At 43.5% G+C, this 144,179-nt stretch overlaps 3 protein-coding genes across 19 annotated transcripts in view; 1 reads left to right on the forward strand and 2 right to left on the reverse strand.

Annotated features, from left to right (window-relative positions):
* Positions 1-3,386: 3,386 nt before the first annotated feature.
* mybpc3 (myosin binding protein C3) lies at positions 3,387-72,967 on the reverse strand. Of its 11 annotated transcripts, XM_031899766.1 has the most exons (35): positions 72,839-72,967; positions 66,777-67,037; positions 66,237-66,383; positions 64,720-64,800; positions 64,424-64,572; positions 62,636-62,753; positions 61,876-61,924; positions 60,493-60,537; positions 57,023-57,079; positions 55,384-55,386; positions 53,715-53,738; positions 48,928-49,094; positions 47,999-48,131; positions 47,748-47,750; positions 45,281-45,405; positions 43,721-43,826; positions 39,655-39,821; positions 37,800-37,965; positions 35,993-36,099; positions 35,127-35,156; positions 34,680-34,816; positions 32,520-32,585; positions 29,681-29,840; positions 29,159-29,263; positions 28,882-29,070; positions 18,385-18,519; positions 12,962-13,129; positions 10,228-10,316; positions 8,432-8,627; positions 8,206-8,345; positions 7,103-7,262; positions 6,399-6,535; positions 5,378-5,564; positions 4,671-4,703; positions 3,387-3,741 (listed from the first exon to the last, which is right to left on the reverse strand). In XM_031899766.1, the coding sequence occupies exons 1-34, from the start codon at positions 72,861-72,863 to the stop codon at positions 4,693-4,695; spliced, it is 3,843 nt and encodes a 1,280-aa protein (XP_031755626.1). In that variant the 5' UTR covers positions 72,864-72,967; the 3' UTR covers positions 3,387-3,741; positions 4,671-4,692.
* A 26,078-nt stretch (positions 72,968-99,045) lies between these two features.
* On the reverse strand, positions 99,046-142,859 carry spi1 (Spi-1 proto-oncogene). Of its 5 annotated transcripts, none has more exons than XM_031899763.1 (7): positions 142,770-142,859; positions 139,285-139,346; positions 124,465-124,567; positions 104,782-104,872; positions 104,303-104,505; positions 103,439-103,595; positions 99,046-102,168 (listed from the first exon to the last, which is right to left on the reverse strand). In XM_031899763.1, the coding sequence occupies exons 3-7, from the start codon at positions 124,495-124,497 to the stop codon at positions 101,852-101,854; spliced, it is 801 nt and encodes a 266-aa protein (XP_031755623.1). In that variant the 5' UTR covers positions 124,498-124,567; positions 139,285-139,346; positions 142,770-142,859; the 3' UTR covers positions 99,046-101,851.
* Positions 142,860-142,919: 60 nt separating this feature from the next.
* Positions 142,920-144,179, forward strand: part of slc39a13 (solute carrier family 39 (zinc transporter), member 13) — a 10,305-nt gene continuing 9,045 nt past the window's right edge. Inside the window, exon 1 of one of the 3 annotated variants that reach the window (XM_031900494.1) lies at positions 142,920-143,024. Coding sequence is in view for 1 of the 3 variants with exons in the window: in XM_018093284.2 (XP_017948773.2) it covers positions 143,066-143,079 (14 nt within the window). In the remaining 2 variants the exon portion in view is untranslated. Of the gene's footprint in view, positions 143,097-144,179 lie in introns of all 3 variants that reach the window. The other 2 variants (XM_031900495.1, XM_018093284.2) reach the window with 2 other exon arrangements.

A 144,179-nucleotide genomic window follows, 5' to 3' on the forward strand; every position in this document is an offset into this window, starting at 1 on the left:
TAGTTCTTGCAAGGGTGACTTCCGAAAAGCCAATAATTTATCAAGCTAAAAGGCTTTCACAAATGATACTTGTCTAATGCCAGGCAGTGTCATTCAGTGGCTACTAAAGCAAATAAAGTGCCGTCTTGTATAAAAAAGGGCATTGACTCAAGGGATGAAAACATAATTTTGCCCCTTTATAGGTCCCTGGTAAGGCCTCACCTTGAGTATGGGGGGCAGTTTTGGGCTCCAGTCCTTAAGAAGGATATTAATGAGCTGGAGAGAGTGCAGAGACTGCAACTAAACTGGTTAAGGGGATGGAAGGGTTAAACTATGAGGTGAGACTGTCGAGGTTGGGGTTGTTTTCTATGGAAAAGAGGCGCCTGTGAGGGGACATGATTACTCTGTACAAGTACATTAGAGGGGATTATAGGCAGTTGGGGGATGTTCTTTTTTCCCATAAAAACAATCAGCGCACCAGAGGCCCCCCCTTTAGATTAGAGGAAAGGAACTTCCATTTGAAGCAGCGTAGGGGGTTCCTCACGGTGAGGGCAGTGAGGTTGGGGAATGCCCTTCCTAGTGATGGGGTAATGGCAGATTCTGTTAATGCCTTTAAGAGGGGCCTGGATGAGTTCTTGATCAATCAGAATATCCAAGGCTATTGTGATACTAATATCTACAGTTAGTACTAGTGGTTGTATATATAGTGTATGTATGTGAGTATAGATTGGTAGGTGTGGGTTAAGTGTGCTGGGTTTACTTGGATGGGTTGAACTTGATGGACACTGGTCTTTTTTCAATCCTATGTAACTATGTAACTATGTAACTATAACTATGTACTGCTGCCCTCGGTGCCACCCAAGTAAAGGTACGTGCCTCATCAATAAATGATCCTGTACTACATTTCGTTGGTAGCTGGAACAGAAAGGTGATAGTTGAAGTCAGGCAGGATTACCCACCTGGGAGATGCTGCTAATCTTACCTCCCTGTCAATCTCTGTGCCTGTAACAGCCCCCTCTGTAACTGAACCAACTTCTGTCAGTCTCAGGCCTTGTCATAGGAGAAGTTAAACTCTTTGGGCACTGAGGTTCTGTGTATGTGAGTATATGATTGCCTGTTAACACCTATGGACTGCACTGACTGGGCAGTAAATTACTATGAATATTAGAATCCCAAGATTTACTACTGTATTTAATGCCGTGATTACAGATTCCATGAGGGGGCTTCTTATAATGATGAGGAGGCTGTCTGGCCCAGGCATTACATGGATACTGGAGAGCTCACCCCCATCTCAAAGCCTTCATTATAATCTGCTTATGGGACCCAGAAAAGATTTATGAAGGTTTTACACTCTGTTTACATTCTTTTATTAGGAATAACTGTCTGGCTTTTGTTGGAACTGGCACCAAAATACCATTACTGTTCATTCTGTTTTATACAGATAGGGCACCCGTTTCTCTTTAGCTGCCCACACATACATTTAACTTGACAGATCAGTATTTTGCAATCTGGCCACACACATGGATGGCCACAGTACTAATGCACCAATTGGAAGCAATTACAGATTGCTAGAAGCCTTCATAAGCACAGAAAGAGGTTTTATCAGCCACCCAGGTTGTCCTGTTCCATTCACTTCCATCCAACACTTTGGGTCAACCGAAGAACTTTGTTGGTTTGCGTGTTCCTGACTAAAGATCTCAGGCCCTTTGCCTCTGTCTTTTCTCTGTTTGTCTAGAATAGATACATCTCAACCCGGTCATGGGAGTGGTTGTGTATACACTCACCCGAATTCACACTTGAATAAACAAAATCTATTTATTACCGGGATATGAATTGTTCAGGAACAAATGGCCGATAAAAAGAAGATTTGGCAGGGATACCTCAGACCCTTTCCCCATGTTGACTTGCCAGATTGCTATATTCTTTATTAAATTCCCAAACTGGAACCACTCAATGGAGGATGATTTATGCTGTGTATACTGGTTAAGGACCAGGACCTGATGAAGGCTGAGGTGTACTGGCAGAATGCTCTTATTTGCCCTATTAATACAAACAGAGCTCCTTCTCTAAAACTAGAAGTTACTGCATAGATGAATGTATTTACGAGGAGAGCATCAAAGAGCTCTTGTAGAATGAACAATACTAGTGACCTTGGTCTACAAGAGAAAAGGTCAGGATGGTCACCAAAAACTCACTTGCGGAGCCATTTGCTTGAAGGCCACCATAATGGTATTGCCTTACCGGTATACCTTTTTCCACTTTAACTTTTCCCCAATGGCTAAGTCTCTTAGCACACTGAAGACAAAACTTAGAGCAGTAATGACAGACTTGATATACCAAATGGTCCGAGGCAATTATTGTGCCTTGTCACAAACCCTGTAAAGTTTGTGTTCATCAGAGACAATATGGCTCTTTGCAAACACTACTAGACCTATTTTATTTGCTGACCTTCCCTGCCTTTTGTGGTTATTACATGCAGAGTCAGAGTGAGGTACCTGGGGCCCAACACCAAGGGCCAACCACCCAGCCACCCCTGCTCCCCGCTCCCCACCCAAGCACTGCCATTGCTGCTCCTCTGCACTACTTACTTCACTGTTAAATTAAATTAAAGATAGCCGTGCGTTCCACTGTGAAATGCAAGGGCATCTTTTATTTAAGGATCAAGACTAAAGGTCCCCATACACGGGCCGATTCTAGCTGCCAATATTGGTCCCTTAGACTGATTCAGCAGCTAATTGGCCCGTGTATGGGCGCTACCGAAGGGCCTGCCTGACCGATATTTGGCCTGAAATCAGGCAGATATCAATCAGGCAGGTTCAGGGTCGGACTGGGGGGTGCAGGGCCCACCGGGGCTCCCGCCCCAGGGGCCCTGCAGGTGCCCCAGCCGCGTCCCCTAACCCCCCCAAGGGCCCCCCTAACCCCCCCGAAGGGCCCCCGCCTGACGTCCTCCCCGAGCGCGTATAAATTGAACGCGTCGGGGAGGAACAGTCAGTAGCGGGGAGCGCCGGCAAAGGTCGGACTGGGCCGCTGGGGCCCACTAGGGCCGGGGCCCACCGGGATTTTTCCCGGTGTCCCGGCGGCCCAGTCCGACCCTGGGCAGGTTAAAAAAATCTAGTCGGATCAGGGACACATCGGCACGTTGATGCGGTCCCCGAACTGACTTTGCCTATACCCGTTGTTACAATTCGCTCGTTTGGCCCCAGGGCCAAACAACCGAATTAGCCTGGATTCTACCGATATCACCCACCCATAGGTGGGGATATCAGGAGAAGATCCGCTCGCTTGGCGACATCGCCAAGCGAGCGGATCTGAAGGTGTATGGCCACCTTAAGGTGACTCCATCATGCCTTGGGCTGGCATCTCTGCCATAGGATCAGTCAACTAAATAAGGACCAATAAGAAGACTCTTTCCAACTACTCAACACGCTGAACGTTTATTACTTCTTTTTACCTTTCAAAATCACTTACACATATCATATTCTATATATCATACAGGCAACGCCCTTATCCCCCTGGCATTTAATCTCTTCCTGCCAATACTGCGAAAAATAATATCCACACCGAGATAGCCTCTGCTGCGTGAGATGAAGGCAAGGATCGTAGCAGGCAGCACAGTGCTCTTTGTTATTCTGTGAATCTAGAGATGATATTGCTGTGTGTCTGTGGGTTTCTTTTACATATATCTAATACAGATTGAACTTGCTTCATCTATGAATTTTACAGTCTGCGTCTCAACTCCTCTGTCTCCTCTGTTCCAGTCGCCTGAGAAAGAAGAACATTGTGTGAATAGATAGGAAACATAAGAGGAGATAGTAAGAGATGAAGCTAAATTGGATTCAGATCCGGCTAAATCCATGTTCCTGGCTGAACTAAATCCTTAAATACATGTTTTTTGTTCAACACAGAAGTTGAAAGTGTTTCACTGCATGCCTTTCACAGAAACGCTGCACTGAGTTCTCTGTCAAAAGATTAGTTGTGTCTGTTTTCCTCTGCCAGAGACACTCAGCTTCCTGCTCTCTCCCCTCTTCTGCTACCCCTCCCTCAAGAATGCTAAGAACTCACTCCCCCCCCTTAGGAATGTGGATCTGAGCCAATCAGCAGGAAGCTGATTTATAGTCTAACTACATGAGCATGTAGCATGTATTGGTCTCTGTGCAGGAGTGAGGCATTATGGGAACTTTTTTTACACAGCTCAGCGTTTTTTCTACCTGTTTGGCTTCTGATCATCTGAACAGGAGAAATATGGGGAGACTTAAGGGCACTATTGAGACAACTTGAAGGTATGCCTGCAGCTTGAGATTAACTCTTTATTAGCCTTTCCTTCTCCTTTAAAGACCCATTGTTGTTTCTCAGGGCCTTCTTAGCTCATGTTAAGATTACAGATATAGGGAAATATTGGTGTCTCAGTCATTCACAGTTCCAGAATATCTAGGATGATAAGGTGTCTATCCCAAATTTGAAAAGTACCATAGCTGGGCAGCCTTATCATAAGTCTGAAAATATACAGGGTAGCCATTGTGACCCGTCCTGTTTCGTACTCTCTAGCCCACCTTGCCGCCAATCTAAATCCCATTATTTTTTCCCTTTCACCTTCATGTTATTCTTTACTCCCCGATATACAGAAACATTGTACAGAAATGATCACCTTTCCCATTCATAATGGTAACCCCACACCATTAGTGGTTACTTACCTAAAATCACCCCATGGGACTGTTACTGAGGAACTGTAAAGAGAACAGAGAAAGGATTTATTATTCCTGTGGAAATATAACACAAAAAGAACCGACTGCTTCAGTCAGACCCAGACTCAGGGGCCCCTTCCCTGTTGCGACCTTTTCTTCACAAGGGCAAATTTGTGCTGTAAATTGATCCTACAAACAAGTGTTTGTATAGAGCTCTTGTACATCCAAACATGGATTGTGTGTTTCTTGATATACGTCTCACCCCGCCATGCCCCTGATATATTTAGTGCAAATCGAATGTAAAACCAGTATGATATATTTAGAGCCTTCTATGCCGCCCTTTATAGAAAGATGTTGTCATTTGATTCTCTAGAATTAAAGCCCCCACTGAAGGTCTGAACTTTGGAAATGAGTTGAGGTATAGGAAAATAATGGTGAATCAGTCTCTTTCATTGAAGAGCAAAAGGCCCTTCTCCCCAAATTGTACCCTAATTGGCCTTCAGGCTGAGCCTAAATGGAATGCTACACCCTAAATATAGGAAAATAATGCTGAATCAGTCTCTTACATTGAAGAGCAAAAGGTCTTTCTCCCCAAATTGTACCCTAATTGGCCTTCAGGCTGAGCCTAAACAGAATGCTACACCCTGGTTCTGCTGAGTCCTTTCTCAAGTAACCGTAGCATGAAGGGATGACTCCAGGCTCCCCCATACACTCACCTCGCACCTCCAGCCGGCATTCAGTTTCTGCCACCCCATGCTCATTGACTGCTTTGCATGTGTAGAGGCCACCATCGAATGGGCTTGGCTTCCTCACTTCCAATGTGAGCACCCCCTGCTTGCTGAAGGAGCGATAGCGGGCCTCCATGGACAGGTCCATCTTATTCTTATACCATGTGATCTTAGGCTGAGAGATGGTATTGGAGAGAATGTGTTTAGGAAAACAGGAATGAAAAGTAAATATCTGCACTATTTTATCAATAACTTTTTCATTTTTCACTTCTCTGCTAAATGATCCACAACTGATTTATCTTCAACATAACCCACCACCCACCATATACCTGCATAATTGTGGGTAAAACTGGGGTAACTGACCCAATGCAGGAATCTACTACTACTTAAGCTAGCCCATTAAAGGAGAAAGAAAGGTAAAAACTAAGTAAGCTTTATCAGAAAGGTCTATGTAGCCATAAGCACTCACAGAAACTGCACTGACTTCTCTGTCAAAAGATTCAAGAATGCTAAGAACTCACTCCCCCCCCCCTTAGGAATGTGGATCTGAGCCAATCAGCAGGAAGCTGACTCATAGGGGCACATTTACTAATCCACAAATCCGAATCACGAATGGGAAAAAATCGTATTGGAAACGAAAATTTCGGAAGATCGCATATATCACGAAAATGCTTACGAAAAAATCGTATTAGTCATAATACGATACATAATATCGTATTGGGGATCCGAAAGTCCCGAAATTTTCGTACCGAACAATTGTAAACAGCGGTAAAACCTTTCCGATTTTTTCGTGCAAACGTCCGAAAAAGTCGTGCGCCATACGAAAAGTCGTGCGGACGCCCGAAAAAATCTTCGAAAATACGCTCGGAGCGTTCGTGCTTTTGTAAATGTGCCCCATAGTCTAACTAACTGAGCACGTACTCCGGTCTTGGTCTTAGTGCAGGAGTAAGGCATTATGGGAACTTTCCTTCTCTCTTAACAAAGGGCATATTCCCACAGAACCTTATACCTTGGGTATGCCTCGTACGGCACAACTGAGGGTGGCATTGTACCCCGCAACAACAGACCGGTCATTCAGTGGGTGAGTAAACTTAGGGGCCTCCTCAAACTCATGATCTTTGTAAGTTGGAGGTTTGTAGGCAGTTCCTGCAGTAAATAGTGAGAATTAGTTAAACCAGCCATAAATAGACAACTGAAACAAACAAATTAATTACAGATAGAAAGAAATAGATGAATTAAGACGCCTTAGGTAATGGGATAAAGGAATAATTGAAGGTACCCGTACCAAATACGATGTGGAGACCCGAGTGTGAATACCCCGAGTCTATCTCCTGATGGATCTAAACCAAAACCTCAACACAGTCAATTCGGCTCAAATCATATAAAGAGAAAGAAACGAAAAAAGCTCACCGAACCCGTAGCTGGGAAAGGCAGAATCATGTGTAGACTAAGGAGCTCCAAACGCACCGGACACAGAAGGTTCACTAAAACTCGATCTTTATTATTCCATTTAAAATCAGTATGCCTGACGCGTTTCGTGCTTTTGTGCCTATGATTACATGCGGTAATGCACAAAAAGCGTCAGGCGTTTTAGTGAACCTTCTGTGTCCGGTGCATTTGGAGCTTCTTTATCTACACATGATTCAGCCATAAATAGATACCAATAATGATAATGTTCTAATAATATATCCAATAAGATGTGTTTGTGCTTACCGGTTTTCTGGATATAGGCACTGTTCTTTGTAGTGCAAGGTTTCTCACTCAGGCCGCACATGTTCTCACTGAACACTCGGAAGTAATACTCGTTGCCCATGATCAGATCGGACACCACGCAGTGTGTTCGCCTATAGTGCTCGAAGACTGTGAACCATTCCTGCAAACACACATAAACTGTAAGCTACGCTTCAGTGGCGGGATTGAGAATGACTTTCCCTACCATTAACACTATGTACACATACTGTATGGGCTGACCTATGGGAGACAAGGCAAAGCAGTTGCATTACGGGATCATAGCCCATTTCTGCCATCTTTGATTTTTGTTTCCATGTTGTCCCAAACATATAGCAATATAGGTCACTGGCCAAATGGGTATTTTATTTTGGACACTTGAGAACAGGGTCAGACTGAGCTTCCTGGAGACCAAGGAATCACCTGGTGGGCCCCACTGTGTGACAAGTCTCTTCACCTTTCATATTTTTACCATAGAGCCATGTTACACAAAGGGGGGGATTTACTAATCCACGAACGGTCCGAATGCGTCCGAATGCGTTTTTTTCGTAATGATCGGTATTTTTGCGACTTTTTCGTCGCCGTAGCAACTTTTTCGTATGTTCCACAACTTTTTCGTATGTCCCACAACTTTTTCGTCGCCGTAGCAACTTTTTCATATATTTTCCGCGACTTTTTCGTCGCCGCCGTTTACAAACGCTCAATACGAAAAAATCGTGACGGCGACGAAATAGTCACGCAAAATACGATAAAGTTGTGACGGCGAAGAAAAAGTCGCGAAAAATTGCGACAGCGACGAAAAAGTCGCAAAATTTTTGTTTCCAATTCGATTTTTTCCCTTTCGGGATTCGGATTCGTGGATTAGTAAATCTGCCCCTAATACTATTTACTACATGTTATCTAATGGTTGTTACAGTGGGCCCTGGATGACATGTTTCTGGTAGGCCCTAGGAAGGCCAGTCCAACAGTGCCTGAGGGCCCCTATATGGTGTAGCCTACACGTCTTTGATCTTGTATTTCCATTGATGCTTTTCCATATATTGTTGTAAAGCTCAATTCATTTCTACCATCTCGCTCTTACTACTCACCATGGTCTTTTTATCTGCTTTCTGGACAGTGTATCCAGTAATTTCCGTGTTTCCATCATCTTGGGGAGGAGCCCATTCCAGTGCCACATTGAATCCCCAGATTTCAACGATCTTTAATTTCTGAGGGGCACTTGGTTTATCTGAAATGTTGGAAGTCAATGCAGTTAGTACAGAACCCCATAAAAATAACGATCTTCTTAATTTAAAATGGTTCCTGACCACCTACCTACGATTTGGATGCAGATGGTGGCCGAGTCCTCGCAGTTCTCAATCTGGATTTGAACTTTATATTCCCCAGAATGGTCTCGCTCTGCCTTTCTTATAAACAAAATGGTGTCTGCTTCACTGTTGCGGATTCCGACTTGTTTTGGGTCAACAGGCTGTCCATCTTTCAGCCAGGTCACCACTGGGCGTGGCTTACCCTGCACCCCAAAATATGTTAGTAATTATATTCAGGATACAAAGAGCTAGATACACCATGTAAATACCCACTGGCATAATTACACCATAAACAGCCCTGTGTCTGTCATCATACTCCTCAATGACATCATACCACAGCCTACTCATTTCTAGGTCACACCCGTTCTGGCTTTCTGTAGAGCAGTGGTTGCCACACTTATTCAGTGTAAGCCACATTTGGCCATGGCCCTCTCATCTCATAACTAAGTTGCAAACCCATGAAAACACTGCTGAAGCAGCCAATCAGCCAGACTTCCAATAATATCTAGGATATAAAAAACAGTTCACCCCAAGTCTTGATTCTGTCTCCCCCAAGCAGGGCCGGAACTAGGGGGAAGGCAGAAGAGGCACCTGCCTAGGGCGCAACGGTGGGAGGGGCGCTATGTACCTCTTCTTTCACCTACCTCTAGTTCCGGGCACTTTCGTCCTCATCACAGCCCCCCCGGCAGCGGCCTGCAACCCAGTCGTGCATTGTGCGGTCACTTGCGCATGTGTGCACACACGGGGGAGGGGAGTTGGTTGCGGTAGGCGGGCCAAGCCGACCAGGTTGCCTAGGGCGCCCGGTTGGCTTGGTCCGGCACTGCCCCCAAGTCTCCTAAAATCTAAATGGCCTTCAGGCTTGGGCCAACTAAAAGGTGCTACAATTACGATCTTTCCCACGACTATTGGTCATAGGAAGGATCGTTCATCCACTTTACTAACATTAAGAGCTGAATCAGCAGATACGCAGGTACAAACAAAGGAATTCTTACCCCACATCTGAGGATTCACCATTAATGTTTACAATGTTGGGGCACCTTCAAAATTTCTGCCCTATTGGCGAGATAACCAAAATCCAAGGCTTTTACCAATATCGGTTACCTTGTCTCCAACCATACACACGCTGATTATCGTGCAAACCAAGTTGTGTATGTATATCGATGTGTGTATGGCCACCTTAAAGGTCCCCATACACGTTGGGATTCGTTCGCTTGGCGAGATCGCCAAGCGAGCGGAGCTTCACCTGATATCCCCACCTACGGGTGGGCGATATCGGGGAGCGTGTAGGTTTGGGGCCAAACGATCAAATAATATTGGAGGCAATGAGGCAGTTGGTTCGGGGACCGCATCAACGTGCCGATGCGGTCCCCGATCCGGCTGAATTTTCTAACCTGGCTGATCGATATCTGGCCAATTTCAGGCCAGATATTGGTCGGCCAGGCCCCTCGTTTGTGCCCCTACACGGGCCGGTAAGCTGCTGAATCAGTCCAAGGGACCCATATCGGCAGCTACTATCGGCCTGTGTATGGGGACCTTAAGGCTCTGAGCCCTACTATGGGGGTGCCATAGGGGGGAGACCACTACTGCAGAGAGATAATATACACAATAGGAGCCCAACAGGAAGTGATAAAAAGCTCGGACAAGGCTTAAGCTGCAATAATAGCGAGTAATACTGTCGTATAATCTTGGAACAAAATAAAAAAATATAATTATATTACAGCTTTATCCATCTGCCAAATTTACAGAAAAAGAAAAGGTATGGAGGACATTCCTATTGGATTATCCTCTTGTATGCAACCGCACCTGGAAGGGAATGACGATGTTCACTGTTTCACCAACTTTCTTGATCAGTTTTTGTCTGAGGTATCGTGGAAGCCAGATCTTTGGACGTTCTAGGAGGGAACCAGAATAAAAGTAATAAGTAAACGGATATATTTAGACCTCTCTTGGCTGTGTCTGGCTTCCCAACAAGCGAATGTATCTATTAATATACTGTATGAGGGTATATACCTATAAGCAAACAATGAAATACTGCTAAAATTCATTGTTAGTACTATGTTTAGCATGAAGGATTATTTGAGTGAGATCAAGTTTAATTCCCTTTAGAAGATATATTTGGAAGCCCAGTCTGAAGGGTGAGATTTGTGATAAACATTATTTACTGCCCTGGATATTCTTGGAACTATGACTTAATTACTGATGCACCAATGTTTTCCTATATCGCTAAGCTTTTTCGTTCACTAAGGGCTCCCTGACCAAAGGCTGGACCTTCAAGGGTGACTTGAAATGCACCAAAGTATCAGCCACTAACAAAAACTTTAAGCCAATCAGAGGTATGAGTGATTTCTCATGGGCCCCCAGTAACAATCAGATGGCTATCTATTTGTGAGAACAACATAATTAGAGAACAGTAAAGATTTACAGTAAGAAGGCTTAGCTTCCCCAAAAAGCGATCAATTTCTATTTACATATATATAATGATAAGGTCTCCTTCTGTTGGTGGCACCCTAAACAAAAATGTCACCTTCCCCCTGGCAAATGAAATGGCTTTTGTGTGCAGGGCTGTCGGGAAGTAAAAATATTTGTGACTGCATTGGCCCCAAAGGTTAGAGCCCTTCAGAGATGCATGTGTAGGCGGGAAGTGTATTTTGTATTTAGGCAGGTAGAATATCAAAGGATGGCGACAGTTGGGCAAGATGGTGACAAAGAGTCCAAGGTATCCACAATAACCATTGGTTGCTGAATTACAACTCTGTACACCAACTGTCAGCTGAACGTATCAGGACATCTTTGACTTTCTCAGAGAGTCATGCCCGTGGGTTCTTTTTTTTGCACAGACACCTGTGTCCCCAGGCACCACTAGTTTTTTAATTCCATCCCATCCATCTAGTATATAATCTTTGATAGCAGTAACCTATTAGCAAGACCTAAATCAATAATTGGGTAGGTGAATATATTGAGTACTGAGATCCTGCCTAGAGCATGGCAGGGCCAAATATAAAGACTAGGGTGCCTTGGCAATGAAGGACTGAGGGCCAATATACCAGAACTGTCCAACCTGTGGCCCTTCAGCTTTCAACTTTTCAGGACATCCCTCATATAGCTACTGAATAAAGCTATCAATACACAATGTATCACAATATATATTATTACCCCCCTGTGATGTTGAGGGCCCAGAGCAACTGCCCTTTCTTCCCTACCCTAAAGCCCAGGATTTGGGGTTCACAGGGCCAAAGGGGCAGCTAATCAAGCTATAGGTTGGAACAGAACAGCTGCACCGTGTTGGCCTTCTTTGCCCAGGCAGTGAGTGGGCCGTGGTGTCCCTCTGCACTAAGCCCCTTCACTGAGTGTGACAGTGTTTGTATTGGCTGAATTCCCTCTCTGTGCCCTTTGCGTTCTGTTGGGAGTTGTCTCGGCTCAGTGGAACATCCAGCTGACAGGTACAGGCTCTTCTATTATAAATAATGTTGGATTATCTTACATGTGGTGTTGATCCAAACAGGGGATTCCAATAATCCTTTCCCAGCCGGGGGGGGGGGGGGGGGGGGATGTTCTGTATTCCTGCCAACTGGTGCATATCCAGTTCCTGCTGAACTACAATTCTCCACTGGGGATCCTGGGAGCTGGTAGTTTAGCAGAGGCGGAACTAACCATCAGAAATCATGAGGTCTCATACTACATTTATCAGTCCCTTCCCCCATAAGGCCCAGGTTATTAGCACTGACTGCCCGGGCACTGTGAGCACTGGGTCATCCAACATAATCCAACAAACTGGACCTGTCTGTCTCATGAAAGGAACGGATTCCCACCTGTCCCCCACCCCAGTGATGGCCCTGTCCCCCACCCCAGTGATGGCCCTGTCCCCCCACCCCAGTGATGGCCCTGTCCCCCCACCCCAGTGATGGCCCTGTCCCCCCACCCCAGTGATTGCCCTGCCCCCCACCCCAGTGATGGCCCTGCCCCCCACCCAGTGATGGCCCTGTCCCCCCACCCCAGTGATGGCCCTGTCCCCCCACCCCAGTGATGGCCCTGTCCCCCCACCCCAGTGATGGCCCTGTCCCCCACCCCAGTGACTGCCCTGTCCCCCCACCCCAGTGATGGCTCTGCCCCCCACCCCAGTGACGGCCCTGTCCCCCCACCCCAGTGATGGCCCTGTCCCCCCACCCCAGTGATGGCCCTGTCCCCCCACCCCAGTGATTGCCCTGTCCCCCCACCCCAGTGATGGCCCTGTCCCCCCACCCCAGTGATGGCCCTGTCCCCCCACCCCAGTGATGGCCCTGTCCCCCTACCCCAGTGATGGCCCTGTCCCCCCACCCCAGTGATTGCCCTGTCCCCCCACCCCAGTGATGGCCCTGTCCCCCTACCCCAGTGATGGCCCTGACCCCCACCCCAGTGACTGCCCTGTCCCCCCACCCCAGTGATGGCTCTGCCCCCCCACCCCAGTGATGGCCCTGTCCCCCCACCCCAGTGATGGCCCTGCCCCCCACCCCAGTAATGGCCCCTCCCCTGTACAGGTAACAGCCTGTATAACACCTACGCATGATTTCGCGAATGGTCACAGGTTCTTTCATGGTACAGGGCTCGCTGGGTCCTGCCAGATTGATGGCACGCACTCTAAAGGTGAGTCTCTCTCCGGTGGGAAGGTCACGGATCATGACTGAATTTCTCTCAGTGAGGCCTTGCAGTGCTGGGACCCACTCTGTGGCTGCAGGGAAAAGGGGCAAGACAATGTATGGGGTTAGAAAGTAAAAGACTGGGAAACCAAAAGTAGCTAACGGGCCAGACTAAACACTGGGATACCCCATACCCATTGTCTGTCAGATGGCATAGCGACAGATTTCTGTAACATTCTATTTACATACATAGGAGTTCTCAGATCTGCCAGGGTCTCACAGAGAAACAGCTGCCATTGATTTACACTGCCGACAACTGCTTGGGCTTCCTGAGTAACAGCCGCTCCCGCTGGAATCCTCTTATATATATATATATATATATACTGTATAATATATGTGTGTTTGTCCTGGCAGTGTGTGAATTGTATTGAGCATCTCAGGGGTAAAGTAGAGAAAAGTAGTGGGAAAAGGCAATGTTCATTAAATATTATATTGCTATACAGGTATAAGACCTGTTATCCAGAATGCTCAGGACCAAGGGTATTCCGGATAAGGGGTCTTTCCATCATTTGGATCTTCAGACCTTAAGTCTACTAAGAAATCAATAAAACGTTAATTAAACCCAATAGGACTGTTCTGCCCCAATAAGGGGTAATTATATCTTAGTTGGGATCAAGTACAGGTACTGTTTTATTATTACAGAGAAAAGGGAATCATTTAACCATTAAATAAACCCAATAGGGCTGTTCTGCCCCCAATAAGGGGTAATTATATCTTAGTTGGGATCAAGTACAGGTACTGTTTTATTATTACAGAGAAAAGGGAATCATTTAACCATTAAATAAACCCAATAGGGCTGTTCTGCCCCCAATAAGGGGTAATAATATCTTAGTTGGGATCAAGTACAGGTACTGTTTTATTATTACAGAGAAAAGGGAATAATTTAACCATGAAATAAACCCAATAGGGCTGTTCTGCCCCCAATAAGGGGTAATTATATCTTAGTTGGGATCAAGTACAGGTACTGTTTTATTATTACAGAGAAAAAGGAAATCAATTTTAAAAATCTGAATAATTTGATTAAAATGGAGTCTATGTGAGACAGGCTTTCCGTAATTCGGAGCTTTCTGGATATCGGGTTTCCGGATAAGGGATCCCATACCTGTACTGTATAAAGAATTGCTATTTGTTTTAATATATGTGTCAGGGACATCTAAAAAGCTGCAGCTGTACTGCAATCCCCCCAATGGCCAAAGGCAACAACCTCTAGGAGCTGCTGGTTAGACATCTCTGAGTTATTGATTCCCCACCAATAGGCTGCCGATTTCTGAACATATATGGGGGTGCCTATTTGTAAGGTGACTGTAATCTACTAACTATCTACTAACGCTACTATCTTGTCCCAGTCTCCCAGTTGCCCCCTGTGTAAGTTCACTCCCGCTGAATGTACAGAACTTTACTGCAGGTTTCTGTACTGGGAATGTACCAAGGTTGAACTTGTGTAGGGGACTCTTGGCAGCTTAGGGCTCTCCCCCTGCAGAAAACTACTCCGGGCAAGTGCAATATTCATAAAAGATGAGCAAAACCGCCTTTTTTAATAACAAATATCTAGCAGATGGTGATATAAAAGGGGTGCTGTGTTGATGTTCAGGAGTGGAGCAGTGATATAAAAGAGGCATTTTGGGTGGGGTGAGCTGATCTAGAAACAGGGACTGGGGTAGAACAGGGCCAGGTCAGGAGTGGAACAATGGGGAATTGCAAATATCAGTAAATTTGTAGTGAAAGTATGGGATCCCTTATCCGGAAATAAGCTCCAAATTACGGAAAGCCTGTCTCCCATAGACTCCATTTTAATCAAATAGATCAGATTTTTAAAATGTATAACTTTTTTCTCTGTAATAATAAAACAGTACCTGTACTTGATCCCAACTAAGATATAATTACCCCTTATTGGGGGCAGAACAGCCCTATTGGGTTTATTTAATGGTTAAATGATTCCCTTTTCTCTGTAATAATAAAACAGTACCTTGTACTTGATCCCAACTAAGATATAATTACCCCTTATTGGGGGCAGAACAGCCCTATTGGGTTTATTTAATGGTTAAATGATTCCCTTTTCTCTGTAATAATAAAACAGTACCTGTACTTGATCCCAACTAAGATATAATTACCCCTTATTGGGGCAGAACAGCCCTATTGGGTTTATTTAATGGTTAAATGACTCCCTTTTTTCTGTAATAATAAAACAGTACCTGTACTTGATCCCAACTAAGATATAATTACCCCTTATTGGGGGCAGAACAGCCCTATTGGGTTTATTTAATGGTTAAATGATTCCCTTTTCTCTGTAATAATAAAACAGTACCTTGTACTTGATCCCAACTAAGATATAATTACCCCTTATTGGGGGCAGAACAGCCCTATTGGGTTTATTTAATGGTTAAATGACTCCCTTTTTTCTGTAATAATAAAACAGTACCTGTACTTGATCCCAACTAAGATATAATTACCCCTTATTGGGGGCAGAACAGTCCTATTGGGTTTATTTAATGGTTAAATGACTCCCTTTTTTCTGTAATAATAAAACAGTACCTGTACTTGATCCCAACTAAGATATAATTACCCCTTATTGGGGCAGAACAGCCCTATTGGGTTTATTTAATGGTTAAATGACTCCCTTTTTTCTGTAATAATAAAACAGTACCTGTACTTGATCCCAACTAAGATATAATTACCCCTTATTGGGGGCAGAACAGTCCTATTGGGTTTATTTAATGGTTAAATGATTCCCTTTTCTCTGTAATAATAAAACAGTACCTGTACTTGATCCCAACTAAGATATAATTACCCCTTATTGGGGGCAGAACAGCCCTATTGGGTTTATTTAATGGTTAAATGATTCCCTTTTCTCTGTAATAATAAAACAGTACCTGTACTTGATCCCAACTAAGATATAATTACCCCTTATTGGGGGCAGAACAGCCCTATTGGGTTTATTTAATGGTTAAATGATTCCCTTTTCTCTGTAATAATAAAACAGTACCTGTACTTGATCCCAACTAAGATATAATTACCCCTTATTGGGGGCAGAACAGTCCTATTGGGTTTATTTAATGGTTAAATGATTCCCTTTTCTCTGTAATAATAAAACAGTACCTGTACTTGATCCCAACTAAGATATAATTACCCCTTATTGGGGGCAGAACAGCCCTATTGGGTTTATTTAATGGTTAAATGATTCCCTTTTCTCTGTAATAATAAAACAGTACCTGTACTTGATCCCAACTAAGATATAATTACCCCTTATTGGGGGCAGAACAGCCCTATTGGGTTTGATTAATGGTTTATTGATTTTTTAGTAGACTTAAGGTATGGAGATCCATATATAGAAATACCCCTGGAATATCCGGAATACCCTTGGTCCCGAGCGTTCTGGATAATTTGTCCTATACCTGTACTAGCCCCAGTCCTGTGATACCAAATTTGTAATACATACATTCAATAGTATGTTTCTGAATTTTATCCTTAACTGTCTGTGTTTTTGAGTGACAGATGGAATCATCATTTTCCCAAAACTCCTTCTCAGTCAGTCCCAGGATCCACGTGGATTTGGCCCAAGCCGCTATAAATCCTGAGCCGGCCTGTGTGTATCCTGGCTATGCGGCTGGGGAGCGTGCCCTGGCTGGTTAGCGGTGTCAGTCAGAGAATGCCCAGCAGCCGCGGGGAGAGGCCCATGGCATGTGTCCAACCCCAATCATTAGAATTCATTATCATCTGTCTGGGGGCCAGAAGGAAATCCAGAGCGAAGAGAGCGGGGGAATATGAACCATGAGATCAGGTAACTCATAAGTCCAAATAATAGAAATAACAAGTAGGATTTCCATCTTCGTTGGCTACTTTAATTGGAAATTCTTGGGCTGTTCCTAAGGCAGATAAAATAGGCTCGATGGCTGCTCATAAACCGGGGGGGTTTCCTGGCACAGTGTTTGCGCAGCAGATGATAATTAAAGGGACACTTGCTCTCAAATAGAAGCCAACTTGCTACACACACTCATGGCTACATAAAGATGGGGCTACCTGTACCTGCCTTTCCAAACCCTAACATGCTCAGCCCAAAGCCATTTTCCCTAAAACTTTCTACTTCCTGTTTCTAGGTCCAACAGAAGGAAGTGACTTTATCAATCTAAAAGGACATGGAAACCTTACTGGAAGCTCTTGCATTACACCGCCCAGCTCTCTGAGGTATGCACTCTAACCTTAATAGATGCAAGAGGATATTCCAACCAGAATCTAAGCTACAAGCTTTACTCTGTCAGTCATCTTGCTGTTATCTAACCTAAGAGTAATTTTAAGTCACTGATAATACTCTGTATGAACCAAGATGGCAGATAGACCACTAGAAGGCAAGATTCTTATTGGATTCTGATAATTCTTATTGGATTCACTGATAATACTCTGTATGAACCAAGATGGCAGCTAGACAACTAGAAGACAGGGTTCCTTTTGGATTCTGATAATTCTTACTGGACTCACTGATAATGCTCTGTATGAACCAAGATGGCAGATAGACAACTAGAAGGCAGGATTCTTATTGGATTTTGATAATTCTTATAGGACTCACTGATTATACTCTGTATGAACCAAGATGGCAGCTAGACAACTAGAAGGCATGGTTCCTTTTGGATTATGATAATTCTTATTGGACTCAATGATAATACTTTATATGAAGATGGCAGATAGATAACTAGAAGGCAGGGTTCTTATTGGATTCTGATAATTCTTATTGGATTCAATTATTATACTCTGTATGAACCAAGATGGCAGATAGACAACTAGAAAGCAGGGTTCTTATTGGATTCCGATAATTCTTATAGGACTCACTGATAATACTCTGTATAAACCAAGATGGCAGATAGACAACTAGAAGGCAGGGTTCTTATTGGATTCCGATAATTCTTATTGGATTCACTGATAATACTCTGTATAAACCAAGATGGCAGAAAGACAACTAGAAGGCAGGGTTCTTATTGGATTCCGATAATTCTTATTGGATTCACTGATAATACTCTGTATAAACCAAGATGGCAGAAAGACAACTAGAAGGTAGAGTTCTTATTGGATTCTGATAATTCTTATTGGATTCACTGATTATACTCTGTATAAACCAAGATGGCAGCTAGACAACTAGAAGGTAGGGTTCTTATTGGATTCTGATAATTCTTATTGGACTCACTGATAATACTCTGTATGAACCAAGATGGCAGCTAGACAACAAAAGGCAGGATTCTTATTGGATTCTTGCACTTGTCAACACGCCTAGGCCATTGGGAAGTACGATGGTACTTACACCCTTCCTTGCAGTATTCCACGGTGTAGCCATCGAGTCCTCCTGCGCCAATGCGCTCTGGGGGTCTCCACTTTAAGCTTATACTGGTGTCACTGACGTCCTCCACCACCAGCTGGGTGGGCTCACTGGTGGGAGCTAAAAAGGGAAAAAGTTTAGAGAATTATGTACAATACTGAAGTATTCCTGGGATTAATGATCCTCATCCAGAGTTATTAATGGTACTTCTTTTGCCCTGGGAGTGCACTGGTCTTTGTGACTTATAGTACAGGTATGGGACCTGTTATCCAAAATGCTCAGGACCTGGGGTTTTCCGGATAAGGGGTCTTTCTGTAATTTGGATCCCCATTCTATTTTAAAACATTTAAATATTGAATAAATCCAATAGCCTTTTTTTGCCTCCAATAAGGGGAAATTATATCTTAGTTGGGATCAAGTACAGGTACTGTTTTATTATTACAGAGAAAAGGGAATCATTTAACCATTAAATAAACCCAATAGGGCTGTTCTGCCCCCAATAAGGGGTAATTATATCTTAGTTGGGATCAAGTACAGGTACTGTTTTATTATTACAGAGAAAAGGGGATCATTTAACCATTAAATAAACCCAATAGGGCTGTTCTGCCCCCAATAAGGGGAAATTATATCTTAGTTGGGATCAAGTACAGGTACTGTTTTATTATTACAGAGAAAAGGGAATCATTTAACCATTAAATAAACCCAATAGGGCTGTTCTGCCCCAATAAGGGGTAATTATATCTTAGTTGGGATCAAGTACAAGGTACTTTTTTATAATAACAGAGAAAAAGGAAATCATTTTTAAAAATTAGAACTATTTTTGCTTATAATGGAGTCTATGGGAGATGACCTTTCCGTAATTTGGAACTTTCTGGATAATGGATTTCCGGATAAGGGATCCCATACCTGTACTACTTTTTAAATATGATATTTTAAACTTGCACCTTTACCCCCGTCCATTTATAACCTAGGAAAAAGTGTTAGGTTCCAGGAGAAGTAGCCATAGAAGTCAATACTGTAGGTCTCCCCCCCATAATTACCATTTTAATCTTAACATCCCAGACAACTTAGTTCCTCAGCTAACCAATCAAAACATGATGCTAGCACAGACACTAACAAGAATGAATAATATATGAATTGCTATGCTATTAGACAACAGAAATCTTATAATAAGTAAATGCACCTCTTACACTTTCTGACTTGGGAGTAATAAGAAGAAGCAGTAGTTGGGGGCTTTAGTTTACCTAGAGACTTTGGCTGATGCTAAGTTCCATTTATGTGTGCAATAGGATAATCTTTATGGAGAGTTGGAAGCCCATGAAATAAGGACCCCAATATTACAAGTTATACCATTGCAAATAAGGAGTAGTGCTGGAACTACTGCAACTGTGCCAATCTCTATGTCTGCCCCATGGGGGGCCTGTGTAGCTGCTACACAAGCTGTTGTTGCCCTTGGTGGTATGCCTGAGCTGTGCAAATTTTGTTCCAGGGACTATAAGGCTTTAGTTTTGTTAGGGTGCGGAGACGGGTCCCATTGAGTACTATGTGAGTCCATATTTGACTAGCAGAGTAAGAGAAAACTGTAGTAGATTGGTGGTGCCAGTTACTTTGGTCTCTCATCAGGGCAAATGAGCATAGAGAATGTAGAAAATGACTATCTTACTGGGTAAGGGTAGTTAGCTATCTAATGGAGATGTTCCACCATAACCCTACAAAGTCCAAAGCCACTCCCACTGCCAAGCATACATGGCCAAGTATACCAAACACCAATTTCAATCTCAAGCAGATACTTTGTTTCACAGAGAGCACAGGCTCTTTTTATGTGTCTTTTTATGTCTTCGAATCAGTGTTCGAATCCCATCAACTGCTACCACAAACCTGATACAGCTAATAAAAGCCAAGACCGCATTGTCTGGCAGCGACCTTGGATGCTGCTCCTATCATATTTCCCATTTGGCTTGACATTGACGGTCGCAGCAGTAATGGGAGATGCACAGAATAGTGACTAAATGCTTCACTTTTATTAAGGGGACAGAAACGCTGTTCTTCTTTATTCTTATTATAACTTACACGGATAAAACACAACAGAACTACACATATGTTTATACAGTATCATAGACAATGCGTATTTTATTGTTCTGGTTCCTTAAAAGGGGATTTTGACCAAGAGAAGATGTTTGTATTATTCTATAGAGCTTATTTAGTATGGACTTTAAAGTCATTGGAAGTAAAGGACAGTAGAAGCATTTGATAATAATTCTTCACCATAAAAAACAGATAAGGTTTCCTTTTCTGAAGAAAAAGCCTAACCAGTGACTACAGGAGATCTCCCTACTGCTCAAGGATTTGTACTCTACGGGTCCCCATGCTGCTAAGGCCAACATGATACAGTGAGAATGTCCTCCAACAAAAGGCATATTTTATTCTATTATTCTATACCAAGTCTTGGGTTGGAAAGTGTCTCCAAACTCAATTTGGGTCCCAGAGGGAACTAAATAAATACTCAAGTACCAAGGAAATACAATTACCAGATCCAACTTTTAAAAGCCAGCATGCAGATCCATGAGTCCTACCACATGTCCCACCTAATTCTTCTGCAAAAATACTCAGCCTTAGCCCATCATAGAGTATAGAGGTTTCTCTACCATGGATACATGAAACTGAATATCCAATGCACAAGGTTCTAGTGAATGTTCAGACCTTTAAGTTCTTTCTTAGCTTTCCTCTTCTCATTTCTTAGAGACTGAAGAGCAGCTTCAGGATCCACACACCTGGAGATACGGGTCATGGTGGGGCTCTGCTGATGGAGGACTCTATAGACAGTGACACCAAGCTCCAGGCACAAGTCCTAGAATGGCACAAGTATGGCAGGGATCTACTCATCTAGAATCCACATCATTGCGAAAAGGGGAGGGTGGGCTGAGGAATGAGCTCCACATTGCAGACGACCCAACTCCCCACCCCTTCCCCATGGCAGAGAAAATGTATTTGCATACTAAGCCTCAATCTTCGTCCCCATGCTGTCACCTCTAATTTTAGCAGCCGAGAGCTCATCAGCACATTCACGAAACTCAAACCATTGGGCGTGAGAACATAACAGGCAATAGAAATGGAAAAAAATCACACAAATAAAAGAAGAAGTCCAAAGAAGCTTAAATGGGGCAATAGGGACCTGTACTGTGACCTACAGCTATGAATGCTGACATGTCTAATCATATTGAATTAGTGGCCAATTTATCAGTGCCTCAAAGGTGACTTTAGGTAACATAAGATTTTAGGAAAACAGACAACATATTATAAGCTTGGATGGGCCAGCAGCTGCTCCTAATCCCATATAATGTCATGGAGATTTGGCACAATCACTCGCTTTCCCTCGTCTTTACTGTACGTCTATCTGGTAAGGGGGCGCTGATCATTTTACATTAGTGGAGGATAGTCTCAGTTATTACTCAGAATAGATCATTTCATTTATTTTCATCCACTTTTTTCTGCCACAGGGATTCAGATTCAAGGCAAAGTGGAAAAAACTGCAGCAATCCTCCATTTTGTGCACTTTTTACCCTACCTCAGGGTTGGACTGGGGGGTGAAGGGCCCACTGGGGGGTGAAGGGCCCACTGGGGCTCCCGCCCCAAGGGCCCTGCAGGTGCCCCCACAGGGGCCCCCCACCCGATGTCCTCCCCCGAGCGCATAAATATAACACATCAGTGGAGGAGCGGTCAGACAGGGGGAGCGCCGGCAAGGGTCGGGTCTGGGCCGCCGGGGCCCACTAGAGCTGGGGCCCACCGGGAGTTTCCCCGGTGTACCAGCTGCCCAGTCCGACCCTGCCCTACCTTGCACTCTTAATTGAATTCCCCAGGTTGGCCACCTCTTGCCCACTACCTTTCCCCTAACTTGTGTATCATTCAGATTGGGGACACGCAGAAGCTGCTATTTTGGTATTCGGCTGAACCCCGAATCCTTCATGAAAGGTTTTAGCGAATATCGAACTGAATCGGAATCTTAATTTTCATATGCAAATAGGGTCATAGAAAGGAAAATTAAGACGGACAAACTAAAGGTGCCCATACACCATGTCGCCAAGCGAGCGGATCTTTTCCCGATATCCCCCACCTACGGGTGGGCAATATCGGGAGAATCCAGGCTAATTCGATCGTTTGGTCCTGGGGCCATCAAATTAGAACAACGGGTATGGGAGAAGTCGGATCGGGGACCGCATCAACGAGCTGTTGCAGTCCCCGATCCAACTAAATTTTTTAACCTGCTCAAGAACACACCATCAAGAAACCAAACAACCACATGGGAAACAATGCTAGATGCTCGGAAACTTCCCAAAAGACCACTGTCTTTTACATACAAACTTATGTTGATAAATCAAGACCCTCCTCTACTGGGATATTTTGATGCATGGGAAAAAGAAATAACTATAAATATCCCCCCTACCTATAGAGAAAAAAATTTAACAAATATCCACAAGGCCTCTAGAGCCTCCAGAATACGGGAAATGCTCTATAAAGTAACTACTAGATGGTACTATGTGCCCGAGAAACTAACAAACTCTTCCCAAACACTAGTAACCTTTGCTGGAGATGTGATTCTGAAATAGGGTCTTTTAAACACATATGGTTCTCCTGTCCAGCTATGTCACAATATTGGAGTAAAGTGTGTGAAATCTCTAGTAGAATTACCAATACTACTATACATCCCTCTAACCTCCCTCTGCTTCTCTTTCACTATGATAGCAACAACAATGCAATTGTAAACGATAAACTGGTACTCCATTTACTACATGCAGCAAAAGCACTTATCCCCAAAAGGTGGAAATCAACAAATCCCCCCACGGTTTGCGAATGGGTCAACCTAGTAGAGGAAACTAGGAAATTAGAAGAAATCACAGCTTTGATACACAATAAGATTCATCAATACTGTTCTGGTATTTTGACATTTAGATAGGAAAAGGACTTAAATACTGGTCATTGGCATAGGCCGCAGTGGTCTTAGGTTGTATTTTTGATACCTCTGTATAACATAACTCGCTGTTAACCCGGTTAAGAAATGAAGGATAAAGAACTTTGTAACAAAATGCTGAACCCCTCCCTCCCCTCCCTCTTCCTTTCTGTACCCCCCTTCCCCCCCCTTTTTTTTGAAATGCAAAATCAATAAAGAAAGATTTTGAAAAAATTTTTTTTTAACCTGCCCGATCGAGATCTGCCCGATTTCAGGCCAGATGTTGGTCGGGCAGGCCTGTCGGTAGTGCCCATACACGGGCCGATTAGCTGCCGAATCAGTCTAAGGGACCCATATTGGCACCTACAATCGGCCTGTGTATGGGGACCTTAAGACCATGTCTAGCCCTATGTCAGTTTTCAAAATAAAATATAAAAAAATCTGTTTTATAATTTATTTTGTAAAAAAATATGACAGTATCCCCCCCCCCCATGACAGTATTCCTTAAGTTCCATATACTGATGCTCAACAATGTTGACTGTCTGTCTTTTGCTTCGATAATTAAAAAGTACACTCACATATCCACTGGAGCATCTGTTCTGTTCTTCCCTCACTAGTTGCACCTACTAGGAACCTTACCTCTGCCATTACCAGGCTAGTATCTCCACCAGTATCTGAGTGACCTCTCCCACTCCCTTAACTTTTGTTTCACTCCCCTTCAGATTATAAACCCTTGTACAAAGGGCCTTCACCAGCTGTTTTTTGCCAGATTTTGAATTTGTTATATTTGTATTTAAAACATTTATTCTGTGCAGTATTACTGGAGAAGATGGATAAATATATATTTATAAAGCGCCAACATATTCCGCAGTGCTGTACATTAGATGGGGGTATACAGCAAACACACATATTACATACAAATACATAACAGAACCACAGTCTGCTGAGAAGCCCTCTGTATAAACAACCCCCTATCCCAAAGCTGCAGCCTAATTCAGACAAGAAGCAGCTAATTATACAAAGGCTTCTCCGGGGACTGCTGATTTGTTTTGATCGTGTGAGCCAAACATGGAATCTGACTTTCATTTCAATTTCAAATTGAAGGCTGACATGGAATGGAGTAAGCGCTATATAAAGAACAGATAACATTAACCAAATATCCTAAGAAAACTTGATCGGATTATATCATTTCTGCAGTTAATGGGGCACTACAGCCCTAATATGACCTGTATTTAAATTCCCCCCGCCTTGGAACAATGCCCCACAGGGAGGCCACCATACAAAGCTCAGAGGCCCCGGCCTGTAAAAATGTGTATTAGGGGATTCAATAAATTCCAGGGGCAGGGTATTCTTTACAAGAAGAGATGTGATACTGGGAAAGATCATGCTGTGAATTTGTGGGATGTGACACTCGGGGGTATTATTTTACAGAAAGAATTGAATGCTTGGAATAGACACCTAGCAGTTGGATTCAGGACTAATATAGTAAAAGAATGCAGAAATGCTGGGGGGAAACTCAGGGTTACCCTGCCATAGCGCTGGCACACAGAACAAACTGGTTGGGTGGGTAAGAACAAACTGGTTGGGTGGGTAAGAGCAAACTGGTTGGGTGGGTAAGAGCAAACTGGTTGGGTGGGTAAGAGCAAACTGGTTGGGTGGGTAAGAGCAAACTGGTTGGGTGGGTAAGAGCAAACTGGTTGGGTGGGTAAGAGCAAACTGGTTGGGTGGGCACAGCAAATTGCCACAGCTTATATTCACATGCCAGGAATGTCACATCTCTGGGCAATTCCAAATATTTTCATTTGCAGGTGTTTTTTTTTTATCACTATTCAGCATATGATTCACTACTGTAATTGCTGTACTATATGCAGTTACATAGCCTACATCTATATATAACTTTTAGTATGTTATAGGATGGCCTATTCTTAGCAACTTTTCAATTGGTCTTCATTTTTTATTTCGTTTTAGAATTATTTACTTTCCTCTTCGGCCTCTTTCCAGCTTTCAAATGGGGGTCACTGACCCCGGCAGCCAAAAAACTATTCCTCTGTGAGGCTACACTTTCATGGCTATTGTTCCTTTTTATGGCTTATCTTTATATTCAGACCCACTCCTATTCATATTCGAACCACTGCCTGGTTGCTAGGGTAATTTGGACCCTAGCAACAATATCGCTGCTAAAATTCCAAACTGGAGAGTTGCTAAACATAAAGCTTATTCATTCAAAAACCATGAACAAATGAAGACCTATTGCCAATTGTTTTCAGAATATCACTCTCTACAACATACTAAAAGTTATTTTAAAGGTGAACAACCTTTAATATGATCTGGAAGCTTCCATTTAAATAACACTGGCCATCAATAAGTTTTTGAACAAGCAGAATATCCAAGGCTATTGTGATACTAATATCTACAGTTAGTATTAGTGGTTGTATTTAAAGTTTATGTATGTGAGTGTATAGATTGGTAGGTGTGGGTTGGGTGTGCTGGGTTTACTTGGATGGGTTGAACTTGATGGACACTGGTCTTATTTCAACCCTATGTAACTATGTAACTATCAGTATTATAAACCAGTGCTGCTCAACCCTCTCCCATATTATAGGCTTCCAACACATTTACAGGCTTGATTAATATTATGATCTCATAAAAAGAAGCTATGGAGGCCATGTGGGCAATAAAACGTCTTGCAGTGCCACAACCCTCTTCTGCTTCTATCCCTTCCTCCCTCCATGTTGACCTCAATGTTGATACACCTTGAAGTTTTGCTTTGTTCTCTCTGCAAACTCCCTTTGCTCCCTGAGCTCTTCTGACTTCCAACCCTATGTTTGTGCAGACGACACGTAACTCTGTCTCCCCATAGCTGGCCTTTCCCCTTCATTCCAGTCTCTCGTTTCCAACTGTCTCGTGTCAGCTCCTTCCTGGATGGCCCAGCGACGCCTGCTAGTCATCACGGCTATAAATCATCCCAAGTAACATCTTTCTCTGTCACTGTCAACAGCACCACCTCATTCACCTTGTTCCCCAAATAAACTCTTCCCTTTATTGCTCCTAGAATATTCAGACAACTATTTCTACTTTTGCAGCCCTTCTATAAACAGTAGACTGGTGTCCTCGTCCTCCACATTCTTCACATCTGTAACCTACTGTATACTGCATACTCCTTGCCATTTATCATTTCTGCTTTGAAGCCTTGTAAACATGAAGCTACAGGCAATATAACTCCGTACTCTTGTTTTGCATCTCCAACCCTTGTTGACTTTCGATATATTCTTCCATTATTCAAACACCATCACTCCCATCACCATTATTGTTGGCCTGGGGAAGTATTCTCTAAACATGTCATACAAACACAATCTTATCACCCTTGTGACCATTTTTCAAGAAGGAACCCTATCTCTCGAACTCCTATTCAGCTCCGGATTTGTGTGCCGGGCACCCTGAGGCTGCCCCCATTGATCGCCCCCCCCCCCCCTCCTCCCGGAGCACGAACCCCCTCATTTAAACTCCCATACAGAGCAGTGGGGACAGGGCCGGAACTAGGGGTAGGCAGAAGAGGCAGCTGCCTAGGGCACAACCATTGAGGGGCGCCAGGCAGGAGCCTCTCCTGCCTACCCCTAGTGCTACTTTGTCATTGCCTCCACCGCTTGTCATTAGCAGCGGAGGCAATGACCGATCTAATCGCCCCGCTCCTGTGCTTTGGCGCGCATGCGCCGTTCGGGGGGGGCGGGGAGGTGGGTGGAGTTGGCCGACCGTGTTGCCTAGGGCGCCCGGTCGGCTTGGCCCACCCCTGAGAGGGGAGATGTCCCCATTGCTCCATATGGGGGCAAAATTTCAAAATTTAGTTGCGGCGGGTCGGCATGCCACCCCTAAATTTCTGCCGCCCTAGGCCCGGGCCTTTCTGGCCTCTCCACAAATCCGGGCCTGCTCCTATTCTAAATCCACAAGCAACTATTTAGAGAATTTCAGGAGTCCCCCTATATAGTCTCCATGACGAGCAGAAGCAAAGCTCTAATAACTTAGATTGTAAGCTCTATGGGGCAGGGACCTCCTTCCTACTGTGTCTCATACCAAATGGCACTTATTCCCTGTGTATTTATAATTACTTATTGTATTTATTATAACACTTGTCCTCCCTGTGTGTAATTATGTATATTGTAAGACTGTACAGCGCTGCGTACCCTTGTGGCGCTTTATAAATAAAGTTATACATACAAGTATTCAAGCAGATTGACCAGTGTATATGTATATGTGTATGTAAGTCTTATTGCTTTCCTACTTCAAGGCCAATATCCTGCTGGTTGAGTTTCCCGCAGGAGGTTTCTCAATAACAATAGTGAATAATATAACCTCCCTCAGTCTGATCCTGTTTCAAGCAAGGTGTTCCTGCAAGGACAACCAAAGGGCATCTCTGATAGGCTGACAGAAGTCTGTTGATCACAAAAGTACATACCTTGTGTCTAATTGCTCCTCTGTCCTTGGCTGTCAGGCCAAACTACTTCAAGGATATCAAGTGACAGCTTTAGCTTAACAAAAGGTGGTGGGCTGTTAAACAAATATGCCCCTTGTTCAGTGCCCCTAGAAACAGCTGTGCAATCAATGCCACCCTGTGAGTGTATGTATTGGCATGGCATGCTCTATATATATATAATGGCATAAATACAATTGTACCTCCCAACATTCCAGGGTTCTTTGTACCATAGTGCAGCGTTTTTCAACCACTGTTCCGCAGCACACTAGTGTGCCGCGAGATGTTGCCTGGTGTGCCGTAGGCAGGGCACCAATGTACTAGGGGGGCACTGCTCTTGGCACCAATGTACTAGGGGGGCACTGCTGCTGGGCACCAATGTACTAGGGGGGCACTGCTGCTGGGCACCAATGTACTAGGGGGGCACTGCTCTTGGCACCAATGTACTAGGGGGGCACTGCTGCTGGGCACCAATGTACTAGGGGGGCACTGCTCTTGGCACCAATGTACTAGGGGGGCACTGCTGCTGGGCACCAATGTACTAGGGGGGCACTGCTCTTGGCACCAATGTACTAGGGGGGCACTGCTGCTGGGCACCAATGTACTAGGGGGGCACTGCTGCTGGGCACCAATGTACTAGGGGGGCACTGCTCTTGGCACCAATGTACTAGGGGGGCACTGCTGCTGGGCACCAATGTACTAGGGGGGCACTGCTGCTGGGCACAGAGTTAAATTTTTTAACATTTTCTAATGGTGGTGTGCCTCGTGATTTTTTTCATGAAACAAGTGTGCCTTTGCCCAAAAAAGGTTGAAAAACACTGCCATAGTGAACAAAGTCTAAGCCCCAGATCCTCACAGAGACACCAACAAACCACAGTGACTGACCACTCATTTCAAGCAAGCCATGCCTCATATGTTGGTGAGAAACAGGGACATATTTCTTATATTGTAACAGCACTTTTAGTATTAGCCTTAGCACCTTATAACAGTAGAATACCAGTTTAAAACCCAGTAAAAGCTCACATGACTTTACTGTCAACACCACTTGGCATGTGTTTTATGGGTTACTCACCAATAGGCATGAAGGGCTGTGAAGGCTGACTGGGGAGGGACATGCCAATGGAGTTTACGGCATATATGCGCATCTCATATACTACTCCCTCAATCATCCTCTTAGATTCATAGGTTAATTCCTTGACCAGGTCGTAGTTCAGCCGCATCCAGCGGTAACTCTTCTTTTTCTTTCTCTCCAAAATATAGCCTGCAGAAACAATTAGGAGCATCCAGTGAGGCAATGAACCAGACTACAAAAGGCCAAAAGGGCAGTCAATTAAAATCAGGTATCTTACCCAAGACTGGTTGGCCTCCATCATACTTGGGTGGATCCCATTGTACTGTGCAAAAATCCTCGCCAATGTTTGATATCTTGGGGGACTCAGGTGGATCTGGGACCTCTGTAATATACAAAAATATCATGTATATCAGCCTGGAATGTCTTTCTTTCAGCTTCAAGCTATTGTGTTCTTGTTACCAAGTGTGCATGTTACTGGTTGGTGAAGCACAGACCAGGTAGGGATAGATAGGACACAAACAAGTTTATGGTCTCCAACCCAACTGGCTAGGCCAAAGCTGCAAACAGTTAATCTTTGGAGGTAGGGGTGCAGTTAGAAAGGATACAGGGGTCCTCTGCACTGATCTAATAAGTTGAGGAGGTTATTTCCCCCTTGAGTACATGTTTTTTTGTCTAATGTTGCATATGGGGGTAACTTACCCCTTTCTACCCCTTACTAACTGAACCAAAGTTCTAATAATTGTTAATACTTGCATATATCCTTTACAGCTTTTGTTCTGGTTATTTTCTATGTACGTACCAATAACCTTTACATTGATGTTAGCTTTGTCCTCTCCAGCTTCATTCTTCACCAGTACGGTGTAGGCACCTTCATCTGACTTCTCTGCCCCCTCAATGATGAACACACAATGGTCTGCATGTGTCTCCACATGGACTCTGCCATCAACCTCTGAAATTAGCTGCAGAAAAAAGGCTGTAAGCTAGGGCATAAGGGGAGTCTTGTGGAATTCACCACTAGAAAGACCTGTCCATGTGAGAAAGATGTCCCTTCCAACGATATACTGTAGCACAAGTGACACTGACATACATAGCAGAGAAAAGTTCAAGAAGAAAGAACATCTTTCAAGAATAAGGATAACAAAGTGCTAATATTGAGGACACAGTGTCCAACGAAGTGCTGGGACTATAACTGTTGGCAGAGGAACATTGGCACTTGAGAAGAAGAAGAAAGAGGAAAAGAAAAGGAAGAAGAGAAGTAAAGTTAATTGTTAAAAAAAAAACATAACCAAAAAAGCTAGGTTTTACTATATGTAAAGTCTTGGGTTAGTTTAAACTTTATTTACAGTCAAAATTGTAATTTTCCAAGGCTCAAAGTGCAGCATCCTATGTTTTATTGGTAAGGAGTTCTTATGGAAAGTTATGGTAAAGATGTAACAATTGGGGGCACAAGGAGATATCCTCCTAGCACCGAGTCAACCATGACTTGCTCAAGTGCCTATAATCTGTCTCCAGGTCCCGTGCCAACTCATAAGACACCCTACAATCAAAGTGGACAACCATAGCTCAATAACCATTGCAGTGTTTACCTGTGGTATAATGGGCCCACTACAGAGATGAGCACCATTGATCTACAGAAGCACCTTCAAGCGTAAGTAAATCTTTACAATAAGTTGATGGAAAATTGAGGAGAGTGCAATTCTAAAAACTTTTGTAATTTACATCCATTCTTTATTTTTTTAAATGACAGGATATTAAGGGATAAAGTAGTGTTAATATAAATGCATTTTGTTACAACAGCGCCATCTGCTGGTCACTTTCTGACCATAATGTAGTCGAGGACATTGTGGAGGAAGTTGCCAGGAGAAAGAAAGAGGGCTGATCTGATGTTCTTCTGGTTAGGAAAAACATGAGAAAAGGTATCCGAGGTTTCTAATGTTTCCCTAACCAGAAGAGCATCAGGTCAGCCCTCTTTCTTTCTCCTGACAACTTCCTCGACTACTTTATGGTCTGAAAGTGACCAGCAGGTGGCAACTGTATAAATGCTTTTAACACTTAATATCTTGGAATTAAAAAAATAAATGAATATTAAATGTAAATTGCAAAAGTGCTGAGAATAGCACTCTCATCAGTTTTACTGTTTATTTTAAAGGTTTACTTGTCATTTCAGCTGCTACAGTTGACTTCCATATAAACGGCATTCGATAACTAACACTCTACGCTGCAGAAATACCAAAGAAAAACACTAAATCCTACAGTTAGAAGTTGGCATCTATATATCAGCAGTACAAATGGCAACCCACATAAATGGCACAGTGACTTACTAGTCAGATGGAACAGGTTAAATAGAATGGTGCCTTCCCATATGAAAAATGTAATCCCCCTAGCACTAATGTCTTTGTGGCCCCCAGCATTTAATGGCTCAGTAACTTTGACCATTCACAGTGCCTCCCAGCATTAAGTGGAAAAGTCACTCCTGTTTCATATCCTCCCACTTCACCAACCCATTCATGAATATATGTGTGTGCACATAGATTGTAAGCTCTACGGGGCAGGGACCCCCTTCCTACTGTGTCTCATACTACATGGCACTTATATATATATTTATTGTATTTATTTATTATATTACTTGTCCTCCCTGTGTGTAACTGTGTATACTGTAAGATTGTACAGCGCTGCGTACCCTTGTGGCGCTTTATAAATAAAGTTATACATATACACATACATACATACACAAGCTCTCCCGCTAAAATGGCCACAGTTTACCTTGCTGAAAGGTCCTACATGTCACAGGAGTGAGCTGTGTTCCAATTGGAAAGCTGAGAGATGCAGCCTACCAATAGGACTGGAGCTCACTGGGATATTTGCCGGTATCCGGGCAGGCCAGTCCTACCTTTTAGCTCCTTGCGATGTCTGCTGGGAATCCAAAATGGATGTAAGTAAGGCCTGGGCAGTGTTTGCACAGGGGCAGGTAGGTCACTGCACTATGTTCCTTTATATATTCAGATATAGAATACTATTCTTTCTCAAAAAGTATCATATATGCAGGCAAAGTAGAAGAAATAAGAACACATTCAATGGAGAAAGGTATAAGCCTATCTTAATTTGGTTATGTTTTTTTCACGTAACTATTCATGCAAGTTCAACAATATGTCAATGGAAAAAAAGGAAAAAATAGAAAAGGTGAGCGAAAGCAGAAAAAATATTGATCTGGAGAGGTTATTGCCTGTGAAAAGAAATCAAGTGAAAAGGAAAATGTACCCCGTTAATGAATTGGGTTTAATTCTCCATTTATTTTCCACTGGACAGCACAGTAAGTGGGTATAACCTTATGGTGGGCACAAAACATTAGTTTTTCCTTGATTTGCAATTTGAACACATACATTGGCCAATCAGTGGGTCTCGCCCATGTATTTCTCTCAGGCAGGCTTGTGGAAAATAAATAGAAGTTAAAATCCCAAATATAAAATACATGTAGAGGAACTCCTGGTGTATAAATGCCTTCCCTGTAAACAAAGAACTGTAAGTAGTGATGTTAGATTTCATGTGATCACACAACCGGATGCTTCACACGTGGTATCAGTAACAATGCCTGTGTCCATACGTTACTCAGTTATGGGGGAGCAGGAGCCCCAACTTACATCCACATCTCGGTATAAGTCGTGATGAGCCTCACTTTCAGTCCTGACTGGGGTCTGCTCAATTACCTGATCATGGGGGAAGGTCAAAGAATTTGGTGATGACATATTTGCTTTGGAACAACTGGTATCTTTTAGCTTCCCAACGGCAAGGCCAGCGGATATTGCCTTACCAGACACCAAAGATTCTCACCTGTCAATGCTAAATGTCCAACACAGAATCATGGGAATTTACTGTCTAAAGATGTTATAGAATAATTTGAAATGAGAGTTCTCTATCAGAGTTATGCAAACATGACATCCTACTTTGAAAGTGCTAAAAACAAGTTGTGTCTCCCAAGAACCTTGGCAGGTTTGCTAAAGTGTACCTGGACTGGGATTCCAAATAGCCCCTGGCATTTTCAGTACACAGAGGCCCAAATAGCTTCCCCCCCGGAGGTCCAATAAATAGTGACTGTCATCTTACAGCAGCCTCTCTGGCATTTGCTAGAAACAACTGGCTGCCAGTCTGGACCTGCTGCAAGGTTTGACTTGCAACATCTTCTAACAAACAACGGTACACTTGTGATCTCGCGATAAAGTAAAATGTACTTGAACGGTGTACTAATGAACCAAGGTGAATGCAATCTCTAATCTATAATGATCTTTGATCTACTAGTTTGGCCTACTAATCAACTTTGATCTACTTGTATGGTCTACTAATTATTTTTAATCAACTTTTATGGTCTACTAATAAACTTTGATCTGCTTGTATGGTCTACTAATTATTTTTAATCAACTTCTATAGTCTACTAATGAACTTTTATCTGCTTGTATGGTCTTCTAATGAACTTTGTTCTACTAGTTTGGCTTACTAATCAACTTTGATCTGCTTGTATGTTCTACTAATGAATTTTGATCTGCTTGTATGGTCTACTAATGAACTTTGATCTGCTTGTATGGTCTACTAATTATTTTTAATCAACTTCTATAGTCTACTTATGAACTTTGATCTGCTTGTATGTTCTACAAAGAACTTTGATCTGCTTGTATGGTCTACTAATTATTTTTAATCAACTTCTATAGTCTACTAATGAACTTTGATCTGCTTGTATGTTTTACTAATGAACTTTGATCTGCTTGTATGGTCTTCTAATGAACTTTGATCTGCTTGTATGGTCTGCTAATAAACTTTGTTCTACTAGTTTGGCCTACTAATCAACTTTGATCTGCTTGTATGGTCTACTAATTTTTTTTAATCAACTTGTATTGTTTAGTAATGAACTTTGATCTGCTTGTATGGTCTGCTAATGAACTTTGATCTTCTTGTATGGTCTGCTAATGAACTTTGATCTTCTTGTATGGTCTGCTAATGAACTTTGATCTACTAGTTTGGCCTACTAATCAACTTTGATCTACTTGTATGGTCTACTAATTATTTTTAATCAACTTGTATGGTCTACTAATAAACTTTGATCTGCTTGTATGGTCAACTAATCAACTTTGATCTACTTGTATGGTCTACTAATCAACTTTGATCTACTTGTATGGTCTACTAATTATTTCTAATCAACTTGTATGGTTTACTAATGAACTTTGATCTGCTTGTATGGTCTACTAATCAACTTTGATCTACTTGTATGGTCTACTAATCAACTTTGATCTACTTTTATGGTTGACTAATGCAAATTCCAAAATCCCACATGGCCTGCTAATGACCTAATGGGGCACTGGCACCATAAACAAATCAGATGAATGCAAATGCCTTTCCTGTGTTGCCAGTCAGCGAGTGAATGTTCCATGAACATTCACTCGCTGACTGGCAACACAGGAAAGGCGTCAGTTCATGGTTGGTGAGGGAAACGTTCTATGAACTAATACTTTTACAGTAGGTCAAGGAGTTTTGGTAGCGCCGACTATATTTTAGGCTTGGGGGTAGGTGTAAGTGGAGTTAATCAATATTAAAGGGTTTTGTGCCAATGCAGGGAGAGGAAATCTGGAACATTTACTCACTGACTGCATTACTTCTCAGTTTTTGGACTGTAGGGTTTTCACTTATTGTTTTTGCTTATACCAAAGCATTCCATATTACTACGCACGTCCCAACATCTAGAACCATAATATTGTAATATCCGTAACAGAACAGTACTTAGAAATGAGAATGGGACAATAGGTGCTTCCTACCTTATCCCCCTTCATCCACACAACAGTGGGGGCTGGATCCCCAGATATGGGGACGTCAAGACGTAATTTGTTGCCAGCAACGACAATGATGGTGTCAGCGCACTGTGACATGCAGTCCAGTTTGATCTTAGGGGGTTCTGTGGGTGGGAAATGCAGCAAACAAAACCCAGTCATGGACAAAGAAAGGAGAGCACTGAACACAAATGGAAAGGAGCGCATATGATCACATACATCCCTGAACACGTGCACGAAACGCGATGAAACAGTAAGAAATCACATCTATAAACACAGGTGTTCAAACACAATCACACAGCTCAAACCAACCCATTATTTATATTATACTAATCATACTATCAAAATACATTGTGAAGCTGTTACAGATGCTTTGATTCTCATAGATCTCTACACATACAAACAGCTCCGCTCCCCACGCTCCCCATACTGTACCTTGTCTTGGAACAAAGTCAATCTTCACCTCTATGAGCAAAGATAAAGGTAAAGTTGTAATAATCATCTGTTATTGCAGTGTATTTGCTTAAACTGTTTTATTATATATTTGCAAAGATATAAGATATTTTATTACTAAGCTGTTATCTGATATCCACTGTAAACCATATTGATAAGATAAAGTTATTATAAGATGAAGGGCAAGTTATAGAAAATAGAAGAAAATATAAACCCTCAAAACAATAAATATAAAATTGCTCAGTGCTCTTCTGAGCACCTTTGCAATTGACATTATTTTTATTGGCAGTTTTTATGCATCTAATACAATCAATTTGCAGTAACAGTGCCACCTGCTGTTAATTTAGTTGGACTGGGCCCCCGGGACACCGGGAAAAAAACCAGTGGGCCCCGGTGGCCCAGACCCGATACCTGTTGCTGTTCCCCTGGCTGCAGGTGTCCTCCTCTGACGCGTTTCACTTATGTGCGCTCAAGGGAAGACGTCGGGAGGGGGCCCCTATGGGGGGGTTAGGGAGGTGAGGCGGGGGATGGAACATGATGGGGACGCGGGGCCTCACTAAAGTTAGTGAGCAGAGAAGAGTTATCTGACAGTTCCATGGTCAATATAAAGCAGAGCAGCATCACAAGACTTTCCTCTTCTCACTAAATACATTTTCTGCTAAAAATGAACAGCAGGTGGTGCTGTTGTTAAACATTCAAGTGTAAAAACTGCTAATATCTTGAAAACCTAAAAAAAAATAATAGCAAAAATGCCCAGTAGAGCACTTGGAGCAATTCTGCATTGAGAGTTTACATTTCCACCCATTACTTATATTAATTTGGGTAAACATCAAAGATTTTATTCTTACCCATAAAGTGTAGTTTTGCAGAAAGGCTGAAGGCAAATCCATTAGGGATAAAGGAGTAGTCTCCCTCATCCTGTGGGACAACATCATCGATGGTCAGCTTGTGTACCCTACAAGGAGAAGTGGCTTGTTAGCTAGAAACATCATACAGGTATGGGACCTGTTATCCAGAATGCTCGGGACCTGGGGTTTTCCGGATAAGGGATCTTTCCGTAATTTGGATCTCCATAACCTAAGTCTGCTACAATTCATTTAAATATTAAATAAACCCAATAGGGCTGTTTTGCCCCCAATAAGGGGTAATTATATCTTAGTTGGGATCAAGTACAGGTACTGTTTTATTATTACAGAGAAAAGGGAATCATTTAACCATTAAATAAACCCAATAGGGCTGTTCTGCCCCAATAAGGGGTAATTATATCTTAGTTGGGATCAAGTACAGGTACTGTTTTATTATTACAGAGAAAAGGGAATCATTTAACCATTAAATAAACCCAATAGGGCTGTTCTGCCCCCAATAAGGGGTAATTATATCTTAGTTGGGATCATGTACAGGTACTGTTTTATTATTACAGAGAAAAGGGAATCATTTAACCATTAAATAAACCCAATAGGGCTGTTCTGCCCCCAATAAGGGGTAATTATATCTTAGTTGGGATCATGTACAGGTACTGTTTTATTATTACAGAGAAAAGGGAATCATTTAACCATTAAATAAACCCAATAGGGCTGTTCTGCCCCCAATAAGGGGTAATTATATCTTAGTTGGGATCAAGTACAGGTACTGTTTTATTATTACAGAGAAATAGGAAATCATTTTTAAAAATTAGAATTATTAGCTTATAATGGAGTCTATGGGAGACGGCCTTTCTGTAATTCAGAACTTTCTGGATAACGGGTTTCCGGATAAGGGATCCATACCTGTATCTGGGCAATACAAGGCCTGTGTCACTAATAACATTCACATTATTAGAACGAATATACCCAAGATAAATGCAAAATGGATGGAGCCATAATTCTATGCCTATCAGTGTTCACCTACCATATAGGTGCAATGAGCCTAATATGTCTGAGTTTGCTGTATAATTGCTTTTTGTTTAGCCACTGGCAAAGGTGCCAATTCCATGGGGGCCAAAGATTGGGCCATTACACACAGGTTGTGAATCTCTGTTCTATGATAAACTCGCCCTGTGACATGTATAATTCTATAACACATGCTGACTGGGACTCCTAGATGGGCTGCTCCATAGGCACCACTCCCCATGACACTTATGCATCTATTCCTCTTTTATCCTACCCGGTGAGATGATTGCCTACTAAATTATAACAAATATGGGACCCAATACTATGTCCATGGGCCTCCATTAAATATTAATCTAGTCACATGATTCACAGACCTTTTATGATGACTGCAAATACCTTCTAACTACTGTGCCTTTGCCTGTATTAAAGTTATGGTAAAGGATAAGTAAACCTTTAAAATAAGTTGATGTAAAATTGATGAGCGTGCTATCCTAAGCACTTTTACAATTTACATTCATTATTTATTTATTTTTTATTCCAAGATATTAAGGGATAATGTACTGTTAATATGAATGCATTTTGTTACAACAGCTCCACCTGCTGGTCACTTTCCAAACATATCTTGAAATTTTCAAAAATGAGTGAATGTAAATGGCAAAATGCTTAGAATAGCACTCTCATTTATTTTACATTCACTTATTTTAAAGGTTTACTTATTCTTTAAAGAAAGATTAAAGATAAAATCTCTAAAATAAATATATTTGTATGGCCGAAGCACAGAAATCACCTTCCAATGTGGGTGATCTTGATTCTGTTGTTAGGAATGACTTCCTTTCCGTTCTTCACCCATATACCGGTCACCGTCTCATCGGAGACCTCACACTTGAAGACCGCTTGTTCCTTGGCTTTAACAGTCAAATCAGCCACATCTTGTAGAACTTCCAACTGTTTCTCTGGGGAGGAGAGAGAGAAAACATGGGTGGAACCAGAAAAGCATTGCAGAGATCTGGTTGCTAGGGTCTTGTTTACCTTAGCAACCAGGCATTGGTTTAAATGAGAGACTGGAATATGAATAGGAGAGGGACTCAGTACGAATATAAGTTATAAAAAGTAACAATAATAAAATTGTAAGCTCACAGGGCTGAAAGCTGAAAAGATGTAGAAAGGGCAAATAATTAGACAACTATAAAAAATAAATAATGAAGTCTAATTGCAAAGTTGCTAGGAATAGGACATTCTATAATATTAAAAGTAAATGTTATGGTGAACCACCCCTTTTAAACTAGTTATTGGCACTGCAGGGTGGGCTGTATTTGGAAAAGAGGAGGCTGCTACACTGGCCTATAGAAACATGACCGCTACACTGAGTTTATTATGATTGGCTGCTTGCCAAGTAGCTAGTCACCCACATAATATTATGCCTCTGTTGGCCCGTGGCCAGTACTCTAGTGTGAGCTGTTGGCATCTTCCCACTGATAATCTACTTGTTGTTGGGGGGTCTCTAGCAGCCATTATAGCTTAACAGACAAACACATCTATGTTTCTAGTCCCACAAGGGCCTGTTAAGTTTAGTTTATAGGATAAACCTTTAAAATAAGTGGATGAGAGGGCTATTCTAGGCACTTTTCCAATTTACATGCATTATTTATTATTAATTCCAAGATATTAAGGGTTAAAGTACTGTTAATATGAATGTATTTTGTTACAACATCGCCACCTGCTGGTCACTTTCCAAACATGTCTAGAAAGAGGGCTGATCTGATGTTCTTATCTGAGAAGGCCAATGTAATTGGTGAATGCATAAATGACACTGTGTAATAATTATTTCATATTACTGTAATATATATCAGGGATAAAATGTTGTTGAACTGCAGCCATTAGCTGTAGCTGTAGTCAAGCAGCAACTGGATATTATAGGCTGGACACCCATAGGTTACATGGTTTATGTTTTTCTCACAATGGGGTCCCAACCATCCTTGTTTGGCCAGGGTCCCTTCTTCTGTACCTCTAGCTCTATTTTCAGCCCCACATTGACTTGGCTCTCAGCTGATGTTTCACACTGATAAACCTGCTTTACTACCAAAGGGAGATGGAACAAGAGCCCCCTCTACTGGCTACATGGCGTAACCACAGAAGCTTCCTTTAACGGATAAATGGATTATCAGGGGCAAGGTAAATAATGCACATGGTTATATTAGTTTGATTTAGTTGTACTGAGGGCTCCTCATTGGAGGTTACCTAACTACAGTCCCTTGGACCGACTCGGCAGCTTATCTGCCCGTGTAGGGGCAGAAACGAGCGGACTGGCCAACCGATATCTGGCCTGAAATTGGGCAGATATTGATCGGCCAGGTTAAAAGATTCAGTCGGAACGGGGGGCGCATCGGCTCGTTGATGTGGTCCCCGAACCGACTGCCCCATTGCAAGCTACATAATCCGGTCATTTGGCCCCAGGGCCAAACGATCGGATTATTATTTTTTTTAACTTCAAGCTCCCCGATTTCGGGATATCGGGGGAAGATCCACTCGCTTGGCGATCTCGCCAAGCGAGCGGATCTTACCGTGTATGGGGACCTTAGTCTAGTCCATACAATAAATATGTTTTGGGCTTTTCTATAGTAAAAGTGAACAGATCCTCTCACCTTGTACCATCAGCTCAGCCACTGACTCCCCTCCGTTGGTTTTGACTTTGTAATTGCCCCCGTCTTCCAGGGTTGTCTCATTAATGATCAGAAAATGCTTTTTACCGTCCTTTTTAAACCGATACTTGAAGGTTTCCTCTCTGGTCAGCTCCACGCCATCTTTCTCCCTAAAAAGGCAAAAGTACGATCATAGCTGACCTACCCCCAATAGTAAGATCATAGCTGACCTACCCCCAATAGTAAGATCATAGCTGACCTACCCCCAATAGTGCGATCATAGCTGACCTACCCCCAATAGTACGATCATAGCTGACCTACCCCCAATAGTACGATCATAGCTGACCTACCCCCAATAGTACGATCATAGCTGACCTACCCCCAATAGTACGATCATAGCTGACCTACCCCAATAGTACGATCATAGCTGACCTACCCCCAATAGTACGATCATAGCTGACCTCCCCCCAATAGTACGATCATAGCTGACCTACCCCCAATAGTACGATCATAGCTGACCTACCCCCAATAGTACGATCATAGCTGACCTACCCCCAATAGTACGATCATAGCTGACCTACCCCCAATAGTACGATCATAGCTGACCTACCCCCAATAGTAAGATCATAGTTGACCTACCCCCATCATAAAGTGAAGATTATATTGGGGTTTCGGGATACAGGGAATTGAGTTGTTTAGTGACAGCTACAGGTACATGTTGCTTATTACTCAGCACGTCTTTGACTACATTGTTGAAAGCCTCTGCCAACTGCATCAGACAATTTCCATCAAGTCTTCAAGTCAAATGTGAGATAATCCAAACAGAACCATTTGTTGGATTGTATCATTTCTTGCCCAACTGAAAGAAGGACTTAAAGATTCCTGTCTTGGGCCATTATCTCACTGGGGTTCCAGAGTTGCTTTGCCTGCTACATTGTATTGGCTACCAGTAAGAAGGTCTAAAGCAACCAGATAACTCCCAATGGCACTAGAAACCTACTGGCAGGCTTGCAGTGATTGGTTGCTTAAAGGTCAACTTTTGACCAATGTGGAAATGTCATAATAGGTCAACTTAGTTAGTCCCTGCTTCCATGGGGTAAAGACAGGACCCACAAATAAAGGTCCTTTGTAAATGTTGGTGAAATTGAACCAGAGGTGCTGAATTTATGCTCTCCCCTTTGGTGCTATTTACTGGCTAATGAGCCATATTGTTCTCTTTGTCCAATAAGTTGGGCAGGTAAATAGTGCAAGCAGTCTGAAGGAGCGAGAGCTCCCTCTAATGGACATGTCTCTCTGAGCTTGCTTTACTGTACTATGCTATCCATACAGATTAGTGCATGAAGAATAAGTGACCTGAGTGTTGTTACACATTTTATTTGAATTATTTTGTAGGGATAAAATTTATTTTGTGGCAAAAAAAAAAAAATACTGTTCACAAAATGAGTTTTGTGACTGCAAAATACTGTGGTCTTCCCATATAGGACCCACAATCTAGAATGGCTAATTCAAATAGGTCCAGATAAATGAATAGCTTACACTACAACAAATACAGGTAATCTTGGTGCAGTGCAATAGCAGGTCCTCCTGTCAAAATCCAGTGCGTGCCCCGGGCTACTGTAGCACCCACAATGCCTCTAGCCAATTATGAGTTTATAATTAGTACTGTGTGCCAGCTCCTTGGGGGGGGCGTGTCTTAAAGGAACAATAACATCAAATGAAAAGTGTATCAAAGTAATAAATATATTATGTACTGTCAGCAGGGAAAAAAGGAGAAAGGGCACAGGTTACATAGCAGATAATAGATAAGTACTGTAGAATTCAATGGCATTTGTGCATTTTCTCCTTTTTCCATCTTGAATGGCTGCCCCCATGGCTATACACCGACGACTTACATTGTCGTCGGTGGGATGGCAATTCGGGGAGATTAGTCGCCCGAGACACAGGAGATTTGCGACTAATCTCCCCGTGTGCCAGAGCCCTTACCAGTGCAGGGCAATAGTACATAATATATATTAATTACTTTGATACACTTTTATTGTTTGGAGTTACTGTTCCTTTAAAACATGCCCAGGCCACACACTATGCACTATGCCAGGGGCCCTGCAGGTGCCCGCACCGCCCTCCCCCCGCAGGGGCCCCCCTAACCCCCCTTGCAGGGTCCCCCACCCGATGTCCTCCCCCGAGAGCGTACATTTAACATGTCAGGGGAGGAGCGGTCGGGCAGGGGGAGCGCCGGCAAGGGTCGGGTCTGGGCCGCCGGGGCCCACTGGGATTTTTCCCGGTGTCTCGGCGGCCCAGTCCGACCCTGGGTACATAACTGTCTCTGTCACTTGAATAACTGCTGGGAGGGTTTCCTTCCTTATGATCCATAATATCATCTCTACATCTAATAAGCGAATAATTAATCGTTATTGCTGTTCTACTTATATAGAAATATCAGAAAGTCTGACTTTTTTGTGAGATATTCCCTTTCAAATAAGACCTTACAGTTCCTGAACCTAAGAGAGGTCAGAGATTTGAGTTGGGGGGGGGGGATGTAGCACAGTCCAAAATTAGAAGAAGACATTGTGTTCTGAGAAAAACCTTATTTACAGTGCAGTGTCACCGGCCGGTTGCTGGGAGGGGCACAGACCCAGATGGGGTTCCTACAAGGTGACTTTTCTGCATGTTTGCTGACACAGCAAGCGAGTGATCCCGTCCCTGTGTGTGGGACACGGCGTGGCAGCTGCAATAGTGACATAGAGGAGATGGCAGCCAGGAGCTCTCACGTGTGGGGCTGCTACGCAGATCAGCCACTACACCCAGCAGCTATTTTAAATGCTGAAATCTATCCTCGCCCGTAATTAACAAAAAGATCTGTTGCCGTGCCACCAACTCCTTGGAGACGCGTTGCACTCCTTCAGGGAATGTGACTGTTTGTGCTGGGTATAGAGGGGGGTGACAGTGGCTTCCAAGAGAGCGCTTTACTGGGAACGGTAAAAGGGGCCACCAGTAAAGGCTCCCGTTGTAAAACTCTAGAGGATGGAGGGAACTTGAGAAAGGAAGAAGCTCAGAGCTTCCATCAATCTCTCACTCAGCGGAACTTTATCCACCCAAGGCCACTTGCCGTAGGGTTATAGATACAGATGGAACACTCCAAAGCAAATAGATACGAAGAGCAGTAGGGGGCTCAGGTGATGATACATACATGGGGGTATTTGCTAACTTGTAAATGAAAAGAGACAACTAGGCTAATCCCAATACTCTGACCAAAAATAATGGGTCTGAGTCAGGGTTTAGGGGAGTTCCAGTAAGTGTCTGGGGGTGAATTGTAGAGTACAGTCAGAGAATGGATGGAAGCATGGCCATGAACCTATGTTCTAAGCTGGGATCACTGGACTTTGTAGTTTGATATTGGAAGTTGCAGTTCAGCAAGGGCTGCTATGGTTAGGACATCCCTGACTGAGCCAATGCATAGGTTACATGATGGGGCTGTGACAGGGTAAGGAGGGGATGCTGGGCAATGTAGGAAGCCCTCGGTGGGGAGTAGGGTTGACACGTGACCTGCTAATGCTGATCCGGTATTACCAATTTACCTGTGATCTCCGATCATTCCGCCCTGTCCAGCCATTACTACCCCTAATCCCTGCTCCTGTCTTACCCCAGCCCCACTAGCCCACAACCCAATGCAATAAAACCCACTTTATCCATCCCCTCATGTCACTGTCCCGGCCCCACATACAGACCCCCATATTGCTGCCCCTAAAATATCTGGGCCAGATTTCTTGTTTTAAGAAGGTGACAACCCTATAGTTCTGGCTTAGCAATGATCAACATCTCAGCAGGCCTGGCGCGTGGGAACCATTTTACCTGAACAGCTCAGAGGGTGGACACCAGCCATGTATCTCACAATCATCTATATATATAATATACACAGGGAACTTGTCAGGCCGGAGGCCCCTTTTTACCATAAAATCAACCATATATATTATGTTGCTGTCCACAAGGGTCCAGAGAGGAAGGACATTAGCGCAGACTTATTAACCCTACACTAGTAGGATTGCGTTGAGTTTATTGGTTCTCTACTCACCATTTCACTTGAGCGCCTTCCTCTGACACCTCACACTCAAACTCCACTCTCTCTCCCACCATCACCATCTGATCTTCCAAGGAATGGAGGATCTGAACGGGAGGCTCTGGGAAGCAGACAGAGAATTTTGGATCAGTACAAATTCTTTTCTTCCCTACAAGGGTCTATTTCCCTTACCAGAAATGGCCCAATGTACCCCCTACTGTAAATGATAAGGATATTAGCAGTCACTGAGGGGTTCTGTGCCCATATAAAGGCACAAGGCTGCAGGCTGAGTTATACAGGGAACTCTGAGTATCACTCATGTATTATAAGGGGTAATGTACCCCCTACTGTAAATGATAAGGATATTAGCAGTCACTGAGGGGTTCTGTGCCCATATAAAGGCACAAGGCTGCAGGCTGAGTTATACAGGGAACTCTGAGTATCACTCATGTATTATAAGGGATAATGTACCCCCTACTGTAATGATAAGGATATTAGCAGTCACTGAGGGGTTCTGTGCCCATTTAAAGGCACAAGGCTGCAGGCTGAGTTATACAGGGAACTCTGAGTATCACTCATGTATTATAAGGGATAATGTACCCCCTACTGTAAATGATAAGGATATTAGCAGTCACTGAGGGTTTCTGTGACCATATAAAGGCACAAGGCTGCAGGCTGAGTTATACAGGGGACTCTGAGTATCACTCATGTATTATAAGGGATAATGTACCCCCTACTGTAAATGATAAGGATATTAGCAGTCACTGAGGAGTTCTGTGCCCATATAAAGGCACAAGGCTGCAGGCTGAGTTATACAGGGAACTCTGAGTATCACTCATGTATTCTAAAGGAATAATGTATCCCCTACTGTAAATGATAAGGATATTAGCAGTCACTGAGGGGTTCTGTGCCCATATAAAGGCACAAGGCTGCAGGCTGAGTTATACAGGGAACTCTGAGTATCACTCATGTATTATAAGGGATAATGTACCCCCTACTGTAAATGATAAGGATATTAGCAGTCACTGAGGGGTTCTGTGCCCATATAAAGGCACAAGGCTGCAGGCTGAGTTATACAGGGGAACTCTGAGTATCACTCATGTATTATAAGGGATAATGTACCCCCTACTGTAAATGATAAGGATATTAGCAGTCACTGAGGGGTTCTGTGCCCATATAAAGGCACAAGGCTGCAGGCTGAGTTATACAGGGAACTCTGAGTATCACTCATGTATTATAAGGGATAATGTACCCCCTACTGTAAATGATAAGGATATTAGCAGTCACTGAGGGGTTCTGTGCCCATATAAAGGCACAAGGCTGCAGGCTGAGTTATACAGGGAACTCTGAGTATCACTCATGTATGTATTAATTATAATGATGTCAGCCCTGTAAAGCTGGAAATCAACAAACTGAGTTTACTTGGAGGCAATACAATAACAAAGTTTGAAGCAACGAATCAGATAAAGACACAAGTTAAAGGGCACAAGTTTAAAGACATTAATAGCCCCATTATACACAGTTGTATCCTTTTATAATTCCTGAGCAATCTCCCAGCCCAGCCCTGAGACTAACCTCTCACAAAGAGCTCAGTGAAGCATTTCTCTTCCCCAATCACACACTGATAGGCAGCGTCATCTGCCAGCGAGCAGTTATTGATGGTGAGAATCCTCTTGTTCCCAATACTCTCAAATATGTACCTGTAAGAAGGGTAACAACACCAGACTCAGTATTATACAACACCCACATAGCCAACCTACATGGTAGCGCCCATGCCCATTAAATTCAACTCTTCTGTCCAGTAACTGCTTCTAAATGTCTTTATCACTGCACAAATATAGATATACATTTTGTTTCATCGGGCAATAAACTGTGTTTGGGTGTAGTTCCCCTTTAAGATCTACGCCATGCCGTCATTTGTAACATTTTTGCATTTCGATTGCCCATTAGGGTAGTGTTATTGTTAATTGGCATTAGGTTATAATTAGCGCGTGTTAATTTTAATGGGAAGGCATAAGAGGCTTGTGTCATTAACACGAGAGCGGTACAAATAGCTTGGAGTGCCTCTGTCCTCTTTCTAGTGTATTTATAGTCCCAGGCCACTATGGATTGTGCAGATTCCACATGCCCGGAATTCCCACTGACTGTTCCATTCTCACATTGCCATTAACGCTTCAGTTACAGCCCCCACCGCTGTGGCCCCCCACTCTTATAATAAACAGCTGCACCCCAGTTCTTTATGTGTATGGCTGTCACCCTAAAATGGATCAGGGATATCTGCTATGGTGGTTACAGGTTCTGCTCCCATTCCCCCCCCCCCCCAAGTTCCCCAAATCAGCCATCACAAGCTTAATTACAGATGCAAGGGGATTATCCAATGAAATGTGTGCAATTATATTTCTGTTATCTAACATGGAAAGATTACAAGTGAACTTTCTTGCATGCCAGTTTGACAAACGTCAGAAGGGCAGGTATAGAGATTTTCTGACATTTGGCACCAGAAGATATATATATGTAAAGCTTTCAGTTTGCATTGACAAAGAATAGGAATATATATATATAATAGGAAGCCAGCTGTATGCAGAGCAGGCAGGATTCTCATTGGAGCATACTCTTGCATTAAGTAGGCCACTGACTGAATCTTAAAGCAACACTGCTCAATAAAACTCATCCCTAGCTCTCTATAGGAAGGAGATTTATTGAGCACTGTTGCTTTGAGATTCAGTCCCTGATATTGCTTGACTACAGCCCCCAGCTTGCTTCAACCCAGGGCTAGAACTATATTTCTGTTATCTAAAACGGGGAGATTACAAGTGAATTTTCTTGCATGCCAGTTTTACAAACGTCAGAAGGGCAGGTATAGAGATTTTCTGACATTTGGCACCAGAAGATATATATATGTAAAGCTTTCAGTTTGCATTGACAAAGAATAGGAATATATATATATAATAGGAAGCCAGCTGTATGCAGAGCAGGCAGGATTCTGATTGGAGCATACTCTTGCACTAAGTAGGCCACTGACTGAATCTTAAAGCAACACTGCTCAATAAAACTCTTCCCTAGCTCTCTATAGGAAGCAGTTTTATTGAGCACTGTTGCTTTAAAATTCAGTCCCTGTTATTGCTGGACTACAGCTCCCAGTTCATTCAACCCAAGGCTAGAACTAAGGGTAAAGGTCCCCATACACGGGCAGATCCGCTCGCTTGGCGATGTCGCCAAGCGAGCGGATCTTCTCCCGATATCCCCGCCTACGGGAGGGCGATATCGGGAGAATCCAGGATAATTCGATCGTTTGGCCCTGGGGGATCTGGGCGATTTCAGGCCAGATATCGGTCGGGCAGGCCCATCGGTACTGCCCATACACGGGCCGAATAGCTGCCGAATCGGTCTAGGGAACCCATATCGGCAGGTAGAATAGGCCTGTGTATGGGGACCTTACGTATGTGCTGGGCGGGGGCACAGTTCTGATTGGCAGACAAACTGGGAAGTGTCAACTGGGGAGTAGCAATGGCAGCTGGTAGCAGGAGGGTTGGCTGGCAAGGCGCAGGGCCAATTAGTATTGCCTTGGGCAGTTTCAAATGATTAGGCTTCTCAACCTGCCTCTTTCTGGCCTGGGACTAAAAATGATATCTGGTTGTAGGGGTCACTGACCCCAGCATGCAAAAAACAGATTGTGAGGTTTTAATGTTGTCATTATTTTTAGTTTTTTTCTGCTTATGTTTCTTTTAGGCCCACTGCTAGTCATCTTCCACTCTGACTGCCCGATACTACCAGGTAGTCAAAACCTAGAAACCAGGTAGCTGTTGGTATTACAAGCTTGTCATTATTTGAAAACTGCCCAAGGCAATACTACTTGGCCTGGCACCTCGTCTCCACAACAAAAAAATATACATGATTTAAAAATGCTAAAAAAAATTCAATTGAAGGCCATATGTAAAAATGTTGACATATTGTATGGTAGCTGAGGTTGAGAAAAGGCTCATTGCCCAACATGTTAGCAATTCTCTGACTGCAAAGGTGGGTACAATGGAACAGAACTTACTTGCTGAAGAATTCATTGAGATTTCCAGATTCACCAGGGAATTCCGAAGAAGAAAGTGTCCGGCGCAGGGAGGGAAAGAGAATGAAAAGTGTGAATGAGTGAGGGATAGGGAAAGAGGGAGGTGAAAACCCTCATCATTTACTCAGCCACCCAACATGTCAAATGTTTTATCTATCTATGACCCGCACCACTATTTAATTTCTCCGCCATTTTATGTGGGCAAGTTACCATATTGATCCTTGTGTCCTCACCTCCCGCTAACTCTGATCTCTTGGCCATTTTTCAGCCATTTGACCTCTGCATCTGGATTGGCCACTTCTACGACCAGCTTCATCTTCTGACCTTTGTCTATTTGGTATGCAGGATCCATCTTCTTAAGGAAAGCTAGAGGAACGGAAGTGAGGCTTGTGAATAGAGACACCGGCGGCAGGGAACCCTGTATATGGTGGGGCCAAAACATTCTACCTATTACTATATTTCTTAGGCTGGCACCTCCATGGGTGGTCACATTTCTTAGTACAGGGCTGACCCCCTGACTAAATGCCAGCTAGTCCCCACTAGCCCTGGCTGGCACTCTAGCATGTATGCTCCAGTGATTAGTAAATCATCACTTGTATGTTCATTTTTTAAGTTTCCCATTGGTTTTGTTTAATAAAAATAAATAATTAAAGCTAAATGATTATTTTCCTTTTGCTATTTATTCTACCCTCTGTTAAGATGCTGATATAACCCCTTATAACTCTCTTACAAGAAGCCAGAAGGGGGTGTGATCAAGCAGGTCAAGGGGCATAGTATGATGTAATCAGGGGTGTGGTCTATAAAATGGGCTTAAAATGGAACTGAGACTTGAACGCTACCAAACACAATTCAACAGATAGTGCCCCTTGCAAACTCTTCCTACAAGGATGTTGGCACAAGATAATAACATTGTTCCATTGCTCCTATGTTAGATAGATAGATGATAGATAGATAGATAGATAGATAGATAGATAGATGATAGATAGATGATAGATAGATAGATAGATAGATAGATAGATAGATAGATAGATAGATAGATAGACAGGTGGTAGAGTGACAGATAGACAGATAGATAGGGGTTCTGGGAACTGGTGTGTAGCAATAACTATGTAATGTAGCATGAAGGAAGAAAGACCCCCTTTCCATTCCACCCAACCCTCACCTTCACTCTTCTTCTCTTCCTTCTTCATCTTCTTGAGTCTTTTCAAGAGGCCCCTCAAGTCAGTGATGCCATACTGGAAGGCAATCTTCTCATATTCAGAAGGGGGTGCTTTCTTGAGGATATCCCACACATCCACATCGGGCTCGGCGCCCTGCTTTGGCTCATTGCTGTTAAGAAAGGCAAAGTTAAAAGGGGCCAAAATAACTCCAGACACTTAACAAGGTCAGGAGTGGTGAGAACCTTGGAAATGGACAACATGCGACCTCTATTTAAGCTACATTAGTAAGAGGACATAGAGAAGCAATAGCCTGTGTCTGCAGCAGTAGCTGTTGGTAGGAATTAGGGTTTGTAGGTAAAATGAGGGAAGGCAGTAGAAGTCAAATGGAGCAGAACCTCCAGCTGTGGGGCACCTAGTGGGGCCTGTAAAGACCTAGAGATCATGTTTAATATAACATTGGGTTCTTTCCTTTGCCTTGAGATGTTCAATCATAGGGTATTAGACAGTAATGGGGGCCCCATATCCTGCTGTAATACTAGTTATGCTCCTGGGAGCCAGATTACTCTTTTGCAACGTACATTCCCTGCCATGTTGCTCCACATATCCGGCTCTAAACTCTAATGATTAGTGATGAGCGAATTTTTTCGCCAGGCATGGATTCGCAGCGAATTTTCGCATTTCGGCATTGGCGAAACTTCCGTGAAAATTCGCCGTGGAAAAATTAGTTGCGCATATTTTTTTTTCCACGCGTCAAATTGGGCGTGCTCGTGCAAAAAAAGGGTGCGGTCACGTAGAAAAAGCCGCGGTCACGTCAAAAAGCGCGGGTGACAAAAAAATATATGTGGGCAATAAAAAATAGACACGGGTGACAAAAAAATCGCGCGACAAATGCGCTTCGCACATTTTTCGCCATTTCGCGAATTTTCTTGCCGTTTCGCGAAATGGGACAGATTCGCTCATCACTACTAATGATCCTACTTCCAAACCGCTTCCATTTGATTGTGCCCGGCTTCAACCATTTTCAACATAATATTTCTATTTATGTACAGTTAAAAAATGGCCACAAAAATCAGTAAAAAGTTTAAAAACAGCCTTAGGGGGTAAAGTTAAAAGTGGATAGGGAAAAAAAATCTTTCATTGGCTATAATGGAATTGAGCCGGGTCACAGCAAGTGAATCGAGGCAAAAATGAGAATTTCTTGGTTGAATAAAAAAATGAAATGAAAAAAAGGTTTAATATAAGCCCACTGGCATTATTTCCACTAGTGGAGATTTGTCTGAAGCTGCCCATGTCCCCTGCCATTGAATCAATGGAAAGCACCTTGGGGCCAAAAATGAAAAACAACCATTAGTCCAAATGAGAAATAAGCTTAATGTGACACCATATTGACCGTTACAATTTATTCCTGTAGAATGGGGTTCATGCAGGGAATGTGGACTGAAATTTCACATTTGTAGTTCCAAATGTTTTGAAAATGAACCCAAACGACCTTTGAAAACAAAGACTGGATCACGAGGCCACTGGTGACCTGGAGTTACATGATCGTTTTCAAATGACCTTTAAAAGTGCCTCCAGGGCACAAAGCAGCACAGTTCTTACACTTATATTTAACCCTCTAGCCCAATATTCATATATAATGTTTCCTAAGTGATCTATTTATGTTCAAAGAAGTGAGAAGGGCATACAAATACACTTCTAGGAAGAGAAACGTTGTATACAGGTATGGAACCCATTATCCAGAATGCTCGAGACCTGGGGTTTTCCAGATAAAGGATCTTTCTGTAATTTGGATCTCCATAACTTAAGCCTGCTAAAAATCATTTAAATATTGAATAAACCCAATAGGGCTGTTTTGCCTCCAATAAGGGGTAATTATATCTTAGTTGGGATCAAGTACAGGTACTGTTTTATTATTACAGAGAAAAGGGAATGATTTAACCATTAAATAAACCCAATAGGGCTGTTCTGCCCCCAATAAGGGGTAATTATATCTTAGTTGGGATCAAGTACAGGTACTGTTTTATTATTACAGAGAAAAGGGAATCATTTAACCATTAAATAAACCCAATAGGGCTGTTCTGCCCCCAATAAGGGGTAATTATATCTTAGTTGGGATCAAGTACAGGTACTGTTTTATTATTACAGAGAAAAGGGAATCATTTAACCATTAAATAAACCCAATAGGGCTGTTCTGCCCCAATAAGGGGTAATTATATCTTAGTTGGGATCAAGTACAGGTACTGTTTTATTATTACAGAGAAAAGGGAATCATTTAACCATTAAATAAACCCAATAGGGCTGTTCTGCCCCAATAAGGGGTAATTATATCTTAGTTGGGATCAAGTACAGGTACTGTTTTATTATTACAGAGAAAAAGGAAATCATTTAACCATGAAATAAACCCAATAGGGCTGTTCTGCCCCAATAAGGGGTAATTATATCTTAGTTGGGATCAAGTACAGGTACTGTTTTATTATTACAGAGAAAAAGGAAATCATTTTTAAAAATTAGAATTATTTGCTTATAATGGAGTCTATGGGAGATGGAATTTCTGTAATTCAGAACTTTCTGGATAAGGGATCCCATACCTGTATAGAGAGAAGGCTATCAGGGGTTAGTAGCTAGATATCTGCTGGTATTTATATGGCTTCCTCCCTGTGACACCCTGGCCCATGGGAGTAGATCTGATACTGCAGCACTTTATACATTACACAGTAAATTGCAATTAGCCAGCGGCATGTAAGCTCCTACTGGGCTCGTGCCAGTTCAGCTTGTGAAAGGGAATAAATCCTATTTAAAGCAGAGTCCTGTCAAATGTCCCACTTGAGGACATGTTAATTGAGTCATTCTGTCATTCTCGCTTGTGTTCTTCGGTTCCTAAGGAATATATCTCATCTGCTGAACCTGAAGGTGAGATTTTAATGGTAGAACCCACCGTTCTCTTCTAACCAAAAGGGGGAATTTAGACATTAAAGCATTTCATTCTGACCCATCAAAACTGTTTCTGTAATATATGTTACCCCCCCCCCCCCCAATATTTAAGTTTCCCAAAATGGTACAGTTTTCATCATACCCTTGTTCCACCTGGTTATACCTGGTTATGCCCCAGACCCTCAGGTACTGTTCTTAAGAAAACTGTTGGGAGTTATATTTGTTGGAAGAAAAAAATCCCCCTACTTCATATTACAGTGCACAATTATCATATTACTTTATCATTTTTAATGGGAGAGCAGTGCTGCAGAACAGCAGACAGAATTTATTGATTATCATGGTGTAAAGTTTAGTACTTGTCATGGATAGCTAGTAGTACAACCTGAGACGAGGGGGCAAGACTTTTTAGCCTCCCTCTTCCATCAAATCTCCAATCTCTTCCATATTCTTTAACTCTTCTTCATCCACCCTAAACACACTTCCTTTACTACTAGGGTAAATCATGGAGGGCTGAAGGAAGGTGAATGTAAGCAGAGGGTGGATGGAGGTTGGCAGAGGGTAGGCATGGAGGGCTGAAGGAAGATGAATGCGAGTAGAGGCAAGATGGAGGTTGGCTGAGGGTAGTCATGGAGGGCTGAAGGAAGATGAATGCGAGTAGAGGCAGGATGGAGGTTGGCTGAGGGTAGTCATGGAGGGCTGAAGGAAGATGAATGCGAGTAGAGGCAGGATGGAGGTTGGCTGAGGGTAGGCATGGAGGGCTGAAGGAAGATAAATGCGAGTAGAGGCAGGATGGAGGTTGGCTGAGGGTAGGCATGGAGGGCTGAAGGAATATGAATGCAAGTAGAGGCAGGATGGAGGTTGGCTGAGGGTAGTCATGGAGGGCTGAAGGAAGATGAATGCGAGTAGAGGCAGGATGGAGGTTGGCTGAGGGTAGGCATGGAGGGCTGAAGGAAGGTGAATGCAAGCAGAGGGAGGATGGAGGTTGGCTGAGGGTAGGCATGGAGGGCTGAAGGAAGGTGAATGCAAGCAGAGGCAGGATGGAGGTTGGCTGAGGGTAGGCATGGAGGGCTGAAGGAAGGTGAATGCAAGCAGAGGCAGGATGGAGGTTGGCTGAGGGTAGGCATGGAGGGCTGAAGGAAGATGAATGCAAGTAGAGGCAGGATGGAGGTTGGCTGAGGGTAGGCTTGGAGGGCTGAAGGAAGATGAATGCGAGTAGAGGCAGGATGGAGGTTGGCTGAGGGTAGGCTTGGAGGGCTGAAGGAAGATGAATGCAAGTAGAGGCAGGATGGAGGTTGGCTGAGGGTAGGCTTGGAGGGCTGAAGGAAGATGAATGCGAGTAGAGGCAGGATGGAGGTGGGATTGGGGTAGATCATGGAATGACCATATTAAGGCCTATGTTCACATGTATCTTATCATGGGGTATAATTGGCATTTTGGATCCCCAGGTAGAAGCACTAATGTCTTTGTCCAATAGCTGCAAGTTGCATTACAGTATTGACCATTTCCAGTTGGTGGGGTCTGACTAGCTGGGGAGGAGTTGGCCCACTGTTGCCCCATACATGTACAATATTACAGTGGGAACCTACTGGGGCATATTTCTCTGCCAGGATTCAAGTGGTCTTTAAATCCAAGGAGAAAGAGTGAAATATTTCCATGTTTGGCACCATAAGTTTCCTCAGAACTGGAATGCTTGGAATACATTATTCGGTTCTCTCATGTGTCTTGAGTTGCCTCTTTGTCTTTGTTACTCATATCAACAGAACTGTTGATTGTTTAGTACTCACAGTGTAAAATTAGTACTGGGATTTGGTTATCAGCCAAATCTTTTTTGCCGAACCTAAAAATGATGAATCCTTACCGATTCACGGAGCGCAGGAAACTGCTGGACTTGCCAAGGGGCATTCAGACAAACATGCAGCGGAGGCAGGCATCCGCATCACCAGCGACAGAAAACAGCAAGACATGTCAGTGCACAACCACATGGTCCCTCGCCCGAGGCGAGTCACAGAGGAGAAATGCAAACTTTGACTTCCAAGGCATGCAAAATATCAGCAACCAATGGTGCGGAGTTGTGTGCGAATCACCAAACCACAATCCAAGTGCAGACAGTGCAAACACCCCAAGTGCATTAGGAAACTCAATCTAATCTCTTCTACTGGGTAAGAAAAGAAATGTGAATTCAATTCAAATACTTTCATTCCTATCACATGCATTTAACGTGACCATAATTACAAGCAGGCAAAGAATACAAGGAGAAGAAAGTAACTGGAACGGAGAAGATTGAAATTGTAATAACCCTATGCATATCAAAAGGGTATCATCTCAGGTTGCTTCTCACCTCCATAAGAGCTGAATAGATACAAGGGGCCCTGGAGAAGTTCTTCATGCCTTTCCCTAAAATTAACTCCAAAAGCCCCACACAGTGCCAATAGAAGCACCCCTGCCTGTCTGTAGTCAAGTAGGGTGGCTATTGAATTGCCAGGAGAAAGAAAGAGGGCTGATCTGATGTTCTTCTGGTTAGGAAAGATGTGAAAAAAAATTATCGGAGGTTTCTAATGTTTCCCTAACCAGAAGAGCATTAGATCAGCCCTCTTTCTTTCTCCTGGCAACGTTCTCGGCTACTTCATGTTCTGAAAGTGACCAGCAGGTGGCGCTGTTGTAACAAAATGCATTTATATTAACAGTACTTTATCCCTTGATATCTTGGAATTTAAATGAATAATGAATGTAAATTAGAAAAGTGCTTCCAGTTACTCATTTTAAAGGTTTACTTTTCCTTTAAAAAGAATGAGAATAATCAAGTCAGAACAATCTATCTCATGTCTATGATTTTTAGCGCCGCTGTCGCTGGAGTCAATCTCTCCAGTTGGCACAAATCCTGCTGCACCAATAAGCCCTGCCATGTAGCAGAGGACATAATGTTTGCACGGGGAAGATAACTTCAATCCACACAGCATGTTCTAGATCATTCTCCCTTTCCTGCTGTAATTTAATTGCCAGACATAACTAGCCTGCCGTGTTTATAGCCATAAAGACCTGGTCTCTAAGTCTCTATGGCTGTATCTACCTTCTACCTTTCTCCCACTAAAGCTGGAGATGAAAGATGACTTTGACAAACCGTTGATGGAAGGTTAAATATAGCAATGAGGCACTTTCTTCAGGGTAAGATGCACACTATCCTGTTACCGGCATGTATATCAGCTGTCAGCTCCTGTACGAGGTGCCCTTCACTCACAGAAGGAGGCAGCTGTGTATGTGAAACTCATCGATCACTCTTCTTTTGATAACTGCAATTTGTGGCCACTGGTCCTGGCCCACAGAAATAGCCAATGTGACTCACAGGCCAGATTAAAAAATGACTAGAGGGCATGCAATAATTAGATCAGAGCCTATGGTTGGTCTTGCCAACATCACTCAGTGAATATTAATAGTCAGTAGGGCTTGGCCTAAGCATTCTTTTAGGCCTGACCAAAAGCACAAGTTAGTGTCAATCAGGTTTTAACACAAAAGACACACCAAGAACTTACTCTCTGTGACATCAGTGATAGAGAAAGATAATTAAAGGAAGAAAGAGATGCAAGGTGAGTACGAGTGACTGATACAGAGCAGGACAGATTCCAAGCACGGATGCAAGTGGGTGTGCGGACAGGATGCCGACTGCAGACTGAGTCCAAACAGTGGGTTAGGAGATGACAAAGATGCACATTGACCGCTTCAAGCTCTGGACGGTAGCACGATGCAGCACTGTTAAAGCGATAGGAATGCCGGAAACGGAAGGTAGAAGACATAAAAGCTCTTTGCATAGAGAAGAAGCAGAGATCTCTGCAAGCCAGGTGGATTTTTAGGAGGCATTGACAGCAGCACGGTGGAGAGGCAGATGCCAGAAATTGCAATCTGAGGCATTAGGATCAATATAAGGTCACAGTATAGGTGTGGAGTAAGTGGCCTATTTAGGAACACGAGGAACAATGATGGACAGAAATCTAAATGATGAGATGTTACAAGTTTGTAGCCTTTGCCAAATTTGGCAAGTAATAAAAAAACATTGGGGATACCTGCTTTAGAGTATAGGTTCCCAAGCTGTCGTGATGGCTGAAGGCCAATTAGGGTAACATTTGGAGTGGGATCTTATTTCATATCTAACATATTCTTGGAGTAAACTTGGCTATGAAATGACTATTGATGGACCACAATAAAGGCTTGAACATAAAATGTCTGAAACTATTGCAGGGTAACAGAAATAGGGGGTTGGAAAAAACTGAGCTGGGAAATAGCAGAGGAACCATGTTATGATAGCAACTTTCTGCTTAAGAGTTATGAAGGTATTGTCTGATAGAACTAGATTCTGGGAAAAAGTCTTAACTTCTAGAGAATGTAGGCTTGAGAGTATGTAGACTTGATGGTTTAAGGAAATAGATTCTATGCTGGAAAAACAAGAAACCAATATATAGCATTTTTTAAAGCAACGGGTGTGCTGGAAGCACTCGGCACAGAGGCAAAGCAGATAGCAACATAGGACAAATGACTTTGGGCACCAATACGAACGAAAAAAGCAAAAAAGGTAGAAGCCTTGCGAGCAGACAGGACATTATTAACAGCAATTACAATATAAACATTGCGACTGGTTGAGCAAAAAGGAAAAAGTGAAAAAAGAAAGCCTGTTAAGTAACAGAAGTAGATATATGGACACCCATGAGTAAGTTGTGGAGAATTGGGGATGTGGTGTAATATCTATAGTGATGGGAGTTCAGTGTTAAAGCTATGGAAGCTATAGAAGCTATAGAAGCTATAGAAGCTATGGAAGCTATAGAAGCTATGGAAGCTATAGAAGCTATGGAAGCTTCAGAGTGAATAAGTGTAACCTTACTATGTGTTTGCACTGCAAGATAGTGCTGTTGTCTAAAGGCATTAGGTGCTCAGAAACCAGCAGACAGTGTAAGTTCTGAAAGGAAGGAAAGGTCATTAAATATATACTGTATATAGGTCCGGGAGTGTAAAAGTGATATGTTCAGGACCATGTGTTGATATGTCAGCATCAGACCATAGGGGGTGTGTCTCGGATAGAGACCGGTGGCCCCAGAAGACATAAGCCACGTAGAACAATATAAAAGCACAAGGTGCAACATGGAGGCCTATAGCAATCACATGATACGTAGTTGTACTCACCTCTTTTTAAGCAAGGCACTAAAATCCAATTCCCCTGCTTCCTCAGCTCCATCTCCGCTGCAGAAAGAGGAATGCAATCACAACAGTGTGGCACTTGGGCAGGTACAGTGTGGCACTTGGGCAGGTACAAGGCTGCCATTCTTGCTGTTTTGTTTAATGTATAGAACTGAGGCCTCTGGTTGCATAGATAATTCCCATGTTCAAACACAAGAGCTTTCTGTTGTGCTACATTTTTTAAAGATTTAGGAGGCATTTGAACCCCCTTTTGTAGAGCCTACTAAATGTCATATTTATCCATTTGCATGACCAGAAGTATAGGGCTGGAGTATAGGAGTCATAGAATCATCCAATGGGTGCTTTCATGCAACAGATACTGTAGGTGGAGACAAAGCTCTGATATTGAGAGATGTGTATTTGCACCGACATTACGCTGCTAATTACACCGGGCGCACAAATGAATACAGATAGGGTATACAAACTGCAACAGTAAGAACAAGGCTGTCCTTAGTGATTGCGAGGAGTAGGGGTGTGTAGCGGTGGGGGTAGAATAAGCAGTGTTGGGTGCCATTCTCTAGGGTCTTTCCTTCCCACCCTGTAGTTGCAACCCTTTTCCCTGACACCATATCATTAACTATTAGAATATTAATCATTTTTGGATTCCAGTGAATCCCAAGTCCAACTGAAAACTGAACAGAATCTGAACCCTAATTTGTAGTCGTGTTGAGTTCAGAGTTGGACTGGGGTGTCGAGGGCCAACTGGGGCTGCCACCTCAGGGGCCCCCCACCCCAGTTGCAAATTCCTCCACCAACAGCCAGCCTACCCCCCCCCCCCCACGCCGCGTACGCCATGTTGCATTCCTTTACATGCAGCTGCGATGGGGGGTAGGGATGTAGTAGCCAAACAGGAAGCAGGCCTGGGTCGACAGGGGCAACAAGGCCCAAAAGTTTTTATCCCAGTGTCCTGCCAACCCAGTCTGACCCTGGTTCAGTTGAAGTCACATGAGTCCCAAAAACACATGAGTGCTAGGATATAATTGAATCCTGAGCTAAATGCCGGATTAAGTGCATCCCTACTTACTACAACCCTTACTCCCTATACCAGCGAGTGTTACTACTGGCAGTAACAGTTGCAGCCTCTGCCCAAAAAAAGATAAACATACACAAAATAGGGGTCACCTTTCCTTGCATGCCCCCTTAAGACCTGCTCCGAGGTCACATAAGTAAGGTCACATTAAAAGAGACCGATACACAGGAGGAGAGACACGTGTAGCCCAGAGCATTCCATTCCATTCTCTATGGGAAAGAATGACTTCACAGAAGCATAAATCCGTGAGTGACAGGGGTAACAGGAGTGCGACACAGTGAAAGTGACATAAGTGACATGGGCACCAATAAGTCTAAGTGTGGCTACAGGGGGGGGGGGAGTGACAGGCACAAAGCTCCAAGCTCTTGTGCACCGGTGCAACATGGGGTGGTAACACAAATAGCCTCTCACACAATGTCCCAGAATTCAGTTGTGTTGAAAGTCTGAGAAGAGAGTCAGAACTTTCGGTGACAACATATAGGGATCTTGGAATTCTGGAAATTTGTCCTTCTCTTTGCTCAGCAAAATCCTGTCCTGCCAATGAGTAACCCCTGCCTCCTTATCTCCTCTAAATGCCTTTCCAATCTCGGCCCTTTGTTTATCTCTCAGTAAAGAGAGAGAGATCATCTGTTTTGTGAATGTTACCCGTCTATTTATGGTTACTTTTAGCTGCTCAATATGCACGCAGGCTCCACCAATCAGGGATCTGTATGCGCACCAAGCTGACATGTTTATTATGAGTTGCTATGATTCAGTTTGGTGCTACTGGGGACTGTGATTTATGCCCATTTGTCTGCTTCATCCTATGTCTAAACACAGGCATGGTACTAAGGGAAATTATATATTTGAAGCAAATACACCCCAGGGTACATCTGTATCTTTGATCCCTAGTCTCTGCCATCGCCCTTTTGTGGAAACTCTAAGGAGAATATACTCTGCCTGTAGAAGGTTTATTTTTCCCTTTAGCAAACAGTGAGTAAGAGGGCACAGCTGACTGTGTGTATCATTGCTCCCTGTATACTTCCTCGGCCAAGGCATACTCCATAGCTGACCAATTAAAGGGTAAATATAGGGTGCAGTTATGTTACAGGATCATTGCTATGCAGACTGTGGATCATGAATGGTAATAGTGTTTTCCCTCTCAGTTTATAGTTCTGTAATCGTTTTGTGTATATTCTTTTTGTCTCTGTTTATGCCCATTTCTTTTCTGTGCTTCACTACCCTTATTCCAGTTATTTTCCCTACTCCCCGAGAATTATTCCAATTCCACTATTGACTCCTTTTTTTCTTTTTACTTCTTTCACAATAATCTTCTCCAGTGTTTTTTCAATCTCCATTCCCAACACATTTTTCTCCGCAGTTACCCTCTTTCCTATCTCTTCTTCTCTCCAATTTCTTGTCCATTCTCTCCTTTCTTTCTTACATTTATCTCCCCATGTTTTTCATTCTATTGCTTTTCTCTTTGCTTCTTATTCTTTCTGCTCCTTCACTTCTCTCTTCTTTATTCCTTTCCCCATCTTATTCTTCTCTACCTCTTCCTACTGCTCTTCCCTTTACTTCTGCCCTAAGTTCTTTCAACTTTGGTTTCTCTTCTTTTCTGCTTTTATGTAGCCCTCTTGCCTTTCTTTCCTGTTAACCCCCTCTCTCCTTGGCTGCCCAGCTTGTTACCCAATCTCCCCTTCTATTCTGCTCTCCTTTCTTTCCTTTTCTCTTCACTCTACTTGATTGCCAATCTTCCCTCTTTTTTCTTCATTTTCCTCTTCTCTCTCACTAGTTATCCAGTCATATTTGTCTTCTTCTGTCCCTTCATTTTTTCTCTTTTGTCCTCTTCAGTTCTTTCTCTTCTCCTGATGCCATTTCATTACCCTTCCATCTTCTCATTGCCTCAGTCTCCTTATTTTCTCCTCTTTACCTTTTGCCCCCCTTTTCTACTCACTTTTCATCCCCCCCTTACTGCCTGATCTATTTTCCTTCTCAAACTTTGCTATTTCCTTCTCTTCCATCAACCCATGTGATGGTAGCACCCCTAGTTAACATCACCACTAAGCATTACACCTCTAGTTATAGATGTTTCCTATGTTTGTTGGTAACTTAGAACACCATTTAGTTAAAGGTCTATGGAGAATGCCTTTGGCAAGGCAACCAATAAATCAGTTCCAAAATCTGTATAACTGCTATAAATGTTCATATCACACAATGAGCTATGCACCACATAATAACAAATAAAAGCTAACCCAAGTTAAAAGAATTGATTTGGCATTTTAAGATAAGAGTCACCTTAGACCCGTATTCTAAAATGCAATGTTACTCTCACCCTTGAACCATTAGGTAAAAATAAAACTCATTGGGAGGAAATGGATGATTTGCTTGAGCAAAGCTTAGCTACCTGATGGCAATGGATATTCTTCTTTTTGCAGCTCCTACAAGGCTCCTGAGAGTTTCATAGACAGATTTTAGTTGCACCTACTAACAACATATTCTTACATCCTTATAGGAAATGCAAATACACTGTCACTGGCAATAGTATTACAATAACAGAAGGCTTTTTGGATCATAAATATCATTTCAATACAACAAACAGACACAAAATGACCACCATGATTACACATATATAGCTTACTAATGTGTAAGGACAATGGCACACTGGGAAGTTTTGGACTGTTTTTTACTTGCCCAAAAATGCGGTATTACAATGCCTAGAAAATGACCTCCATTGGCCCCAGTGTGGATCTTGCATGTTTGGAAAAGCAAAATCCCAAAACCTTCCTGTATGTTAACCCCTTAAGCATGGTGCAATGTAAGCCTTAGGTGAATAGTCCTTTCAGAATCCATATGCAAAATGAGTTGAATTCAGAAGATAGATTAAGGGTGCCAGATCATGTGAAAAACCAGAAGCTATGAAAATCCAACAAAAGGGCTATATTTCCTTTTTTACATCATTTTGAAATAGAAAAATAGTTTTGATAAGAGAGAGAGAGAATAATGAGAGAATATAACAAAGTTGCTGGAGTTTGTAACTAATCTTTCCCCCATAATGGCCCACCTGCCCAACTGCATTGGTGCCTGCCCTGAATAGAGCCAGGAGTATGTGCAGTGGAAGCTGATCTGGACGTGATTTCCACTGTACAAGCTCTTGGTTGGAGAAAGTGGATCTGACACAACTGAAGAAGGTGATTGCCAACCTCACTGTACAGCTCTGCAGGTATGGCACCCATACAGTTTGGGTGGATTCCTCTACACAGGGGCGATCAGACAAATCCATGGGAAGGGGGTTTCCTTTAATAATACATTGCCTTTAGTAATAGTATGGCTTAATTTCTATCATTACAACATGTTTGAGCCACTGGTGTAAATGCAGAGGAAGCAAACCATATTGTCATGGGGGGGACCAGGGGACAGAGGGGCCCAGACCATGGGGTCTGCTTCTACTATAGTTGTATAGAAATCCCCTCTCCCCAAGCAGTCTAAGGGTGAAGACACTTAGTAGCAGCTGCTTGTCATGGCTACTAAATGCCAGAAAGTACCCTGCCATAGACAATACTCAGAATTTCCTCTGGTAAAACACACGTAGAGACAATTATCAGTAAATGATCAGCATTGTCTATTTTATTAGCCGTGACAAGTAGCTGCTACTAGTAGCTCTGTGTGTCTTCACCCTTATACCTGATAGGGAGCGGGTGGGGGTCTGGGCAGTGAAACTGAAGTTCTACTCTCTCTTTTGGACACATGGATCAGGATTAGTAGAAGGAAATGTGTGTAGGAAACTTACGTGCGTCTGAATGCTGCACGAATGTCTACCTCTCCTGATGTAGATACCTCTGCATATAGAAAGAAAACATAATGTGAGACCTTCTTTGAGAACTAGATAGTATTATTTCATGTTCTAGTGTACAGCAGAGAGCCATTTGGCCTCTATTAGAACCACCCCAATGGTCATTTACTGCTATGGTTCCCATCAAATTTGGTATTTGACCAGCCCAGCTGGTAAATCACCAGTTAGGTTCAGGACTGGAATTAAAATTTACCAGCAATTTATTTGCCTATTTCAGATCTTATTCCATGTTATCATTTAGTGTGAAGGGGAATTTGGGCATAAAAAAATAGGACTGGGTCATTATCTCCCATAAGATGGGGTTGGTTGACCATTCTGGCAATGTAAGTTGGTGGTGGCACTTGCTGTTAGAAAGCAACCATCTGATTGGTTACTTGGATTACTTACTTTGCACATCTCAGCAAAGCTTCACCTATATTGCCCCAAACAGGCAAAATGTGTGAAATGGCTGCTCTTACATCAAGTCAAAGAGACAGATGTAAAGAAAATTACTTTGGAACCTGTCTCAAAATACATATTGTGATCCTATTATTCAAAGCATGGGACTATGATTCGAGAGACAGGTTACACACTAGAGCGTCGGATAGGAAACGTCCCACATCCACCCCCTGTATCACATTGCACCGAGACTGTAGACATCTGTTATTTCTGCTGTTGGTTTATAAACACATGGAAAATGAATGACCCCGTTGCTTACCATGAACTGCTAGGTTAAAATTGCAGCTGTCAAACTTGTCTTTTGAGGAAACCTCACATCGGTAACCCCCGGCGTAGGTGGTTTTGGCTTGGATTATCTGTATCTCAAAGGTGTAAATCTGGAAGAGAAGCAAATGAGACGGACTGTGTATGAAGACAACACAAAGGCTGAGGTTTCTTTAAATATCCTTATATTAAGCCTTGAGTTTTGTATGGTCTCTAAGTTTCTTTGTGTGTACAGGTATGGGATCCATTATCCAGAATGCTCGGGACCTGGGGTTTTCCAGATAAGCAATCTTATTTGGATCTCCTACCTTAAATCTACTAAAAAATCTATTTAAACAGTAATTAGACCCAACAAGATTGTTTTGGCTCCAATAAGGATTAATCATATCTTAGTTGGGATCAAGTACAGGTACTGTTTTATTATTACAGAGAAAAGGGAATCATTTAACCATTAAATAAACCCAATAGGGCTGTTCTGCCCCAATAAGGGGTAATTATATCTTAGTTGGGATCAAGTACAGGTACTGTTTTATTATTACAGAGAAAAGGGAATCATTTAACCATTAAATAAACCCAATAGGGCTGTTCTGCCCCAATAAGGGGTAATTATATCTTAGTTGGGATCAAGTACAGGTACTGTTTTATTATTACAGAGAAAAGGGAATCATTTAACCATTAAATAAGCCCACTAGGATTGTTCTGCCCCTAATAAGGGGTAATTATATCTTAGTTGAGATCAAGTACAGGTACTGTTTTATTATTACAGAGAAAAGAGAATCATTTAACCATTAAATAAACCCAATAGGGCTGTTCTGCCCCCAATAAGGGGTAATTATATCTTAGTTGGGATCAAGTACAGGTACTGTTTTATTATTACAGAGAAAAGGGAATCATTTAACCATTAAATAAACCCAATAGGGCTGTTCTGCCCCAATAAGGGGTAATTATATCTTAGTTGGGATCAAGTACAGGTACTGTTTTATTATTACAGAGAAAAGGGAATCATTTAACCATGAAATAAACCCAATAGGGCTGTTCTGCCCCAATAAGGGGTAATTATATCTTAGTTGGGATCAAGTACAGGTTCTGTTTTTTTATTACAAAGAAAAAGGAAACCGTTTTTGATTATTGGATTAAAATGGAGTCTATGGGAGATGGGCTTTCCGTAATTCAGAACTTTCTGGATAATGGGTTTCCAGATAAGGGGTCTGATACCTATACTCGTGCCTTTATATATGGTCTATATGACCTTTTTTGGTCTTCACATTATTATTCCCTATACAAATTGCTATAACATGTAACGTAACTCATTGTTCTATAAGAAATAATATACCCAGTACTGTATAATATAAGAACATTTGACCTTGGGGTTTGATGACCTTTACAGAAGTGGTTTCATGCCTTTATAAGGCCATGGAACTCCTTGATAACTTCTATTATCTCCATATCTTACCACTACTGCTGCTTTTGGTTTACAATGAATCCTTCTTGCTATTGGTCACTGTAAATCATGTTCTGTGGCCAATTCTGGCATGCCTTTATGCCTCTGAGATGCCATTACCATGTCTGTTCCTTAATCATATAACGTGTAACCTTGCGTTTATCTACACTGAATGTAATCTTCCATTGCATGACTGAATGAAGACTTGTACTACAAGAACTAGTCTGATAGCATTATCTAAGCCAGTCAATGGAATGTGTGTTACAAAAGCACACAGTGTCCCCTCTGGCTGGCAGGCGTGAGAAACCATTCTGTCCTCAGCTGAAGGAAGGATCTTATTACCTTGGTGTTCCTGTCATAAATCTCATGGAGCTGCAAATGTTTGCCAACTTTGCTGGTCAAGTCCATCCATTTGCCTTTAAACCATTTGACTACCGGCTTCTTAATCAAATTGGCACCGGCGATTCTGGCTGTAAACTTGATATTGGAACCTGAAAGTCACAATGACAATGAGAATTAGGTAAAAGAGAAAGATTATACGTTGAACTAAGGGGCCAATGGCTCGGTAAGGATCCCAGTTATCTATGCTTGTAGTGTTCACAAACTAAGCACCATCGTAACTCCAGTAGGAGACTTACCAACAGTGATTTCCGCATCCTTTGGTCTTTCCAGGAACAGTCCAATTTCATCCTTAGGGGGTTCAGGTTGAATAGCAGTAGCTGTGGAAATAATATATATATATTAATAGATATAATGGGCCTGATTCACTAAAGTGCGATAAAAATTATTGCGCGCTTTTTTGCGTTAAATAAGTCGCGATAATTAGCGACCATAGTGTTATCGCGTGCGTTAAGTCGACATTTTCGCATGCGGTATTTTTCGTGCTTGTTTTAACGCATGCGTTAATTTCCGCGCTGAAAAGAATACGATCGCATAATTCACTATAACTTAGGCGCGCTAAATATCGCATTCGGCTATGCGAAAATTAACTCCTACTACAGGCAGGCAAAAAATTATAGAAAAGTACAGTAAATGAGTTTTCGCCAATAAAATATGGACTTACAGAGTTATTTATTCAAGTCTGTGTCTTTTTACTCAATTTTACTAAAGTCTTGGCATGTATGGAATTTTGCTACTATTATACAGTATAAAAGTGGTAAAAATTTAGTCGCCAAAATATACAGTATAATAGTGGTAAATATTTAGTCGCCAAAATATACAGTGCAATAGTGGTAAAAATTTAGTCGCCAAAATATACAGTGCAATAGTGGTAAATATTTAGTCGCGATATTATACAGTGCCATAGTGGTAAATATTTAGTCGCACAAAATACATTACTAGGTATAATTATTATAGAAAGGTACAGTAAATGAGCTTTTGCCAATAAAATATGGACTTTGCAGTGTTATTTATTCAAGTATGTGTTTCCCCTAGAGTGACGCAGCCGCCAGTTTGCAGGGAAATGGTCATTTTTAATACAGTAATTTTACAAAAGTATTGGCGTGCATGGCTAACATGGCGTGCGTTCATTTGCGCGACTATTTATATGCGGCTACAAGTGATGAAATGTTTCGCCAGGCATGGATTCGCAGCGAATTTTTGGATGTGCATCGAATTTTTTCATGCGTTTCGCCAATGGCAAAATGCATAAAAAAATTTGCCACGCGAAAATTCCCCGCACATCCAAAAATTGACACAGGCTTCAAAAAATAATAGTCGCGGGCAACAAATTTTTTGCCCGCACAATATTTTTGCCATTTCGGGGATCTTTCAAAATTAGTACGTAGCGTATTTTCTGCCGAGTGTGATAACTCTAGCACTTCTTTTTTTTCTTACTTATATTTTTATTGGTTTTTGGGGTTTTTTTTTGCAAATAAACATTTATACAGCACCTCTCTAGCACTCTGTTCTCTCCCAGGGCAAAATGTCGCCAGTTTTATGCTGCCGATTGTCGCGTATGTAATGTCGCGACAATTAGCGCATGCGATAAATAGCGTGCATGCGAAAAATACAGCGCACGCTATTTATCGCGACAAAAATATTGCATGAAATACCGCGTAAAATAGCGCAAGTATATACTACATTAGTCCTTTATGTCTTGGGAATGTGATATTTCGCATCCAAATGACATTGATTCAATGGAAAGACCATCTACCTTCAGCAGACTCTGGGGGTTTAGCCTCTCCCTCAGCAGTTTCAGTGGAAGGTGGAGCTGAGCTGTCAGGTGCTGGAGGAGCAGGTGCCTCAGAAGCTTCAGGAGCAGCTGGAGCTGGAGCTGGGGCAGGAGCCTCCTCAGTTTTTTCTGTAAAAAAAAAAGGATTTGGAAACATTTAAGGGACTTAATGTCTTGGATTTCAGCAACATATGATGATGATAACATCTGAAAACAAGATCATGACTTGATTCTGTTAACCACGGCAGACTTATGGGGGTTTATGGGGCCCAGGGCCTTGTGCTCCATCAAACATACTTCCCCTTCCCAGGGATATTAATCAAAAACCTATTTTCTAATCATGTCAGTATACTACATATGCTTCCACAGGCTTCCATACTGGGGCCCAAAGGGATACTTGGCCTTCTTGTGGAGGAAGGCAAGAGAGCCCAAACTTTCATATCCCTGTGTCCCACATCCCTAATTCCTATATATTCTGCACCCTGTATGCAACACCGTATTACTAATATTCCTTGTTCTTACCTTGTTCTTTGACTTTTAGCTCAAACTTGACCTTCGAGGTGCCTGCAATGACGGCATAGACCACTTCATCCTCTGCGGTGGCATTGCTGATGGTCAGTGAGTGCTGCTTGCCCTCAGACTTTATGGCAAACCTCTCATTTGCAGTGATGTCGACATTGTTCCTCTGCCATTTCACCTTCAGACCAGGTTTGTCTGTCTCTGCCGCAAAGGTAACAGTTCCACCCACTGAGACCTCCTCAGATTTTGGCTTTTTGGTAAACGCTGTGTGCAGATAACAACAGGGATCCAACTTAGTCCTTTAGTGGAGCAGAATAACTCAGGTAACACAGAATTACTCAAGGGCTGAACTCCAGCATGGCTCCAGCATAACAATTCAAGCTAGATAGAAGGCCTTTCCTTCTACGGTGCTAAAGCAGCTCAGGGGGTTTGCTATGTATCTACAAAGGAAAATGTTCTAGAATCTAGAGGAACAGGTACAGATTCAAACAGCAGTGCAATAGGATAGACAGGGATAAGGGTCGCTTCTCAGATTCTGGGAGGCATTAGTGCAATTTATAAGATATTTTTACAAAAATTGATTATAAGATCCACAGAGACTGCCTGATTTACTCATACAACAATGCATATAATTCACTATATAGTGTTCAGTGTAAATGGCGACTACCAAAATAAGTTGTACTGTGTATTCATACTAGGGGTGGTTTTCCTGCACCCCTAGCTGATTGTTTGGGGTTGGCACACCTGGACCACGCTTTACTTTTGGTGAGTTGGCATAGATTTCGGAACTGGACGTGGTTATATTTGTTTTGTAAAAAAATGTCATCCCAGAAAACAGATTAGATCACAGATTTTTGGTTCCCTTTCTGGTCTCTCCCATTTCTTAGCTTATAACGTGGGTCACAGATATATGGATACAGATTTATTACTATAGTTCTATGGATATCCAAAAACAGTAAATATGCATTCCTCTTCAAACCACACCCTGGGTGACCATCAGCTACCCCCCCCCCCCAAACAGTTTTCCCACACCGGGGCTAGACTCATTGCCTCATTGTATGTAACATGGAAACAGCCAGGGCCGGAACTAGGGGTAGGCAGAAGAGGCAGCTGCCTAGGGCGCAATGATTGGGGGGCGCCAGGCACCCCCCCCCATGCCTACCCCTAGTGCTACTTTGTCATTGCCTCCGCCGCTTGTCATTAGTGGTGGAGGCAACAACCGATCTAATTGCACCGTAGAGTTGGTGGGCGGAGTTGGCCGACCGGGTTGCCTAGGGCGCCCGGTCAGCTTGGCCCGCCCCTGGAAACAGCCATTAGACCTCACTATTCCTACATTGCAAAACTGTTCAGTACCTTAAGATAGACCCTTCTAATATGAAGGGAAGCCACTAAGTCTTCTAGGAGAAAACATAGAGAATAATGCAGCCCCTTTGTAAATTCTAAGTATATTAGAAGTCACCTCAGATGCCTTCAGCCTTGTCATGGAACTGTGGGGTCACTTCTTATCTTTATATAGGGGTACATTATTTTTTTTTAATATACAAGTTTCAGTGAGTCATGTGACACAAATTAAATAACTAAGCACTGATTATAAAGGAGAATATCACTATACAGCATTTATAAGCATATACTTTACAGGACGTTCATGGCTCTTGTGTACAATATTGATGTCAATAATGTCAAGGGCTTTATTTGAAAGCAGAAATAAATTATACTGGCAGCCTATTTTCATGACCGTAATCCTCCATTTTTAACATATTCAGTATGTCTTTGTACTCTCTGTAGTTCCATAATATCCATTTGATGAACGGAATACAAATACTGCCCTAAATATACAATATGAAGGACTTACTGGTTCTTTCTAAGGAGGCACAATTATCCCCTGATACTGATATTTAGCTATTGACAAGAACATCCTGGTGTTTTTCCATTAAGGACTCCTAGAGAATACTCCTGTTATAGGCCTAGGTCCCCAACCTTTTTTACCTGTGAGCCACATTCTGTTGGGGAGCAATGCAAACATAAAAAGTCCCTCAAGGTAAGGGCTGTTATTGTGTATTTGGTAGCCCCTATACTGCCTGGCAGCCTACAGAAGGTTCTGTTTGGCAGTACATCTGGTCTTTGTGCAACCAAAACTTGCCTCCAAACCAAGATGTTAAAAATAAGCACTTGTTTTGAGGTCACTGGAAGCAACATCCACGTCATTGGTGAGCAACATGATGAACCATTGCTTAGGGATCACTGCCTTAGAGCCTTGCACAAAGCAACTCCATGTAGTTATATACCCTGAATCATATGGGGAAGGGGGGCAGAGGGCAGTAATCCCTATATTGACCCACAAAAGGCAGTTGTCTATTTGCCTCTTAAAAATACACTACTACTTAATACGGCTTATAAATAGGAAATCATTTTCCTTTTAGCAGGAACATACAAAAAAGGGGAGTGCTTGATGGGGGCCTCATAAGTGTCAAATGCCCAGTGGTGTACTGACCCCCAATCAATTTAACTATATGTTTTTGAAATTGGGCTCCAGTAAAGTGAGATTAGGCCAATTGCCTTAAGCCCAATGTATGTCCATGGCAGGATACATAACACAGTACATCACAATACACCATATTAATTACAAATGAAAATGCCACCACATGTGATTTAAGCAGAAAGCAGGACACATTCACTTTGCAAGGATTTCTGACCCAAGTCACAAGTATATGCTATCTAGGGTTCCATTCTATCTGAAGACATCACAAGCAGCAGCAGACTGGGATTCCAAATAGATCCTGGCATTTCAAGTACACAGAGGCCCAAACAGCCCCCCCAGCAGCCCAATAAATAGTGACTGTCTATGGCATCTTACAGCAGCCCCTCTGGCATTTGCCTGAACCCACAGATTGCCAGTCCAGGGCTGCACTGTAAGTATAATGGAAGCTAAAGGCTATGCTTTATGGTTATTAAACCCTTATATTGGTCAACAGCAATAGTACAATTTCTTTAGGGGTAATCCCAATAATGGCAATGCAAAAAAATCTCAATAAACAAAATGGCAATCTATGAATAGAAGAAATGTTAATATAGTTCCAGGATATGGGTCCCTTAGGTAGGTTCCCACTCAACATACCATTGAGAGAAGCTAGGGATTCTTACAGTGACAGCTGGGGTTTATGATGTAGGTGGAATAAACCCTTTTGGCCACCTGACTGCTGATGCAGAATCAGAATCAGTGGAACTAGAATCCTGGGGACTCAAACAGAGGACAGGAATATAGTCCATAGGGTCTCCAGGAGTCAAAGTTGACTTCAGGCCCATAATAATAAGGCCTAGGCCCATTTGTGGGTAAGAAATGATACTAGATGCCAAATTATTTTTTTTTTCTTTATCTCTCCAGGAATTTTTAAGAAATGTATTATAAAACAGTATGCTGATCACATTTTATTGACTATGGGAGGGCTTGTAACTTGTCGTGAAGGCATCTCCTTGCCCTCTTTGAAGGAATGATCTCGCCTTGCCTCGTGGCTGAAACATATATATTAGTAGTAGCAGGGAGCAAGGATCGCATATGCTGTAATCCCTATATCCCCATTGACCATACTAGTAAGTGATCTTCTGGACAATTTATAAGAGGACTTTTTGGGAAGAAAATTGCAGTGCTAAATCTCCTCCTCACCATTTCCCAAAGGTCTGTGATCTGTATATAACCAAGTATTTAGGACTTGGCATTTCTGTATCCCCCATTAGAATCTGTCTGTGACAAAGCAGCAATGAGGACAACACGTATGTCACGATGAGATTCATGCAGGGCAGGTGGAACACATACAGACTCACCACCCCCCAGCCTGAAACATAGGCAAGCCAAGAGAGAGTGCTACATGTCAGTTGGGTTTTATTGCAGGACACTAAACACTGAGGCAGGTGTTGGGTTTTGGACAATGGAAGATCCACTTTGCACCAATGTATACACTTTAACCTGTTCAACTACAACTCTAAGAATCGTACATAGATGTTGGTTGCTGCTGGGGTGCTGGGAGTTGTAGTTTAGTAAGAGCTGGACTAAGCTTACCAGTTGGAGAGCTGTCTCCTGTGGGTCACAGGAGAAGCTATCATTATAAATAGGTAACCTCTAATGCTTTAGAGAAGCTTCTTTCAAGGTTGCTAGGTGGCCCCACCAATGCTAGTAGATAAATGAATGAAAAGATACATGAATGTTGATCCTAGATTTTGGTTTAAACCTGCATTTTAACAACAAGCAAACAGCCACAGAACTCCCTAAAATATCTAGGGCCATTTTCCCTAAAAAGACCACCCCTGTCAATCCCCCTCTTTTGTTGTCAGTAAATACTAAAACAACTATGGGATCCCAGGGATCCTCTAGCCCTTGTGGATGTAAGAGATGGGGGGGCTCTAAATTGGGGGATGATGGAATATAAACTGTAAATGGTATAAAGGGTAAGAGGGGTCAATGTGGGTAACCATTAAGTAACCATTAAGACTATTGCACACCCATTGCTTGCACCATGACCTTGATGACATTTGCAATGTAGGACACCCATTCCCCTTCGTAGGGCAGCTGTGAACAAGCATTTTAGCTATACTTAAGCACAGTGGTATGGAAGAATCCAAACAAAGCTCACAGACTCATGGGAAATTGCGCTGGGTCAGCAATAAGGGAATCAGGGCTTTGCTCCTACTTGACTGCCTTTGATGGCGAGTAAGAGTCATCGGCTTTTGCATTTGTTCCTTACAGCTCAGGTCACAAGAGCAATCAATTCCCTATTAGTCCCAGCCAAAAATAAGCAGAGTTCCATCCAATGTTCATCTGAGGCATGGGATGTACAACCATAAAGTAGGTGCTACAAGCCCCCTGCCTGTTTTCTCGGCATTGATGGCATTAAACTGCTTCCCTAACACAAGTAACATGTTCTTCCTGCAACTTCCCTAAACTCGATAGATAGATAGAGATAGATAGATAGATAGATAGATAGATAGATAGATGATAGATAGATAGATAGATAGATAGATAATAGATAGATAGATAGATAGATAGATAGATAGATGCTTTACTGTCCCTTTAAGCAATTCATAATTACAGTAGCTAAGATAAGCTACAGGCCAAGCTGGCATTCATCTAGGTCATATGTCATTCTCACATTGCTGAGTGTCATGCCCCCTCAGTGTGCAGAGCCAGCTGGCATATTCTCGGAAATACAAAACAAAATGCCTGGAAATGATCATTGTCACTCTGTTGAAGTCAATTGTATAACTTTCCGCCATGCCTCTGGCACCTTAATACATGAACTCATAGATGTTGATATATAATAGATAGATAGATGGATAGATAGATATATAGATAATAGATAGATGATAGATAGATAGATAGATAGATAGATAGATAGATGATAGATAGATTCCCCTATATTAAAGAAAATGGACCTCTAACTATGACCCATAATTAAAGTCCTTTTGCCAGATAAATAGACCAATCCAGCTGCCTACTAATCAATAGAAAGGTCTGGCAGTTGATGAAAGACTGAGTTATGGATTGATAGGTAGACTTCTGTTTAATAGGTAAGTAGTTACTGGGGGTACATTGATGACACACATATACTAGCACAGACATGTAAAATGTCCTTCTATCCAGGTATTGTGAACTGAACCCAATATCTAAGGATGATGGCAGTTGTTTATGGCACTGCTTTTCATTGGCCACTAGTCGGACAGCCCTATTTTATTCCATCTAAAGAGATGATGATCCTGTGGTATAGAGACAGGTAGATACAAGATGGATATACTAATGGAAAAAAAACATTCATTTGCATAGATGTGCCCTAGTTAAATGATAAGGAGACTGCTGGGTGTTAGACATAGGGGTAAGTATATGGTCCATTCATATTGTAGGTAGAGCTGTAGATGAAAATTCCTGTGATTACTCAGTACCAGCCACCTCCTTGTAATCTACCAGTTGCCCCTCCACATTGCAGCAATTACACCAGCTCTGCCATCCTGCCCCATGCCCAGCGCATATGATGCCCATACCTAGCACACCTTTACCCCCATCACTTGCCCCATCCTACCTGATTTCTTGACAGGCTCAGGCATCCTAGCTCAGCCTGCTTGGCGGAAGAACCCAAATGCTAACTAGACAATTTTCAGCAGTAGTTCCAGACCAGTACCGGGTTGGAACTGGAATGAAGCTGTGGGATTTTTACAGACCCCCTTAAAGAATGGCAGATAGGGAGAAGCTTTCGGTGCTCCACCCCCACACTCCCTCCTGTTGTCACTCGCTCCTGTCACCTCTCTGACAGCAGACCTCACTTGACAGAATATTTCAGCCGGGATAAATATAGCCCAGCATCCCGGGTCCTGTTGTCTGGCCCCTACTGCTTTTTTACTGCCCCATATAACTGTCTCCCATGCCAGCCATTGTTTTACTGCTTTGCCCTGTCGTTACTGCCCTTCTCATGCCCGGCCTAATTTTTATTCTTTATATGGCCCTTGCCGGTAGCACCCTGCCATGTTCTATTGTAAAACACCACAAGGCCTCCATTTCCCAGACAAAATTTTCCCCACAACAAAAATGGCTGCCCTATAGCCTGTCCAAGTCAGGAAACAGATTAAAGCGGACCTGTCACCCTAAGAAACAATTCCAGATGCTTTTGTATCATATTAGTAGAGCAAAATAAACTTTACTTACACTATATAAATGATTGAATTTCTTTTTCCTTCAGTCTTTTACAATCACAGCCAGCAGGCCGGCGCCATTTTGTGGGCACTGTTATTAAGACGAGCTTTGTTTCACCCCCAAATCTTATGCAATTGCCATCTAGGTGATATCTAGGAAGTGCTGAATGGAAAGTTAAACTTATTGTAATTAAAAATCTGAGCTGTCAATCATAAATTGCCTGCAATATATGATCAACAGCTCAGATTTTTAAATACATTTATAACAGGTATGGATGATTTAATTAAAAAAGAATTTGGGTTTCATGTTTAATTTTGAAAGGACTTTTATTATACAGCTTTGTATGTGTGGGTGACAGGTCCCCCTTAACATGGCTGACTGGAATAGATTCAGTCATCATCTTTATATAATTTCCATACAGTTTTCCTTTACTCCTTTTGATGTCTACACCATTGGTTGCTAGGCAACATGTTTTTCCACAAAGACAAACAACCATGTTTTAACCAACAAGCTTTGCTGGTTACCCCATAGCAACCAAACAAATACTTACTCCTGACTACATTACATTAACCTCAGTCTCGTATATATCTTTCAACTGAGCAAGTAAAAGCCAGATATTTCCTTTATTGAACCATAATTCCCAGCAGCCCCTGACAGCCTCAGAAAATTGTAGGCCAAACATAATGAGAGGGACCTACTGGACTGACATATCTTAATCCCAGCTAATTAGCAACTGGCCTAGTTCCGTCAATACTATTTAGTCCCAAAATTCGCCCTACCTAAAAGTATCTGCTGCTGCTAAAAGTAGCCATTAGTAAAAGTAGTTCCTGCTTCTAAATCAGAAGTCTGGACTTGATTGACAGGTTAACAAGGAACCATAAAAAGTCACCTCAGATTTTAGTGCTGCAGCCAGTGGTGTAATTATGTTACAGCAGACCCCGCGGCGGGGGGGTGTAAGAAATGGGGCCCAGCATGGACGTGCTTCTGCCCCCCCGGGTCCCCTACCTCCTACCTGGGCCCCCATTGCTTGGGTAGAAGGGATAACATGCAATGGGATGTGAATGGGGCCCCTATTTCTTTTTTTCATTCCAGTCGTTTATAATAGAAGTCAAAGTACAACTGATTGGGGCCCTTTTACAACAGTGGGGGTCAGGCAGATTTTTAGTGCTTCCCACCTATATTTTTCGTGACAAATAAATTGTGTCTGGTGAAAGGTTGCTATTAGTGATGAGCGAATCTGTCCCGTTTTGCTTTGCCGAAAAATTCACGAATCTTTCAAAAGATTCACGAAACAGAGGAAAATTTGTTAAACGGCAAAAATGTTGTGCGTCAAAAAAAAATGGTCGCCCGCGGCTATTCTTTTGTCGCTCGCAGCTATTATTTCGTTGTGCGGCTATTATTTCATCGCCCGCGGCTATTATTTTGTCGCGCGGCTATTATTTTGTTGCCCGTGGCTATTATTTTGTTGCGCGGCTATTATTTCATCGCCCACGGCTATTATTTTGTCTCGCGGCTATTATTTAGTCGCGCGCAACAATTTTTGGACGCACAGCGAATTTTTCCACATCGAATTTTTCCATCCGTTTCGTGAAACAATCCGCCAATGGCGAAACGCGGAAATTCGCTGCGAATCCATGCCTGGCGAAACATTTTGCCCATCACTAGTTGCTATTGGTTACTTGAGCGGCAACACCTGTTATGACATTGCTCCTACATGTGGCATTACCCTTGGGCACATTTCAAGCATTGAGATACGAAGCCACAATTTGTAGCCGGATTAACGAGGCTTCATAGACTGATTCCAAAGGGAGCAATTAAAACCTATTTGTAGACGGTCACAAGTTGTTCTTACAAATCTCCACTTATGACATGAGCCCTCGAGGTTCTGGTTCCCAATTTGAAGGGTCGGTCACCCCCTAGGGGGCGGGCCATTTTGAAGTCCGGTTATAGTAAAGATATGGGTGAATGGATATTTTGTCATTCACACATTTATAGCAGGACAACCATTAGGATAACATTTTCATGTATATCCATAACCTTGTTATTAGCTGTGGAACATCTACTAAACTTTTGGCCCACAGGGGGGGTTTTGAAGTCAGTAAGTCTGAAAACATCATCTTAGAAAATGGAAACCCTTAGAGTGCTCTTCTGAGCATTTTTGAAATGTATATTCTTTTTTTTCTTCTAGTTTTCAAGATATTAGCAGTTTTTAAGCTGCTAATATAAAGAATTTGGAACACCAGCGCCACCTACTGTTCATTTTAGCCAACTTTCTACAATTAGTAATGGAACATCAAAAGACTTTCCTTATCTGATCAACTCTCTCCTACAATAGCCAGTCGGAAAAAATAAACAGCAGGTGGTGATGTTGTTTCAAACTCATTATGTTAGCTGTGTGAAAACTGCTAATATCTTGAAAACTAAAAAAAAAAAAAAACTGGTCTCAGCCATTTTTCATTAATTTCTGGCATTAATTTTCCAACACAGGACTGCAGTATATATACTCAGAGGTACAGCAGCCCTATGACACTAAATAAAGCCACCTTGAAGCTGCCACTTGAATTTTCCCATATGATTTTGTTCTTTTGCCATGTCCTCTATTCTGTCTCTCTGCCCAGTAGGCAACTACACTAGCCCAGCTCACAAAGAGTAGGTGCCAACCACCAACACAGCACATCTAGGGGAGCCTAAGGGTTCATGTGGCAGTCAGAAGAGGGAATTTATACATTGCCATTGGGATGCTACAGCTCCTGTTATGTACAGTGGTCTTATGACTCGAATGAGGATAGAGTTTCATTCGCAGCTTCAGTTTCCATTGTAAAGCCTTGTGTACACTGAATATCTATTCAATTAGCAGCTGTGACTCATAAAGCTTCATTGCAAGTGGCAGCTATGACCTTTAGGGGACATTAAATTATGCATTAATATTAACCCCTCACCTTAAGATTGTAAGTTCTAATGAGCAGGGCCCTGCTGAGATCACCTAAAAAAGAATGGTTCAGTTATAGAGAGCAATATTCTTTGACAATTGGTCTTTGATCGATGCCAGAAGGGATTCTGGATGCTGCCATACACTGTTTATCGGCAATGTCAGAGCATATTTTGAATGTCAGGCCAGGCATGGGTAGAGTGGCAGTTAATATTACGTTCTCTCTTGTTTTAGGTGGGCCACACCCATTTCAGCACAGACCACTCCTGCAGGGTTGGACTGGCCCACCAGGACATGGGATAAAATCCCAGTGGGCCCTGTTGCCTGCCTGCAACTACTTGGCAAGGTTTCCAATAAAATTAAAGATGGCTGTGCATTCCACTGTGGAACACACAGCCATCTTTAAATTTTCCCAGCAGTGTGGTAGTAATTAGCTGTGGCAGAAGTTGGGGGATTCAGTGCGGTAGTTGGGTGGTGGGCCCTTGTTTTAGGTACCCGGTGGACCCCGGGTATCCTAGTCCAACACTGCATAATTTATATTGTATAATATGACTTGTTTGTATCCACTAATCCTAAACGTGGCAACCAGACAGGATAGAAAGGCAAAAGAAAGAGGACCAATTGCAAAGGTTCTTAGAACAGGTCCATCTATACCATACTAAGATAAATGGGCCCATGAAATGGATTTTACAATGTTCAGGATTCTTTAAAAACAGTCATAAACTCAAAAACTGCCCACTGTATATAATATGTATATTGACGTCCAGCTGCTGGGGTTTCTGGGAGCTGTAGTCCAACTGCATCTTTTTTCCCATTATTCTTTGCTAAAGCGCTGACACAAAAAATGTCCCCCTATCTGCTGGCAGCCGAGGAAGGGCTGCAACTCCTGGTAACACTAAGCAGCTCCCGGAACCCTTGAAGCCTATCAGTGCTCACATTCCCATGTGTCTCCAGTTTGACCTTCACAGCTCTCAGATCAGAGAGAACTCCCGGCTCGGAAAACAACACTTTAACCATCTGTGATGAACGATAGGATTAACACAGGGCGCTATTTATATTAGGCCAGCCTGTATATTAACCTGGCCAGGCCCCCCCCTTGTTGTGGGATGCACATACAGTATATACAAAAATAAACAGTAAGGCTGCTTTATACATAATACGACACTGCAGCATGGAATACAGAAAAGGGTTTACTTTTCCTTTAAAGGGCACCTATTCCCCCCTATATTGTTTCCCCTACTAAAGGGGGTTAATAGAGTCCGTACTCCAGTTGGGGAAGGAATAGTTGAGCTGCACCTTTGGTGGGGTAAACAATATAGGAATGATAGGTGCCCTTTAAGGGTATCTGAAGCCTGGAAAGAATTTTGTAACACAGGACTGTAGGTATTTACCCTTCAGTGTCGGACTGGGGTACCTGGGGCCCATCAGAGAACATCACCCCAGGGGCCCACCAAACATATAACCACGCCTGCTGCTGCACCCCCACAACCCCTCAGTGTGCGTCGCCCCACACTCCCCATTTTGTACATCCACAAGCAGGGCTGTCTCAATAAAATACGAGCATATTAACCCCAGAAATGCCAGTAAGAAATGAACAAATATATTAACCTTAGTCATCTCAGTAATGGTCAGATTAACCCCAGACAGTAAGGTTGCAGCAAAAATTGGAAAAGAAACACATTAACTCTAGACATACCGGCTAAGATCGGTGCAGAAAATGGACAATAAATAAATTAACCCCAGGCATGCTAGTAAGATCGGTGCAGAAAATGGACAATAAATAAATTAACCCCAGGCATGCTAGTAAGATCGGTGCAGAAAATGGACAATAAATAAATTAACCCCAGACATGCTAGTAAGATCGGTGCAGAAAATGGACAATAAATAAATTAACCCCAGACATGCTAGTAAGATCGGTGCAGAAAATGGACAATAAATAAATGAATCCCAGATATGCTAGTAAGATAAGTGCTAAAAATAATGAAGGTTATAAGAATTGCCCTCTTGTACACAAGCAGAATTCCATCAACATCTCTTCTTTCTCAATGCCCCTCCCAAGCTCCTTGCCTCGCTCTTCCCCCTGCAAAAAAATTAAAGATGGATGTGCATTCCACAGTGGAACGCACTGCCATCTTTAAACTTCTTTATCACTTTTTAAAGTCAGTGGGGGAGGGGGGGTAGCATTCTGGCAGGGAGAGCAACAATGGGCCCTGCTGTGTTGGGTGAGTTTGGCTGTGTGTCCAGCAGCCTGGCATGGAGGGCATCAGGGAATCCACAGTCTGGTGGGGAGGGTAGCGGGTGGTCCAGTGTCTGCCAGGGAGGGTTGTAGGGGCGTCCAGCATCTGGCGGGGAGGGCGACAGGGGGCCCAGCATCTGGATGGCATCTGGATCTGGCGGGAAAGGCTCAGAAGAGTGAAGATTTTGGTGGGTGGCCTGGTAGCAGGTTAATGGGGCAGGATGTGTGCAGCACAGGGCCCAGCAGGATTAGGGACTTTTCCCGGTATCCCAGTCGGCCAGACCGACCTTGTTACCCTTCCATATGTTCTTCCTAGGTGACCCAACCAGCCACCTTGCCCCCCCCCACTGCTTTATGCCCCTCCTGCGAGTGCATGAACGAACTCATGAACTGGAACATGTGTGCCATTGAGGGGGGGTGCAGCACATTATGTGAATATTAGGAGTTTTAGTGCAAAAAAAAAATGATATTCGAATGTTGATAAATCAACCCCTCTGTGTTCAGTTGCAGCTGTGATTGTGGTGTTTTCACCAGTTGCCTGACCTGTTTTTGCCCAGGGAGGGTTCAGGGGCTTTTACTTCATGGAATTGGAAGGGCAATTTTCCATAATTTTTCACCTGCCTGTGGAGCTGGAAATCCCACTAGCAGCAACACATTGGGAATCACCCTGTGCGCCAATGCCCCAGAGAAAACCCATCCAAACATAGGAAGAACATATATAAGCCTCGCAGATAGTGCCCAGTTGGACTCAAACCCAATAACCCCAGCACTGCAGGGCATCACTGCCAACCAATGAGCCACTACACTGGGGATAAATAACTCCCAGAAATCATGGAACCCAACACTACTAATTTAATAGAGCCCTGTCCATCAGGGAGCCCCATTTATTAGCCATTGGTCACTTGGACCCCCTAACAAGTAGATTATGCCCCTTATCCTTCTCAGCTAGGGTTGCTACCTGGCCAGTAGTGATGAGCGAATCTATCCCGCAAAATGGCAGAACATTTGTGAAACTTGGGTACTGTGCGACTTTTTTGACATAAGTGTGCCCTTTTTTGACATAAGTGTGCCCTTTTTTGACACAAGTGTGCCCTTTTTGACACACGTGTGCCCTTTTTTGACATGTGTGCCCTTTTTTGACACAAGTGTGCCCTTTTTGACATAAGTGTGCCCTTTTTTGACACGTGTGCCCTTTTTTGAAACGTGTTCTCTTTTTTGACACGTGTGCCCTTTTTTGACACAAGTGTGCCCTTTTTTGACACAAGTGTGCCCTTTTTTGACATGTGTGCCCTTTTTTTGACACAAGTGTGCCCTTTTTTGACTCAAGTGTGCCCTTTTGTGACACAAATGTGCCCTTTTTTGACGTGACACCTTTTTTTGATGCAACCACATCTTTTTTTTATAGCAAAATCTCGCAAAACAATTCGCCAGTAGCAAAATGCAGAATTTCGCTGCAAGTCCATGCCTGGTAAAAAAATTCGCTCGTCACTACTGGCCAGTACACGCCTGGCTGGTAAAAATGATGCTCAATGCCAAGTTATTAATAGGAAATAAAGATACAAATATACATGGAATATACTGGATATTTTTTTTCCAGAAAAGGTGGCAACCATAATCCCAGCCACACCCGGTGTCACTGTCCAACCAAACCTATCGCTTCATATAAACCTGCAGGAGAATTCTCTCAGCCAAAAGGTGATAGTGAATCCTGTCAGCAGTTCAGTGATATCTCGTACAGACAGGACTCCCCGTGTCAGTCGCATCCTTTGGCACTTCATTGAACAGAGGCATGGCGGCTGGCAGCGGAGTGCCAAGTGCCATCACACCATTAAATGGTCAAACCCTTCAAGCATAATATACTGATCACTCACTGCTTGTGTAAGGGAAGCTAGCAGTGCGCAGGCCGAGAGTGTACTATGGGGCTTAGTGTATAACTGCCAGCTGTGTGGTATCCTACAACCAAATGCATTTGCTCAGACTGAAAATGTGGCCATTGTTGATATGCTTTCCCATATCCGCCGCCTGCTTTTTGAAAGCCCCACCCCTTTTGCATGCAAACATTGGTCGTTGTTTTGGGAACCAAGTAGCCACCTGGGTGGGATTCCACAAAACTAGCTGGTAAAACACCATCTGAGGCTTGGCTGGTATGACAGATTTAAAGACTTGTTGGTACAATTTTAATTCCCCAACATTCAGGGGCCTTTGGTGGCCAATTTTGCCCCTGACTCACCCAGTTATACCCTCAATCCTCCCCACCCCTTGATCCCTAGAGAACCAGCTTGCCATGATCCGTCTCTGTCCCACTCTGCCCCATTCCTGCCCCATTCCTGCACCCAATCTGCTCCCTACATCACCCCCCCCCCCCCCGTCCATATACAGTATATCTTGACAGGAATATTTTATAAATAAACAGGGTCAGACCAGGCCCACTGGGGTACCAGAAGAATGGTGGTTGACACCCTTGAACTTAGGTCCTCTGGTAAGCCCAAGGGTCTCCAATGCAAATAAAGATGGCAGCCCCACCTGGAAACATTGTGATTTAGTGTTTTGTCTGGAATGGCCAGCATGTGACCCTCAAGATAATAAAACTACAACTCCCAGGATTCCTTGCCAGCTTATTGCAAAATGAGGATGCTGGGAGTACTACAGTATAGTAACCAACTGACGTGGAGCATCTAAGACAGTGGTTCTCAACCTGTGGGCTGAGACCCCTTTGGGGGTCAAATGACCCTTTCGCAGGGGTCGCCTAAGACCATGGGAAAACACATATTTCCGATGGTCTTAGGAATAATTTTATGGTTGGGGGGTCACCACAACATGAGGAACTGTATTAAAGGGTCGTGGCATTAGGAAGGTTGAGAACCACTGATCTAAGATATATGTTTAAGCCAAGGCTCCCCCAGCTATCCTATAACTATAATTATATATACAGCAGACCCCACGGGGGGGGGGGGGGGGCGGCAGCAGGGAGGCCTGGACCATGGGGTTCTGCTGTACCTTAGTCCCACCTTCCCAGTCCCCCTACTACCTCAAATATACTGGTGCAGTCGGGGCTGGGGGGGGGGGCACAGGGAGCAGGGACTGGTCCTGCAGGTCCCTCTTAAATGATTTTTATGCAGGGGGGCCCGGTGTGACCAAGTTACGCCACTGCCTGGAGGGCTGCACGATGGACATCACTGCGCTAGTACAAGCCCCTGGGAGCTGGGAGTCCCGCTAGGAGTTCGGTTCCAGCAAGTGCCACTTATTAGATTATCCAGTGATTAAGTGGATCACTGACTTAGTGGAAGGGATTGCAGAGGGGATACAGCGCTGTGTCACATATTAGTGAAACCTGTCCTTAAAAATCCCTTCAGCTTTACTTGTCAATCACATCTTTGTACTCAGAGGAGAGGGCAGAGTATAGAGTCGATGATGATGATGGTCCTTTAAAGGGCTTGTAAACCCAGCCATGATGCTGCCCCACTGCGCCCCCTATTTCTGTTATAGAAGTTGTCTAAAAACATAATTATAAGTGCAAAAAAAAACTCCAATGAGAATTCTACTCATTATACATTATAAATGCAGACAAATTGACCAATGAGAATGCTGATTCCCAGCACTATGTCAGGCATCTTGCTGTTATCTTACATATAGAGATAATTATGTCTTTTTTCCCTTCATTATATGGCACAGGAATCATTTGTAACATCAATGTTTTAGTCCCTTTTCCCCTGACAGAATTTCAAATAATGCAGAAATAGAAGAACTGTTTTGCAGCTGGATTTCAGCATATAAAATGGTATTTATTCATATTCTTTTTGAAGAAACAGATTATGGTGACAGGTATATTAGGGGTTTCTATGTTGGGTGGGGCTCTTTAACAAATTATGGTTCAGACGCCGGAGTTCCCCTTTAAGCTACAGTGGTGACAGGGGAAGAGGGTCAGTGTGTATAGTAAGGCAATATGGAGCTAGTAAAACTTTATATAAAGGTTGTCCACCATGTATGTGCAGTTTATGATACACCCCAGGCTGTAGGTGCCTGGCACAGCACCCAGAGCCTGGCAGCAAAGCATCCCTGGGGCTCTAGCAGTTATTACAGCGCTAAATCCTGAAATAGCCACATGGTTGGCAGCTGTCCTATATTTCCAGGGACGGTGCCATTATTTGAATATTTGTCACAGGGAACCATTGTCCCTGGAAACGGCGCAGGTTGTTAGAATTAGGCAGCTGTGTTCAGCTATTTAAAGTGCTGATATCCTGGAGCGACGCTCAGAGTCTCATTTCCCTGCAGCGCTGGGCATACGCGGGCCTTGCCAAATGAGCTTATCTCTGCCAGATTTGGGATTGGGGGGCATGTATAGACCCATAGAGAAAGGATCCCATCCCCATGGCAGTCAGTTAATAAGCACAGTGTGCAAAGTGCAAATAACTGGTGCAAAAAGCCATGTTTTGGCACTTTGCTCCTTGCCTTCCACTTTAAAAAGTTGGCACAGGTCTCTGAGCTCCAAAGCAGAATGCAGAGACTTGTGTCTGGGGTTGCCACCTTTTATTAGAACTAATACCAGCCAGGGAATAGGGGCGAGTTGTGTAGGGGCGGGGCTATGGCACTAAATGGGTGGGGTTATGATGCAATGCCCACACAAGAGGTGGGTAATGATGTCAAAGAGGCGGGGTGGGATGCATCGGGCTCCTGTAGACAGTGGAGGGCAGACCTGTGGGCAGAAATTGGGGGCAGGACAGGGGCTGGAAAACAGGTGATTACTAATTTACCGGCAAATACATTGACATTATATTTGTAATACCAGCCCTGGCCTTGGCTGGTATTTTACTGGCTAGGCCAATAAATTACTGGCCATGTGGAAACCCTACCTATGTCCCCCCCATGGGTACAGTGCAATTGCACTCTCTGCACTAGCGATGTGGCCCCCCAGTCCCCCTCCATCGCAGGAAAGGCTGCATTGCAAAAGCCACCTCAGGGTGCCTCGGGGAATACACTCACCCCTGATGGCTCTGTACCTAGATGCCATGATAAAAATAGTTTTCCCCTCCATTGAGCCCTTCTCATTCTAACTTTTTTTGTGACTGGTTAATCTCAGAGCCCTGAGCCTTAGAAGCCATATTTCCTCCCATAATTCCTTGAGTGTGAGAGAAAACATTTTTCACACACAAACCCACAGCGCACAAATGGCAGAGTTGTTTCTCAGTGAGAGGGATACGTCTCACTGTTCTCTCACCATGTTTGGGGCCTTCTATGGCTTTAGGTGTGAAACTGTCCAATGAGTGTGCATCGACCAATGTCTCTCTCTCTTTTTTTCACCTCCCTGTTAGTGTTGTTTGCGAGAAACGACTGTTCACACTTTTAAGTTACATGTAGAAACTGGGTTCTTGGCTCTCATAAAGAGAATCCCAACCTTTACGGGAAAGTTAATGTTGTCCCATTTGCCTTTCTATCCTCAACATAGTAGGTGTCCATGGCTGAAAGGGGACTTATTCATGCTTAAATAAAAAAAATTCTAGTTTTATAGGGAAACCCAATAATTATCAAGTTTACAATTTTTTTCCATAAGATGCAAAAGAAACTGCACCTTTCCTTCTCAGCGCAGCCATGATGGGGCGTGGCTGCAACAGCATTTTCCCCCATTGCCACTCCCCCTTAGTGCTACTTTGATAAGTAATTTATCCTTATATTGTGTTGCACTCAGGGTTCATGTCCCAGCACCACCCCAGTTATCTTGCTGTTCCTAACAGGGATATTAAAGAGCAAAACTAGCCCATTTTGCTTTACCTAAAAATTAGTGAAACCGCAGAAAAACTTGTGAAATGGCGCAGAAACTTTGCCAAATGCATTGGAGTCAGTGGTGGTTTTTCTCGCATCTTTTTCTTGTGTCAAATGCATTGGTATTTCTTTTCCCAGTGCAAAAAAATGCACAGATTTGCAAACATTTTTGCCACTTGCAATAATGAGAATTTCGCCACAGATCTGTGTCAAGTGGGCAAATTCGCTCATCCCTAAAGGGCACGTTTGCCTTATCAGTATTATTATTATTAATATTTATTTATAAAGCGCCAACATATCCCGCAGCGCTGTACAATAAGTGGGTTACATACATTGGACATACAGAGTAACATATAAAGCAATCAATAACCGATACAAGATGTGAAGGGAGCCCTGCCCAAAAGAGCTTACAATCTACAACCACTGTAGTCAACCATTAGGTGGGTTATCAGGGCCCACTCTGGCCTCTAGTGCCCCTATGGGATTCTGCCCCCCTCACCCCTCCACGCTTAGGGGTCAAGGGGGGCTGCATCACTAGTGCAGAGCTGAAATTCTGATTTAAATAACGGACTGTCAGCTCTTTAAGTTACCAGGAGCAGCTCTTTGCAGCAGTGCCCCTGTGGGTTATATAGAGATATTTATATTTAGCGACTCCAGTAACAATCTCAATAACAATAACAAACACCCACCATTTTCTACTCCCCCCCAATGTGCGCACATGACTGGGGAGGGAAGGCAGTGATGGGGGGCAACAGAACTTACAGGGACTGGGTCTGGGTTTTTGATGTTGCACCCAGTGGCCCAAAGTAGGTGCCCATTTTTAAGTTACTGGCATGAAGGAAAGTTTTGGAAGCCCAGAGACTCCAATCAGAGCTTCCTGCAGGCCAATCTACATGGGGCTAATAAATAGCCAATCACAGTCCTTATATGACATCCCCAAAGAGCTCTTTTCATGCTTGTATGGCTCCCCAACACTGTTTGCATCTGACTCACAAGTAAATAAGGTTGGGGATCCCTGCCCTTGGCTATAGGAATAAGTACCTTCCAAACATATTTACTCCGCCCATTCTAGGCCCCACCCTCCATTATAAAATATGAAAACATATATTAAAAACATGAATAGTGAATTGATATAAATATGTTATATTTCCAGTTTGTGCTCATCTTTCTGACCCTGTGCTGCCATGTTGACCCTACTGACTGATCCATATCCGGGTGGGACTGCTGTGTTCCCCAGTCTGTTATTAGGAGCCTGCTGCTGATTTCACATAGCGTTTCACTAATGACATGATTAATGTGATGTAACCAATCACTGAGCATCTCTGTTTGTTTGTATGAAACAGGCGCCTCTGATTGACCTTGCGCGGGACTAATTACAGTGATAACGAGTGCAGATTCTAAATGGGAAATGACATTCTGCTTGGCTGAGTTCCCTTCTAAATACCAATCCAGCTTCTCTCTGTTACATGTAAAAACAGAAGGGGTTTAATATTCCCAATCTATGGCCCGGCATTAAAGGGGTGTTCACCTTTAGCTTAACTTTTAGCCCATATGCACTAAGTTTGCCAAGGAGCAGTAACCCATAGCAACCAATAAGATGTTTGTTTTTAAACAGATGACCAGAAAATTCTACCTGCTGATTGGTTGCTCTGGGTTACTACTTCTGGGCAAATTTAGTGCCATTTATTACATAACCCCATTAGTGAGTTATAGAATAACCAATTCTGAGTAATGTTTCAATTGGTTCATTAATTACTTTTTATAGTGTCTGAATTGTTTGCCTTTTCTTCTGATTCTGTCCAGTTTACAAATGGGGGTCACTGACCCCAGCAGCAAACAAAAATAACTATTGTTCTGCGAGGCTACTGTTTTAGTGTTATTGTTACTTTTTATTACTTATATTTTTATTCAGGCCACTCCTATTCATATTCAAACTATTTCCTGTCTGCTAAGGCAAACAATACCCTAGCAACCAGATAGCTGCTGGAATTCCACTGCTCGTCAGTGGGCACTGAAGATAGGGGGGCAAGGTGGCCGGCCAGATTGCCTAGGGCTCCCAGCTTCCTTGGCCGCCTCTGTCCACCGCAATTTCACACAATGCTTCAATAAGAATTTCACATGTTTTTAAGCAGTATTGATATTCATGGAATCCACTGAATAAAACTCCACCAATGAAACATTGCCCATAGCCTTCTATGGGATTCAGCCTCGGAGCTCTTGATTTTGGGGGGAGGGGGGCTGAGATATCGACTCCCCAAAGGCTCAAATAATAATAACACCAAAATGGCTACTTGTGTTTTCTGCTGATCTAGGGTTGCCACCTGGCCAGTATTTGATAGGCCTAGCCCACTGGTTCCCAACCTTCCTAATGCCGAGACCCTTTAATACAGTTCCTCATGTTGTGGTGACCCCGAACCATAAAATTATTCCTGAGACCATCGAAATATGTGTTTTCTGATGGTCTTAGGTGACCCCTGTGAAAGCGTTGTTTGACCCCCAAAGGGGTCCCGACCCACAGGTTGAGAACCGCAGGCCTAGCCAGTAAATCACCATTTTGGGCTGGCATGGTTATTACCTTCTCTGCTTCTAATAACCCTTTATAACTATGGGCCCATCTTTGCTCCGCCTACAACCCTGCCCAGCCCACCCATTTCCCCACCCATTTACCAGCCCCATTCACCTTTCCCCACCCAGCACGCCTAGTTCCCTACCCTACAGTCCTAGCCCCGCCCCCAGCCCCAATAGCCAGTTTTAGCCACAGAAAAAGGTGGCAACCCTATGTTGATCATATGGGTGCAGTTTGCCTTTAGGGAGAAGAGATTCCACGATTTATTCTTAGGGCCCACGTTACTATTGCGGCAGAAAGAAAAAGAGAAACAGGAATCTGACACAAAAATATCCCAAAAACTAAAATTAGAAATCCAACATGAAAGCCAGTGAGGAAGGGTGAGGAAACTAAAGAAGCTTCGGCGATAAAATGCGCCCGTAAATAGGGTGTCGGCGGGCTGCTGAAAGGGCACTGGGATCGGATTTAGTAGCAGGGCTGGACAGACACGAGCAGCTTCTGACACCAGCATGGTAACTGGATCCCTCAATTCAGATTGAATTATTAGGAAGAATAACTGCAAATGCCCCTTTCTTATTAGAAATCAGTCATTCATTGTCCCTACACTTGTTTCTCACCCAACATCAGCCAACAGAAGCCTGGCACTATTGTACCAAATTCTTTAATAGGTCACTTAACGTGATGTATCTGTTGGTTAAAGGAACAGTAACACTAAAAAATGAAAGAGCTTTAAAGTAATAAAAATATAATGCACTGTTGCCCTGCACTGGTAAATCTGGTGTGTTTGCTACAGTAACACTACTATAATCAGGGCCGGAGCTAGGGGTAGGCAGAAGAGGCAGCTGCCTAGGGCGCAATGATTGGGGGGCGCAACCGGGGGCGATTCTGGACATATCGCCGCCTGAGGCAGCTCCTGGATGCTGCCCCCCCCCTGCTCCCCAGCACTTACCTTCTGAGCGCAGGAGCGGGTCCGGGGGCGGTGAGATCGCTAGTGCAGAGAGCGCAGTTGCGCTCTCTGCACTAGAAGAGCCGAATTTCCGGTTTAAAAACCATAAATTCGGCTCTTAAAGTTACCACGAGCAGCTTTTTGTGCTTGCCTAATGGCAGAAGCGCCCCTGGGCGCAACGGTTGGGCGGCGCCAGGCAGGAGCCTCTCCTGCCTACCCCTAGCTCCTTTGTCACTGCCCCCTCCGCTTGTCTTTACACAGCGGGGGTAATGAATTATCGCATCACACCCCCTCCCCCCGATGCGCATGTGCGCCAAAACGCGAGGGGGGACGGAGGTGCAGGGGCGAGGTGGCTGACCGGGTTGCCTAGGGCGCCTGGTCAGCTTGGCCCGCCCCTGACTATAATTTATATAATAAGCTGCTGTGTAGCCCCGGGGGCAGCCATTCAAGCTGGAAAAAAGGAGAAAAGGCACAGGTTACATAGCAGATAACAGATACGTTCTGTAGAATACAATAATGTTTTATCTGTTATCTGCTATGTGCCTGTGCCTTTTCTCCTTTGAATGGCTGCCTCCATGGCTACACAGCAGCTTATTTATATAAATTATAGTAGACTTTCTGAAGTAAACACACAACTTTTACCAGTGCAGGGCAGCAGCACATTATATTTTAGTTACTTTAATACACTTTCATTTTTTGGTGTTACTGTTCCTTTAAGTATTCTTTCTGGGGGTATAGTTTACCTTTAAGGTAGGACACTGGCACTGAGGTTGCACACCACTAGCAGGCCCAGACTGGAATTCAAAATAGGCCCTGGCGTTTAAGGGCAAAGAGTAGCAAACAGCCAGGGTCGGACTGGGCCCCTGCAGCTCAGACCCGATCCCTGTTACTGCTCCCCCAGCCGCCGGTGTCCTCCCATGACGCGTTTCACTTGCACGTGCAGGGAACAATATTGGGTGAGTGGTTGGGGGTTAGGGGGAGCGGCAGGGGCCCCTGTGGGGGGTGCAGGGGACGCTGCAGGCAGGGGCACATAGGGGGGTACGGGAGCCCCGGTGGGCCCTGCACCCCTCAGTCTGACCCTGCAAACAGCCCCCCACCAGCCCAATAAATAGTAACTGTTTATGTCTATTTGCCAGAACCCACCGATTGCCAGCCCGGGGCTGCACCACTGACAGGTGAATGCAGAAGCCCATAAATACCCAGACACCCATAGACATGAGGCTAGCACCCAGCGTGATTGTTACCTTGAGAGCTGGGGATACAGGGAGACAGACAAGTGATGTGGTGTGGGTGCCTTTGTTCTGCTTTCAGCTTCGTGCTGATGCGGCCGCTGTTGATCGGTATCGCAACTGTTTGTTGTGGTTGAAAAAAAAGTTTACTTTGTTGTTGTATTTGTTCGGCTGCAACCGCAGGATTTGTCTTGTAATGTAATGAAGCATGAAGTTGTATGCAGAGCCTGAGCTGCTCTGGGCTTAATATTATATGGTGATTAAACTAAACTGGGGGAGACGCTCTGTGAGTTTGGGGTGATGCTATACACTTATAATGGTTTGTATAACCAGCCTCTAAGCTGGGGGGCTGCTCTTACAACGATATGCAGAGCCTCTAAGCTGGGGGGCTGCTCTTACAATGATATGCAGAGCCTCTAAGCTGGGGGGCTGCTCTTACAACGATATGCAGAGCCTCTAAGCTGGGGGGCTGCTCTTACAATGATATGCAGAGCCTCTAAGCTGGGGGGCTGCTCTTACAATGATATGCAGAGCCTCTAAGCTGGGGGGCTGCTCTTACAACGATATGCAGAGCCTTGGCCTTGCCTAGCCTATAAAACACCTGTCAAGGCTGGGGTCATTTACAAATTTAACAGCAAAATAGTTGGTGGTAAATCTGTAATACCCTGAAGTTTAGCCCCTGGCCTGGCCTCTTAAGTCCCAGATCCACTGCCCAGAAGCCTTCACTGCCCAGAACCTGCCCCAAATTTTCCCTTCTTCTTCCTTGTTTGCCTTCCACTATCCCCCTGTGATGTCCATGATGTTATAGCCCCTTTTGTCATCAGCCCTCCCCTCCAACATTACATACCACCCCTTTTGTTACTACCCACCTTCTGGCCGGTAAGTTTAATCAAAATGTAATAATCACCCCGGTAGCACCAGGTTATATTACAAGCAAACCTCATTTTCTGCTTTATGATTTACGAGGACCCCTAAGCTTAGCTTCCCAACAGCTGCCCTCAACACACTGAGCATGTGCAGTGCCACTGACCCTTCTAACAAAATTCAAGATGTTGAGCTCCTGTGACAACTCCAAAGACTTGGATCATTACTACTACAGAGCTGATGAAACATAAGGCTGGCGCAGTAAGTTCAATATATAAAATAAGGCATTGCTAGCTATTAGGGTTGCCAACTCTGCCAGCTTTTTTGGGGGGCGGGCAGTGATGTCACAGGTGCAGGGAAGAGGCTGGGCTGTGATGTCACTGGGTGGTGAAAAGGTGGGGCCATGTCATAACTAGGTGGGGCTATGACGCGCCGATCATGATTGGCCGTTCACCGAGTCAGTCTCAGTGACTCCTGTCCAGTTTTGGAGTCCTAACCCGCTGGACAGGTGGCAACCCTACTAGCTATATTAATATTTAGTTCTCCTTCTATAGGAGCTATACTGTGGAATGACAAGCGGAGCCTCTGACCTGTGGCTGTGGTCCTGCACTAAGAATAAAATGCTGATCCTCTGAGTCCCTGGTGCTCTTATAGATATGCAGAGCCTCTGAGCTATAGGTGCCGTTTTATACTTAGAAGGGTATGCAGAGCCTCTGAGCTATAGGTGCCGTTTTATACTTAGAAGGATATGCAGAGCCTCTGAGCTATAGGTGCCGTTTTATACTTAGAAGGGTATGCAGAGCCTCTGAGCTATAGGTGCCGTTTTATAATTAGAAGGATATGCAGAGCCTCTGAGCTATAGGTGCCGTTTTATAATTAGAAGGATATGCAGAGCCTCTGAGCTATAGGTGCCATTTTATACTTAGAAGGATATGCAGAGCCTCTGAGCTATAGGTGCCATTTTATACTTAGAAGGATATGCAGAGCCTCTGAGCTATAGGTGCCATTTTATACTTAGAAGGATATGCAGAGCCTCTGAGCTATAGGTGCCATTTTATACTTAGAAGGATATGCAGAGCCTCTGAGCTATAGGTGCCGTTTTATACTTAGAAGGATATGCAGAGCCTCTGAGCTATAGGTGCCGTTTTATAATTAGAAGGATATGCAGAGCCTCTGAGCTATAGGTGCCGTTTTATAATTAGAAGGATATGCAGAGCCTCTGAGCTATAGGTGCCGTTTTATACTTAGAAGGATATGTAGACAGCGCCGGATTTCAAATCCGAGCGCCCGGAGGCCGCCCCGCTCAGCCGCCCCCTGCGCATGCGCGTTTGCAACTCACCCAGCGCATGCATGCGCAACTCGCCACCTAACACCCCCACCCCCAGCGCACGCATGCGCATTTGTGCAGGCACCGATATGAACACATACGGAGCAGCGGGGAGAGGTCCCCGCTGCTCTGTATGGGAGCAGAACGTCGGTGCGGCGGGGCGGCATGCCGCCCCTAAATGTTTGCCGCCCTAGGCCCGGGCCTTTGTGGCCTCGCCACAAATCCGGGCCTGTATGTAGAGCCTCTGAGCTATAGGTGCCGTTTTATAATTAGAAGGATATGCAGAGCCTCTGAGCTATAGGTGCCATTTTATACTTAGAAGGATATGCAGAGCCTCTGAGCTATAGGTGCCATTTTATACTTAGAAGGATATGCAGAGCCTCTGAGCTATAGGTGCCATTTTATACTTAAAAGGATATGCAGAGCCTCTGAAGTGGGGATAATATTCTGCGCTTAGAATGTTATGCATAGCCTCTGAGCTATAGGTGCTGTTCTATGCTTTGAATCAGGACTGGACCAGGATTTAAAATAGGCCCACAGAGGCCCAAACAGCCCCCCCAGCCCAATAAATAGTGACTGACTATGGCATCTTATAGCAGCCCCTCTGGCATTTGCCAGAACCCACAGATTGCCAGTTAAATGATATACAGAGCCTCTGAGCGGAGGATCTGGGCTTAGAATGATACGCAGAGTTGCATAACTGGAGATACCAGGTTAGTAGTTATAAAACTGATTTGCAGAGCCTCTCTGTTGTGACCACTTCTCATTGCTAACACCTTCAAGTTGTGGGTGTCACTGCTCTGAGTGCTTTGCAGAGCCCCTTCAACTCTGCCTGTGGCTTTTAATTCTCAGAATGCTATGCGGAGCCTCCCAGGCTTGGGTGTCAGTGCTCAGGATGCTATGCGGAGCCTCCCAGGCTTGGGTGTCAGTGCTCAGGATGCTATGCGGAGCCTCCCAGGCTTGGGTGTCAGTGCTCAGGATGCTATGCGGAGCCTCTCAGCTATGAGTGTTGGGAGAATTTTGAGCTACTGTACGTTTAGAGCTTTTAAGCTACCGAATTACTTGCAAATCCCATGAGCGTTTGTTTGTGCGGTTCTGTGCCCACGGAACAATGTGCGGAGCTCGGCAGCTCCTGGCTGTGACATTCTGCGGGCAGCGCTAAGGCAAACCGGATTCCTTTGTCCCTGCTGGCGGCACATTCCCCGCAAATCAGGTGCTTATAGGATCAGCGCCCTCCTTGGTTCTTCCCCTGACACAGAAATCATATCGGTACCCACTCGCTCCGGCAGCTTTTATTGTATAATGAAATAAAATATCATTCTAAGCAACGTACTGTGTGTAAAACAAGTGCCAGTGCCTTATGCACCTCTAAATACAGAAGGAATGATGTGTTTCAGGCTGATTTATTGAGAAATTCCCCCGAAACCCCGCCCATCTGTTCCACTTCCTGCTGGCTGAATTCTCTGGATGTGCAGGGGGGCCGGCAGCACTCATCACACTGCACAGTAGGATAGGAACCAATCAGCAGCTAGGCTGACCTGATAGGGAACTGATGCCTGCCTTTGCTTGTGTGAGTGCAGGGTTGTGATTGGCTATCCCCTTCCTACTGTGCTTCTGCAGGGACTGTTAGGACACGCCCACCCTTCATTTCAAACACGGACTGATAGGATCTATAGCAGGGATCCCCAACATATTTTACCCGTGAGCCACATTCAAATGTAAAACGATTTGCAGAGCAACACAAGCATGAAACAAGTTCCTGGGGTGCCAAATAAGGACTATTATTGCCTATTTGGCAGCCCCTATATGAACTGGAAGCCTACGGGATGTTCTGTTTGGCAGTATATCTGGTTTTTATACAACCAAAACATGCCTACGAGTCAAGAATGAAAAAGTATGCACCAACTTTGAGGCCATTGAGAGCAACATCCAAGGGGTTGGAGAGCAACATGTTTCCCCCGAGCCACTGGTTTGGATCACTGATCTATAGGGTGCTCCAATAAAGGGGCCAAGTTTTTGGGTAGAGCACCCATTTATTCTACCACTACAAGAAACAAAACAAACAATCATTTGACACAGGTATCCTATCTACAAGCTGCCATTTTTGCGGGACTTGAGGAGTATTCCCATGGGTTGAGTTAGCACCCAGATCCTCACACCAATCAAGTGACACAAAGTTAGCGTTCAGACACCTTATCTGGAGCCCTACAGTGTGGAACAGGGTTTCCCAGGGCCCACAGAGAACCTGACTCCCTGGGCCCACTATCAGCCTGGTGGCAACCATACACGTTATTGGGTGGAGGAGCTTCTGAAGGCCCTGCCAGCTCCCTGGGGCATTGTCAGGTTGCCTGCCTTGTTCATTGGTCAATATATGTAACATTTAAGTGTTAGTTCACCTTAAAATTAGGTTTTTAAAGGTGATATTACCGTAAGCTCTGCATGATTCTCCCAGCAGCTGCCCACCCTTATGTGCCAATCACAGGGAAGGACTGACCTGCACTGAATACACTGCTGGGGTTGGATACATAGAGGTCTCACAGTAGTGCCAACCACTGATGGGCTTACTGTATGGATAGTTATGGTCCTTCTTACCAACCAATGGGGATGTAGTAAATCCACTTTAAAATGCACATTTATTAGAATGTTTTACGTTCTCATTGCTAAGGGATACTTACCCTTGCAACCAGGCAGCAATAAAGATAAGGATGAAAATACAGTTCAACCCTTCATTTTGATAAATAAGCAAAATAAGAATATTAGTAGTTCATTCCCTTCCCCTGTACATCAGAAGATTATTCTGGTCTGGTCCCATCACTAAGGTTTTCACTACCAGCACAGTGTTCTTGTTGGCCATCTCCTTGGGTAGATCACTCCCATCTCCATTCTCCATCCCTTATAGGCTGCCGGATGAGCCTTATGTGTTCTGTTCCAGCTTGCTGCTCTTTAAGCCAAACTAACCCTCATGGGAAATTATCAAAGGAGGGCAATGAGTCTCTAATAATTAAAACTAAGTGGACGTGGGTGGGTGGATATAGGGGGTAGAATTAAGGAACTAGTGGTGACTGTTCAATGGCTATTTGTCATAAACAAGGAGAAGACACTAGAATAATCTGTAAACCAAAAGCCTCTAGTTACTATGTTATGTTACTATGTTACTGCTGCCTAGATAGATTACTGGTCTCTATAATATGCTCACTGGATTTATTAAGGGAAATGGGCTTGAAACTAAGATCCATAAATTGCAGCTATCATTAGTAGAAGGAATGGGCCGGAGTTCTGTGTTGTGCCTGCTATGATTGGGCCACCTAGTGTTCTGTAGGGGTAATAACACCTTGAGAAGCAGCTGTAAAACATCTATAAATGTAAATGCATACGGCATTGTGTGGTTTGGCCGCCTTTGTAACAGGCTAAGGGCACTGATCCAGCTGTCTATGTGTCACTGGCACCACAAAAGCAATTGTATAACAAGTGCTCAGGTGTTTGCTGCTGCCTCCTACACCCCTACCTACACCCCTATCTACAGACCGACATTGATTTCTGAACCAGGGAACTTATGCTACACCCTGCCATTGAGTTAGCCATGTACAGTTGATATTTGCTGGCAAACTGGCCTTTCCTGATCAGACTGAGAGACTACTAGTCCATGTATGGGTCTTACCCTGGGTTTTGCCATTGGGTTGAAGATCCTAACAGTGTGTAAAAAATACTACAGTGACCCAGATTGGCTCCCATTGAGACTAACCTACATGAAATACAATTCACCAAACTCATGTAATCATACTTAGTTGCGGTTTATTCAAAAGGGAGGCTTTACTACATGCAGGGTCGGACTGGGCCGCCGGGACACCGGGAAAAATCCCGGTGGGCCCCGGCCCTAGTGGGCCCCAGCGGCCCAGTCCGACCTTTGCCGGCGCTCCCCGCAATTGACTGTTCCTCCCCTGACGCCTTCAATTTATACGGCTCGGGGAGGACGTCAGGCGGGGGCCCTTCGGGGGGGTTAGGGGGGCCCCTGGGGGGGGTTAGGGGGGCCCCTGGGGGGGCTAGGGGACGCGGCTGGGGCACCTGCAGGGCCCCTGGGGCGGGAGCCCCGGTGGGCCCTGCACCCCCCAGTCCGACCCTGACTACATGTTCTGTATCAACCCTCCCTCAGATGATGTGAATCATTCACATAATGGCAGAGAGGGCTGGTTTGTTTCTGCTGATATACCTATCACTGTAATCTGTTCCTTCAAAAAGTAGGAATAAATACCATTTTTATAAGCTGAAATCCAGCTGCAAAGCAGTTCTTCTCTTTCTGCATCATTTGAAATCCTGGCAGGGGAGGAGGGACTAAAACATTGATGTTAGATATTGTAACAACTTCTCCAAAGCTTACTAACAGCATGCAGGAACTACATAACCCACAATGCATTGCACTGTGATGTTTATTTCCTTATTGACATCACAGGTGCAGGGAATTGTGGGATTTTAATTGAGTCTCAAAGTGGTCAGCCAGATTTTTTTTAACTGACTATGAGAGATGGAGTGACAATAGATTGAAAAGGTTTTGGCCATGTACCCAGGGCCAGAACAAAGGGGTAAGCAGAAGAGGCACATATCTAGGGTGCAATGGCTGGGGGGGACTCTAACACCCTACGAGATTTACAAAGGTCAGCAACAAAGTTTGATGAAAGAGTAAAGCCCATTTGTATCTGCTGATACAGGAAAGCTGGGAAATTCCAATAACGAAAGCCACACAATAGGCTTGTTTCAGGCACATGAAAAGGAGCCTTTAGGCCACTAATGTGTCACCCAGTTATACAGATGCGCCCTCGCTGTGTTCATGGAGGGGAAAATGGTTTGTGGCCTGAGATTGCCCAACATCAGCTAAAATAAAGGATTTCTCAAGAGGGATTGTGAAAGATGCAGGCCAACATGTGACCCGGGGCTTTTCCTGCAGCGGAGATGCATCGCTCTTCAGTTCTGGAGAAAAAGCTGTATGGTATTTTACAGTAAAGATATATATAATTATGCAAGAGCCGTGCAGATCCTGTAAATGATATTCACTAAAACGTGTCTGTTATAATAAATGAAGTACTCCATGTTGAAGAATATGAGGGTCACCGATGAGTTCCATGAGCTGTATAGAAGCACCTGTGGCCTTGGGCCCTGATATGGTCATGGAACACCAGGGGGACTTCTAATATCTTTATATTTTACAATTTATTCACTACATAAAACACAAGCAGGGTCAGGCTGGGCCACCGGGACACCGGGAAAAAACCCGGTGGGCCCCAGCCCAGACCCGATCCCTGTCGGTGTTCCCCCAGCCACCGGTGCTCCTCCCCTGGAGCGTTTCACTTACGCACCCTTGGGGAGGATGTTGGGGGCCCCTGTGGGGGGTTAGGGGGGCAAGGTGGGGACACGGCTGACAGGGGCACCTCGGGGGGGTGCGGGACTCTGGGGCTGCTTCCCCGGTGGGCCCTGCATCCCCAGTCCAACCCCAGGGTCGGACTGGGACACCAGGAAAAATCCTGCCCTCCCCTGAAGCGTTAAATTTATGTGCGCTAAGGGGAGGAAGTCGGGTGGGGGACCCTGTGGGGGGTTACGGGGGCCCCTGTAGGGGGGGTTAGGAGATGCAGCCGGTGGGGGCACCTCCCAGTCTGACCTTGTCCAACCCTGTACAAATGAGCCTTGAAAATGCTGCAAGTGTAAATGATCTCCTTATAAACAGTGCTTAGTGATGTCATCATTTATAATCGGTGCTTGGTGATGCCATTTCTGTCACATGACTCATCGAAACTTGTGTATTATAATAAATAATGTACCCCCTGTTGTAAAATAGGAGGATATTCGAAGTCACCTCTGAGTTCCATGACCTGTATATTTATTATGATCACTGAGCTAGGTAACTTATAATATACTTATATTGAACAACATTGGGTACATTATTCACTGTATATTGTGCACTACTGGGGATGCCATTCCATAGGCAGATAGACAGTCAAATTGATTTATTTTATCTTTCTTTTTCTAAAAGAAAAAAAAAAAAAAAAGCACCACTGTTACATAGATATTTGTTGGCTCCAACACTTGGGACGGCAGCTACGGCCTCCGGTTTTGCATAGGACATGCTACCTTTTTTCAGCTAAAGGAAGTACAATGAAAGCCAACTTCTGATTGGTTGCAGTGGGTTACTGCCCAGGAGCAAATTAGCCCAGTGTTTATAAAGGACCCCTGTTTTCCCCCCAACCCTGGTTGTGTTGGTCACAATGAAACTGCATGACTATCATCCCCCTTTGTCATGAGTACAAGTGCCGAGCGTTGTCTGAGCTTTTTTCTCCCTGTCTCAGCCTGAATCCTAATGTGGAACAGAGAAATAGAGAAAGAGAAAGCCTGAAACTCACATCTGGAAAGAAGCTCTAAGGGGAAGTGAAAGACGGTGCGGTGCCTGTTTGCGTAAGTCTATGGGATATGGTTGCACGGCCAGACTGCCGTTTCAGGCAGCGTCTATCAGTAGACAGGTCAAATCGTACATGGAATTTTCCAGTTTCAATAATACCTCCATTTGTTAGTGATAATCCACAAGCCCACAAAGGCATGTAGTCATCAGTACCGCTTACTGCAAGATCATAACCCCATGAGAAAAGGCTTGTCTGGGGTTTAACGAATGCTAGTCACACTTGCCCAGATAGGGTCAGGCAGTTGGGATGATTTCCACCATATTGCCCAATGTTCTGGCCATGGAAGTGAGATCAGGGGCAGTTATGACATGTCTGACAATCTGCTAATGCACCACGTATGTAGGTATGCTTGGCGTATGAGAGGATGAAGAGGAAAGGAGGAGCCGTAGCTTGTGAATCTCTTATTGTAAGGCCTAAAGCAGGGATCCCCAACCTTTTATACCCATAAGCCACATTCAAATGGAAAAAATGTTGGGGAGCAACACAAGCACCATAAAAGAAGTTCCGGGGGTGCCAAATAAGAGCTATGGTTGGCTATTTGGTAGCCCCTATGTGGACTGGCACTTTGTGACATTAAACTGGGTTTTTATGCAATATAAACCTGCCCCCAAGCCACAAATTCACATATAAGCACCTGCTTTGGGGCCACTGGGAGCAACATTCAAGGGGTTGGGGAGCAACATGTTGCTCTCGAGCCACTGGTTGGGGATCACTGGCGTAAAGGAATGAAGGACATGTATGGACTTTTGTATGGTCTCTCTCAACTCAGTTGGATACCATTAAACATTGTTTTTTAACCAGATATTGCTGGAGTACAACATATAATGAAGAGTTTGAGCAAGCTGGGAGTTGTAGCCCAACACCACCTGGGAACTCAAGGTTAAGAATTAGGGCAGTAGAGGATGGCCACCTTCATCATGGAACTCAGTATTAAAGGGGTGGTAACCTTCCATAAAGCTTTCCAATTGTAGTTTTCAAACTCGGGCAAATAGAGTCCTTAAACCTCATTATAGATTAAAACCCATTCTCCACTCAGAACCCTGATAAGTTAGTGATGTGACTCCCCACTTGGTCTGTAGCCTTGAACAGTTCATTGGCTGGAACCATTAGATCAGTCATAACGGTGGTTTTTCCATATCCCTAACCCAGTCCTTTGGTTCCGTTGGCTTTTCCTTTATAGAAGTTTGTTCTGAAATGGCTATGAGCAAATAACATTTTGGACCCCTGACTCCTTGTTTATAGTAGTAAGTGAAGTACAGAACATGAACGGGAGTTTCAAAGAACACAACCTTCACACATGAAAAAAGTATGCATTTATCTTTTATGAATAGAAAATAACATCTTATAATTCAAGTTTTACCTGTTAATGCGCTTGATGTAAGAAACCCAATAAGAAAGAGGTGAGTGCATACTGCTGGCTTGTGCGGTAGGCTCCGCCCATAACGGCAATTGCCTCATCAACTTCTCTTTTGTGAACCTTTCTATACAAAAAAAAAATCTAAAATAACTTAAACATTGTACATACAAAACAGTATGTTAAGCCAGTTGACTTGCTTAATGCATTGGTGCAGGGGCAACATTTCCCTTCAAGATCTGGTTTATCTTATTCATGGTACAATATTAAAAAATAAAGCTATACAGAAAGCTAAAGGCTGCTCATATGGGAAATAACATTTACACATAAAGGGATTGCTGTGTGTTTCTTCTGAGTGCATTCACTGTACAGTATGTAAGCAAACACCTGATGTGTTCATAGACCTGGAGCAAACTCTTACTCCTATGCTCTGCAGGGGCGGGGACTAATGTCAGTGCCAATATTCTGCACTTTGATAAAGGATAACAATGTTTAGTTTGGGTACACATGCCTGATATACATATATTATGGGCAACTCTTGTGTCCTGTAGCAAGTTCCCCTACTTTTTAGAAGAAGTAAACTTTGCTTCTAATATTACTTTACTCTCATGTTCCGCAGGGGCGGAGACTGATCTCAGTGCCAATATTCTGCATTTTGATAAAGGATAATAATGTTTTGTTTGGGTACACATGCCTGATATACATATGTTATGGGTAACTCTTGTGTCCTGTAGCAAATGCCCCTACTTTTGAGGAGGAGCAAACTTTGCATCTGATATTACTTTACTCTCATGTTCCACAGGGGCGGGGACTAATGTCAGTGCCAATATTCTGCATTTTGATAAAGGATAATAATATTTACTTTAGGTACACATGCCTGATATAGATATGTTATGGGTAACTCTTGTGTCCTGTAGCACATGCTCCTACTTTTGAGGAGGAGCAAACTTTGCTTCTGATATTACTTTACTCTCATGTTCCACAGGGGCGGGGACTAATGTCAGTGCCAATATTCTGCATTTTGATAAAGGATAATAATATTTACTTTAGGTACACATGCCTGATATAGATATGTTATGGGTAACTCTTGTGTCCTGTAGCACATGCTCCTACTTTTGAGGAGGAGCAAACTTTGCTTCTAATATTACTTTATGCTCATGTTCCGCAGGGGTGGGGACTAATGTCAGTGCCAATATTCTTCATCTTGATAAAGGATAATAATGTTTCGTTTGGGTACACATGCCTGATATACATATATTATGGACAATGCCCCTACTTTTAAGTAAACTTCTTCTGATATTACTTTACTCTTATGTTCCGCAGGGGTGGGGACTAATGTCAGTGCCAATATTCTGCACTTTGATAAAGGATAACAATGTTTAGTTTGGGTACACATGCCTGATATACATATATTATGGGCAACTCTGTGTCCTGTAGCAAGTTCCCCTACTTTTGAGGAGGAGTAAACTTTGCTTCAGATATTACTTTACTCTCAGGTTCCGCAGGGGCGGGGACTAATGTCAGTGCCAATAGTCTGCATTTTGATAAAGGATAATAATGTTTAGTTTGGGTACACATGCCTAATATATAAACTGTATATATATATATATATATATATATTATGGACAACACTTGTGTCCTGTAGCAAATGCCCCTAATTTTTAGGATATTACTTTAATCTTAAGTTCCGCAGGGGTGGGGACTGATGTCAGAGCCAATATTCTGCACTTTGATAAAGGATAATAATATTTAGTTTGGGTACACATTCCTGATATAAATATATCATGTGCATCTCTTGTGTCCGGTAGCTGTAGCAAGTTTACCTACTTTTTAGGAGAAGCAAACTTTGCTTTTGATATTACTTTTATGTTCTGCAGGGGTGGGGACTGATGCCTCTTCATAAAGGATAATAATGTTTATTTGGAGATGTGACTGCAGTAAAATAAACTATAGAAGAAGAGATCTATGAGTATACAGGGTAATGAAAAGCACAACCTATAAAAAAAATGCTATGGAAACTTGCTAAGGCTGCACTGCTACCATGGACTCTTGGATAGAAAGTTACAACTTCTTTTGCAAAGTGCATGAAATGTAATTGGCTTTGCAAATCTGAGCAATTAAAAAAGCTCCTGCAACTGGACAACGCACAAGGTAAAGTCTAGCAGAGGAGAAACAGGGAAGGTCTGGGAGAAGAAAGTGAAAGCAGAAGAGAAAGTGGAAGTGGAGAACAAAAGAGAAAGTGGGGAAGAAGTCCCAGGGGGTATGGATAAAAGGTAAGGGACCGGTGGCCTAATGCAAATAACAGCGGAGAAACAAGAAAGGCACAATTATAAGAAAGATATTTAACTGAACAGCTACTAAAGGGCCACAGGTATAACACACTTAAATAAATGGGGCCCCACAAAGTCTGTGTTGACCACTGCCCAAGAGCCTCATTACTTGTAAGACCAGCTTGGGCTCCTGTGCCAGTTCCCTGTCATATGAAGAAAACCATTTATCATCCAGTTCTTTAGACTCCGAGTCTAATAAGCTTTACAGGTCAGGGACACACTGTTCCTGAGGAAGCATACAGTTTAAGGCACTATTATAAAAACAGCCCCCTGCTTTCCGCACATGAATAATTACAATAATATACACAGCTTGACTATGTTCCAAACATGGAAACTTTTGAGTCTTTCGTACCAAAATGCTGAGAGCACTAAAGATTTGTGAGTACTGGCAAGGCCCAGCCATACAGAGATTGCGAATTCAAGCTCAATGATGGAGGTGTTTCCTTGGGTTATAAGACTTTTGTAGTACCTCCCTGCTAAACTGGTACGTCAGTTTCTTCTTGATCTTGTGCACCTCTCCGGTCTTGCCATAGTTACGCAGCGCCCTGGCCATTTTCTGATAAGTCATCTTCTTCCTGTTGCCTTTTTGGATGCCCCAGCGATGGGCAAGGACTTCTTTGTGCTTAGAAGAAAACTGGAATGTGCCTTTATCTTTATCAACCCACCAGATACTGTCTTTCATGTCTCCGCTCTGTAGCAGTTCCAGAAGGAACTGGTAGAGGCGAATCTTTTTCTTGCTTCCTAAAGGTGAATAAGAGGGTGTGAAAATGTGGCTAGAACTCATAGTTTTGTTCTAGAAGGCCATGTTTAACCATGTTCTTTGTTAGTTGCCATGTTTATTTAGACCAGGAATAACCAGTAAGGCTTCTCATTAGCAGGTTATAACACAATAGGAAAGCTATGAGACCGATTCGGCAGATAATCGGGCTGTGTATGGGCAGTACAGACGGGACTGCCGACCGATATCTGGCCTGAAATCAGCCAGATCTCGATTGGGCAGGTTTAAAAATCTAGTCGGATCGGGGACCACATCGGCTCGTTGATGCGGCCCCCGGACCGACTTTTCCTATGCCCCAGGGCCAAACGATCGAATTAGCCTTGATTCTCCCGATATCTCCCACCCGTATGTGGGGGATATCGGGAGAAGATCCGCTCGCATGGCGACATCTCCAAGTGAGCGGATCTTATGGTGTATGGGGACCTTAAGTCAGTAATACCTTGACAAGCAATTGTCATCTTAATTAGATAAATATGAAGGGAACAAGAATTAAGATATATCAACTCTTTTATGAACAATTCAAAAACACCAGATAGCCTACATGACATGTGAGGATACACATTTTTTCCAACTGTCATAAGCTTGTGCTTTATTCCTGTATATACCATATTTATAACTTGATTTAATGTGGTTACTTTCCATGTCTTATAATATATAATCTCTCCCTGCCCTAAGGAATCAGATGGAACTAGCAGCTGCACTGGGTTGTAACCTAAAGGACCAATAAGATCAAGGACTACAGTATTCCAGTTATATGTGGTTCGGCTAGCCATAGACTATTTGTGGGATCTCCATACTTTTGTACCATTAAACCACATTCAAATGTAAAACAAGAGCCACACAAACAACTAAATAGTTCCTGGGTTTTGCCAAATAAGGCCTTTGATTGACTGTTTGGTATCCCTATGTGGCCTGTCAGTTTCAGAAGTGTGTAAGCTGTGTCTGTTTGACACCAAAACTTGCCTGCAAGCCAGGAATTAAAAAACAAGCACCGACATTAAAGCCACTGGGAGCATCAGCAAGGGGTAGAACCACTTGTTGGTGCTCACCGCTCTAGGTAAATACTGCCATTGGGTGGCACTAATGATTGCAAACATATTCTTTATATGACACCACAATCTAGACTTGACTCCTGTCTCAGAACTTGACCAAGTGACTTTCCAAAGGAACCGACAAATTGTTGGCTGGCTCTTTAAATATTCTGCAGCTCAAGCAAGCTAACATGCGCCTCACCTGGTTCTCCTTGTAACATGCCATAAGTAGGGTCTCGAGAGTCCATCTCTCCATCTGAAACTTCCAGTGGTGGGCTACGTCTCTCATGTTCCTCTTCATCAGAACTGGGTTGTCCAGTAGCTATATACTGCAGACCCACGCGAGGCATGTAGGAGACCTGTAGTGGTGCACATGGATTTGTGTTTACACAAAGAATCACAATCTATTGCTATTTGGTAATGTGATATAGGTGGTTCTATATAATAACGTGTGTGTGTATGGGAAATCATCTCTGGCCCTGATATCTTGAAGTTTATTCAAAAGGGTTGTGGTTGTGTTAGTGTAATAAAAATCCTAAAGAGAGCACTAAGTCTAGGATCCAATAGCAGCCAATCAGCAAGTAGCAGTTACTAGTCACCTGTTTGGACGTTTACAGCTGATTGAAGGCTTTAGAACTTACATTACCCTACATTTTCATGTATCGTGTTTTACCCGTATCATGGTAAAATATAGGAGGAAGCTAAAGATGATCTACATACACTTTGTATTTAGGAATTGGGCATACACTAAACAAATAAAACCAATGGATATGTTGGAGGTATAACTTAGGGTGCTCTATTTTATGAAAGGAAGGGGCTAGTTGTGGTAAATGAGTTATGTCATGGATATGGCCAAGGAACAGAAATGGAAGTCAGTCTTGGGTTTTATAAGCATTATCAGATGGGACAGTGGGAGATAAATACACGAGGGTGGGGGCTTAGGCTGTACTATTTGTGGAGTGTTTCTACTTGATATGAATAAGAAATGTATTTTATGCAGACGGTCAGTGACTCAGGAAGATGTGTTCATTAGAGGAACCATGCCAGTGTCTGAGGTAGGAGGTACCTGATGGCCTATGCTGAGGTGTGGGTGTGGCGTGGGCAACCCAGGTTCCAGAACATGCATCTGCTCCTCCATATGTCTGTAGAGTTGCTGCAGCTGGGGAGGTTGAACACTCTGCAGTTCCGTCAGCTGGGAATCAGGGAATCCTTCCAGTTCTCCATGTAGATGAGGGGTGGGATACTCCCAGTAATGTTCTAAGAGAGAAGCTGATACAGAGTTGGTATCATTAGGTGCAGTCTATCCCTTGTTCTGCTTTCAATATCCAGCCCACCCATTTTATTACTCCTGCAAACCAATTCACCTTGCAACTAATTCAATATACTCTAATGAATTCTCTAACTGTTCTCTTTTCTGCTGTTCTTTGCTGTAACACTAATAGGCCCAGAGTTTGACCCTCCATTTTTTTTGTGTGGTCTTTGCCATGGTTGCTACAATGGTAATTGCTGCGAAATACAGTTTGTGCAAGTGTCCCTTTTGCTTACCATGGCTCTCACTGTCACTGAGGTACGGGTAGTATTCATGATGTTGGCGGTAAAGCTCGGCATCATAAGCGATCAGCTCCTCCGGATGTGCCTGAGAAAGGAGATAGACCAGTCACTGACAGAAACCTAACCAGTAGCTACAGAATCATTCATACAAAACCAGCCTAATGGATTCCATGATCATCGCTAGTCATTTGTTAAACAGAACCCTCATAGCACCAAACAAGCAAAGGCGCGATACTGTTGCACAGTGATCCCCAACCAGTGGCTCAGGGGCAACATGTTGCTCCCCAACCCCTTGGATGTTGCTCTCAGTGCCCCCAAACCAGGGAGTTATTTTTGAATTCCTGACTTGGGGGCAAGTTTTGGTTGAATAAAAACAAGATTTCCTACCAAATAAACCCCTGTAAGCTGATAGTGTGCATAGAGGCTGCCTAATAGCCAATCACAGCCCTTATTTGGCACCTCCATGGACTTTTATGGTTGGGGGCCCCTGCCGTAGCGTGTAGATCCTTCAGCATAGGGCAGTCATCAATAAAATGATTATTTTGGTGGCCATTATACAAGATGCTTATGGCCTCTGGCCAGAACCCAGTTAAGCTACTCGTATATTTTTGGCTGTAGGAGGGAATAAACAGAAACAAAAGATAAAAGAACCATTTTTGTTGGCATTGAACCAAGACTCCAGTGGTGCGAATAGTATAAAGTGTGATATTATGTTACAAATAGCTTATTTCATTGGTCAGAAAGTGATTCACTGTGACCCAGGGTGCAAATGCAATGGTCACAAACTCCCACTCTTTAATGTTCCTTTAAAAACCACTTGTGTCTGGGGACTGGCTGCCGTCTCCACCAAACACTGGGCTGGAAGATCTAAAGTTCTTTGTCAAGATGTTTATTAACACAAAAAAGTAACGGCAAAACCTTATAAAAATGGAAACAAAGGAAACCCAACATTCTGAAAAAAAATCTATTTGTGTGTCCGTTCTTCAAGTCCCAGTAACTGGAAATAAAGGCAAGTACTTGGTACTGAGGGGTGTGAAACTGTCGTGCAGGGGATCGGCCACATTTCTTAACAACTCCTCTAGTGTTGGTTTTTACATGTTGTTACTTGGAATCACTGATGGTAACACTTTCAGCATGGCAAACACTTGAAATAAATACTAACACCCATTTGGCAGGCTAGACCAAATTCCTCTATGTTTGCATAGTATGTGCACATCAGGGTATGAAGAAGACCAACAAGGTTGCAGGAACTGATCTCATAGGGTCTGCAGAACTGATGAACCAGAGTGCTCATTCACCATAGTGGGGCAATGTGCGCCCCTGTGTGCCCATTAATTAATAATGGCTCCCTTGTTTTACGAAGGGTAGGGGATCCCAAGAATTTCACAGATTGGCAATGTGCGTATATGCCCATCAAATGCAAGGAATAACCCTAGGAACTCAAGTTAATGGAGTGCGCATACAAAGAGGTAGTAGGGATGGGGCTGTGTGCTGAAGTAGAACTTGAGTGCTCTAGAACTGCCTGGAATAGTGGCACTGTTTATTGTAAATCTGGTTCCAGTCATGAGTTCTCACCATTATGAATACCAAGGGAGCTGGCATAATTACGGGAGCTGGCTATGCACTTTGAGATCCACTTGTTTGGCAAGTTTGATAAAAATGAGTGGCTACACACACGGGTATAGGAAAAGTTGGTCCAGGGACCGCATCAACGAGCCGTTGCGGTCCCCGATCCGACTAGATTTTTTAACCTGCCCAATCGAGATCTGGCTGATTTCAGGCCAGATATCGGTCAGGCAGCCCCGTCGGTAGTGCCCATACATGGGCCTATTAGCTGCCGAATCAGTCTAAGGGACCAATATCAGTAGCTAGAATCGGCCCGTGTATGGGGACCTTTAGGGCCAAATTGGGCCTTGACCAAATGATCAGATTATATTGTGGGCTTACAGTATGCTCAATTGATATCTTGCCTGGAGGGGGGAGTTGGCATCTTTTATCTGTTAGCCTTAACCTTTAGGGTGGCCATAAATGACCCAACAAGGTACTCTGTCCAATCAATGCACCCTCAGGTTGAATGGATAGTAGGGATTAGTTTTATCAGCTGACTGGGGGCAGTGACAAAAGGGGGTGGGGTATTACATAAATGGGGGTGTGGCCAGAAAGGGGTGGTGCTACAGTGCATCAGGCAGATAGAGAATTGATGGAGGATAGATTGGGGAAGGAAAAAGTTAAGATTGAGTTGGGTCAAGGTCTTAGGTGGGCGGGCCAAGAGCTAAATTTAGTGATATTAAAATTTTACCAGCAACTATATAGCCGGTAAATATGTAATACCGGCCCCGGCTTTGGCAGGTGTTTTAACAGCCAGGTGGTATCCCTATTGGATAGATAGGTATGACTGCCTTTCTACTGGGCTATTTTAAAATAAAGAGAAGCTGCAGATACATTGTTCGAACAGGCCTGATCCCTAGACCAACTCATCAGTGGGAATGGCACCCCACCAAGGCCAGCTTAAATCTACTGAATATTTTGTTTGGAAATTTGGGTTTTGGAAATAAATTTCTTACCTCCTGTCTAGAAACTCTGTTATAGCAGGAAGTGAGGAAAGCAGGGGGTTTCTGTTAGAGAACTGCACCCTATATCGCATGTTCTATCTAGTTCTGAAACGTATTTGATAAGTATCTCGGAAGGTTACAACACTCTCCTGTAACGCTCTCTCATAGATACTGTATATCATGACCTGCATGAATGAGAATCTTTATAGACATATAGGGGCATACTAAGCAATTAGGAGATAAAGTCGGATTTTTTTTCCTACTTCTAGATAATCTCGAGATTTACAAGTGGGTTTTCACCAGAACTTGATTTTTTCGTTATTATTCCCAGAAAAATTCGAGTTTTTCTAAAATAACTCCCATAATTCATGATTTATTAATGTTTAGTTAACTTTTTTTTTGTAAAATAATCCCCTCATTGTTTTCAGTTTCACCCAGCTTCAAAGGGGAACTTAATCCCCTCATTGTTTTCAGTTTTAAACCTTTCAAGGGGAAGTTAATCCCATCATTGTTTTCAGTTTCACCCAGTTTCAACTGAAACACATTAATGTTTTCCAAGAATGCGTGCCAATGCTCCTAAAATGGCTGCCGGAGCAATTCCTGTTTGGGAAAAACCAAAGGGATTCATGGGAACAAACATCTGTTTAAACTCAAATTTTTAACAATGCTTTCAACTCGAAATGTTCGTACGAATGATTTAAGAAATAGGTGAAAATTGTGTTTTTTAGGTTCCCCATCATTTAACATTAAGACCCGAGTTTTTTCATTTCTAGAGAAAAATAGTTTAGGAACATTCTTATGTCTGTGTTCCTTCTCTGGTTCTCAGATCAGCGTTATGGGACAGTGCCAGGGAATGGTGGGCTAGCAGCCATAGGCTTCATAGCATCCAAACCTAGCTATTTCCTGGTTGGTTTCTCAAGTGTTCCATCCCTCGTGCCAATAAAGAAGACTGAAAATGAATGAGGACCTGTATAGACCTTGAGCTTTGTTTGGCTTAGAAATACTATTCACCTGCTATATTGATTTTTTTTATTTTCAGGATTTCACTCAAGGCACCTATTCAAGAGTCTTTCTTTTATGAACCTCAAAGAATGTTCTTACTTAGGAACCTCGACTGCAACTCCTCCTTGGAGTTCTGCCATTTGTAATCAGCACAACACCCCCAAGTCTTTGGAAAGGTCCATCATAGGAGACAGAGAGGGATTTGGATAATCATAGATCTTAAGATACAACGTTGAGATAATCTGAGCTGTAGCCTGGTTCTTCTGGAACCCCAGTCCTAGGTAATCAGAGGTTGAGTAGGGGAGCAGGTAGTTGAAAGCCATCCCTAGGAGCAGAGCTGCTTGTGACTTTAGATTAGTGGCTTCTCCTAACTAGATAGACAAAGCAAACTTTTGGCTTTATACCTTCTCACAGAAAACCTCTGTGTGCTCCCAAATTTTAAACAGACTTTGGATGACCACTAAAGTTACAGATCTCTCCTGGTTAGAAGTGGAATATTATTTTCCTGTAGAAGTAGACATCCTTGTCCAGTCCCACCAAGAGTCCACTAATGGTTTCTATGCATTCTCTCTATATAATCTAGAAACTGAAAGATTCTTCATGACCGGAGTAAGCATTATAATACTTTAAACAATCTGGAAAATGGTCTTAGAGTCTCTAATCTCTACCAATAAGAGACTTTCTCTACCAATTATAGACTGCTGATCAGATCTGCAAACCAGTTGGTTATTTTACAATGTGGCTACATAGCTAGAATTTCACTGTTCCACTAATTCAGCCTGTGGGCAGGTGTGGCCTCTGTCACTTCCACACGAGCAGATGAGAGGTATCATGAAACTGGATATTCTGTCCGTTACTTACTACAAGTCAAAGATATTGCAGAAAGATCTGAGGAATCTGCTTTCCAAAGGGCCCGCTCAATGATTAACAAGCTCGGACAAGCCATAGAAGCAAGAACTGTTCTTGTAACTGAAAACCTATTATGATTTGAGTTTTTGGCCTATTTATTCTGGGACTAACAGGTATAGTGTTCCAAAAAGTGCCAGCCCTGAAGTCAACAAAAATGAACAAAAGACGTAGGAATAAATGGTTGGACTGGCACATTGGGATGCTGGGAAAAATCCAAGTCCTACTTGCCTTCCCCCTCCAGGGTGGTGGCTTGGCCTTGACCATAGCATAATTAGCCACATGTTCCAAAGCTCAATATGTAACCAGAAACTATAAGCCACAGTGATGTCCAGTGATTTACCTTGGGAACACACATAATTTGACATACTCTATCAGATCCCAATGTCCTACTCATGTAGCCCTGTGGCCTATAACCTGTTGCTGGAGAATTTCAGCTTCCCTCACCATCATTAGATGCTCCCTACCCACTTGGTAGAGGGCAGGAATGAATGGACTCTTAAGGCACAATACAGTCAGGCAGGGACCCAGTGTTGTGTCAAGTCATTGAGGTATCAAATACACATTACAGGGCCCATGGAAAATATAGATTATACACACATGCACAGTGCAATAGAACTGTTTGCCTCCATATTAGGTCTAGCAGCCACTGCCCTCTTCTTCCCCTTCTTTTGAAACATGAAAAGGGAAATGCTTTTTCTCAGGCACGAAAGCCAACAATGTGCCATCCGCAAACATATCCACTGTCTAGCACAAAGCAAACTGAGGCCAAGTTGTGAAATTGGAGGAATCTGCAGAAAGTGTTGTACTCATTACCTGAAATTGTCAAGTTGACTGTTAGGTGGGCACGAGGAAGGCAGAGCATTGTGGTAACCTGTACTGTAGAAGATAAAGGTTTTAGTAATGATGTCTAATGGGAAGAGTCAGGATGGGACCTGGAGGGTGCAGATCAACAAGAAACAGGGCCCACTAAGAACTGTTGCACAAGCTGGGCCCACCATGTCTTAAATACTGTGAACTACTGCAAATTGTGGGGGATCAAAGTGGACACATGAAGGGGGGCAAAAACATTTGTGTCAGGGAATTGAGTGCAGAGGCAAATGCAAGAGGGCAGCAGGTCCATAACTAGCGGTAGGCAGAAGCAGCTCGTTCCTAGGGTGCAAAGGTGGGAGTAGGGGTTCTAGGACCCTAGGAACATACCTATCTTGCCTCCTCTAACAGCAGCAAGTGTAGAGGGTGGGAGAAGAAAGGACCTTTGAAGCGGAGAGCTGCAGCTGGGGTGGTTGTTGTTAGGATAGAGATAGAGGAAAGATGGCAAGCAGGGAGTGGAGAGAGCTTGCCTTGGGAGCCCTTCTTGGTTGGTCCAGTTTTACAAGGTAGCCATGTCCTTACTACCTGTCATAGGGCAGACCAGGATGACAACTATTTCTATATCTTACTGCCTGCCCCTCATGAATACAGCACTACTAAATGTAGGCAAATATTTGCATTGTGGCAATTCTTCTATGTGCAGAGCAGGGTGCAAAGTGCATGAACCATGTTTTTTTCACATTGCAACCTACTTTGCACATAGTAAAGGACCCCCTTGGTAATATCCACCTCACTGTAGAACTTCCAAGGTTCCAGTGAACTGATACTTTCTTGTATTTGTCAGTAGCTGCTGCTCCCACTCATATATACATATAACCATATCCAAATTCCCTAAATATTGCATTCCACTTGTTCTGGATATGACTTGTCCTGTGGAGCCAGCGCAAAATTATTTATATCAATCATTTTTACAAACATCAGTATCCCTTATCATTATATTGGCGGTTATTGGTCCAATGGTTAAGGCACCGGTTCTGATTAGGCCTTGGTTAAGAAGACAAGACTGCAGACATGTTTTGCCCAAAATAGTGAATTATAATTGATCTCATTACTGTTTTTGTTTTCTGTTGTGGCAGAACTGTGACTCAGCCTTGGTACCGTTCTGCCATTTTGCCTTTGTTGCTGGATATAAGTCATTACATATTAGACAATATAACATACATCACACCCCCAGATACAGTGAGGATTGTAAATATAGTTCTGTATGATCGAGGCTATGTAAAATGTGCCAAGAGACAGGACGCCACGTACAATGTCTTAATTTATTACAGGAACTGTGTGCAAAGGAAATGCTATGTGGCAATGTAGTTACCATGGCACATGCATTAGAACTCGGGTGACAGTTTAGTACAGGCTATTTCTTGTACTGGGGACAAAATACATTTTACAGTAAATGACTTTCAGCCTTCTTACATTTCTGCTGTATTTATGGTAAGATCTGCAGGGTTTTTTTTTAAACCCAAGCACTGCTTCTGCTGATCCCACTCAGAAACTCTCAGAGTCGCATTCATGGCTTTAAATATCAACTGTTTGGTTCCCATGAAAATGCATTATGTATATAATAGTGACAAGTTTGGGCAGATCTTTGAGCATATTGAAAGCAAGGCCTTTCCGGTGATGTCCCCATTGCCAACCCTCACCGTAATAACTCCACTGTAATAAATTCATCAGGTGGAGGTTAGGCTAGTTGTGGGTTCTAAAAAAGAAGGGTTGGTCATGGGTTGGCAAGAAGCAGGTTGGGGTTGGGTGTTGCCCACCCATAACTTATATATATCTATCTAGCCTTGACTGCAATGGAGTAAGACGAATCATTAAAAAGAATAACTATACTTCAACAAACAAGTAAGTTCCATTTATCGATTTATCGTCAAGCCAATATCAAGAGGAACAATCCAAACGACACAATAACAATTGCTACACTTCCCAAAGAAATTTTCCTCTACAGACTGGGCAACCGTGGATGTTTTTTCCAGCATCAAACTGTTCCACCGAGAGGAAAACATTATGGTTTCCCTTTTCCAAATGCCAACATCCATGATTAGCTTTACTGCACAACGATTCATGTTGTGGCCATAATAGCAGCAGACCTTTCTCTGATCTAATCGGCTCTGGTATAACATTTGGGAAACTTGTTGAACATCTGACTTGATTCTAACCTATAATTGGCAAATTATGCAATTACTGCCCTGATCCTTTACAAATATATGAACTTATACTATTAATGAAATGGTGCCCAAAGGAACTTCAGTTATTGTTTTTACAGAATGCTTATTATAATGTATCTTATATAAATTGGAACGTATTGTGCTGAGAGGTGCTTTTGTCCAATCATTCCTGGTTTCCCCTGTAAGCCATAAAGTGATGAGCAGAGCTTTAGCAATAAAGGAGAAAGGAGAACTAATAAATATACCCACTAAAATATGGAGATCCAAACTACAGGAAGATCCCTTATCCGGATATTCAGGATTTTTCGTCCCATACCAGTATAGAGGGTGTCCTCACAGAAGGGCAGTGCCAATATACACATACAAAGCTGATCATCTTCAAGGTTTGGGGCTGTAAAAAGCTTTTTATGGTGGGGCCTTAAGCTTTATACACCAATAATAATGCATTATTTTCCTCTAAGCTCTTAGCTTGTGTGTATCTTTATCAGTTGGATAGTTTTGTTATTTAACATTAAGTAAGGATGAACAGCGCCATTAAGACTGTTGAAAAAAAGACATCCCGTGCAGACACAGAAAAATGTTGGAAAACAATAAAAGGATATCCAACCTACAGCCCTCTGTTTGTGGGACCCCCCAAAGCCTTCTCTATTGCCAGGGGCTCCCTTTTCTTTTTGTTTCCACCTGCTCTAATACAATAAAATAGTCGTTATGGTTGGCAGAGGACACATAGCAATCAACTTCCACATCTATATAATTCCAATTTATTTCTTTGGCAATAAACTTTCCAATCACTGGGGAAGCAATTTGTTAATCAGCTGAGAATTACTGCACTGCCTATGTGCCCAGCCCAAGCCCAAATAAACATGGGGTCACCCCCCCCCCATCCAAAAAAAGTACCCCAGCTCAGATCATCTTTAATATAGAAGAGGCACACCAACCCAAAGCAAAAGCATGGCATGATAGTCTAATAAATTGGCACCCCCCGGTGGGGAATAGGAAACCTTTACATGTATTTTCCTACTACAGTGATTACATTAGATTATATGAAATGTACTTTCATGGTGAGAATAACATAGGATTAGGAGGGGCTAAATCTCCCCCCAAAGAGCCCAATGATTAATACTCCTTTGTTTCAGGTCAGAAGACTTCAAATGTGTCTTCCCTGAAACTGTGAGGTCTCTTTGGATTAGTCTCAAGGTTTTGGGGTGGTGGGGTTATACATTTGATTAATCCCAGTTTGCCATGGAAATCACGGTATTCTGAAGATAATATACCTTCTCCAATACAGGGCAGGTTTAATATCATTAGCATGTAGTGAATTTATATTGCACTATGAAATAAATGTCTGTTTGCACCATGTATTTCATAAAAGGAGCATGTTTTTATTTAGTTATAACCCCCTCCCCAAAATGGCTCTTAAACAGAAGATGAGGAGTCTAGCCTTAAGGCCACCAAGGATGATATCTGAGGGTCAGTGCTTATTAGCTGCCCTGGCTATTCCTGGAAGCCCAGACTGACTGAAATTTGGGGTGAGCACATAATTGTGGCCATAGATATCCATGGAAAAAGAGCAGGGATGACTGCTATGGCTATATTTTCACTTATCTGTCACTATGGTACATATTCACAAGCCCATGGGTGTCCCCAGAATGTGCCGGATGTTTTTGGAGCCATAGGTCCTGAGCTACTGTAACACTTTCCATTGCTATCAATGGGACATAACCCACAGCTATCCAAAGCATTTCTAACCATGCAGCCAGCGTACCCTAAATTGTGTTAATATTAATAAGGGGTTGAGCACACATTTATTAGCAATAGGTATACACCAAAAAATAAGCAGCTCTCTAGGACGATAATGTCTGACCAACTATTTGCACTGTTTGTTCCAGCAGCCTCATTCGAATAAGGGCAGTTGCAGAGCTATTGTATTAGGTTCTGTGCTGTCTCTCTTTGGAGAGGTTTCCACTGTTTTTTTAGTAGATACTTTATCTCCTTACTGAAAGTATGGCACCATAAAATAACATGGTATTTTGGGAATCGTGCATCTCTGTAGCTTTCTCCCACCTTTATAGATTTCTGCATCATTTTTAGGCTTTTAGAATATAAAAACCACACGGTCACAATCATATTCTTCTCTATGGAGGGACCTTATGCCCTCTTTATAGATGGGTCTTCCCAATGGCAGGCCTGAATATCTAGAAGGGCATTTCCTAGTTTCACCAATTAATTACTGCTAATTAGAAGAAGTTTTACTCAACTAATTTGCACAACCAACAAAATGTCCCTTTGGAAACATGGGGGCTATTTATCCCTTCCCAAGCCCCAAAAGATGATAAGATAGCAGGCAGAACTCACCGTGGAGATAAGGGTGTACCCGTCCATCCTGCCCGCTGGTAACATCCAAAATTCCTTTTATCGGGACCTCTCTGTGACCTTGGTTTGTCTTTTTCTCAGGGTCCCAGATCCCCTGGGAGTCAAAAAATTGGTAAAGGGGGGTCGAAATGGAGTCACCTGGTGCCCCCCTTTGTGTGGGCTTGTGGGGGCAGGGCGGACGCCGACCTCACAACCCTGATACTGCAGTTTTTCCTCTTTCTTAACCCAAGTTCCTGATTTTAGATAACTGAGCGCTGAGCACAGCACTGACCATTTAACACGCTGTGACATCACGTAAGCCTTTGCATAAATCTCCTTTTAGCCGTCACACAGGAAGCCTGTCCCCTTAGCTGTCTCTTGTAGGCAACTGATCAGCCTTCCTCTCCCCCAAATACACAGACAAATGGAACTTGCAGTCCTCACTACTCTCCATTGCAGCCATTTATATATATATAGAGTGCAGCTCTGTGGCTGCTTTACTCCTTCCTTGCAATGGATTTATGTGCAATATCTATACGTTGCTAAATATTAAAAACTAGCATTTCAGACCAAGCACCACGGCAGGCAAATTTTCTGGCCAAGCCTTGGGGCAAATAAACATATTCTTGCGCTATAAACTAATCCCTAGCCTAGTCTTTTGGGTGGGTGTTCAGTAACATGTAACAGGGTCGGACTAGGGGGTGCAGGGCCCGCACCCCCCAAGGTGCCCCAGCCATGCCCCCCTAGCACCCAGCAGGGGCCCCCGCCACCCACCCAAATTTTTTTAATGCCTCAGGGGACGGACCCGAGGAGCACCGACAGGGATCAGGTCTGGGCCGCTGGGGCCCCCGGGTTTTTTCTAAAGCTGGAGGATGCTGGGGAGGACACTGGGGGGGGAGCTGGAGGATGCTAGGGGGGAGCTGGAGGATACTGGGGGGGAGCTGAAGGATGCTGGGGAGGACTCTAGGGGGAGCTGAAGGATGCTGGGGAGGACGCTTGGGGGGAGCTGGAGGACGCTAGGGGGAGCTGAAGGATGCTGGGGAGGATGCTTGGAGGGAGCTGGAGGACGCTAGGGGGGAGCTGAAGGATGCTGGGGAGGATGCTTGGAGGGAGCTGGAGGGGAGGATGCTAGGGGGGAGCTGAAGGATGCTGGGGAGGACGCTTGGGGGGAGCTGGAGGACGCTAGGAGGGAACCGGGATGATGCTGGGGAGGATGCTTGGGGGGAGCTGGAGGACACTAGGGGGGAGCTGAAGGATGCTGGGGAGGATGCTTGGGGGGAGCTGGAGGATGCTGGGGAGGATGCTTGGGGGGAGCTGGAGGACGCTAGGGGAAGCTGAAGGATGCTGGGGAGGATGCTAGGGGGAGCTGAAGGATGCTGGGGAGGACACCTGGGGGGAGCTGGAGGATGCTAGAGGGAGCTGGAGGATGCTGGGGGAGAGCTGGAGGATGCTAGGGGGCAGCTGGAGGACATAGCGGGTGCAGGATACAGTGGGGAGCGGGCCATAGTATGAGGACACTGGGGGAGGACCAGCAATGTTTTAGGGGGTCCCTGCCCTGGCACCAATGTAAAACGTAACCCCTGTCTACCAATGTTTTAGGGGGGCCCTAGCTGCCAATGTTTTAGGGGGCCCTGGCTACCAATGTTTTAGAGGGGCCCTGGTTACCAATGTTTTAGGGGGGCCCTGGCTGCCAATGTTTTAGGGAGGCCCTGGCTACCAATGTTTTAGAGGGGCCCTGGCTACCAATGTTTTAGGGGGGCCCTGGCTACCAATGTCTGTGTGTCCTTTGTACTAATGGGAGGGGCCACTGGGGGAGGGGCCATTGGAGGGTGGGTGTAGGAGGAGGGAGGGCCCAGAAAATTTTGTTGTGAGGGGCCCTGTGATTTCTGATGGTGGCCCTGTATATACCCTTATAAATGATGCATCAGTTATATATATCAGTTATCAGTCACTTGTATCACATGACTTATTCAACTTGTATATTATAAGCAAATACTCAAGTCACCACTATAAAAGATCCGGAGGTCATAGTGAAATATACTCATGTGTTACAATAGGGAGTACATTATTCCCTATATCCCTGGTGGTGTGTCTATTTGTGGGGTGGGTGACTCTAAATGTATGTGTTTGGTGGAGGGCTGTAGTTAAATAATTCCCCAGTGAAGCTGGGGTGGGGTTGCTGGAGTATAGAGGGCCTTGCGGGGTACTAACTACCGTATCATTTCAAAATATCTTTCAGAAACAAGTCACTTTTCACAAGGTTTGGAGGCCTAAAAGGCTTTTGCTTCAGGGCCCAGGGACATCTGGTTATGGCAGCTGATCATATCTATTCAGGAGATATTCAGTATCAATGGATCTGTGTTAAATTCCCTTAATAATAATAATAGGAAACTCCAGTGGGGATGGATTATATCTATATATCATAGGTGGAGGGTGATTGCTTTGCTTGGGGAGGCTAAGCATCTTCTACACAGATTCCTTTATGCTATCCCGGGGCAAGTTCCATGTATAATAACCCAAAACCCATGGTACGATACATCTAATGCCAATTTCATATATAATAACCAGGAACTCATGGTAAAGTAAATATAGTGGTGAATTCATACATACCAGAACACATGGTAGAATAAATACAGTGCTTATTTCATATATAATGCCCCCAGACCACGTGACATGATAAATACGGTGCCAATTCCATGTATAATACCCCAGAACATGGCAGGATAAATACAGAGCCAATTCCATATATAATACCCCAGAACCCACAGCAGGATAAATATAGTGTCAATTCCATGTATAATACCCCAGAACACATGGCAGGATAAATACAGTGCCAATTCCATGTATAATACCCCAGAACACACAGCAGGATAAATATAGTGTCAATTCCATGTATAATACCCCAGAACACACGGCAGGATAAATACAGTGCCAATTCCATGTATAATACCCCAGAACACATGGCAGGATAAATACAGTGCCAATTCCATGTATAATACCCCAGAACACATGGCAGGATAAATACAGTGCCAATTCCATGTATAATACCCCAGAACACACGGCAGGATAAATACAGTGCCAATTCCATGTATAATACCCCAGAACACACGGCAGGATAAATACAGTGCCAATTCCATGTATAATACCCCAGAACATGGCAGGATAAATACAATGCCAATTCCATGTATAATACCCCAGAACCCACAGCAGGATAAATACAGTGCCAATTCCATGTATAATACCCCAGAACATGGCAGGATAAATACAGTGCCAATTCCATGTATAATACCCCAGAACATGGCAGGATAAATACAGTGCCAATTCCATGTATAATACCCCAGAACATGGCAGGATAAATACAATGCCAATTCCATGTATAATACCCCAGAACCCACAGCAGGATAAATACAGTGCCAATTCCATGTATAATATCCCAGAACACACGGCAGGATAAATACAGTGCCAATTCCATGTATAATACCCCAGAACACATGGCAGGATAAATACAGTGCCAATTCCATGTATAATACCCCAGAACATGGCAGGATAAATACAGTGCCAATTCCATGTATAATACCCCAGAACACATGACAGGATAAATACAGCGCCAATTCCATGTATAATACCCCAGAACACATGACAGGATAAATACAGCGCCAATTCCATGTATAATACCCCAGAACAAACGGTAGGATAAATACAGTGCCAATTCCATATATAATACCCCAGAACACATTGCAAGATAAATACAGTGCCATTTCCATAAATTCGTTGCCAATTCTATATTACCCCGGAATACATGAAAGGATAAGACAGTGCTGAGTTAAAAACCTTCTAGCCACTCCCCCTGCAAACTGTAATAATATGGCTTTGGCCCAACCCACTGCTTGAATCACTACAATGTGAGACTGAGCTAGCAAGTCTGACATTCATGGCCTAGTCAAATAACCATTACCATTGGCTAGTACTGTATTGAGACAATAGACTACTCCCCATTATTACTGTCTGGTTACTGGTCTGGTTAAACTAAAATAAATGGAAGGAAAGAAATGCCTGCTTATCCATTCCTCAACACAGTAAAGGAGGTCATACATGGGCAGATTTAAGCTGCCGATTTGGGTCCTTCAGACTAATTCGGCCGCTTATCTGCCTGTGTATGGGGCCCTTCGACAGGCCTCCCAACCAATATCTGGCCAAATATCAGCCAGATGTCAACCAGGTAGGTTTGATTTTCCTGTTGGCTTTAGGAAAGCATCGGTTCATTCATACGGTTCTCACTCTGACTTTTCGAATCCCCTTCATTGTAATGGCCCTAGGGCCAAATGATCACATTAGCACAATATCACCCATCCAAGATGGGCATATTGGGGGAAATATTTGCTCGTTTAGTGACCTCGACAAATGAGCGAATCTTACAATGTATGGCCCCCCTGAGAATGCAACCTGTGCTGCAAAGTGCAAAAAACATGCCACAGTGCCCCCATGTATTTGACATTCCACCCTGCCCCAGCATTAGTAAAAGAGCCCCGTTGCCATTTTTTTAAGGGATACAGTCTGCAAGCAAGTGTAAGGATGGAGGCGATGGGCCATGTGAACCCAATCCTGTTGGTAATTAGGCGCTTATAGAGTTCCTTCTTTTTGTATCACTACTGAGGCCACAGCTTCTCCTTTCCCCCCACTCACCTTTTTGGAGAATCAGAACAAGGAACACAGGTAGCGCCATTCACTTTCACACAAGTTCCTCTTTGGTCAGGAACAAGAATAGTTTTGGGAACAGTTACCTTTAACAAGTTAAACCAGACAATGCTCTAGGCCTTAACCCTTTCAAGCCAGAACCCTTGCTCACGTTACACCTTCATACAATGATCACAACTAGATTGTAGCAGTGGGGGGCCCCAGGCAAAACAGACTTTGCAGGGTTTCCTTATTTATATGAAGTAGGACTGTCCAAAAGGGGACAAGAGTCAGTATAAACAGGTTTTATAATTATATATGAAGATATTGTATGAATATATAGCAGTTGATATATTTTTGGGGAGGCTAAGCCTTCCTATATCTTTATTATTCCCCAGTCTATGTATGTATGTATGTATGTATATCTTTATTTATAAAGCGCTACTTATGTACGCAGCTCTGTACAGTAGAATACATTAATACAAACAGGGGGTTAAAGATAATGGATAAATACAAAGTACAACAATAAATACAATTAAATACAAGGTACAGTTGCAATAAGAGTCAGAAACAAGATGAAGGAGGTCCCGGCCCCGTAGAGCTTACAATCTATATGGGAGGGGTAACTAACAGACACAAATGGGCAAATGTAAGTGCTGTAGGTCACAGTGGGTGACACTACAATATTAGTGTCTATGGCCCAATGTGTTACTCAGCTCGTCAGTTTGGATCTGCCATTGACTGACTGTCTTTTTTACTTGTTGTAGCCCTCCATTTGTATTGTAATTACCTTACAGAAAGATACCATTGGGTGAGGTCTGACGACCCAGGGTGTATAGTTAACAGCACTGGGGATATGGTCAGGTAAAGGGGCCTGTGAATGGGGCAGTACATATAATTGTTCTGTACTCATAAGCTGCACAGATATATGCCATTAAAATGCCATGTTAGGTCTTGCCCTGTACTACACACAATACTGTAAGAATAATCCAATACATTTTTTCATAACCTGTACAGAATCATACATTTTTACCAGAACCCTCAACCATAGAATAACCTAACTTTTCAGCTGTTTCCCTGTGTGAATTAGGACAGACCCTTTAGTTATTTATGTTTGAGATGACCTGTTAGTGTATCAAGAGAACCAGAAAAATCCTATCAAATCTTTTGTATATTCCTTCTCAAATAGAAGGGAGACTGTAGGTCCTGAAGCAGAGTCAGGAAGGGGCCGCAGGAATGAGGGTTAGCCAGTTTAAGGACTAGATCTCAAGTTGAAAAGCGGAGTAGCCAAAACACCAAGACAGCGTGGTAGGTTTGGTGCCCAAATGGTAGCCCAAGAGTTTATACTGAGGGTAGGTGCACCCTAGTAGGCGGCTTGACCAATGCCTTGTCACTGCTCAAGTGGTGTAACTACTCTGCACTGGGCCCCCTTGCAAATTTTTTTTAAAAGGGCCCAGTGCAGAGTAGCAAAATTACCCAGACCCCCCCCCCCCCCCCCCCCCCCACCAACCCTGGCACATCATCCCTTAACTATAACAGCCCCCTCCTGTAATCACCTGAGAGCCAGCATAAAGCAGGGATCTACATGAAAAATGGAGGAAGCAGATTGGATTCGATTGGATTGTTACACCACTGCTACTGTATCCCATATTGTAAGCTCTTATCAGCTCATTTCCTATAATGAACTCTTCTGCAGCACTACTGCCCAATCTATCTGAAGAAAATATATTTTCTGTTTAGGAAAACAGCCCTTTTTGAGTACAGCTGCACCACACTGAGAAAGACCCATCTTCTAATGTAGGGCAGTGGTTGTTGGACTCTTTCAGTTTAAGCCGCCCTTGGAGGCTCAACCTTTGGCCCAAGATACAGAAAAACATTGGTGTATCAGTCTTTCAGTCATAGTTCCAAGAATATCTAGGGCAGATTATAAGTTTTTGCCCCAAACAGTGGCATAACATAACAGAGCAAACCTCCCCCCCAGCTTGCATCTTCTGGCCCAATTCCCACCCAGCTTGGGCCACTGCTCCACACCCCCAGAGAAGCCAAACTTCCAGTTTTGGTACCACTGATATGAGGTGTCTAAAGTGTATTCTACTCTTACTCACGGGCAAACCAGACATGAAAAAACACCAACTTGAGAAGACTGAGGTTTCCCCAGTTCAACCTAAAACCTTTCTCAACATGAAGGGGAACATGGGTGACTGCAATCTAATTTCCAGGGAGAGTCCCACTTCTTGTAAATATTTTTCCCATGTTTCCAATGTTTCTTATAAAGTAACCAGCTTACTTTCAAACTTCCAGCAATAACAAAGCAACTGTGAGGCTTGTTCTGTTGGTCAAACTATTGGAACATAAATGCTGTCATATGGTTATTTTCTCTAATTTGTCTCAGGAAAATAATAATTGATGAATGTCAATATTTTCTTTTTGCTTTTCCAACCCAGTTTCTATGAACATTTCACTGGCTGCCCTTCCGTTTTTAGGTTTATGGCCTGCGCTTGACTAAATGCCCTTCCCAATCTGAAATTGCCATTCTGAGGGCTAATTGGAGTGCCATTCAGGACTAATGTTTACTGCCTCTCCTAGAAGCACTATTAAGATAATATATGGTGTGAACACATATTTCTTTACTTTTTTATAGGTTAAGTAGATCCTAAATGAATGTTGGTCCACAAAGAAGCATTGCCCCCTCCTCTGACCTAAATTTTCCAGTTTAATATTACTCTAATAAGCATTTGGCTTCATAACTCTGCCCAGTACAATTTGTACTCCCATAAACACCTGCCTATAGGCTTTATGCCACATGGGTTCTTGTGATCGACAATATCCTCTTGGTTGTCCCTGAGAGGAAAAGGGGGATCACAAGACTTAGAAGCTTCCAACCAACTGGAACTAAAGGCTCATTGCCACAAGTACAGACCATAAAATAACATGGATGATGGAACTTGCGTTAGATATAGAAGCCCAGGGACTGAATTGGTTATCCGTAAAATGTTAAATGGTGCCACCCCTGCCCTATTTCTAAGAGGAAATATAAGGATATAGGTCTATAGGCTGCCAATTTAGTCAAAGTCCATGACCAACTGGTATCCCAGATGCCTACCAAAGGTGCTGTGCTAGTTTATTTTCCAAGAATGTTTCATGTTTTGCAACTGTTATGAAATCAACCTCACTTTGAATGTGAACCCAACAGATGGTCAGTTCTTCTCACATGGTCAAGAGGCAGGATCTTTTCAAATGGACTAAAAATACAAGATCTATGTCTGACAAGTATAGTTTCTACCATAAGGCATATAGAGAAACATGCATGGGGCAGCACTCCAGCAGGTGTGGCAAAAAATGGGCAGCATGAAAAGATACCAGCACTGAACGTAGCTGAACTGGAACCACACAAAGTTTCAAGCTTCATGTGGGTAATAAAACAATGTAAAATGTTATGAGTAGCGGCTTTGCGGATTATTGAGTAAATTAGGAAAAACCTCTCTATGAGGAATTGAGAAAGCCTCAGTGGCCCTTCCACACAATTGACCACATTTTGAAATCATCTGAATGTAGAAATTAGCCAGCCATCACGCACGGCACCAGGACTTAAAGGCTCATTTAAGGAGGACAGTGTTGGACTGGGCCCAACAAAGTACCTGACATTGAGGGCTCACAACAATTAGGTGTAGACAGTGCCTAATGAAAAAGAAGTCATATAGACCTATGGTGGAAAAAGGAAAGGGCTGATGGGAATTGGCTTGACCTTGGTTCGAGACCACCAAGTACTCGTGTAGGCCAATCTGACCATGAGAGGGGTGCCTGGTGCAAAGTCCAAATCACCATACATTCTAGCACAGTGATCCCCAACCAGTAGCTCACATGTTGCTCACCAACCCCTTGAATGTTGCTCCCAGTGGCCTCAAATCAGGTCCTTATTTTTGATTTCCTTGCTTGGAGGCACACTTCGGTTGCATAAAAACTGACAAACACAACCTCCTTTAGCCTGCCAGTCCATAGAGGGTCTATCAAATACCCAATAACCCTTGTTTGGCACCTCCATGAACTTATTTATGCTTGCATTGCTCCCCAACTCTTTTTACCTTTGAATGTGGCCCATGGGTAAAAAAGTTTGGGGATCCCTGTTCTAGCACACTGGGCATTTGACAGACTATATATGACTCCCTTTGTAGCACCTAGCTCTGGCTTGCACAGCATCTTAGCTCTTCATTATGGATCGCACAAAGTTGTAGCTGACTGGCACATTCACACAACTTGTACTTAGTATGTTACCATTAATTGCACCTTATTCATAAAGCTCAAGTAGGAGCACATTAAGACGTATGGTGAATCTCTGTAATGGAGTAGCTCACCTTGAAATAAACTCTTAGTATGTTGTATACCAGTGGTCCCCAACCAGTGGTTCGTAAGCAACATGTTGTTTCTTCACCCCCTTTGAAGTTGCTCTCAGTGGCCTCAAAGTTGGTGCCCATTTTTGAATTTCTGGCTTGGAGGCAAGTTTTGGAAGCATAAAGACCATGTGTACTGCAAACAGAGCCTCCTGAAATCCACAAGGGTCTACCGATAACCAATCACAGCCCTTATTGGGCACCCGCTAGGATCACGTTTGTGTTTCTAACTTTTTTATATTTAACTATGGCTCACAGGTAAAAATGGTTGGGGACCCCTGGCATAGACAGTAGTATTTGAAAACAATCTACAATCAGTCTTAATTTTTTAATTACCCTAGCAACCCAGTATCATTTTGGAAATCAGGATGGAATTTGAACGGGGGGGGGGGTCCTAATTAGAAAGATGAACCCAACAAATAAGTACAACAGTAATGGTCAGGTTTTTTTTCGGTTGCCAGGGTCAATGGAATGGATCAATGTACAACCTGGCGCTCTGGTTTGGCACAATGTTGGTATAATAGAATTATATAACACTGAGATTGGTGCAGAACCCTGCATGGCCCTAAGGGGCCACCACATATAACAGCTGTATTGATCTTTAACTTAATTTTATTAAACCCTATAAACAATACAAGAAATACAGATGAACCAATTTCGTGGCCTAGCCCTCCAGTTGGCTACATTCACTTTCCCTTGCACCCTCGCTGCTGCCCCTGTGATAGAGATACTGTTGAAGATTTTCAAACACCAATAAGCTCAGCCTACCTTAAAGGGCACCGTGCTCCATTTGCAGTTCATTCTGTTCTCTCCACCAATCAAATCACAGCCATTAGCCGCTCTCTGTAGAAGGCACTTCCAGTCCTGGGTCCTGTTGTATGAGAAGCCCCCCGAGAGCTGAAGAAGAACCCTAGGACCCAGACCCGCTCCCCAGCTACATACTGGGGACACAAAGAAAAGGCTGCTTTTAAATTTAAAGGGGGAAGTGAGTTGACTTCCCTTATATTGCTACGGAAAGTAGTAACTTCTCTGTGCCATTACTTCTCCTAACTGGCCCCTGTACAGCAATATATGCATCCCTGTGTGTCAGGAAGGGATTCGTGCAGGGGAGCTTACAGTCTAATTACTAAGTGATAGTCATGGATACACTGCCTATGTTCATAATAGAGATCTGGGGCAGCAACCTGACCCTCTTTTATATATACAAGCAGACTATATACATTAAAGGGGATACAAACCCAAATATACAAACCCAAATAAATAACGTTTTGACTAATGAAAGAAAATGCTAATTCTAAGCCACTTTCCAATATACATGTTACCAATGTTCAATGGATTTAAAGTTATTTGTAAATGTCGTTGCTATAGAAAGTCATACTTTGATTAGGCAAAACATCCATTGTGGGTTTATATCCCCTTTATTATACTGGGGGTTACATACCCTCAGACTATATACCATAAAGGGGTCACAAACCCAAAAATAATATTTTGACGAATGAAAGAAAATGCTAATTCTAAGCAACTCTCCAATCCACGTTACTAATGTTCAATGGATTAAGAGTTATTTGTAAATATTATCACTATAGAAAGTCATACTTTTTTTAACTAGGCAACACATTCATTGAGAGTTGATATCCCCTTTAATATTTGGGGGGGTTACATTTTCAATCAGACAAACACAGGGTCGGACTGGGGGGTGAAGGGCCCACCCGACGTCCTCCCCTGAGCGTATAAAATTAATGCGTCAGGGCAGGAGTGGTCGGGAAGGGGGGCCGCTGCAAGTGCCTAGTCTGACCCTGGCCAAACAGCATACACCATGTTATAGAAATCAACAGCCCTGCTTTCCAATTCATACAGTTCAGCCTCTGGCCCCTCCCCTAAAGCCCCAAACCACCCAGAATCCACCTAAAACTTACCCTTTCTCTTTCCCTGATCCTGTTTGAGAGATAGTTCCCCCTCTTTCATCATCACCCCACCCCTTCTATATCACAAATCTCCCCTTGTAGCCTTGCAGAGCATTCTGGGGTCAGTGACCCCCTTTTGAAAGCTGAAAGGAGGCAGAAAATGAAGGCAAATAATTCAAATAATACAAAAAATAAAGACCAACTGGAAAGTTGCTAAGAATAGGCCATTCTATAACATAGGTGAAAAACTTAAAAACTTGATCAAATGCAATTTAACACTACTTTGGTCCCATGCAGGAGTCGCCCTACCCCTCTCCTGAGATGTGCCACCCACACACCCAAATACCGCCCCCACATACCTAATGATAACAAGCACAGTGGGACTGGACCTGTCCCTACACCATACTGGCTTCATACCGGCCCATAAGGATTCAACTGCACCTGCCCCTGGTTGGCTATTGCCACCAGATAGAAGCAGGCATCATTCTTAGTAATCATTTCCCCTTTACTTTCCTCTTCCTATAAATGTTTATATGGCCATAGTTTTGGGGCAGAAAACTGCCACTTCCAGCAAGAATGTGACACATCCCGCAGTCGGCACTCGGGGTGACAATAGCCCATGTTCTAGGGGAGTCACTAAAATTTCCCATGACTGGGGTGAGTTTTCCAGAGACATGCAGGGGAATATGTGGCCCTACCACGGTCGTGGCCGCCCTTGTGGGTGCAGAGCCAGGGGGATATACCCCTTTTTTTGTTGGACCTTGTTATTTACAGGCAGCTTTGGCATGTGGGATTCGAACGTAGGGGGCATTTCTGGCATAAACAGTCGCTGCCTCCAACTGGGCCAGGGAACAGTAAGAATGATTTATCTGTGTGATGAGTGCATGGGAGCTTTAGTGTAATATAAAGCTTTAGTGTAATATAAAGCTTTAGTGTAGCCTTTACTATTCCTATTACGATTCAGCGGAGTCTGTTTGGCAGGGCATCTGTGTATTCTGAGTCGTGCAACCAATTACTTGTCCTTGTGTCTGAGGGTTTATCTGTTCAGGTCCCCATACACCTTATCTCCTACTAGCAGCTTCCTCTCATAGCCTCAAATCCCACAGTCACCACCATAGACGGAGTTACAGCAGCACTGTCACACACCTTGTGGCCTCCGGCAGCATTTAAACCACAGGGTTTTTATGTGTTTTTATTAAAAACTTCACAAGAAAGAACATAACATAACTCAGACCGACATGCCGGACAATAATTTCAACTTACAACCAAAATTTACCCCCCACCCCAGTCCACAGGGAGGGAGGCTCAGGCACTATGGTACAAGGAGAGCAGCACCTACTGGGGCTCCAGTGTAACTGCCCCAAAGCAAATGTAAGGATATAAAGGGGTGCAGGATAAATAGGTGGTCGGGTAGCTACACACAGACAGTGTAGCAAAGGGAGAGAAGGACACACAGACAGTGTAGCACAGGGGAGAAGGACACAGACAGTGTAGCACAAGGAGAGCAGGACACACAGACAGTGTAGCACAGGAAGAGAAGGACACACAGACAGTGTAGCACAGGGAGAAAAGGACACACAGACAGTGTAACACAGGGAGAGAAGGACACACAGACAGTGTAGCACAGGGAGAGAAGGACACACAGACAGTGTAGCACAGGGAGAGAAGGACACACAGACAGTGTAACACAGGGAGAGAAGGACACACAGACAGTGTAGCACAGGGAGAGAAGGACACACAGACAGTGTAGCACAGGAAGAGAAGGACACACAGACAGTGTAGCACAGGGAGAGAAGGACACACAGACAGTGTAACACAGGGAGAGAAGGACACACAGACAGTGTAGCACAGGGAGAGAAGGACACACAGACAGTGTAACACAGGGAGAGAAGGACACACAGACAGTGTAGCACAGGGAGAGAAGGACACACAGACAGTGTAGCACAGGGAGAGAAGGACACACAGACAGTGTAGCACAGGGAGAGAAGGACACACAGACAGTGTAGCACAAGGAGAGCAGGATAAACAGACAGTGTAGCACAGGGAGAGCAGGACACACAGACAGTGTAGCACAGGGAGAGCAGGACACACAGACAGTGTAGCACAGGGAGAGAAGGACACACAGACAGTGTAGCACAGGGAGAGCAGGACAGACAGACTCAAGGGGATGGGCAACACAGTGCAGACTAAGTGGGGTGCAGAGGTGCCCAAGGCTAGCTACTAGGCAGAGGGCAACTATCACAGTGCAAGCAAGAAATACTACATTAGGAAAAGGGATCAGAGGGGCATAAAGCAGTCAGATTGGAAAGGGAAGCCATGGAGCCAAAGGCAGATATGATAGTATGGCGGATGCAGTAAATAAGTAAAACTGCACAGAGGGAGCAGAGGGCATAAGAGCAATGGGGGGACATGGAAGAGTGGAAAACAGAGAATGAAAGGGTACAGAGGGGCACAATGGGGGGAACCCCAGGGGCGCTGAAAGGGCAGGACTGCTGGAGTGAGCAGCATGGCACATACTTTTACAGGGGACATTTTTACCAAGATAGCATTTAGGTTGCACTTTTCCGAAGCGCCCACACTATATAAAGCCAATGCTATGGAGGCATCTGCATGTGAGTCACTTCCATGGCTGTGTGTGATGCACCGTAGCAAGAGGCAGCTGTCTGGGTTGGTCATGGGACGAAAAAGCCCCAGAGATGATAAGCCCCCCCCAGAACCCTATTGTAAATCGTAAACCGCACTTACTCATAGGTATATCTGAATCACATTTAAAATTAACCACATGGTTGTGTAGGATTTAACATTTTGCAGTTAACTCTATGATCTATGTTCATCAATCAGGATCCAAGCAGGGTCGGACTGGGCCAGTGGGACACCGGAAAAAACCTGGTGGGCCCTGGTCCTTATGGGCCCCTCCGACCCGGGCTCAATCCCTGGCAGCAACTTTGCCCCTACACCCTCACCCCTAAGAACATGGCGTGCAACACGGCGTGCGTAGGGGTGGAGAAGGTGCACCTGTAAGTTCCAAATGGGTTGTGGGGCCACCGAAGTGGCAGTGCCAGACCAAGCCAGCCAGGTGCCCTAGGCTACCCGGGCGGCGTCCTCGCTACTCCCGGTGGGCCCCAGAACGACGCTTCCAACACCCTCCAGCAACGAATGGGTTATCCACAAACGACTCACTAGTGGGTATAAACACTGGGCTAATTTGCACCTGGGCAGTTACCAATGGCAACCCATCAGATGTTTTATTTTATTGCTCTACTTGCAGCTTACTCAAAAACGCTAATCACTGATTGGTTGAAATGGATTACTGCCCAGGTGCAAATTCGTCCGGAGTTTATAAATGAGCCCCAGTGTCTCTCCCCAAGGCAGGTGCAAGAGAGGAAGTAACTCCCAGGCCGACATTTTCTGGCAGTAACTTTATGATTCACATTTTCAAAAAAAATTAAAAAATATATAAAAAATATGTGATGAGTAAGAGTAAAATTCCATGTTTAAATCCTTCCAGTGGTTACAAAGCTGTGAGCGGACACCACTTCCCTTTTCTCTCCCTGTCGGTTGCATAACCAGCATTCAGAATGAGTCAAAAATGCCCCCTGCTTCCCCCCAACTCCTGCCCAATCTCCTCCAATTCACAGAATTCTTTTTTGGGAGTGTTATTTTTAAATAAAAAGATTGTGGTTCTTTGTGTTAGAGAATCCTTGTAAGGATTTCGGTATTTTTCGACTTTGCTAAACATCAGTCTACCACCATATATAGTAGGGCACATTGCTTCCCAGCACGAGTCAATCCTATTCTGCACCCTGTACCCCCTCCCTACCCAGCAACCATCTTGTATATGTCTCTGTATCATCTGCTTACCCAGCAATACTACTTTACTCATTGTTTGCCACTCTATTGCCTATTCGTAGCAATGTTTCAGTTGGTCTTCATTATTTTTCATAGTTTTTGAATTATTTGCCTTTTTCTCCTGCCTCTTTCCAGCTTTCAAATGGGGGTCGCCGACCCCGGAACCCAAAAAACGATTCCTCTGTGAGGCTACAGTTTCATTTTTATTGTTACTTATTATTACTTATCCTTCTATCTAGGCCCTCCTCTATTCATACATCTGTCTCTTTTTAAAACCACCGCCAAGTTGCTATATTAAGCTGGACCCTAGCAAAGAGATAGCTGCTGAAATTCCAACCTGGACAGCTGCTGAACAAGAAGCTAAATAATTAATAAAAACTCAAATAAAAAAATGAAGACCAATTGCAGTCTCACAATAGCACTGTCTACAACTCTACAACAACACCATTAATTTAGAATGGTTTGGGGGGTTTTATGGATAACACACTGTGCAGCTCCAGGCAGTGTCATTCTGTGGCTACTAAAGCAAATAAAGTGCTGTCTTGTATAAAAAAGGGCATTGACTCAAGGGATGAAACATCATTTTGCCTCTTTATAGGTCCCTGGTAAGGCCTTACCTTGAGTATGGGGGGCAGTTTTGGGCTCTGCCTTTGTGTTGCTGATACACCAATATGGGCTCTTACTTTGTGTTGCCGGTACAGTAATATGGGCTCTGCCTTTGTGTTTCCGGTACAGTAATATGGGCTCTGCCTTTGTGTTGCCGGTACAGTAATATGGGCTCTGCCTTTGTGTTTCCGGTACAGTAATATGGGCTCTGCCTTTGTGTTGCCGGTACAGTAATATGGGCTCTGCCTTTGTGTTGCCGGTACAGTAATATGGGCTCTGCCTTTGTGTTGCCGGTACAGTAATATGGGCTCTGCCTTTGTGTTGCCGGTACAGTAATATGGGCTCTTACTTTGTGTTGCCGGTACAGTAATATGGGCTCTGCCTTTGTGTTGCCGGTACAGTAATATGGGCTCTGCCTTTGTGTTGCCGGTACAGTAATATGGGCTCTGCCTTTGTGTTGCCGGTACAGTAATATGGGCTCTTACTTTGTGTTGCCGGTACAGTAATATGGGCTCTGCCTTTGTGTTGCCGGTACAGTAATATGGGCTCTGCCTTTGTGTTGCCGGTACAGTAATATGGGCTCTGCCTTTGTGTTGCCGGTACAGTAATATGGGCTCTTACTTTGTGTTGCCGGTACAGTAGTATGGGCTCTGCCTTTGTGTTGCCGGTACAGTAATATGGGCTCTGCCTTTGTGTTGCCGGTACAGTAGTATGGGCTCTGCCTTTGTGTTGCCGGTACAGTAATATGGGCTCTGCCTTTGTGTTGCCGGTACAGTAATATGGGCTCTGCCTTTGTGTTGCCGGTACAGTAATATGGGCTCTGCCTTTGTGTTGCCGGTACAGTAATATGGGCTCTGCCTTTGTGTTGCCGGTACAGTAATATGGGCTCTGCCTTTGTGTTGCCGGTACAGTAATATGGGCTCTTACTTTGTGTTGCCAGTACAGTAATATGGGCTCTGCCTTTGTGTTGCCGGTACAGTAGTATGGGCTCTGCCTTTGTGTTGCCGGTACAGTAGTATGGGCTCTGCCTTTGTGTTGCCGGTACAGTAGTATGGGCTCTGCCTTTGTGTTGCCGGTACAGTAGTATGGGCTCTGCCTTTGTGTTGCCAGTACAGTAATATGGGCTCTGCCTTTGTGTTGCCGGTACAGTAATATGGGCTCTGCCTTTGTGTTGCCGGTACAGTAATATGGGCTCTGCCTTTGTGTTGCCGGTACAGTAGTATGGGCTCTGCCTTTGTGTTGCCGGTACAGTAATATGGGCTCTGCCTTTGTGTTGCCGGTACAGTAATATGGGCTCTGCCTTTGTGTTGCCGGTACAGTAATATGGGCTCTGCTTTTGTGTTGCCGGTACATAATATGGGCTCTGCCTTTGTGTTGCCGGTACAGTAATATGGGCTCTGCCTTTGTGTTGCCGGTACAATAATATGGCCACTGCCCTTTTGCTACTGCAAAAAAAGTGACACACAAGTGTGCAGTTACACAGTCTTCATATGCATGTGATTTAACTTGTGATGTTAAGCAACTACACTGTAGGTGCAGGCCTGGACTGGCAGTCACTATTTATTACGCTGGAGGGGGCTGTTTTTGCATGTGCCTAGGGCACAATGATGGGGGACATATATCTCTTCTGCACCCCTAGTCTGGTTCCTTGTTCACCTACTGCTGACTCTTCAATTTATCCACCCCCTGGTCATCAGTGCTCATGTGCAAGCATGCATGCACGCTCACACTGGGGGGGGGGGGGTGGCGGCGTTGGGCAATGAATCCGGCTAGGTTGCCTAGGGCAACCGGCCAGCTTGGCCTGGCACCGCCTATCTGATTTGTACATGCTAAAACGTGCTGATCAAATCAGAGAGGGTTTCACTACTGGATTCACCACTGGATTTTTACAACAAGCTGGCAATAAGCTGAGGACTTTGAAGTGTTTTTGTAAAAACACATATATATATATTTATATGTATATATATATATATGTGTACCAACAGTCTGCCCCACCAAAGCTGCTGCCCTAGGCATGGGCCCATGGGTACCCATATATAGAAAATATGGCCCTGCAAGTAGAAGCAAGCATATTGGGTGCCATTCTGCAGCCACTATTGCACTTAGAGCTGTGCCGGGCATTAATAAATGAGCATTAATAAGTACAGGGCTCCCTTAGCACTTTGTGTCCATAGGTACCAAGTCTTGCAGTTGGTTGCCTATGTCTTTACCAAATACAGGCCCATCCGTTGATCAGCTTGCATGCTATTGCCTATTGCCTCAAATCTTTGCATCACCAGCATTAGGTGCAAAGACCTACACTGGGTTGCCATAGATGTAATTTGCCCTGGTTTTCAGCGCTTTGTGGCAGCTGGGAATGTAAATGAGAAACACAGGAAAGAGTTAAAGCAATGGGCAGCTTAGCCCGGCCCCTGGGTCATTCTCCTCTCTATAAACACAGCTCTGTATCTCAGATTAAAAACAAGAAAAGGAGAACTAAGTGTTGGGCAACCTATTCTGCAAAACGGAATCATACCCATGCCAGCAGTTATTCTTTTTTGTTATATTTACAGAGGGGGGCAATGTATTTTTAGTTAAGGGAACAATGCAAATAGGATGGATGTTGAGCTGCTCAGAAATGATATTTACAGATGGAAGAAAGTATTTTTAGTTAATAAAAACTCAATGCTATATAACAATGGAAGTGGACAAGGCACAATGTAGATTTTTGGGGTTCGGGAATAATGGGGCACAAATGGACCGCTCAGAGCAATGCAGGGTTCATTCAAGCTTAGGGGACCATCACATAGGAACGGACTCTCACCGGGGGCCACCAAAACACAAAGCGTAGAGCAAGCCTAGCCCTGACAGCAGGCCGTTAAGCCATTGCCACACAGGAAGCAGATTTTCAGAGGGAGCCGCTGTTTCACAAGCTGGCGTTTTGCTCAAGTGATGGGTTGGATTGCACAGCGAGCATATCTTACATGCTGACTAAAGATCATGTTCAAGCCATGATGAATACAGTGGGGGATATTGACAGTAAAGTACAATAGCTTGCATTTAAAGCCTAAAACACTTGGGGTGACAATTTGTTAGGTACCTCTTATTACACCTTACCTGGTGCTTTAAAAAAAAAAAACTTGGGTCCTGGGGTGCCCACCATCTTTTCTTTGCAGGCTTTGTGCCGAGTCAGACTGGTGGCAAGCCCTGGAGAAAGTTCGGTGCTGTCAGTGGTGTAACTAGCCACAGCCGGGCCTGGGTGCAGGATGTGCAATTGGGGCCTCCAATGTGTGCACCGAAAACTTTTCCCTGCCCAGTGATATGCTTTATCGCGGCTCTGGTGGGCCCCAAGGGGGTGTGGTCCTAGGTTTGGTTGCACCCCCTGCACCACTTGTAGTTACAACCCTGTGTACTGTACATGTATCCATCAGAGCGGTACTTGGGTTACCAATTTGGTTAATGGGAGCTGCTCAACAAATTGCCCCCCCCCCCATGTTTTAGGCTTTAAATATTCCCAAATCAGTTCTAACGTCCAGTTTTATGTTATGATGGGGCCTCAAAAAGTCTATTTTACCCATGATTTTACCCTCTGTAGAGATGGACTGGCTCAGTGGTGCTAGGGTCAGCCTTGGGAAAATGATGCCCTGTGCCCATAATATATTATCTGACCCTTCTGTGATTACTCAGTATTATTATTATTAACATTTATTTATAAAGCGCCAACATATTCCGCAGCGCTGTACAATAAGTGGGTTTCATACATTGGACATACAGAGTAACATATAAAGCAATCAATAATCGATACAAGAGGTGAAGAGAGCCCTGCCCAAAAGAGCTTACAATCTACAGTAGGCAAGGGCTTGAGTGCAAATAGAACAATTTAGCCCATAAAAGGGTACAACCCCCCACCTCTTTCTAACCGGTAGCACCCCATTCACAGGCCCCCCTGCCCTCTCCTGAATCACATTAACTGGGCTCCTAGAATCAATTCCCTTTCTCTGTACCTGTTGGGCAAATGCAGAGCAGCACAGCAAGGCTGGCTCTTGGTATGTATGGGGCAGATCACATATGGGGCCCAGAAGCAAACACACTGAAACCCACTATTAGAGGTATAAATTCTGCTAAATGGTACCTGTGTAATATAACACATGGCCCTGTAGTGTATATAACAGATATAATGGAAATTGCCCTGCAATAGGGCCTGCTGGGATACTTCCTGGTACCCTGGCAGTCCAGTTGGACTGGGTGGAGGATCCAGTTACCTAGTCAGTAGCCTACCTAACAGACGCCAGCTGATTCAAAGACCAAGAAGAGAAATCACTCCTTGCTACATTGTTTCAAGAGTCAGGACCAGAAAACAGAAAGGGACAGATGGATACTGCTTTCAATAGCAATTATATTTACAAATATCTTTGAAACCACTGACATTTTCTAATTAATTACATTACATTTCCCCTTTATAACAATGTAGTATCTAAAGCAGTTTTAAAGGAACAGTAGCACCAAAAAATAAAAATATTTCAAAGTACAGTTTGTACAGGTATGTCTGCTTTGGAAACCCTACTATACTTTATATAATCAAAGTTGCTCGTAGCCACGGGGGCAGCCATTCAAGCTGGAAAAAAGGTACAGGTTGCATATAAGTTCTGTAGGATACAATAGGAATCTAAAGAGCTTATCTGTTATCTGCTATATAACCTGTGCCTTTTTTTCCAGCTTGAGCGGCTGCCCCCGTGGCTACACAGAAGTTTTGATTATATAAACACACAACTTTTACCAATACAGTGTAATAGTGCATAATCTACTAATAATTTTAATACACTTTCATTTTTTGGTGTTACTGTTCCTTTAAATGCATTTTCCAACACTGTAGGGGGTAACTGGACCCTGGGCAAATCTGTACCTGTGCAGTAACCCATGGCAACCAATCAAAAACGTGACTGTATTGTTAATCACTGATTGGCTGCCATTGGTTACTGTCCAGGTGCAAAGTTGTCTATTGTTAGTAAATTACCACTAAATGATTTAAATCAAAGCACAATCCAACATGATGAGGATGAGGTGGGTAAAGGGGTGGGATTAAGAAACAGTGGGGGGTCATTTATTAACACTGGGCAGATTTGTTCCTAGGCTGTAACTCATGGCAACCAATCAGATGATCGCTTTTAGTGTTCAACCTGAAGCTGGCAGAAAAAATCTTATCACTGATTGGTTGCTATGGGTTACTGCCCAGGTGCAAATTTGTGATAAAGAAGTGTCATTAACTCTAGAATAAATGAACCCCTGGTTATACTGTTATACCATTGGCAACATATGACTGTAACCTTTATTAAAACGGCGTAGCGGGGTAGATATATTAGCAGATAAAGTGCATACGCCCGTTGCCATGGTAGAAGGCCATGTATTGTAGTACATAGCAGAATAAAGCAGAAGTGCTGAACAGAAATCCTTTTATATCTGCTATATAAATGCATCAGTGTATCATTGTGAGTGAGCGGATCTGCATTGTAGGTGCCCAACAATAACACCCAATGACATCACAGTTTTTTTTTGTGATAGAGACGCGGATGTTTAAAGGGAATGTAAATCCACAAATCTAATTTTGCCAAATAAAATAAAATGTCATTCTAAGCAGATTTTGCTATATTTGTTATTTAAAACTTTTCAGTGGGTTATTTATTAGTTTGCCCCTTGAACTACTGGCTTAGGCATTGGTACAAGAGCAGAGGACAATTCTCCTCCAGCCAAGTACAATGCCTTGCATTGCTTTCTCACAGGTCTGTTACTTGCCGGCTTCTGCTGCATTGTATCTAGAGTCAGAACCAGCAGTACAGTGTATAGCAAGGAACAGACGGATACAATGCAGAGTACAGTGGCGTAACTAGGGGACCATGGGCTTTGCCTTCAGGGTCAGACTGCGTTGTGCAGAGCTCACCGGGGCTGCTTCCCCAGGGGCCAACCCCCTTACCCCCCCTAGTGCCCAAATATTTTACTAAACGATCAGGGCAGGGGGGTTGGGGCACCAGTGGGGATTGGGTCTGGGTCAACGAGGGCCGAGCCCATCAGGTTTTTTTTCCCAGTGCCCGCTGTCCCAGTCCGAACCTGCTTGCCTTACAGCAGGAACAAGAATGGCCACAGGGCCACAGGGCTCTGTGCTGCCCAGTTGGCCCATTCCATTTGTATCTGCCTGGCCTAACAGTCATTCAGGTGTTGTAGTTATGTTACACTTCCCCAATGAGAAAAGACATTATAATATGTGTTTCACTCTATAGAAGGCCCATGTGAAGACTGAAAATCTCTGGATAAGGACACATTCCAGACTATACACCTCAAAATTGTCTCTTGTTCTGCAGCAGCTGCTGTAGTAGCAAGGCCAATACCATTTGAGAACAGAGTATGGCTGTGGGTCAGCATGAAACTAGGCCAAGATGGCAGCCTTATACTGGTGTGGCTTAGCTGAGGTTCAACTCCCAGATTGGCCGCTTTAATAAATGGGCAAAAGTAGAATCTATCCAAGGCCTACCGGGACAAGGAAGGGGGAACAACATCAGCCAATTCATCTACAGTAGCTTTGTTTTACTTGTTCTCCACCAAGTTAAAGTATTTTGGTAGTTGCTTTTGGTACCTGTAGGAGCTGCAGAATTAAGAGGCCATTCTAAACTAGACCCCTGAAACATATTATTTTATTATAAAAGTTTGTATATAATTCTGTTTGGGATGTGAAGGAGTTAAATTTTTGCCTATTGTGTAAGTTTATCCTATGCCCTGCGGGAGTGATATTACATTGCCTAAAAATGTTACGGGAGATCCCTAATCCATAACAAGAAAGGGATGTCATAGTTCTTCAGCTTTGGACTAAACTCAAAAGAAAAGGGTGGATGTGCTGGAGGGCCTAAGGCAAGAGGCCTTAGTAAGTAGAGCCATAAGATTAAGGTAGGTCAGACACCTTAGTGGAAGTCTGAAAAGGGACCCCCTGAATAAAGGCTGCTAGTTAACGGCAGGGTTTATATCACAATCCAGGGCAATGACAAAGACAACATGAACCAGTAAGAGGTGTCGTCTTCTCCACTAAGGAGGTTGCTGTGTGGGTAGATCCCCAGCAAACTGTAGGGATAGTGTTTAGGACCCAGAGTAGAGGGTATAATTATGAGATCCTGGTATGCTAATGGTCCTGTGTGTATGCACCAGAGTACTGCAGGTTTGTCACCGTTTGTCTAAGGATGCTCTCACGCACTATGTACTACTATGTGCCTCCCGAATTGACATGTTAGCGTTGGATGATAAATGTTTGGATGATAATAAAAGTGGACAAAGGGGGCAGGCTATATTGAGTGTGGGGATACAACCCTAATAACCATTGAAAAACCAGGCTTTCTGGTTCAAACCCAGGCAGTTTACAACCACAGATGCTTTGCATTTTTCAGGAGGCTGCAGTTCTTTGTTTGGTGTTTGCCGGGCCGGCTGGTTGCTCCTGAGCAGTGCCAGGCCTAATGGCAAGGGTGCCCTGTGTTCCTCACCACTGAGTGCAAATCCTACTGTATCCTCAGCCGGCTGCCACAGCCATCAGTGGGGTTACAGGAAGCTGAACTAGGGTTAGGCAGGTAGAAGTATGTACCTCTCCCCTACTGGTGTACCCTAGGCACGTGCCTCTTCTAAATACCCCTAGTTCCAGCCCTGTTACTGAGTATCCTGGCAGCTTGTTTACATGTACAGTATTGGTTCTGACCCATTGGTTTCTGTCTATACTGAATTCAGCCTGATTATCTTCTCCACTTGTTTGCTGCATGCCCTGACCTTGGCCTACTATTTTGGGCTCAGACTCTGATGCCCCTTGTGAGAGCTGCTCAAGCTGTCTCTATTGCCTCAACTCTTGCCTATCTGCTCCATCTAAAGCTCTGCTCCTACATCAGACGTAGCAGTAGTACAGGCTTCCATGGGTGGCTGGCACTTCACACACGCTCCCATATTAAGGTACGTGACAGCATGGATCATATCAGATATGATCAAACAAGATATTATCTTTTCATTTTACTTTACTAAAGAGGGATCTTAACTAAAAAACTGTTCTAAACTAAAAAACTTCCTAATATAATTAAAGTTATGTGCAAATGCATCTTAAAGCAGATTTTGTTTAGTCCTTCATGTTCTTTGACTATTGAAACAATATGTAAGAAATCAGTTATTCGGTTTCTTAACCATTAACATCTGCTACATTGTTTCAGGAGTCGTAACCAACGGTGCAAAGAATGTAAACAATCAGAAACATAGTGTTGCAATAGCAATTACGTTTACAGTAAACTTTATAACAAGTGAATTTTTTAAATAATGGATATTGGAAAGTGGCTTAGAGTTGTTAGGTTGAGATTTGGTGCTCTCTCCCCCACAAATGTAAAACTGCACTGCAATTGGGGCACTAGAAACTAAGTACCCTTACTACATAATGATTAAAGATAATAATGAAAAAAACATAAAAATACAGGTATGAGAACTGTTATACAAAATGCTCAGGACCTGGGGCTTTCCATGGTGTGGATCTCCTTACCTTAAGTCTACTAAAAAAATCATTTAAACATTAATTAAACCCAGTAGGATTGTTTTTCCTTCAATAAGGATTAATTATATCTTAGTTGGGATCAAGAGAAAAAGAAAATTATTTTTAAAAATGTAAATTATTTGATTAAAATAAACTCTATGGGAGATGCCATCCTCTAATCCTTAGTTTTCTGGATAATAGGTTTTCCAGATAACATATCCCATACCTGTAGTACTAGTTTTGTAATGAACTTGGATATTCTATTGAGTCGGGTTATTTATTATCACATAGGTGTGAGAAGCAAGGGCCCAAATCTGTTATCTCCTGGTTCCAATTCTGGTACCGCAGTGTATACTACTGTCACAGGGGTTGCTCCCTGGCCCCCCACCCCAAAACATCTTCCTTGGCTGCTGCATTATCACACCTGGAATATACAAATCTGTGCATATACCCTTCCCAGGACCCAATTTCCTTAAGGGCAAAGACACACGGAGCTACTTAGTAGCAGCTACTTGTCACAGCTACTAAACACCAGAAAATACCCTGCCATAGACAATACTGACAATTGCCTCTGCTAAAACACGTAGAGACAATTATCAGTTAAACATCAGCATTGTCAATTTTAGTAGCCATGACAAGTAGCTGCTACTAGTAGCTCAGTGTGTCTTTACCCTAAGATGCCATTTGGATTGTGGATTCTCAACAGTGCAGACAAACCTCCAGGTCCAATGCTTCTAAAGTCTATTTGCTGCCTTCTGCTGCCAGTCTTCTAAGGCCCCCTACAATTTAGAAAACACAGTTGTTGCCAAGGTGATATCAAAGATTCAGTATATACATAGCAGAGTTATATTAGTCAGTGATATAATATGTATTAAATATATTAATATATATTAAAATGGTTTTAGTTAGAATGGGGGGGGGGGCTTTTTTAATTCCCCAGAAAAAAGGAGCATTCAGAGGTCATGCTTCTATATTAACTAAAATAAAGCCTAATTTAACAAGAACAAGTTTTTGTTCTGTATTTACATTAATGTTGTAGGAACAGAAACCAAGGGAACAGCTGTATGTCAGGGCCACCATGTGGAAGCCTCTGGCCACTACATCTGAGAATGGCGCCTTAAAACAACTTTATTCCGGTGTTATCAGTACATTTAGCCAAGTGTGGCCTGAAATAACCCAGAAACCCCCCCCCCCCCACACACACTCTGAATATAATGAAGTATATAAATCCTTCTTAAGTGGGATTTTAATGTTTTTTTTCCACAGTGCACTATATTAGGCTGAAGCCAGACGAGGCGTTTTTACGCTGCGTATTTTCTAATTCTCTCGGCGGCTGAAAAACGCACGATATCATCATCCATAGAAATAACAAACAGTCTTGATGGAAAACACACTATGCGTTAATACGCTAGAAAACGCGTTACCACGGACTTTTCATGCGTTTGCCGAAATACGCTGTTATTTGGACAGCAATGTATTCCTATGCCAGAGCTTGCAGAGATACGCAGTGGTTTTTACAATTTCGCACTATTAGTACCATGGGAAACGGGATTTGCTACGTCACCAGTACTAGGCTGAAAAACGCCATAGTCAGGGGCTGTGTGGGTTGTGCAGCGTTTTTGGGTGGAGAAAATACGCAGCGTAAAAATGCCATGTCTGGCATCAGCCTAAGATGCCACAGACAGTCACTATTTATTGGGCTGTTTGGGCCTCTGTGAACTTTAAATGCCACGGCCTATTTTTTATAACAGTCCAAACCTTAATGTCAGTATTATTGGCTTGACTTTGCCATTATTCACACTGTTTTGTCTCCTCTCTTTGTATACCTAATTTAGACACAGGATGCTTGCATACTCTCATTCTAATGTAAACAGCCATCAAACAGGATGCTGTGTTGTGTGTTCCAAAGTATGACTTATTATTTTTAGCTTGTCTGCCCAGGGCTGAGGGAGTTAACAAAGGCCTGTTACCTTGCACAGTTATAACATATACATATACACTGCTAAAATGCAATGCTAACAAAATGCACAAATTTTTATAAATTATAATCAAATTGTCCTTTTGACCAGGCCAGACTGGGATTCAAAATAGGCCCTGGAATTTCAAGTACATAGAGACCCAAACAGCCTCCACCAGCCCAATAAATAGTGACTGTCTGTGGCATCTTACAGCAGCCCCTCTGGCATTTGCCAGAATCCACAGATTGCCAATCTGGACCTGCATTTGACTGAGCTAGAATCCCATGGAACAAATTAGATTGTGTAGTGTTAACTATAGCTAAATGTGTATTTAATACTTGTGCATTCCCTGTGGTGTCTGGGGTTCAGTAATTCTTATGGAATGTACTATATGTCCATGCCTCAGTGCTCAGCTATGGCCATATGATTACTGCATCAACATATAGTACATGCAATATTGGCCAAATGCTGGAAAGCTCGTATGGTTCCAATATGCCCAGTCTTTGTGATTTCGCTATTCTGTTTTATGCTTCATATTAAAACTCTCAATCAGTGTTATAGACTGGCATATCTACATATGAAAGTATATCTGTATGCATTTATGTGGGTAAGTACAATTTGTGAGCATACATGTCTATATTAATTTAGACTGTAACCTCTACAGGGCAGGGACCTCCTTCATTTTCCTATTTTCGAACATAACAGAATATATACGGTTGCCACCTGGATGGTATTTGACTTGAAGCCAATGTTATTAATAGGAAAGAAAGATAACAGAGATAGGAAGGCTGGTAGCTTTCTTCACATAAAAATACATTGCGTTGATACATTAAAGGATTGAGCTTAAAGGGGTTGTAAACCCACTGTACCCCCTAGTTTTTCTATAGAAGTTGTTGAAAAACTTAATTAATGTAAGAAAATTAACCACTGAGCATTCTACTGACCAAATGTCTCATAATAAGTGCAAGAGGATTTGGGGAAAGTTTTGGAATAGTGTTATTGTGCAATAGTGCTTTAAGTATACAACCCTGATGTTGCTGGACTACAGCTCCCAGAATGGCAAACCCTTCATATGTGCTACATTATTATGGGATTTATAGTCCAGTAACAAATGAGTAAAGTTTGGTGGAGCAGTGCTGTGCAGCAGGGTTTAGTACCCCTTTATTGGACCTGTCTTTTTTTCAACCCAAATTTAAATCAGGAAAAAAATTCCAGGGAAACTTTGCACCTGGGTCATTGCTCTACATGGGAATTGTCAACAATGGGTTCCCCATTCTACCGCAGACATGTCACACAGACATGTCTCACACAGTAACATCTTCAGTTACATCCTGTTTCACATAATTTCGACTCAAATTAATTTTAGAGACATGAAACCCAGCGACCATGAAGCCGAGAAATATTGACAAATATTTTGCTTTGTTCTTTATAGTACATTTCCATAACTCTCCTTCCTTAAACCCTCGGCTAACATAATACTGACTGTTCCAAGTCTGGCTGTACACTCTCCAGACAAGGGATATTTTCTGGAAAAAAATACGTTCTTATGTTTTTAAAATCCTCTTATTAATAACATTAATAAATAATAACATTGGAATCAAGCATCATTTTTACAGTCATGCAGTAAAATATTTGGGCCTTTGAGTCACCATTTATTCTTCTCTGCTCAGTCCACTGTAATAGTAGAAAGAGGACGACTATTCGTTTTTAAGTTTATCCTGTATATCAGAGTTACAGCAGCTTTAGTGCCCATACTACTTTATAATCAATCACTTGGCCCATCATCAGGTTTCTAACAGGAAGGACCTAGAAGATGAGGACGACCAACCTTCCAATGGCCCTGGTTTTTGCAAAACTGCCTGACTGGTTTTACTGCCTTCATCTAAGGTAATTTTGTGTAGATTTTAGACATTTATATTTGGGGGTTTAACAATAATTTGGGTGCAAATTATAGGGAGCCTGGGCTGGTACTGTAGGTAACCAGGTGAGGGGGTCCAAAATAGTGACTCACTCCCCCCTAAAACAAAATGTGGTTTGAACATAGCCAGTTTGTATGTAGGGTTGCCATACTCCTTCCTATTCATAACACTGGGGCCAATTATCATTTTCACTAGCCAAGGTGGTAACATACCAGCTGGCTACCCTGAGTAGCCATGCCATATGACTGTAGCCCTTGTGTCCAACTAGCTGGCCACTTTTAAAGACCAGTGGTACAAAGGCAATAGTATAAAACCGGACACTAACCCTGGAAATAGTTGCACCGATGCCTCTCTGTATGAGGCCACCAATGAGCATAATAAAATACTACTTCCGGGTGTGTCTTCTTGTTTACGTTCCCCCGTTAGAACGCAAAAGGAAGTGCCCTGCTTGTACATCCCAAGGGGCTTTGAGCAGCAGTGTAATGGTTCCGGAGGAGCAATGATACGTGGCTCCGGAAGGGGGGCGGAGAGGGGGTGGAGCAGCTGGTGATGGCAGGGACCGAGAGGAGAACAGACAGTGGTAAGGGATCTCCTGGATCTTCCCTAACTGCACATAGTTACATGGGCTGTGTGGGGTGCGTTATATTTGGAGGTGGGCATTGGGCTATGGGGTGGGGTTGGATTGAAGGGCATAACGGGATCCTGGTAGAAAGTTGGAATTTGCGGCTGGTCAGACTTTTGCTGAACTCTGCCAACCTGTACATAAGTGCTGTGTGGGCTTCTGAGAGTTGGGCTTCTGAGAGCTGGGGTTCTGAGAGCTGGGGTTCTGAGAGCTGGGCTTCTGAGAGCTGGGCTTCTGAGAGCTGGGGTTCTGAGAGCTGGGGTTCTGAGAGCTGGGCTTCTGAGAGCTGGGGTTCTGAGAGTTGGGCTTCTGAGAGTTGGGCTTCTGAGAGTTGTAGTTCCAGGGGCCACAGTTCTGGGATTCCTAGCGAATCTGTAAGATAACTATAAGGAGGTGGTGAGATTGCAGCTGGGTGTGTGGGCAGCACAGATTTGGCAGGGGGCAGCAGCTGGCATGGGGTAGGGGGCACCCAGGGAGAGGGGATGTGCATGGGGGGGAATAGCTAGAGGCTTAGTTGGCAGGATTGGGGGAAGTTATGGAGATGTGGCCTTGGGCAGGAGAAGGAAGGTGGGCTACACCCAGGGTAAGTTCATAGCGGGCTGGTGGCAAGAGGGAGACAAATGAGTTCATTTAGAAATAACTATCTGGCCTTTGGGGCCCCACGTGATCATGTAGACCCATCACTTTTAGTTCACTTTGCTCATAACAAGGATATGGGTATATGGGAATATTGGAACAACCAGTCAAGCACATTTCCAATAATCTAGGGCAGTCCACCCATATCTGGAGCATTTTGGAGGGCAAGTAGGGGTAAGGATGTAGTTGGTATGGGTGTAATAATATAAATGACAACGTAGCAGAAGATTTCAGACGTGGCTGGAAAACTTAACGTGGCTGGGTGAGGTGTATAATTGGCTGTAGAGGGTAAGGATGGCATTGGCATGCTTAGGGTAGGTGGGGCTAAAAGTGTATAGAAGGCTGGAGTGTAATATTAGAGTTGGCATAGGTGTAAAATGCAGGTGTTATGCTGCAAAGTTAAAGTTGCCATGAGTTGGTGGGCAAGGTAGGAATGTGAATGTGTATATAAGGCTGAAAGGGTACAATTAGAGTTGG

This window comes from Xenopus tropicalis, chromosome 4, assembly GCF_000004195.4.
Source record: "Xenopus tropicalis strain Nigerian chromosome 4, UCB_Xtro_10.0, whole genome shotgun sequence".
Taxonomy (NCBI): Eukaryota; Metazoa; Chordata; class Amphibia; order Anura; family Pipidae; genus Xenopus; species Xenopus tropicalis.

Bases quoted from the DNA above. Each gene is read 5' to 3' on its own strand.
- mybpc3 (XM_031899766.1), bottom strand. From the start codon at position 72,863: ATGCCTGAGCCTGTCAAGAAATCAG. The intron at 64,801-66,236 runs GTAGATGGTCTT...TTATTTCCACAG, and splicing joins ACCCCCAGAGTCTGCTGAAG to CTACTGCTATTCAACCTGAA. The intron at 5,565-6,398 runs GTATAAGGTTCT...ACCATCTCTCAG, and splicing joins CCGTACGAGGCATACCCAAG to CCTAAGATCACATGGTATAA.
- spi1 (XM_031899761.1), bottom strand. From the start codon at position 114,682: ATGTTACCAGCGGGCAGGATGGACGGGTACACCCTTATCTCCACG. The intron at 104,873-114,637 runs GTGAGTTCTGCC...CTCCTTTCTCAG, and splicing joins GGTACACCCTTATCTCCACG to GCACATCCGGAGGAGCTGAT. The intron at 102,169-103,438 runs GTGAGGCGCATG...ATTCACCTTTAG, and splicing joins CATGTTACAAGGAGAACCAG to GAAGCAAGAAAAAGATTCGC.